Source organism: Heteronotia binoei, chromosome 7, assembly GCF_032191835.1.
Source record: "Heteronotia binoei isolate CCM8104 ecotype False Entrance Well chromosome 7, APGP_CSIRO_Hbin_v1, whole genome shotgun sequence".
NCBI classification, from domain to species: domain Eukaryota; kingdom Metazoa; phylum Chordata; class Lepidosauria; order Squamata; family Gekkonidae; genus Heteronotia; species Heteronotia binoei.
In genome coordinates this window covers 106,123,849-106,268,027 of record NC_083229.1, presented here as the reverse complement: position 1 = coordinate 106,268,027, position 144,179 = coordinate 106,123,849, and positions in this window count along the sequence as shown.

Below are 144,179 nucleotides of genomic sequence, written 5' to 3'. Positions count from 1 at the left end.
GCTTTTATCAGAGTTGGCATTTATGGAAAAATTGGCACAAAGTTGGACCTCCTGGACATCACACAGCATGTTCCCAGTATCAATGACATCAAATTGTGTGATACAATATTTATACAAACCAGGGGTTTTTTTGTAGCAGGAACTCATTAAGCCACACCCCCTGATGTAGCCAATCCTCCAAGAGCTTACGGAGAAATTATTACAGAGTCTACTGTAAGCTCCAAGAGGATTGGCTACAACAGGGGTCTGTGACCTGATATGCAAAGGAGTTCCTGCTACAAAAAAAGCCCTGATTACAAACACATATCCTGCATAGCAGGCACTGAATGTTCATTGGAATGAAGTTCATGATGAATTCAGATGATGTTACCAGAGATGTCTCATGCAGTGTATTGAACCCTGCAACAACCATCATTTTTAATTTCCTTTCCAGTGAGGATAGCCTGGATAGCCTGTGTTTTTCCTTTCTTAGAGGCCCTTGAACCCCTATAGATATGATGCTAGGAGGGGCCTCTATGAAAGTGGTCAGATGGGCAAGTTGCCATAGCAGTATCTTGGGTTTAAATAAACCACTTGAGTTTGGGGTGGTTTCTGTCCATCAGACAGCACCCCCTAAGTCAGCCTCAGTGCCACGGGCCTGTGGTCATGGGTCAGCCATTCACATTGCTAACACACCGCAACCAGTGTCCATGCTCAAACAAAATGTTGCATTATTGGGGGTGAGGAGTTGTGTGAGATTGGGGGGGGGGGTTGTCTGTGTGTAAGAAAAAGTTTGCCCTCCAGTACTTGTGAAAGAGAGCTGTCACTATCCAGTAGAGATTGTAAGTTGTTGATGATGCGTTGAATGGTTTTGAGTTGAGAGTTGTGCGTGACCGCTAGTGGTGTTCTATTATTGTCTTTTTAAGGAAGTGGTTCCTTTGCTTGCTCTTGTGCCTTCAGCTATTCTTTGCCTTGGAGAAAGCGTGGAATTTTTCCACCCATAGGAAACAATGGATGACTGGGATCACATGTTCAAAGGCCCATAGAATTGGACCTCTTGTTCTAATCTACTTGACACGTGGTGGTTATTTAATGGATAGGTACCAGCAGCTTCTTTGCAGTTTGGGTACCAGGCTCTCCATCCCTCTGGAAAGATTCTCCATAGGGAATAATGGAGCTAATTATTGGAATCAGACCCTCTCCTCCTAATATTTGGAGCCTGAATAACTGGAAATATCGATATTTTGTGGCTTCCTGATATCCAGATTCCCTCAATACCATTTTCAAGGTGCGCATTCCTAGTTGGATAGGATATATTTGCATTCAGTTGCATATTATTAGATCAACTATTCAGACACATGCAAACAAATTTGCAAACGACTAAGACTTTGTAGAATATTTGTGTTGTTGTCACTTTAAATCATTATAGGTCTTTCCTTTGGAATCTCAAATAAAGAAGGCTCCCTGAGACAGTGAATCATAGCAGTCTGTCCCTGAAAGGGGCGCCAGCCCTCCAGAAGGGTCAACTATACTACAAAGGGAACCACAGTGTGGATAGGCCAGAAAAAACCTTACATGAACACTGTGACTGATTTCCCACTAAACTTACGCCACTTTCACTCTCGTCTTCTCGGTGGGGCTGCGTCTGGATTTCGCACAAACTACCCCAGACCAACGAGTTGCTCCGCCTCCCTTCAAGTTCTCTCCACAGCAGGCAAGATCCTCTGAAAACTGGTTTCTGTCTGCCATGGAGGGAACTTGAAAAAGGGTGGGGCAACTCACTGGCTTGGGGCAGCTTGTGCGAAATCCAGCAGCAGCCCTGCAGGGAAAAGGAGCAATAAGACCAAAACAAGGTGAGTGGGAAATTGGTCCCAGTGTAACAATGTATTTATGTGTTTCATACTCCAACTTGCTCAGTAAAGTTTTAAGAACATAAGAGAAGCCATGTTGGATCAGGCCAATGGCCCATCCAAAAATTTATATATATATATACACACACACACACATACACACATATATACACACTGTGGCTAATAGCCACTGATGGACCTCTGCTCCATATTTTTATCTAACCCCCTCTTAAAGCTGGCTCTTACTTTGCACTTGGCCACATTGAACCTCATCTGCCACGTTGACGCCCACTCACCCAGCCTCAATAGATCCCTTTATAATCAATTGAATACACATATAGTACTACGATGTTTTCTACTCATTCAAAGTCCATATAATAAATTCAAATCCAAGAGTCTTTGTAAATATCTCATGATGAGAAGAACCTCTTGACTACTTCAGTTTCAGATGGCTTGTTCCGCAATTGGAATTATTCTTTGAGCACTGGTTCCAGTGAAAATGTATGATTTTTCTTCAACAGTGAAAAAGACAACAACAGAAACAGGCAAGTAAACCTAGGATGCATGTAGTTGCTTCAGCTTTCATCTACAAATCCAGACAGCCTTTGTTGCTGCACTTGCAATCTTCCAGTGGCTTGGATACACTTGGAACTGTATATCTACAAAGACTCTTTGACTTGAATTTATTATATGAAATTTGGATGGTTGTAGAAAACATTGTAGTACCATATGCGTATTCACTAATCATAAAACTTTAATGAGCAAGGTGGAGAATAAAACACATCCATACATAGTTACACAGTAGAACAAAGCTGGAGTTCAGTAGCACCTTTAAGACCAACACAGTTTTATTCAGAATGTAAGCTTCCATGTGCATGCACACTTCATCAGACAAAAACTTGATGCACAAAAAAGATCACATTCTGAATAAAACGTTGTTGGTCTTAAGGGTGCTACTGAACTCCAGCTTTGTTCTGTCGTTACACAGTGTTTGCATAAGGTCTATTCTAACCCCCCCCCCATGAGGCCTGGAGATCTCCTGGAATTATAACTGATTGCCAGTTGACAGAGATCAATTCCGCTGAAGAAAATGACTGCTTTGGTGGGCAGACTGTTGAACTCCTTCTCTTTCCCAAACCCCAAGCTTCACCCCCAAAGTTCGAGAAATTTCTCAATCCAGAGTTGTCCAACTTTGCAGCCCCTGTCCACTGCTCCCACCTGCTTCCTCTACTGAGCCCTCTAGCTGTATCTATTAGGGAGTCTTCTATTGTCTTCTGCTGCTGCTGTGAACATCCTCGGCCATCTCAAAATGACTGCCTGTGTTAACTAACTAACACAGTGGCACCTGTTAAGGCCAAGTCCAAAAGGAATAGCATGATGGAGTAGCGTGATGGAAGGAATGTTGGCTTTAGTTTTGTCAAGACTCAGCTCAGCTGTAAAGCTCACTGGCTGGCATTGACCCACCCACTGCCTCTGCTCCTGGACTACTTTGCAGGGTTGTAAGAGTAGACTAAGTACAAGCTCCACGGTGCAGAGTGGTAAACTGCAGTACTGCAGTCCAAGCTCTGCTCATGACCTGAGTTTGATCCCGGTGGAAGCTAGGTTCAATTAAGAACATAAGAGAAGCCATGTTGGATCAGGCTAATGGCCCATCCAGTCCAACCCTCTGTATCACACAGTGGCCAAAAAATTTATTTATATATATACACGCTGTGGCTAATAGCCACTGATGGACCTCTGCTCAATATTTTTATCTAACCCCCTCTTGAAGCTGGCTCTGCTTGTAGCTGCCACCACCTCCTGTGGCAGTGAATTCCACATGTTAATCACCATTTGGGTGAAGAAGTACCTTCTTTTATCCGTTCTAGCCCTAATGCTCAGTGATTTCATTGAATGCCCATGAGTTCTTGTATTGTGAGAAAGGGAGAAAAGTACTTCTTTCTCTACCTTCTCCATCCCATGCATAATCTTGTAAACCTCTATCATGTCACCCCACAGTCGACGTTTCTCCAAGCTAAAGAGCCCCAAGCGTTTTAACCTTTCTTCATAGGAAAAGTGTTCCAACCCTTCAATCATTCTAGTCGCCCTTTTCTGGTCTTTTTCCAATGCTATAATATCCTTTTGATGAGGTGACCAGAATTGCACACAGTATTCCAAATGAGACCGCACCATCGATTTATACAGGGGCATTATGATACCGGCTGATGTTTTCAATTCCCCTCCTAATAATTCCCAGCATGGCGTTGGCCTTTTTTATTGCAATCGCACACTGTCTTGACATTTTCAGTGAGTTATCTACCACGACCCCAAGATCTCTCTCTTGATCAGTCTCTGCCAGTTCACACCCCATCAACTTGTATTTGTAGCTGGGATTCTTGGCCCCAATGTGCATTACTTTGCATTTGGCCACATTGAACCTCATCTGCCACGTTGATGCCCACTCACCCAGCCTCAACAGATCCCTTTGGAGTGCCTCACAATCCTCTCTGGTTCTTACCACCCTGAACAATTTAGTGTCATCTGCAAACTTGGCCACTTCACTGCCTACTCTCAACTCCAAATCATTTATGAACAAGTTAAAGATCATGGGACCCAGTACTGAGCCCTGCGGCACTCCATTGCTTACCATCCTCCACTGCGAAGACTGCCCATTTATACTCACTCTCTGCTTCCTATTAATTAGCCAGTTTTTGATCCACAAGAGGTCTATCAGTTGTAGGACCTCCTCTCTTGTCACCTCAATTTGACTCTGGTCTTTCAACACAGAACCACTTCCAATATAAGTGGTTCTGGAGCAGGCAAACACTTCTCATCTTCCACAGTGAAGACGGAGGCAGAATATGCATTCAGCTTCTCAGCCATTTCCCTATCCTCCTTCAGTAATCCTTTCACCCCTTGGTCATCCAAGGGTCTCACTGCCTCCCTGGCTGGTTTCCCGCTCCTAATATATTTGAAGACATTTTTATTGTTGGTCAGAGACCATCTGCTCCATAGCACTGTCATTGAGAGCATCTAGAAACGCAATCTTTTTCTCTCGACCAGAACACATATTGACCCAATCAATCTGCGGGTAGTTAAAATCACCTATGACGACAGTTTTTACATCTAGCCACCATCTTTAAGCCTTCCATCATATTATAGTCGTCCTCTCAAGCTGGCTCAAGGTTGACTCAGCCTTCCATCCTTCTGAGGTCGATAAAATGGGTACCCAGCTTGCTGGGGGGAAAGTGTTGATGTCTGGGGAAGGCAATGGCAACCACCTCGTAAAAAAGTCTGCTGTGAAAATGTTGTGATGCGACCTCACCCCAGAGTTGGAAATGACTGCTGCTTGCACAGGGGCTACCTTTACCTTTTTAAAAGTAAAATGGGGCAAGCCAAAATATGCTGCTCTGAGCTCCTTACAGAATGTGTATGTTCTGAGACCTATGTAGGATTACAGCTATGTAGGATTATATGGGCTGGAGAAAGATCTGATATGAGTCAGAATGAATATCATGCTATGTTGAATACTAAGGTGATGATAGGCCCAAGAGATATGGTTACCAACAGAAGTTGGAGGGGGTTGAGACAGGGGAAATGGCACAGCATCACTTCCAGTAAATACTTGGATGTGACATCACAGCTTTGGTGTGACAGTTAGGAGAAAAGTTCAAGTTTGCCTGAATCCTAGAGGATCACACTGACATCATGCCAGAGACATGAGATCACATCCAGTTATTTGTTGGAAGTGACACTGCATCATTGACATAAACCTCACTTTTTAAAACATTTTCCCCCACTGGTGGGCTAGAGAGGGAGGCCAGGAGATCTCTCTACCAAGAAGGGAGGGAGGGAAGAAAGCACTTAATTGTCAAAGCAGAAAAAGACCTCCAGGAGGCCGTAACTCTTGCTAACACATTCTTTGACGTGTGTTACATGGAGCCAAGTTGCAACTTTAATTGAGTTATGGTTCTTTGCCAGGTTATAAATATGGTCTACCTAGAGCTATAATTTGCTTTCCTCCATACTTTTTCAGAGAATGTCAGTCCTAGTAAAATATTTGGTAATCTTGGACAATGCACCTATGTCTGCAGCACTTGTCTGTTCTAAGTCCATGTCCATAAAGTTTGAACCCTGACCTGCTTGGTTTGTGGAAGCTCTGTTCCAAAGGAAGGAGAGCTACAAACACAGTGATTCCCTAGAAAGACTCCAACATTGCTGATGTTTTATATGTGCTGTAATCCTGTATATCGGGGTGGCCAACGGTAGCTTTCCAGATGTTTTTTGCCTACAACTCCCATCAGCCCCAGCCAGCATGGCCAATGGCTGGGGCTGATGGGAGCTGTAGGCAAAAAACATCTGGAGAGCTACCGTTGGCCACCCCTGCTGTATCTGTGCCTTAATGAATAGATGTGTCAGGCTCTCCTAGTGGGTCTGGGGTTGCAGCAACCTTCAGCTCCAGGTTGGGAAACACCTGGAGATTTTGAGGATAGACCCTGAGGAAGGTGGGCTTTGTGAGGGGAGGGGCTTCAGTATAATGCCATAGAGTCCTCCTTCCAAAGCAGCCATTTTCTCCAGGTGAACGGATTAATGTTGCCTGGTGATCAGTTGTAATTCTCCAGCCACCATCTGAAGGTTGGTAACCTTTATTTTGGGGGCAGGCCCATAGTGAATGAAGGGAATCTGGGCCAATGGCTTCTCTGGCTGGGCCATCCCTTTTCCTGACACCCTCCTTTCCTGAGACTTCAAGAGGCTGCTCTGCTGGCCTGATCAGGCCACAGGAGTCCCAAGCCACTGCCAGTCTCCTCCTCCTGGGGGCAGCCTTCTGCCTGAACCTGGCCTCCTCTCTAAGGCCTGTGTTGGGCCTGTTGGGCTTTGAAGTGCATTTCCAGAGGTGGTCTCACCCTTGTTTCTTTCCCTGCAGCCTCCAACTGGGTTGCCCATCTCACCTGAGTGGAGCTGCCCACCACTGGAGTGAGTCCCCACCACCCATCCTGCAAGTCCCTATGAGTATAGGGTGGGATTGCCACCCCTAGGCAAGATGGATGTCTCTGGCCCTTTTCAGGCATTATGATCACATGTACTGGCAACCTGCAAGCCACATGTCTTGAAAGCATGCACGACTCACGATCCTCCCGATACGCATGGCTGACATCTGAAAGAGCAACATGCAGATCTGTACAACCTCTGTAGAAATGACATCCTGATTTTTCAACATTCTAGTACAAATATACTGAAGCTTTAAAAACAGCATGTTTTGCTTTTCAGGCATGGCGACCGCTTGTATCAGGAAGGTCTATACATGGTTGTCAGCCTCTTCATACATGGGAATTGTCACATCTGAAAAGGGCTATTTTCTGGTACATTTAGTTGGAATGTCTTATTTGTAGGACATTGACTTTTTTTTTCTTTTTGGAGATAATATGAGATTTTAAAAAGCCCTTAATATTTTGGATTAAAAACTACACTAAAACATATACCTTTCTGGTACTTTATTTTAATGGTAAAGGAAAAAGATGGGGAAAGATACCCATCAGCTCAGGTAGTAATTGATAGGAGGGCTTACATTCAGAAACTATCCACCCATATGAATAGACTAGAGAACAGGGATTCTGTTCCCCATGTCTCTGAATAATTCATGGGCATGCTCCAGTCATTGCAACTATTCCATTTTCTGTTTTCTGTTCTCCTTCCTCTCTCTCTGCTCTTATTTACTCTGCCTGATTCATGTTGTCTGGGCCTGTCTGAACCATACTCGCCCCGAATGCTGAACAGAGAATACTAATATGGTTGGGAAATGTTCCTTGTATGAATGCAGCCCTGGCACTTTTCATATTTTATTGATCTGAAATGTATGTGTGCACATGCATTCGAGATGTATTCATTTTTTCCATTTTACTGCAAGCATTATTCATGCACGTAATACTCTTGCACACACACACACACACTATTACATGCAACCTTAAAGTTTCTACACATTCTTTAGGTTTCACATGATAAGATGCACTGTCATCCATAACTCCAAGAATTTGCACTGTACAAAATTTCGTAAGGGAGTTAGCAGAATGACCACTGCCTTACTGAATGCCTTTAGGGCAGGCACATATTCAGATGGAACTAGGTGGCAGCAGTTCTATAATAGCAAGATAGCAAGTTGACAAAGGGAAAAGAGTAGATGGTGAGTTCTGTGAACCCTAGTCTCTTTGGTTAACATTTGAGCTTTCAGTTTGAGTGTGATCTTGGCTCTTGCATAAAATTGAAGTTTTAGCAGACAAAAAAGTGCTCTCTGCAGCCGAACGTATTCATAGATACAAGCCAGTGACTAGACTAGAATGTAGTGTGTTGTGATTAACATAGGTCTTCCAGCTGCTGTTATCTACCATGCATAGCTTCCCACCACTACCTGGCATAATCAACTTAAATTGCCTAAATGCTTTTTGTGTAGATTAGGTTATGATAATGGTTATATTCGAAATGTGCACTGAGCTCCTGAGAGGTATGTGCACATGCATATGTCAGTGAGGATCTGAAAACTTACAGTTCTTTGTGCCCACATATGCCTCTTTTCCTCCCTTCTATGTGAATTTTAATCAATTTGCAACAATTTTGTGGATCCAGAGGATTTTCAATACACAAACTGAACATCTCTTCACAGTATCAAGACAGTTTAGCCATTACAAGGCCCGGCTGTCCATTAATGTTTGTAAATTCATCTGTATCAAGCAGACACCTTTGAAATCTGATTAATTTAGAAGGAGAGTACTGAATGGGAAAAAGGATTGCATGAATGAGCCAGAAAACAAAATGTTGACACATACAGCAAACTGAAAGGGGATAATGTGAACAGACTTTAATGTTGGTCATGCGCCGTATCAAATCACAGCAAATCACATTTCTCCTTTCATGTATATTAGATATTATTGTAGGGGAAATCATATGAGATGCTGGAAGATCTATGAATGGGTTGTCAACACATTTTTATTGCTATTTGGCAGCTGCAGGCGCTTGGGGGGCTTGGCAGAGGGGTAGAATTTGACCCATATTCAATGTACCAAATGTCTTTTCTGTTCTTGCCAAGGAACTTTGGATGTCAGAGAAGTTAACTTTTTTTCCCATGGAAGAAAAATAAATGGAAATGTTTTTATCCTTTTATTTATCAAGGGTATTCATATGCTGGCCCATAGCTCAGCTATAGGATGGTCCAAAGTGCATAACAGTTTCTGAGCTTTCTGAAAATCCATATTATTTAGGAGCCTTCCAGGTAGGGAAGAAAAAAACAGCTTCTTGTAAAATGGAAGCAGACTTTCTAGCCCCTTAATTTACTGGACACTTTATATATTATATTGTAGCTTGTTCAGTCAAATAATCCAGATGGCATTATGTTAATAATAATAGTAATAATATTTAATTTAATTTGAGGAAAGAGATGTAAGGCAAACTGCTTGACTGACCGATAGAATGTTGGTCTCTGTATTACGGACCATTCAGGAAGCTGCTACACCTACAAAAGCAGAAAGCATGATAGCAGAAGACTGCAGCAATATTCAGGATGTAAAAAACAAAAAGAAAGGGCCATTGGGGTGGTGCAATTGTATACGTCTGACAGAAAACATACCAGGGAAAATTCAACACTCCATTACTACATTTGGCTTAGTTCAGTTACACCAGTCCAACTATGAATAACTTTTATCAGCTTCATTCCAAGAATTCAGCTGCATGCCTGCTCCACCCTTCCAACCTTAAAGAGCCAGCTTGGTGTAGTGGTTAAGTGTGCGGATTCTTATCTGGGAGAACCAGGTTTGATTCCCCATTCCTCCACTTGCACCTGCTGGAATGGCCTTGGGTTAGCCATAGCTCTGGCAGAGGTTGTCCTTGAAAGGAAAGCTGCTGTGAGAGCAGCTGCTGTGAGAGCCCTCTCCAGCCCCACCCACCTCACACGGTGTCTGTTGTGGGGGAGGAAGGTAAAGGAGATTGTGAGCCGCTCTGGGACTCTGAGTGGAGGGCAGAATATAAATCCAATGTCATCGTCTTCTTCCTTCCCCTTCCCCATCTATTTTCCTTCCTTCCTTCCTTCCTTCCTTCCTTCCTTCCTTTTTTCCTTCCTTCCTTCCTTCCTTCCTTCCTTCCTTCCTTCCTTCCTTCCTTCCTTCCTTCCTTCCTTCCTTCCTTCCTTCCTCCCTCCCTCCCTCCCATTTTGTGGCTCTCAAACATCTGACGTGGTTCCTTATGCCCAGTATACAGGCATATACATGCATTCACCAACACCCCCCCCCCAAGAGATTTACCTTCATATGACCTGAAGGAGAGGTATTAAAAATGGATTGTGCTTTTTTATGAGCTCATGCTAAGAAAAGTTTTGAAAGGTATCTGCATAATCTCCCTCCCCAAGGTGACATGGTGACAAAACTGACACAGATTTACTTGGAAGAGATCACAAAATAGATAACATCTCTGGTAAACAGGAACCATTGGAGAGAAGGAGTACTATTATCTGTACACTGTTGCAGCATGAATTTCCGAGTGCAGTAGTTAAGTGCCAACAGTTGGAAGTAACTAAAACACACAGACACAATCATCAAGCATTAGGGGAATGGATGAAAACAAGGAGAGAGCCAAGACTTGCTTGGAGTTTTGAAGACCAACGCACAGAGTCAGTAAGTCTAGACTCCAGATGTGAATGTACAGCCACAGAGAGCACAAGACCATAAATATATCAGCCAGATGTCACAAGGCTCAAGCTACAAATCTTTGTGAGTGGTGACAAAACTTGGCTTTAGCTGTGTGTAATATTCCAGCTCCTCCTAACATTACTGGTCACTTGGTTGGCAGCAGCAAATTTGACAGCCAGAATGCAGAGAAAGGCAGCTCAGAACTGGCCATCCAGCTTGTTGTTGGGTGGGAGACTGTCTGGTTGCTAGAAAGAAGAAATAGTTACTCCAAAAGAAAAATAACTCTGAGAAGCTCAAAGGGGATTGGAAGGGAAAGTGGGAAAACTCTTGTGTTTTTTTTTTTGTTTTGTTTTGTTTTAAAACAAGCAATGTATTTGAAGAATGTAAGGTCTGCAACTACTGCAGCATTTATACATGAACTAGGAGTAAGGCCCATTGTGAAGAAAAATGCAATGGGCTCTAGAAGGAGGCTCCGGGAGAGTGCCTGCCACCCTTGCTGTCTTCCTACCCACCCAAGTGAAGGCACTGATACCCCCACACACACCTCAAGGGGAGCTAATCTCTGCCATCTGGAGAGCAGTTGTAAATCTGAGTGATCTCCAGTGCCTCCCCAAAAGGAAGTGGCATTGTTCCTGTCTGAGGTCCTATCCCTTCTCAAACCCCACCCTCTCCAGGCCCCACCACTAACTTGAAGTTGGCAACCCTATATCCTTTCCTTTATCTGACCCTCTGACTTCAGTTTTCCATTGCCTTCTCCCTCCCTGCAGCTTCTACATAGGAAAATGACAGTCTTTCTTGACAGTGGGGGGTGGGGAAGAGTAAAACAGTTTGCATCATTCTCCTCTCCCTACATGTGATCTGAACAACAACCCTGCGAGGCAGGTTAGGCTGGAAGTCTATACCTGGTCCAAAATCACCCAGTCAGCTTCCACAGCAAGAACCTGGGTCTGGCAGATCCCACTCTGAAGCCCTGACTCATATGTCCTCCTCAGATTCCACCACAGAATCTCCAGGAATTTCCTACCAACTTGGAAAGGTACCACTAAAGGCCTCTGGATGAGTGCCCCCCAACCCTGCTGTCTTCCCACCAACCCAAGTGAAGGCATTCACTCCCCCACCCCACCTCAAGGGGAGCTGATCTCTGCCATCTATCTAGAGAGCAGTTGTAATTCTGAGTGATCTCCAGCCCTCAACTGGAGATTGGCAACAGTGGTTCCCCAGGAGGTAAGGCTGTTTCCTCAGAGGCCTGTAGTGATCCCTTAGGAATTTCGCACCAACCTGGAAAGGTACCACTGAAGGCCTCTGGGCAAGTGCTCCCCAGCAGCCTGGCTGTCTTCCCACCCAAGTGAAGGCTGTCACTCCCCCCCCCCACCTCAAGGGGAGGCGATCACTGCCATGTAGAATTTCTTGACCTGGAGTTGGCAAGCCCACAGACTCTAAGGAAAATGACAGTCTTTCTTCACAATGTGTGTGGTCATGGGGGGGGGGGCAAAGCAGCTGACATCATTCTCCACATTTCTCTCCGCCCTTCAATCTGGACAACCCTGTGTAGGCTTCTCTATCTCCTTCTCAGGCAACCATCTTGGAGCAAGGCTGAGGAGAGGAGGGAGTGAAAGACAGTAAAGGTGGGACAGCCATGCCCTCTGAGGCAGTGCTAGGCTCCCTGGTTATTGTAGTGGCCTTCTGAGGCTGTGTGTGCTGGGAGGCTGTCTGTGTGGGCTGTGGATAAAGCCTTTTGTGATGCTGCAGGAGCTCTGCAGCCCTTTTTAAAGCCAGTTGACAGAGAAGAGCTAAGAGATGGGGCTATCTCTGAGGTAAGACTGCTTCTGGCAGCTTGTTCTACATTTCTGTGCCTGAGTAGGCAGGGCAGGGAAGTCAGCCAATGGGATGCCGGAGACACTGACATGTGATGGGCCAATCGTTTGTTCTCAAAATATTAGCGAATGGCCATCCTCAGTTTGGCCACAGCAATAAGAGAATTATTACTATAGATTACTGTTTAATATTCTACAGCTTGCAAGATAACATTGTTGAAAACAGTGTAAAAGATAAGCAACAAAATAACTTGCTTGACATACCTGTAGCCCCCCTTCCAACCTTAATGACATTTCAGCACTTCATTTCACTTCCCTCCACTTCGAAGAGAGAGGAAACAAAATGGAGTACTGAAATGGCTGCCAGCCATTTAAACCTAACAGGTGAGTTGTGAGTTCGTGCCACTCAACTGTTAGATTTAAATGGCTCAAACATCCAAATCAAACAAATTGGGCCAAGTTTATGCAAAATTTTGGCTCATGAACCAGTTCATGCTCACCCCTAATCTTCAAGCCACCAAGACAGGCTCTGCCCAGTACAATAAATTATCACATTTCAAAGGCTTTAAAAATTCTGAACTTCGCTATTATTCATTCAAACTGAAGTTTAGTTTTTATGCCAACCTTTTGAATAATACACAACATTACACTGTCCTGAAGTTAGTAGACATTTCTCCAAGCATTGTCTTGAGGGGCTTTTAGACAAACCCATCCATGTTGAACTGGCAGCTTGGAATTCATCCCAACATCTCTCCAGGCTAGAGATGCCACCGGCCATTTTACTAAATGTCAGTGCCCATTGCTATTATCGCTTGAAAAGCCACTGTAGAATCATTTAGCTGCATCAACCTTCTTGCTTTACAAGCCTACAGAATACCACTTATGAAAGACCTATTATGTATTTCTTTCTTAAGGAATGTAAGGTGCTTTTATTAAATAGCAATCAATCAGCATTTATTTCCCTGAATACTTTGATAAATGTTGTGTATAATCACAGGATACTGGTCATGACCATTATCACATTAGAGGGGGGAAAAGGAAGTTAGCTGGGGTTAACATGTGTATCTTGTTTTAATATATTTATTTTATTGGATTTATATCCTGCCCTCCCCATAATGGGCTCAGGGAGGCTAACAAGTGATAAAACACAACACAGAATATAAAATAAACAATCAAGAAATTACTGTATCATAAAATAACAATTAAAAGTACAGATTTTTACATACATATATGTATCCAAACAAGAACTGAAGCCACTCATAACTTTATGACAGCAACATGCTGCTGCCCTTCACAGTGTTAATCTGAATGAAAGAGAAGAAAGCTTTGGATTTATATCCTGCCCTTCACTCGGACTCTCAGAGCAGTTTACAATCTCCTTTCCCTTCCCATCCCCATAGCAAATATCCTGTGAGGTAGGTGGGGCTGAGAGAGATCTGAGAGAACTGCTCTTGAGAGAACAGATCTCAGAGAACTGTGATTAACCCAATGTCACCCAGCAGGCTACATGTAGAGGAGTGGGGAATCAAGCCCAGTTCTCCAGATTAGAGTCCACTGCTCATAACCACCACACCAAACTGGGTCTTGGAGGACAACTAGTATGAACCACAAAAATGTGCAGAGTTCAGAAATGAAACATGTTTCCAGGCTAGGCTTGCCTTTTATCTGGGGAAGGAGTGACTGCTGGAGTCACTAGTGATGTCACTTCTGGTTATGTGTTTGGTAATGATGTCACTATGCTGTAGGATGCTGTTCTTGAAAGTCTTCACTCCCCAAAGTACCCCAGTAGTTGTCAACCAACACTGACAATAATTCACTGAATTAGTATGATAACACAAAATGTTCATGAAGGAGAGACGGTGGCTCAGTGGTAGAGCATCTGCTTGGTAAGCAGAAGGTCCCAGGTTCAGTCTCCGGCATCTCCAACTAAAAAGGGCCCAGGCAAATAGGCGTGAAAAACCTCAGCTTGAGACCCTGGAGAGCCACTGCCAGTCTGAGTAGACAATACTGACTTTGATGGACCAAAGAGGGTCTGATTCAGTATAAGGCAGCTTCATATGTTCATATGTTCATTCCATCTGTTGAGGGAAAAGGTTACCAGGATGAAGGAGGTAGGAGAATAGAGAAGGGACTGATGAAAAACTTTGGTAAAGAAAAACAAGTGAAAGGAAGTCAAAGCAATTTCACATATTGATCCTTACTAACTAGCCACCTCTTTGGTCCAGGACTTCCAGTTTATAGCAGTTGAAGAAGGAAATGGACAAACTAATGGAGAACACAGTTTTCTGTGTTTGTTGCTGCCCTTTCTTTCGGAATGGTTTGTTTCCATGGAATTAATTTTAGTTATACAGTTGTTGCTCAGAATTGATTTGTTGAGTCTGTGTGGTATCCAGTGATAGGTGACAAGCAATGTCACTCTGTTGATATTTCTACTCTGTATTGTAAAGAAAGGAAGACCAGTCACCACATTCTTGCTTATCCCAGAGTTTAGTGGCCCGGATCAAATGGTGTTGGAGTTCAAACCCATCCCAATGCTAACAAATGAACGTTGGCTAAAATACTATGCATGATGGTCAATTTAATGATACAATTTACTATTAATTTTCTGCTTTCCCAGCCATTACAGTTGTGGTGAACACAAGCTTTAAAGCCTGTAGATATTTTAAAGCAGAAGTCTCCAACCCCTGAGCCGTGGACTGGTACCGGTCCGTGGCCTATTAGCAACCGGGCCGTGAGTTGTATAATTATTTCATTATATATTACAATGTAATAATAATAATAAGAAGAAGACATTGGATTTATATCTTGTCCTCCAAATTTCAGAGTCTCTTTTACCTTCCTCTCGCACAACAGACACCCTGTGAGATGGATAGGGCTGAGAGAGCTCTCCTCAGAAGCTGCCCTTTCAAGGACAACTATGCGAGAGCTATGGCTGACCCAAAACCATTCCAGCAGCTGCAAGTGGAGGAGTGGGGAATCAAACCTGGTTCTCCTAGATAAGAATCTGCATGCTTAACCACTACACCAAACTAATAGAAAGTGCACAATTGTATCATTCTGAAACCATCGCCCACACCGCCCACCCCCTGGTCCATGAAAAGATTGTTTTCCACAAAACCAGTCCCTGGTGCCAAAAAGGTTGAGGACCACTGTTTTAAAGTTTGAGGGATGTTGCTATAAGTTAGGGAGTGTGTGATGTACAGTTTTTCTCGCTGTTCTTGATTAAATTTCTTACCACATCTTTCTATTTATGACTACTTCTCTGAATGCTTGATTTAAGCATTCCTTCCATTTTTATTATGGTGTGGATTAGTGAATTGCATGCGTCAAGACCACAGCAGGATTTATTTTTAGACAGCTGCCTTTTTTGTCATTTATGAGCAGCACATCAAAGACAAAGGGCTTACAACCTAAATACAGAGCAGACAAAGTATGAAAACAATAACAAATTAAACAATGCCCATTTGATAAAAGCAGCAACAGTGAAATAATAAAAAACAATCAGAACAAAAAATGACAGCAACCAATACAGGACAAAATAGACAAGCTAGCAGAAAATAAAACTATAAAATCAGTAAGCACATCAGCAAAAATATGAACATTCAGGCCTCAGATTAAGTGGGAACTCACAGAAGCGCAGCTCCTAAACCTTTCGAGAGTTCCACCTCCTCCTTCTGAGAGTTCCACCTCCTTGTCCATTGAATAGTAGGTGCAGCTGCATAACAATCCCTGGATGAGTTCCACCACCTATTTTTCTACAAAATGACCCCTGTGAACATTAGTAGAAAAATATATTCTTAAAATAGCTAAAACAACAAAAGGTCAAGAGATTAAACTGGGGAACATCCTCCAAAACAAAATATTGTCAGTTTCTGAAAGTCTAAAAGTGAAGCACAAGAAGAAACTTTCCAACCCTAATTTATCATCATCATCAATTGGAGAGAAACCAAGATGAAGCTAATATCTATGCCATGACAAGGCAAGATAACACCAGATTCAATACTGTAGAACACACAACAAGAACAAGTGCAATATAAAACTATGCCAAAAGAGTAAATTGTCCCAGATGACTCACAGAGAAAGCCTAGTGGTACACTGCAAAGGGAAGGCAAAATGCCAAGAAAGATACAAGATCAGAGTGTCATGCACTCTGTGTACCAAACCTTCAGCATCTACACACCACATCAAAGGTTGCACTGAGCCTGAAAAATACCATATGGATTCCCCTACCCATCCGCAGGAAATGTCACTGGTAATCAGGAGGTTCCAAACATGCCTCAAAAATAGCATTACCCACTCACAATTATTTTTCTGAACTTCCTACAAGGGCATCCCAAAGGACGAATGTGCAATCGCTTAGGAGTTGTTCAGTAATACAGTTAATCAGACCTGAATCCAACCAATAATGTTCTGACTGGATTTGCTCTCATCTGGAAAAGTTGGTCGCTGCATTGCGCTTTGGAGGCAAGAGCATGTCCTTCACTGATAACACTGTTGATGAATCATGTACTAAAGAAAATGGGTAATCTACCCTGTGCAATCTGATGCAACACCATTTCCAATGTAATAGCACTTAATGGACTTCTAGGACAGTTGGGTTTTTTTTATCTGAACAATTGATATTTGTGGGATTGGGCTTCACTCAGCAGTTTTTGAGAAAACCAACTCCTTCCATAAGAATTGCTTCTTTCCCAATTACCTGAGCCAAACCTTGTGTTTCACCCACCTGGTTCCTGACTAAACACTGTAATCATTTTCTCTGGCTAGGTCCCAGACCAGGTATTATATGGAATATACACGTAGCTGTTCCTTTATATATATTTTTTCAAATGAAAGCAGCCTTAGGAGCAGAAGAGCAACAGGAACGGTATTTAAACTTTTACCCTCCAGCTTCTTCTCTGCTCAACATACCGCAAAACTGCTGTTCAGTAAATGTGAGGAGGCAGAAAAAGATGTGCTGGAGCTCATTAGCACAACTCATTTGCATAATTCATTTGCATATGCCACACGCACCTGACATCACTGGAAGGTTTACTAGTGAAGTGAAGTGAAACAAGGGCTGCCACCTTTTGGGAGAACTGGCACACCTAGAACAATTTCCCACTAGCCTTATGCCGCTCTCATGCTCCTTTTCTCTGCAGGGCTTCCGTTGAATTTCACACTATCTGCCCCGGGGCTGCAACTTGCTCTGCCTCTTTTGCACAGCAAACAAGATCCTGTAAAAACCACTTTCTGTTTGCTGCACGAGAAAGGCAAAGCTAGTTGCAGCCCCAGGGCAGGTAGTGTGAAATCTGATGGAAGCCCCATGGAGACGAGGAGCATGAGAGCGGCATAAGGCTAGTGGGAAATTGGTCCTAGTGTTAATGTTCCAGATGTTTAAACAGACCCTTCTTCCAGTTCTTCTTAAATCTGCGGCTGCTTCCTCCTGCTTTTCATGTTTTTAAAGAAGTCTGAAGACTATTAATACCTATCAAGATTAAGGGTTGGAGGTGAATGGGACAGCATGGCTCCCCCCACCGTTATGAAGGCAGCAAGCAGAAGTTTTCTCTGAGGGTTGCCAGTCTCCAGGTAGGCAACAATACCCAATTAGAGAGGTCACACAGGAAACCAACAGCATAAACTCCAAGGTTACTGTGACCAAAATCACTAAAATACATAAATATTTATTACAATAAGGACAGGCAAACCATAAAAATCTTATTCACGCAAAAAATACTCAGTCCAATCCTTCTGAATACAGTTCACAGTACCCCTGTAGAATTCACAGTATTCCTGAAGATATTGATACATCCCATACATGTGGTAATGTTCCATCTCCATAAATCCCATGAAAAATATAATGTGTGCAACAGGACAGCCAGTATTTCAATTCCTGTTTCAATAATGCTTTTCCTCAGGCACAGGATTTTATTATTATTTTAATATTATTTCCATAACATCCTTAAAGATACAAACTCAATACATAAGCTTATGTTGGACAATGTGTCTCTTCCTACATGCTTCTCACAGGCAAAATGCTCAGTCCAAGCCTGTGCCGTATGTGTCCACGGTCTTGCCCACCTCATGGGCCATGCTGTTGCATGTCCAAAATATACTTGAGCTTCTTCATTTGTAGTTTCTTGTTATTGCAGTGTAGACATTCCAATTTCAAGAGCAAATAAAGTGAATCCAATTTAATTTGGGAGAATACATCTCACTTTGAGGAAGAAACAGCATTTCCCCCCTTCCTTTCAGGTGCCTTGAAAAATAGCTCTTCATTTGTCTCTAAAAACAAAACAATATCCAAATATGCAGATGCCAAAGCAGCTTGTGGCTGATAGGAACATATATAGGAACATATGAAGCTGCCTTATAATGAATCAGACGCTTGGTCCATCAGTATTGTCTACTCAGACTGTCAGCGGCTCTCCAGAGTCTCAAGCTGAAGTTTTTCACACCTACTTGCCTGGACTCTTTTTAGTTGCTGGGGATTGAACCTGGGACCTTCTGCTTACCAAGCAGATGCTCTACTACTGAACCACCATCTCTCCCATCTGATGTCCAACATTGCCTTCCTCCTTGCAAACTAGCAATGAAAGCATCACCAGAGTTGTCTCCTCTCTTGTCAGATCGAAGACTTCTCCAACCAGAACTGAAATGTAGTCAGTATGCAAGCAGCCCACACAAAAGCAGCAGTACCCCAAGTGCAGCCTGAAGAGGCCTGTCATTCCCTGGGCAGTCCATTCTGTCAGACACTGAGTGATGGTGGAGTCTTCCCGAGTTTGTTTATTTATACCCTGCCTTTCTCCCCAGTGGGTCCTGTATCAGTGTGGAACTTAGTTTGGAAAGTAGACAAGTGTAATAATTCACAGGGACATACAGGAAGATAGAGTGTGAGGGAAAAGCTACAGGAAGCCATGCAGCTGACGAGCAGAAAGAAAGACTTTGAGAGTTCAGGAGGTATATAACTCCTGACTGACTCTCAGTTAACCACTACCCCACTTGAAATGAGACCCCAATAACATTCTCTCCTCTTCTCATATTATCCTCACAATAACAGCCCTGTGAGGTAGGTTAGGCTGAGAGTGCTTCCATAGCAGAGAGTAGATTTGAACCTAGATCTTCCAGATCTTAGTCCTGGACCCTCACCACTGCACTTCACCTGGACCCTCACCACTACCTCCTCAGCCTGACCTCGGCTCAAAATGCTGGAACATCAGCTGCCATATTGTCCAGCCTGAAAGACAATTACGATTCTCTTCCCAAGTGATACACTGCATCCCAACCTGCAGAAGTTAGGCATTTACCTTACTTTCCGTTAGGCATCAGATCAATACAGTTCTCTTTTCTCTGGTTTTTAAGCAACGGGCTTTTTTGTAGTTGTTTTATGACCTGCTGTTAGCCTAGGGACCGTTTTATTAATATGGTTTTTGCCTGCTCTGTTTGGTTTGAGTTTTTTAAGCCTTGGCTCTACTTTTAAAATTGGCTTGGCTTGTTCTTATTGGCATGATTCCATTTATCTATAGATACTAATAGCTATGCTTGGCCCCCATCTGCAGATACCTAAATCTACAGATCAGGGCTAGACTGATGCTAAACAAATTATCTGCAAACTTCACCCCCCAAACACACGCACACGTTTACAGAATCTGAAAAAGTTAAAAAAAAAAAAAAAAAACACTGTGGGTGGGTTTTGAAATGTCTCCAAATAAAAAAGGCATGGTCTGCAAAACAACACACTTGCCTCAGGATGCTGTGGAGGTCAGGAGCCAGTGTTGTCAGAGGCTTGCTGGGTATAGCATGGGGTGGGGGAGAAGGCTCTTGACCTCTGCTGCCAGCATCTGTGGGGGATGACAGGAAGTCTCACTGGCCCCATGGTGGAGGTTGGGAGCTGCAGCAGCCACAGCGGGGAAGGGGAAAAGGATTGGAGACTGGGAGCCCTGCGGTCTCAGCCTCTGAAACCAGGGTTGGGGGGCGGGGGGAAGCTTTGGAGGTCAGGAGAGGAGGGAGCTCAGCAGGGGTTATACCATAGAGTTCATCCTCCAGAACAACCATTTTCTCCAGGGAAACTGATCTCTGTCATTTGGAGAGCTGTAGTAATTCTTGGAGATCTCCAGGCCCCACCTGGAGGCTGGTAACCCACTGCTGGGTCTTGCCAATGGCAGGACTCCCATCACAGTGGGAGGCCTGACAAGGCTACTTGTTTTGTTGTGTAGTTTCGCTGACTAGTTTTACTGAATGGTTTTTTATTGTCTTGATGGATTTTTGATTAATTGTTTCGGTTGTGAGCCGCCTCAAGCAGGTCCTGAGAGGTGGCATACACATTTCCTAGATAACTGAACAGAGGCCAGCTGGGCTGCCGCTGCTTCCTAGCAACCTCTATAAAATGAAGGAGGAAGAGGATGTTGGTGGGCTGGTCAAAACATCTTCTGCTTCAGACTGCATTGTCTGAACCCACTTTATTCTCCGTTTCCTTGTCCTGCTTTGCCCCAATGCCTGGGTAGTCTGTTTGCTCTTCTCTTTCCTCCTTTTTCTCGTCTGCTTTTCCTGTTCAAAGATCTTGGTTTGTCTCAATCCTTCCTCCTCCAAAATTTAGCCAAACAAGACATTTCAAATGCAGGAACCCTTGTTTTATCTAATCCTCAAAGTGTGAACTACATTTTGACTGTGGATTGTGTTAATATAAGGCATAGTTTTCACTGCTGTAAGAAGGCACAAGCAGTTGGGTACGCTTTAGTGTGGTGATTTTATTTTTTTTACCTAAAGGTACAAGCAATATCATTTTTACTCCACAGTGGCCTGCGTTTATTAAAAGTTTGAGATGGCCTGCCAAAATATTTACTTCAAATTCAAGTTAGAGTATGATAGGAAGCGTAGGAGTGGGAGGGGAGGGCAGCCTAAACAGAGTTGAAGTTGATAGTATCGCCAGACACAACCAGCGAGAGCTTTTTAAATCTATATATTTGAGGCACAGAATTCTGAAGCTGACTCTCCTCAGGAGAAGGAACGTATATGCATCTCATTTCTGTACTCCCCAGAGATAAAATCTACAGAAAATCCATCACTGGAAGAAAAAAGATTGCATTTATTATTCTGATATATTCTGTGTGTGTGTGTGTGTGTGTGTGTGTGTGTGTATCTATCTCCATCCTTGTTGTTAGGGGAGTCATGGACTCTTCTAAGGAAGAAAGGAGACTATGCCAGTTCTTTCACTGTTGCCTTGCAAACCCAATTAGGGATAGCCTACCTTTATACCAGAGACACCCCCCCCCAGCTTATTGTCTCGGTTTTCAATGATTGCTGCTTGGTGACTTCAACTCCAGCATATATATGAGAGACTCCCAGTGAATAGGAAGTTTAGAAGCAGGGGAGAAATCTGGCATTATATTTTGAAACCAAGTGCTAACATTACAGCACGGATTTCAAATATGCAGTTCTTTCCTTTGCCATAAACACGCCTGAGAATAAACTTAGGTTCACTTGCAAATTGAGGATCTTTGGCAATGTCAGCATTGCAGAAATTTGTATAAGCACTTTATTATGCTCACATTAGAAGATATTGGATTTATATCCCGCCCTATACTCTGAAAGAGCCCCGTGGCACAGCGTGGTAAAGCTGCAGTACTGCAGTCCTAAGCTCTGTTAACGACCTGAGTTCAATCCCTGCGGAAGTTGGGTTCAGGTAGCCAGCTCGAGGTTGACTCAGCCTTTCATCCTTCCAAGGTCGGTAAAATGAGTACCCAGCTTGCTGGGGGGAGGAAGTGTAGATGACTGGGGAAGGCAATGGCAAACCACCCTGTAAAAAGTTTGCCGTGAAAACGTTGTGAAAGTAATGTCACCCCAGAGTTGGAAACAACTGGTGCTTGCACAGGGGACTACCTTTGCCTTTTAAAAAAAAACTATACTCTGAATCGCAGAGTCTCAGAGCAGTCACAATCTCTTTTTATCTCCCCTCGCCCCCCACAACAGACACCCTGTGAGGGCTGAGAGAGGTAGGGCTGAGAGAGCTCTTACAGCAGCTGCCCTCCTACAAGAGCTATGGCTGACCCAAGGCCATTCCAGCAGCTGCAAGTGGAGGAGTGCGGAATCAAACCCAGTTCTTCCAGATAAGGATCTGTGCACTTAACCACTACACCAAACTGGGGAATAATGTTTGAGGAGAAATTGTGGTTGGGTGGTGGCTGCTACCAATGACTTGGAACATAACCCAAAGAAGTCTAACTATTCAAGGACTAAGAGTTTCGGTAATTTTGATCTTCATTCCTTGGAGGCATTAGATGTTTTAATCCATGCTAGTCTTTGCTTATCCACATAATTGACCTGTACTAGAATGGAATCAGTACTCCAATTATCAATTATCCACATAATTGACCTGTACTAGAATGGAATTAGAGAGCTGAAGGTTCCCTAAATTAAGCACAATGTGTGGTGTCCTTCCTGTCTACATTATAGCCAGTCTTCCCCCGTCACCCCCAACACACATATTTGCGTTTGCTTGTTGACTCTCAGAGAGTGGAGTCCCTGCTCATTAGTTCTGTTTGTTAGTTAGGACTTTCATTTGTGGATGGTATTGGGGTAAGCTGTGCCTGTAATTGTTCTGTCGCAAACAAATCTGATAGGTGGGCCTTGTTAGACTGGTGCTCAATACATTCCTTCTGGCTGTATTTGGAAATATTATTCCAACTGGAAATGTCAAGTCATCCTGTCTCTTAACTGTTTATTTGAACTGTGAACCACTTGACAGTTGAAATAGCAAGCTGTGAAGGTCTTGGGATAACAATGCGACTGTGTATATCAAAGTGTTTCAAAGGATTTACTGTCCATTACTGAAAAGCGTTTGTGGATAGGTTCAAATATTTCACTTATCAGGTGATTATTAGCTATAAAGAGGTCACTGGTAATCTCCCATAATTCAGAGCAATTCTGGAGCTCTGGAGTGAAACAGGCCTCAGGGCTTGATGGATCATCTAGACTGGAAGCTTTCAAAGAAATAAAAAAAAATCCCCCACTGTTTTGATTGTTCCCCCATAAGGCTGATGTTCCAGGGTGTTTTCGTTTACAAGAAATAAGACCTTTGGTCCTGGCCAGATAAAGAAAACAAATAAGATTTACAAAGAAGACAGTGTAAGAAATAATATGAGCACTAGCCAAGACAGCGAGGATTTATTTTGTGAAAAATTAGTGTTCTGTCCTGGCTCTACAGCCAGAAAGAGAAGTCTACAAAAATGGAACTAACCCTGGTCTGTAAGCATTGTTAAGAACTGATATAAACTTTTTTTCTGTAAATAAGCCGCCCTGAGCCTGCTTATGCAGGGAGGGCGGGATATAAATAAAAAGTATTATTATTATAAATATTATCTTTTAATAAAATGTTACTGTGGACTTTGAAAGAATTCAGCCATCATTAGAAAATTTGTAACAGAGGCCCACACAGAGTCTATAATAAATCTAACAAAAGCCACACATTTCTTGACTACTTAAATTTCGTCGTCAGGTATTTACAGTGCAATTCTAAACAAAACTTTAAACCTTTTAAATCCCATTGACTTAAAATGAAATTAGAAATTAAAAGATGTTTGCTCCTTGAGCTATGGAAAACCTAGGCAGTATAATAAAAAGTAGAGACATCACCCTGCCAGCAAAAGTCTGTATAGTCAAGGTATGGTATTCCCAGTAGTAATGTATGGCTGTGAGAGTTGGACCATAAGGAAGGCCAAGCGCAGAAGAATAAATGCTTTTGAGCTGTGGTGCTGGAGAAGACTCTTGAGAGTCCCTTGGACTGCAAGAAGATCAAATCAGTCAGTCCTAAGGGAAATCAACCCTGACTGTTCCCTGGAAGATCAGATGCTGAAGCTGAAGCTCAAATACTTTGGCCACCAAATGAGAAGGGAGCGCTCACTGGAGAAGCCTCTGATGCTGGGAAAGACAGAAGGCAAAAGAAGGGGACGGCAAAAGCTGCGATGGCTGGACAACATCACTGATAAAACCAACATGAATTCGAGCAGACTTCAGAGTGTGGTGGAAGACAGGAGGGTCTGGCATGAAAAACCACTTTCCTAGACTGCCCTAAAACTTGGATTAATTGTGCAATACTAAAAATGCTTTCCTGGGAGTAAGTCCTACTGACTAGACTAGAGTAGGATTCTGAGTAGACCAGTTTAGGATTCCTCTTGAAATGAGCCTTTTTGCAGGCCCCAGTCCTCAACAGAAAGCACTGATGGTTGTGGGTCTTCTTAACTCTCTGATCCTGGGAACCCATTAGGTGTCCCTAGGCAATTGCCTGTGCTTGTAATGGGGAGGGCAGTGGTGACTTTCTTGTGATGAAGGGGAGACAGTTAATTCACCTAACCCAAAATCCTTGGGCTAGCCTGCCTTAGAAGATTTATTCCTAGAGCAGTAAGACCTGCATGGAACCACACTGGGCAGGAAGCTGGAGGGGGAGGGGGGAGGGGACATAATGGCACCCTCCTGCATCTTCCTGAATGGAGCTCCACTGACAGGTGAGGGAGAAATGTCAATTTGGTTTCCTTTCTCCATTGCAGCCTATCAAGGAAGGAGGTGCACCCTTGGAGGTTTTTAAACAGAGGCCAGATGGCCATCTGACAGCAATGAGGATCCTGTGAATTTAGGGGGAGGTGTTTGTGACTTTCCTACATTGTGCAGCGGGTTGAACTAGATGACCCTGGATGTACCTTCCAACTCTATGATTCTGTGATCCCATCCTGTGTGGTTGTTACTCCACATGGGTGCAGCTACTTTTCCTGGGGTCAGGCCCATGGCTATGGGGTTGTATTTGGGTGTGCTCTTCACCCATTGTGCCATGTCTGCTCTGGTAGGAGGCTGAGGGGGGGAAAAATCCCTTTTGTAGGTAAAAGCTGTTTTCATATCCAGCTGTCCACTTCCAGCTGGATGCGTGAACTGTCCATTTCATTGTCTCTGGCCAGGGAGGTCAGTATTTCTAAAGTGTTGTTGTGAGGCTGGAGAGAAACTGACTTGATTTACACCCTTCTGTCTGTCCTATGCTAAAAGAGGACAACTTTAAAAAAAAAAATATGGTGACAGTTTTGAACAATCCAAACCTCAAAGCAGCAGCAGTAGCAGCAGAAGACTGCAGATTTACACCCCACCCTTCTCTCTGAATCAGAGACTCAGAGTGGCTTACAATCTCCTATATCTTCTCCCTCCACAACAGACACCCTATGAGGTGGGTGGGGCTGAGAGGGCTCTCGCAGCAGCTGCCCTTTCAAGGACAACCTCTGCCAGAGCTATGGCTGACCCAAGGCAATTCCAGCAGGTGCAAGTGGAGGAGTGGGGAATCAAACCTGGTTCTCCCAGATAAGAGTCCGCACACTTAACCACTACACATTTCTCCACAAGTAAAGTTAATATGAAGTTTCCTGTAAATGTTTGTTTAAGAGCCCTGACCTGGAATGGCTGCTCAGTCAGAGAGAGAGAGTAGCTTCTCCATTCCTTTGTGCAGCCTGATCCTCTTAGCAGGTTTCCTCAGATGTAAGCTCCACCATGCTAAACTGCTCCCTGCCTGCCCCCTCAAGAAAAAATCCTGGCTACAACCCTGCCTGGGTTCAGAAATGGCTGCTGAAGAAGAGGGAAGCGATGAGAAGATCAGAGTTCAGTGTGCAAATCTCTGAAAGTGCTTGCATTGAATCCAACCCCAGAAGCTTCTTGCAAATGTCTCGCTACAGCATGATGCGTCTTGAAGTCAGCATGGATTCACTGAGAGCCTCTGCAGCTGCAGCAGGAGGAGGCTTCTGTTCAACATATTTCATGATGAATATAAGTATAGGAATGACCAACAGGCTTGAAAAAAGCAGCTGATTCAATCTTCTCTTCCAGGAATCTTTCCAGCACTGGCAGACCTTACTGTGACATAGAATGTTCAGCAGCATATACACCCCTTTTACTTCAGAGCAGATACAGCTATGTCGCCTTAAAATCAATAAATGAACATGGCAAAACATAGCTGCAAAGACAGCTATAGATTTAAAAAAAACCTCTTAGGTTTTACACAAAAATATGGCATTTATAATATATGTTGCCAGTTATCTCTATATCCAATTTACAGATGAATGTTAGGACAGCTACTTTCTGTAGTTGGAATTCCACTATTTTAAATAAAGATTCCATAAAGTACATTTCCTGTTATCAATTCTGCATTGAACATCTTTCCTTTCTACTGAACTTCCTATTGTCATCTGTTCAGGGAAAATAGTGTTTCCTTCACTAAAAAGGCATTTTGATTCCTCTTCCTATCGGAATTTCTGTTTGCTCTTCGACTGCATTTTCATTCCATGAATTCCTTCCGATGCTGCAGTTTCTTCACTGACTATGAAGTCTGAGTACAAGTTGTGTTTTTTATCAGTTCTTTAAATGAAGACAACAGCTCCTATCACAAAGTAAAAACAAAACGTTGATGTTTTCTGGTGCTCCAAGAACACTTTCAGAATGGGATGAATCCACATTTGAAAAGGAAATTGTGCACACGTACAAGCATGCATCCCCCCCACCCCCACATTTATTTACATTATGTATGGATTTGGTTTAAAAAGCAGTGTATGGACTTTTAATTAAAGAGATGTGATTATACACTAGTTAATTATTGTTCACAGGCATTAATTATTGTTCATAGGCCATATTGTTCAATGGATTAAGAATTCTTGTACTTTTCCCACCATCCTGATATTTAAGCCACACGTGTAACCCATGAGCTTATTATTATTGGATTACTTTTATTTGTTTGTTTATTTGTTTGTTTGTTTGAATTTTTATTCCACCCTTCCCACAAGCAGGCTCAGGGCAGATTAAACCTCTTGAGTTAATGTGCATAGTAGTGGGTCTGGCCTTCTCATATGAAACTGCCTTATACTGAATCAGACCCTTGGTCCATCAAAGACAATACTTTGTCTTCTCAGACTTCTCTACAGGTATTTGCTAATTGGATTCTCGGGCTGCCTGGTACCTTACCTCTTTCAAGGCCAGGATGGAACAGGACAATTGGCTTCCCATGATAATGCATGTTTAGTGATGGAAGGAGTAAGATTAGGAGAGATGATGCAGTCTCCCAGAGGTTTCTCCTGGGGATGCATTGGGATTGGATGTCAATCATCACCTGATTTAAGGGGGGGGGGGTGTCAAAAAACGATATTTATGATAAAGCTCAAGTTTCTGGAAGCTAGCTGAGATCTTATAGGCCTGGGACTATGCTTTACAATTGCTTAATACACTACACTGACCAGAGGCCTTTATTTTGGATTTACAATTTGTGCCGCCTAACAAAGCTATGAGAGTGTTAGGTAATAACATTTTTATTGTTTTATGTACTGCATGATTTAAGAGAATATTTGTTGGCTATATTCTTTCTTTTGTTAACGTTTGAAATAAACTTTATGAATATTTTTTAATAAGATCAGTCTCGTTATTTGTGTGCACGTGACCTGGGAACCCACAGGGTCACTTGTTGACTCCTTGACAACATCCCATATGCTCATCCTTCAAAAGAGCCCTAGCTGCCAACAACAGGGCTTTTTTTTTTTTTAAGCAGGAATGCACAGGAACGCAGTTTCAGTTGGCTTGGCATCAGAGGTGTGGCCTAACATGCAAATGAGTTCCTGCTGGGCATTCTCCTACCAAAAAAGCCCTGGTATATTCCCATGTCGAATGACAGGGAGGGGGACCTATGCCTGCATCTGCTAAGCATCCTAAGAACATACTCTGTAGCCTCTCCTATCAACATAAATGGGGCAAAGAAGATGAGATATGGCAGGTGTTGTTTGGAGTGCTGGTTAATTGTCCAGGTACAGAGAAGAAGGAAATAGCAACACAGCTGAGAAGGATGGTAATTTTGACTGACAGGGCTAAATAGGGTTTATCAAGCACAGACTGCCCTCCTACTTGGACTTGTCCTTCTGTACAAGATATTAGTCCCTCATGAAGCAAAGGGAAGGCAGCATAACACTCTGTGCCTATAACCAGAAGGAAGGCACCAACCGCTTCACTTCCTGCATTATTTGCTCAGGTGCAGCTTGTTGACATCCACATGAACTGATTCACAGGGACTTGTCTCAACTGGCGGGTACTCGGTGCCACCAACCAAATAACGCTGACACTGAAGACATGGGTTTCCTTCCAGGAATAGGCTGTTCAATAAATATATCTTTGTAACTGTGACTTATTGTAAATCACTGGGTGATTTGCCTCGAAGGATAAACACATTTTAAATCAAGCGGCGAAGCCCACAGTATGTAAAGTTCATCTTCATTTAAGTTTTCACCACAGTGAACAAACCCCTCATGGTCTTCAACCTTTAGCTACTTTAGCCTCTGCCAGTTTGCCCATTAGAATTGCTCTTAATTACATGCCTGGCTGCACGCTTAACTCTCATGAGGAACAGTAAACCTTAAAGCTTCCCTGTCCACAAAGAACCCAAGCAAAAACACAGCCCATTTTCAAAAGGCTCAGTCAAGCTCATCTACAGGATTATTTGCTCATAATTTTTAACAAGATCATCCTGGATGTGCTGGAATTAGTGGTGGATGTAGACCATGGAGGCCTGGGTTCAAATCATGACATTGTCAGATTGGCCTTGGAGCTCTCACCTTCACAAACTGTGGGCGTCAATGTACAAGGTTTTTGCTCCAGCTTGGCTTCTTAACTGCATTGCTTTCCCCCTCCCTTACAGACAGAATCATTTGTCAGTCATGGCTGCTCTCCATTTTCTTTCTTTGAGTTTTCCCTGTGGTTCCCCCCTCCCCACCCCCCAGATTTTGTCTTGAGAGAAACTCAGGGGTAGAAGGCTCTCCTAGGTTTGTTGGAATGATAAATGAAATATCAAGCAGTGTGTATAATGGGAAGAGCTATACAAGTTATCAAGAACATGCATACTTTGCAGAAATGTTTATCCCAAGTGTTTTGTGCTTAATACAGTAGAATATATATCACATCCCATCATCAGACCCTGCATATGTATTGCAAAGGCTTCACCACATCAAATCTGTGCTTGGTTTCTGCTTAATGCTATCTGTGCATAGCAGGCCCATAGCTATGGTGGGGGGGGAGCCGCTACACCCAAACCCCCCTTCCACCTGTACGGCCCCTCCCTTCCCTGCTGCTCTCCCCACCACAGCTCTCCCCACCCTCGCTGCCACACACTAGCTGCTGCTGCTCTCCCTGCGCTCTTGCTTCCCCCTTTCTTGCAGCCCCCGCTCTCACCACCCCGTTTTCGCCTCCGCTGCTCTCGCCACCCCCGTTTTTGCCACCCCCCACTTTCCCAGCCCCGTTTTCAACTCTCCACTCTCCCCGCTGCTCTCACTGCCTGTTTTTGCCTCCCCCACTCTCCCCACTGCTGTCATAGCCTGTTTTCTCCGTCCCCACTCTCCCCGCTGCTCTCACAGCCTATTTTCGCTTCCCCCCACTCCCCCACTGCTCTCGCCACCCCATTTTTGCCTCCCTAGCTCTCCCCGCTGTTCTTGCCACCCTGTTTTTGCCTCCCCCACTCTCTCCACCACTCTCATTGCCCCATTTTCACCTCCCCCACTCTCCCTGCTGCCCTTGCTGATCCGTTTTCGCCACCCTCACTTTCCCCACTGTTGTCACCGCCCTTGATTCTGCCACTACTCTACTTTTTAAAATTTATTTTTAAGTGTGTGATGTCATTTTGGGCCCCAGAGCCCCTGCACCTAAAATGTTATTCCATGCCCCTCCCCACACCTAAACTTTTCTGGCTACAGGCCTGGTGCATAGGGTTGCTAACCCCTTGCTGGAGGCAGGGAATCCTCAGCCTCCAGGCCCCACTCTTCACTACCAATCAGCTGGCCTGTGGTGGGGGAGTTACCAGGAGCTAGGGTTGCCAAGTCCAATTCAAGAAATATCTGGGGACTTTGGGGTGGAGCCAGGAGACATCAGGGTGGAGCCAGGAACAAGGGTGTGACAAGCATAATTGAACTCCAAGGGAGTTCTGGCCATCACATTTAAAGGGACCGCACACCTTTTTAAATGTCTTCCTTCCATAGGAAATAATGAAGGATAGGGGCATCTTCTTTGGGGGCTCATAGAATTGGACCCCATGGTCCAATCGTTTTGAAACTTGGGGGATGCTTTGGGGAGAGTCACTACATACTATACTGAAAATTTGGTGCCTCTACCTCAAAAATAAGCTCCCCCAGAGCCCCTGAAACCTCCAGATCAATTCCCCATTATGCCCTAAGAGAATCAATCTCCACATAGAGAATAATGAAGTGCTCAGCAGACTCCCCCCCCCATTTCTGGTGACTCTGAAGGGGGATTGGCCTCTCTACTCACAAGTTGCTGCCAGCTTCTTCAAAGTAACACAGACACACCATCCCAAGAGGAAGCCTTTCAATCAGCGACTGAAGCCTCCGGAGGTAGAAACGCACAGGGTCCTCTGGGGGCAGAGCTCCCCCCCCCGCCGGCCAGACTCCCCGAGGAGACGCCACCTGGCAGCCAGAGAGGACGCAAGGACTATGAGTCCCAGCATGCACCTCGCAAAGGGAGGCCGGACTGGAGCGAATAGCAGGCTGGCGGTGGGCAGGTCTTTGTGACCCAGAGGAAGGGAGGAGCCTGAAGCCTGTGAAGGAGGCAGGCAGGGAAAGAGACACGGCGCCGTTCCCCCCCCCTTTGGATTTTTGGAAAGCGGAAGAGGAAGCTGCTAATTCGGGGGTCCCCCGGCAGGGCGGGGGGGTTGGGAAGCCTACCAGGAGCAGGAGTGAGGCCTGGGCTACCTCACCAGCAATGTGACAACATCACCTCTGGTGTGTACTAGAAGTGACATCATCACATTAGTGACACTCTGCAATTTGGGCAAAACCTCTATGGTATAAGCCATTTTTACAATAGAGTTTTTGCACAAATATGAATATCACTGGGATGTCCCAATGTGATGATGTCACTTCCAGCACACACTGGAAATGCTGTTGCCCCAATGTTGTGGCAGCCTGGCAATCTTCTCTCAGCAAAGGACCAAGATTCATATGAACTGGCTCTGCTTTGCTCTCTACACATCTTTTATTTTGTCGGTCCTGGAGCTGCTGGGCCAGCTCATGCAAGGCCATAACCTAAAAACCAAGACAAGGGTGAACAACTGCAAACAACTTCTGTCCATTCATGTCTCTCACATCTCTCTCCATTCTTCCCATGATCCTCTGCTTCATCTACTACTACTCTTTTTTCCTGATGGCACCTGCATCTTTCTTGCCTTTTATCTCTCCAGCTCCCTTCTCTTCTTAACTGCCACTGAAGTACTAAATTCTCCTAGGGAGCTCCATGCATCAACACTAGGCCTGGCTCTGTAACATTAAACCATAATCAGATAGCTTAAAATGGACATGATGAAGAATGCACAACCAGAGCACATCTGTATGTTTCTAAGGTCCAACCACCAGGTGGGATCTGAGGGTCTTCCTGAATTACAGTTCCATCCAGACAACAGAGATCAGTTCCCCTTGAAACAAAATAAAAGGGTTGCTTGGGAGGATGGCGTTCATGGCATTGAACTCCACTGAGTCCCACCCCTTTCCAAAGCCCACCTCCCCAGGTTCCACCCCCAAATCTCCTTAGGAATTTCCTAAGCCAGAGATGGCAATCCTGATGTTTGCATAGTTCACACAGACATCTCAAGTTCGTGGAAAGAGGCTTCTTACAATGGGTGGATGATTTAATCATCACCGGCACCACACCACTCTTACAGGAAGAAATTGTACCACGCAAAGCATCCCTTTTTTTCCTGGAGCTGCATCCATGTAACTGCATTTTTGAATCATACCTGAAAGCAGATTTAGGTCAGGAAATAATTCCACTGTCAGTAAATTTGTTTGTAGTTCCTATGATTGTTTTGAGATATCTCATTATATTCTTTTAGGGAGCTGTATCCTTTTAACAGCAACTGCCTTATGCCAATTAAAGCATCATCTCTATGCCTGGAGAAGAATTTTTAAAAATCAGCCTTGCAGGTCTCTCTCTCTCTCTCCACTGGTTGATGCTTGGCTCCAGATAATCTAGCAAAAATCTAATAGATATTATCAGGCAAATTTCTCTGTATGTGTGCTGTGGGGAGGAACCGTGGCTCAGCGGCAGAGTCACTAGTTGGCATTCAGAAGGTCCCACATTCAGTCCCCAGCATCTCCGTATAAAGATCAAGCAGTGGGTGATGAGAAAGATCTCCAACAGAGACACTGGAGAGCTGCTCCAAGTCTTAATAGACAATACTTTGATGGGTCCAGGGCTTTTTTGGTAGAAAAAGCTCAGCCGGAACTTATTTGCATATTAGGCCACATACGTTAGTATCACCATTGTTCCACACAGGGCTTTTCTGTAGAAAAAGCCCATCAGAAACTCATTTATATACTAGGCCACAGCCTTTGACACAAAGCCAGCCAGAACTGCATTCCTGTGCGTTTCTGTTTTTTTTAAAAAACAAAACAAAACAAAAAGTCCTGTTTCAGAGAGTTAGGGTGAAATGAATATATCTTGTGTTTGTATTTTATTCGGGTTCTTTTTTCTCCCAGAAAGTTCCCCACCTTTTAAGACTTTTCATACTACTGAAACACTTAAGATAACATTAGGAGCCAGTCCAGCTTTCCCTCCCAGTCAGAAGGTGGTGGTGGCGAAAATGTTAGAAACCCTGCATCTGAGCCCTTCAAGAGCTTTATGATTTGTTAGGTTTCGTAGTTCAGAGGATTAAAAAGACAGGAATATTAGCAGGCAAAAAAAAAAGAGAGGGAGAAAAGTCAATGTATTCACTGAAGCAAATCTAATGGGCTGCTGGTCCAGAGGAGAGAAAAAAGGTCCCACCTACCACCTGAGTGAATCTTATTTATAATTCCTGATTCACTATTTTAAAAAAAATAAATTCCCAGACATCTTTCTCTCTCTCTCTTTTTCTTTTGCTATGCTAGTCACATTCTCTAAATCCTTTATCAACGGCTGTTCTGCATATGAATGGGCTGTAATTGAACTGTCACATTCATGAAGGTCAGTAACCTTTCATTAGGAAGAATGTGTCTCTCTTGATAAATTGGAAAGTCCCTGGGGATTTGAAAGTAGATTTTTTTTTATTCTTTTTTAAAAATCACTCTTTCAAATATACCTTTAAAATCTAATACGGATCTTTCTTTCTTTCTGTTCTTTTCATAGCATTCTGGCAAACTCTCATCCTTTGTCTTTTTCATAGGCAGCTTTGTTCAGAATATTCGATCACGTGCTTCAGCATGACCGGCTTAAGAGCAAAAAAGGAAAAAAGTATAACTCCTGGGCTTTCAATGCATTCTCCCTCTTTCTCTCTCTCTCTCTCTTCCCTGTGTATATAAGCAAAACTTGAAATTATAGCCAATAGATTGGAGGGAGAGGTCTTCTTTAGCAGCCTTTATTAAAATGACCAATAATCAGGGCTTTTTTGTAGCAGGAACTCCTTTGCATATTAGGCCACACATTCCTGATGTAGCCAATTCTCCAAAAGCTTACAGGGCTCTAAGTACAGGGCCTACTGTAAGCTCCATGAGGATTGGCTACATGAGAAGCATGTGGCCTAATATGCAAAGAATTCCTGCTACAAAAAAAGCCCTGCCAATCATTAATGGAGTAACAAGACTTACCTGTGTGCTTTGCCATTGAGGCGATTCAAGAAGGAATGTCAAGTCTGGCAAAAGTTACAAGTTACTCAGACTCTGTCATTCTTCTGTATATTACCAATCAACAAGTGATGGTTCCCAAAGAGAAGAGATACCATATATCAGCAACTTCTTTGCATATTAGGCCACACACCTCTGATGTAGCCAATCCTCCAAGAGCTTACAGGACTCTAAGTACAGGGCCTACTTTAAGCTCAAGGAAGATTGGCTATATGAGGGGATATGTGGCCTAATATGCAAAGGAGTTCCTGCTACAAAAAAAAGTCCTGAACAAAACCATTATTCTCAATTACCAGAGGATTCAGAAGGCTTTCCTCCAAGGAAAATCACCATTTGTTAACCCAGATTAGAACATCCTGAGCATTTTTCATAGTAAAGCTCCCTCCTCTTCTTCACTTTCCTCTGCGGCCACATCACCCTATATACCTGCCTAATCCTTTAATTGGCTGCAGATGCTACCTTCTTTCTCCTATGGCTATTAGCAATACCTAGGCTATGGGGAAAAGAGCTGGTCATGGGGTAAGCCGAAGGGAATAACCCATCCTCTTCCCCACTGGACACATTGAAAGAGGAGTTTCTTGAGAGAACTGTTCTTGAAAAAACAGCTCTGGGAGAACTATGACTGACACAAGGTCACCCAGCAGCTGCATGTGGAGGAGTGGGGGATCAAACCCAGTTCTCCTAGATTAGAGTCTGTGCACTTAACCACTGCACCAAACTGGCCACCACTGAATAAGCCCTTTTAAACAGGACACATAGTAAAATTGCGAGGGGGGGGGGATCTAGTTGACATATTTGAGTTGAGACTTACTAGTTCATATCTCGGTGTACCTTTAGTGATTGCTCACAAACCCAAATACTCATGTGATTAGTTCTGGCCTTTCAATCTCTTCCCAAATACATCCTGCTGACTGCTCAGGTATGAAAAAAACAGACTATTGGAATCTAGCCATTGTCAGTTAGTTAAATGATGCCTCTGACTGCACAGGAACAAAAATAAGATGTATTGCAAGAGATTCTATGTTCTGCACCAGTTGGTCAGCTTAATGATCATAAGAACATAAGAGAAGACATGTTGGATCAGGCCAATGGCCCATTCAATCCAACACACTGTGTCACATAGTGGCCAAAAACCCCCAGGTGCCATCAGGAGGTCCATCAATGAGGCCAGGGCACCAGAAGCCCTCACCCTGTTGCCCCTGCCAAGCACCAAGAATACAGAACATCACTTGCCCAAAACGTGATCCCAGGGGATATTGCCTTTTCTCCAGTAAATGAACTGGGCAAAAGCAGCAGCAGGCTGCCACAATCAAGCTGCTACTCCTCCAACAGAACACAGATTGGATTCTGCTAGTCAGTACTGAGATCTCATTAGGAGTCCAGAATAAACAATCAAGGGAGTCTGAACAAGCTGTGTTCCCTTGATGAGCATGTTCACCTCTAAAACACACTGATACTCAGGAATTCATTTGCATGTTAGGCCACACCCCCTGGTGCCAAGCCAGCTGGAACTGCATTCCTGCTCAAAAAAAGCCCTCCTGATACTAAGAACATAAGAGAAGCCATGTTGGATCAGGCCAACGGCCCATCAAGTCCAACACTCTGTGTCACACAGTGGCAAAAATTTTTATATACACACATACACTGTGGCTAATAGCCACTGATGGACCTGTGCTCCATATATTTATCTAAACCCTTCTTGAAGGTGGCTATACTTGTGGCCGCCACCACCTCCTGTGGCAGTGAATTCCACATGTTAATCACCCTTTGGGTGAAGAAGTACTTCCTTTTATCCGTTTTAACCTGTCTGCTCAGCAATTTCATTGAATGCCCACGAGTTCTTGTATTGTGAGAAAGGGAGAAAAGTACTTCTTTCTCTACTTTCTCCATCCCATGCATTATCTTGTAAACCTCTATCATGTCACCCCGCAGTCGAAGTTTCTCCAAGCTAAAGAGTCCCAAGCGTTTCAACCTTTCTTCATAGGGAAAGTGCTCCAGCCCTTTAATCATTCTAGTTGCCCTTCTCTGGACTTTCTCCAATGCTACAATATCCTTTTTGTGGTGCGGCGACCAGAACTGCACACAGTACTCCAAATGAGACCGCACCATCGATTTATACAGGGGCATTATGATACTGGCTGATTTGTTTTCAATTCCCTTCCTAATAATTCCCAGCATGGCGTTGGCCTTTTTTATTGCAAACGCACACTGTCTTGACATTTTCAGTGAGTTATCTACCACGACCCCAAGATCTCTCTCTTGGTCAGTCTCTGCCAGTTCACACCCCATCAACTTGTATTTGTAGCTGGGATTCTTGGCCCCAATGTGCATTACTTTGCACTTGGCCACATTGAACTGCATCTGCCACGTTGACGCCCACTCACCCAGCCTCAACAGATCCCTTTGGAGTTCCTCACAATCCTCTCTGGTTCTCACCACCCTGAACAATTTAGTGTCATCCGCAAACTTGGCCACTTCACTGCTCACTCCCAACTCTAAATCATTTATGAACAAGTTAAAGAGCATGGGACCCAGTACCGAGGCCTGCGGCACCCCACTGCTTACCGTCCTCCACTACGAAGACTGCCCATTTATACTCACTCTCTGCTTCCTATTACTCAGCCAGTTTTTGATCCACAAGAGGACCTGTCCTTTTACTCCATGACTCTCAAGCTTTCTAAGGAGCCTTTGATGAGGAACTTTATCAAAAGCTTTCTGGAAGTCAAGGTAAACAACATCTATTGGGTCTCCTTTGTCCACATGTTTGTTCACCCCCTCAAAGAAATGTAACAGGTTAGTGAGGCAAGATCTTCCCTTGCAGAACCCATGCTGAGTCTTCCTCAATAACCCGTGTTCATCAATGTGCCTACTCATTCTGTCCTTGATAATGGTTTCTACCAACTTTCCCGGTATTGAAGTCAGACTGACAGGCCTGTAATTTCCCGGGTCTCTTCTGGAACCTTTTTTAAAGATGGGGGTGACATTTGCTACCTTCCAGTCCTCAGGAACGGAGGCAGATTTCAATGAAAGATTACAGATTTTTGTTAGAAGATTTACAAGTTCAACTTTGAGTTTTTTCAGAACTCTCGGATGTATGCCATCCGGACCCGGTGACTTATTAGTTTTTAATTTGTCTATCAGTTGTAGGACCTCCTCTTTTGTCACCTCAATCTGACTCAGGTCTTTCAATACCCCTTCCAAAATTAGTGGTTCTGGGGCGGGCAAAAAGTTCTCATCTTCCACAGTGAAGACGGAGGCAAAAAATTCATTTAGCTTTTCAGCCATTTCCCTATCCTCCTTCAGTAATCCTTTTACCCCATGGTCATCCAAGGGCCCCACTGCCTCCCTGGCTGGTTTCCTACTTCTAATATATTTGAAGAAAGTTTTATTGTTGGTCTTTATGTTTTTTGCAATATGCTGCTCATAGTCCCTTTTTGCCTGCCTGATCACAGTCTTGCATTTGATTTGCAACAGCCTGTGTTCCCTTTTACTAATCTCACTTGGACTGGTTTTCCATCGCTTAAAGGAGTCCTTCTTACCTTTTACAGCTTCCATTACTTTGTTTGTTAACCACGCAGGCCTTTTCTTATGCCTGTTTGTGCCTTTCCTAACTTGTGGTATGTATTTTATCTGAGCTTCTAGGATTATAGTTTTAAATAGCATCCAAGCTTCCCCAAGGGTTTTGACCGTATGTACCTTTCCTTTCAGTTTCCTCCTCACATGCCTCCTCATCTCAGTGTATTTACCCCTTTTAAAGTTAAACGTGGTTGTGGCGTAAAACTATGGTTTAATAAAACAATGGTTAGTCTGATTAGATGAATGTGAGCCATGGCACTTAGTGGGGTTAGTTAGAGATGTCAAATCAGCATTTGAAAGTATTTGAAGGTGTCTTATTAACTATATAATTAGACTTAAGCAAGGGGTTTTTTTTGTAGAAATAGTTCAGTAGGAACTCATTTGCATATTAGGCCACACCCCTGATGCTAAGACAACCGGAACTGGGTTCCTGTGCATTTCTGCTCAAAAAAAGCCCTGGGCTTAACAATAGGCATATTACTTGTACTGCCATTAAATACTTGACCTTACCCACTTTTTTTTTTTTGCTGTTGGTAGCGGGGCCAGCCCTGTCAAGCAGGCACAGATTGGTGAATTTCTGAAAGGAAACTGGAAACCAAGTGTAGTCCAGAATTTCCATCTCTATTCTTACTCTGACATGCTACAACCAACCTGGCCCAAACCTTGTCTGTGACTGATGATAGCCAAATGTGGTCACTGGAACCTCCTCCCAAGAAACTACATGTTCAGAGTCCCCCCTCCCCATCTTTGAGCTACAGTGCAGCAGAAAAATGAACCAGCTCTATGCCCATGGTCTTAACTATAGTTTTGCATGATGTCATATGAATGGACATTCTGGCTTAAGAAGATATTGGATTTATATCCCGCCCTCCACTCCGAAGAGTCTCAGAGCGGCTCACAATCTCCTTTACCTTCCTCCCCCACAACAGACACCCTGTGAGGTGGGTGGGGCTGGAGAGGGCTCTCACAGCAGCTGCCCTTTCAAGGACAATCTCTGCCAGAGCTATGGTTGACCCAAGGCCATTCCAGCAGCTGCAAGTGGAGGAGTGGGGAATCAAACCTGGTTCTCCCAGATAAGAGTCCGCACACTTAACCACTACACCAAACTGGCTCTCCCTCTGCTTAAGCTACCATGTTACAGTAGGCTTCCAGACAGTGTCTGCAGGGGAGGTAGGACAAAGAGCAAAGATGATACAACCAGGAGAGAATCAAACAGTGAATTGCTGAGGTGCTACAGACAGGGCAAACTAGATGATTGCCTAGGGCACCGGCCTTCTGGGGGTGCTGAACTGGATGCCCCCATGTGACTCGGTGACATTATCAATGCGGGGGGGAGGGGCACTAAAATTTAGCCTTGCCTATGGTGCCAGACAATCCTCTCATTGGTCCACATCATTTTTGCGCTCTCGTGGAATATGACTGTGGACTGTGGAATATGATTTGTGGATGGGAGGCTATTCAAATCCACAAATTGTTAAAGCCTACAATGTGATTTTTCCAGATGTCTCCAAATAATCCAGTGTCACCCAATTCTTTCTGGACCATGATCTATCTATCTATCTATCTATCTATCTATCTATCTATCTATCTATCTATCTATCTATCTATCTATCCATCTAGTCTGTCTTTTCTGTTTTTATTTTCATTTTAAATCCATAACAATTTTCAGTGCATTATATCAGTGACACATATAATATCAAACAGTACTTATACCCTGAACCCAACCCACTCCTTCAATTGAAGAAATAATCAACCTTCCCCTAAGTAAACATTCCTAGGATCAAGAAACCTTATATCTATTATCAGAAACTATAGTGCATATATTAAGTACTAACAAAGCTTAAAAACATATATCCTACTTCGAATTCAAGTTATTATCACCAAATACGTCAAGTGATGCTGGTACACCATGACAGAGGGCTCAATATTCTTCATTGTAAAGCAACCTAACCAGATTAATGTGGTCAACTAGTAGACAGGTAATCTTCTCTCAATTACAGTATGTTTAAAAATATATCAGATTGTGGTAATATTTATTCTTAGGCAGAATATCAATGTATATTAAAGTAGGTTACATTTGGAAACCACAATTCTACTAAGGCCTCCTGCGACTTGTAGGAAAGCTTATTAATTTTCCCAAAAATGAAGTAATCCCAGAGTCTAGTTCTCTTACAATAATCCAAAAGAATTTACTTACTAGTTCAAGGAGAAGTTCTTGCACTTATGCAGGACAGTGATATTGCCCTACTCATTGAGTCTTTTGTCCAGTTACTGCTAAGTCTCCTGAAGGTCCATCACATGAATCAAAACCTGGAAATCAGAATCTAGGTTTGGTTGGTTGTTTTTTAGTTCATCAATAGCCTCATTTAGAAGGGGGATGTTTTGATAGCAGGGATTTTTTTTAAAAAATGAGGATTTTTAAATGAGTGATATGAAAACTGAGGTGGTACAGTTACATGTGAAGACTGTACCACTTCAGGGACTGAACTGTTGAATACCCTCTCATGCTTGCTACAGAAACCCATTAAACAGTACTGAGGCAAACTCAGATCTGGCTACGCAAGGACTGGGCACATGTTTTAGTATCCAAGGTACCAGGGAACACATCTAGAACTGGGGACTCCAGAAAATCCAGTGTTACTTGCATTCAGGATCCTCATTCTAAGATTCAGTTGTCACCCACAGTCAGAAGTCCAAATAATGCCTACCTCATTCTTCTTGAGGTCAAAGTTTCCAAAAAGTAAAAGTTTTTAAAAAATGGTTAAAGAACATCTTTCAAAGTGTGTTAAGCATTTTCCAGGCAGACAGAGAACAAACCCACTTTTACCACTTCAGGCCTTTACAAAAGAAGCCCATCCATTAACATGGGAAACTGCTTGTTTGCATTTCTTAACAGCTGACATTTGTACCTTTCCAAGGAAAGTGAAGGGCATCTCATTGCTTCCTTGTTTCAAGCGGTGTCGAAATAATGGGGATGATAGGGAATTGGAGCTAATTCCTTTGTCTCCTATTCAGCAGATAATGGTGGTATGTGTGGGATGTTAAAGGCCAGGCAGAGGAGGTGACCTGGAGATGACTCCATTCTTCTGAGGTTTATCAAAGGCTCCTGTCAGTCAAAGGCATGCTGGGAGACTGGGGACTGGCCATCTGGTCCAAAGTTAATCAAAGAGGAAAAAAGCAAAGTATGGAAGTGGGGGAAAAAAAAAACAAATCTCCCTGTCAGTTTTGTGCAGGGTGGTATGAGGGGGAAGAGACAGAACCACCCAGAAGCCAAGTCCTGTACCCTGGCAGATCCAGCACATGGCCATGGTGATAGTGGGATCACTGGCAGCATGGAAGGTTTTATTTAATGTGGAGCAAGCGGTGAGATGATTGTGTGTTAGTTTTCAGAAGCAGTGCTGAAGGTCACTCATGCTGTTCGCTATTCAGAGAAGCAAGAAAACCATTTTCGTCACTCGGAAGAAGAGGAGCAATAGCTGGTTCACAATGGGGAGCCAATTTAAATTCGAACAGGGGTCCTGTTTTGAAGCTAGAAGTCTTTTCATCATCGCCATGTTTATTACAAGCATTAACAAATTTTGACAAGAAATACCATCACTAACCTACCGCCATCTCCCAATAAAGCGCACACATTCCTTCTAGATCCAAATATAAAATGTTTCATTTCCAGAAAGATTTCTTGTGCACCGTCACCAGTCCATACATTATTACTCATCCATTGGTGATTTGGTCTAATTGACAGTTCAGGTATAAGCACTGTGTGGTTCAATGAATAGACTGGAGGAGCCTAAAACTATAGCATTGTTGTGGATCTGATCAGTAACTGGATGGAGAACTACTGGCAGCCCTATATGAGACATTCTGGATTTTTTGAGGGGAAAAAAGAGTTCACAGTAAATTAGAGACAATTTGCATAGAAAATATCTTGATCTTAAGTCCACTGCAGCTATGCTATATATTGAGGAGATACAGGGGTCTCTTGACATATGCCATTTATGGGGAAGTTAGAAAAAAGGTTACTGGGTTTCTGGAAAACAGAATGAAATACCTTTAACTATGCGTTTGCTGTTTGGACACTTATCTGAATGGCATGTACAAGCAGGGCAGCCCCTAGACTGTCTAGCACCTTAGGCAAGGCTAACTTCTGGCACACACACCTGCACTGATAATGTCACCAAGTCGCTTGAGGGGCACCTGATTTTGTGCCCCCCAAAGGCCAGCACCCTAGGCAATTGCCTAGTTTGCCTAGTGGCAGGACCAGCCCTGTGTATAAGTACAAATATGTAGCTGCCCGTATGGAATATGATAACTAGGTTGCAACCTGCAGATGCACTTGAAATAACTTGTAATGAACTTGGTTTGTCTCAGTGCCAGCTTTTCCCATGGTCTGTTTCTCTTTCCTCCATTTCTCAGATATTCCCAAACATCTCAATGTCAAAAAGGGGAAGGAGAGAGACCCAGCTTCAGAAAAGACTGGCAAAAGCCAAGTTGTCTATGATCCCATGGTTCCTGCCCACATTGGGCATACTTAGCCTCCACTGCTGATGGGAGCTTCAGGGTTGGATCCAGATTAAATCTTCTGCTCATGCAAGGAAGTCCCATCAGTGCCTCCCCTTCCACCTCTGGGATGGGGACCTTCGGGAACAGCATGAGAGGCAAACTGGGGATCTGCTGCAGGAAGGAGTTAATGGAAATTATCCCACCCCTTCCACTATGATGTGAGATGGGAAAATTTCACCCCATCACTAATGGAGAATTTCACCCCATCACTAATGGGAAAATTTCACCCCATCACTAATGGAGAATCTATTAGCAAATGTGCTCAACAGTCAAACATACTGTGTTAAGCTGTGACAATCAGGCTTCAACCAATCATGGGGTCTTCTGCACACACAGCTTATTCCTGCTTCTCTTAGCAGTCGGTCCTCTGACACTCATGGCTGGTGCGTGGGAGTAAGCCAAGTAGGCAGCTGTCTAGGGAGCCACCTGGCCTAGGGGCACTGCCAGGCACCCCCTCTCCCCATGTGCAGTGTGTGTGCTCCTTGGAGTCTGCCTTTCCCAATGGAAAGCAGGCTCCATGGAGTGCAGACGCTGCCCGGCCAGTTTCATGTTTCACTGTAACAGACCCAGGAAACCTGAAAGCAGACAGCACTTGCACAATGTGCTCCTCGGAGCCCAGCAGGGATAAACTAACCAACTGCAAAAGGTGAAGAAGAGCCAATTGCAGTTTCTAAAAATTGGCTCCTGTTGAAGTTGTCTGCTGCCACTCATCCTTCCTACTCTACTTTAACAGAGCCACGTGGTGGGAGCCATAGCTCAGTGGTAGAGCATCTTTCCCTCATGCACAAGGTCTTGTCGCTGGCACCTCCAACTAAAAGGATCAAGTAGAAATGGTCGTGTGAAGGTCTTGTCCCTGGGACCTCCAGCTAAAAGGATCACGTAGTATTCTCAACCTTTTTATTGCTTAATCTCACAATGTTTTTGTTTTTTAAAAATTAAATTTAAAATAAAAAGCTGTAAATTAAAAATATTAATGGTTTCAAGTGTCTTCATTTTTCCTACAATTCTCTGGGGTTTTTAAAAAAAAAATTGGGAGGGGTGTGTGTGCTAGTGAGCAGCTAACCTAGGGCACCAAAAACCCTAGCACCAGCCCTGCTGACACTGGAATTGCATCAAGCATGGAGGGGATGGCGTTGTGCATGTCTCCCTTGGTTTACATATTTCCAGTTACTACATCCATTAATTTCCTTACAGATATGCCTTAAAAATTGAGCACGGGTGCCATTATCATCGGTGGTGTCGTGGAACCAAACCTCCCCTCCCCTTTCTTTTGTTTTTATGGTGTGCATGTGCAACATTAATATACCACTAGAAGAAGATCTAGGCATGTGGATGCATAAGAACAGTCATATTGTCCCTTGGGGAGGGGGAAATCCTCTCAAAGGTTTACCTTTGAAGTAAATGATTGAGGTAGCTGAGGTAAATGTCCAAAAGGTATTTGGATATTTAAAGCTGCAAGCTAGTTTTACAAAGTTTTCCTATTGACAAACAGCAGGCAAATGGAAAAGAGCTAATTGCTCCCTCATCTAATCAATTGCTTTCAAGCCCCTGGTATTTTATGTTTACTCACATAAACGTCTCTGGCAGGCTGAGAACAAGAAGCAGGCCGGTAGGGCTGCTCCGCAACAGTCCCCACCAGCACGGAAAGCGATAACAAATACCACCAAGCCCATACCAAAAAAGCCAATGGCTCAGGAAAAATAAACACAATAAAAGCGGGGCACTTGAAATCAAGGCACAGACATGTATTATAGCAAAGTATCCCTATCATGGAACATTTATGAAAATAATAAAAGACTTGCTTACAGATTTGCCTTTGTGAGAGAAAAGAACTTCTTTTCATGGGTGGCAAGGGGGCATTGGGGCATATCAAGAGAGCCAAGCACAAAGGCAAATAGTGCCAGCTGAATGAACACAAAGAGCAATGAGTGCTCCTGAGCCTTCTGAAAGTGCAAGGAAGCAAAAGGAGTATCCTTTTTTTTCATCCAGGACAGAGAGAAAAAGGCAAAGCAAAAGAGAGAAAGGAAGAGGCCGAGAAAGCCATTGCTTTCTAGAGGCAGAGAAAGAAAGAGGGGAGCCATTGTTGTAAGCGTGTGAGAAGAGTAACGATCGCTTCAGTGCCTTCTCATAGCAATATAGTGCTATATTTCTATCAGGAATAAGAGCCCCGTGGCACAGAGTGTTAAAGCTACACTACTGCAGTCCTAAACTCTGCTCACGACCTGAGTTCAATCTCTGGCGGAAGCTGGGTTTTCAGGTAGCCGGCTCGGGGTTGACTCAGCCTTCCATCCTTCCGAGGTTGATAAAATGAGTACCCAGTTTGCTGGGGGGGAAGTGTAGATGACTGGGGAAGGCAATACAAACCACCCTGTAAAAAGTCTGCCATGAAAATGTGAAAGCAACGTCACCCAACTGGTGCTTGCACAGGGGATCTTTCCTTTTACTTTTATCAGGCAGGTGTATAAAAAAATACTTGGAAATTTGCTGGCATGAGGTATGAAAGTTCCTTCTCACCAGGGTGGGGGGAAAGAGTTCAGAGTGGGGTTGCTCCACTATCATGGTCCAGTCACAGAAAGTGGGTGAGAAGTAGGATGAACGAACCCAAGTGCAGAAAACACGATGCAAATTCGAATGCTAATAACAGATTGGGGTAAAAGTGTTCCCCAAAGAACCAGAAAACAAACAGGGAAAATGTGAAGTGAAAACTAATGACCCCAGAGAAGGTACAGAAGACAGGAGAGAAGCCAAAGTACTGTGGGGCAAAAACCAATGCAACAATGGCAGAGGGAAATCCCCAGGTCTCTTGCGCTCAGCACCAAATGACTAAACACATCTGCATCTGGTTTCTTCAAGACTGTGCCTGGCAGAAAATGCTGCCAATCCAAACAGACCAGTAGCCGTTAACATAGCTACAGATTACTTAAATGTTTTTTTTTTTAAACCCACAGAATTTATTTATGACCGATTTATGTGATTTGTGGCTGATTTAACTATCTATTTAAACAACTGCCTGTTGAGCAGATCAGTAACAACAGAAGGATAGAGGAAGCAGAACTCAATTAGACTGCGTGAGAGCGCATATTTGTGAAAAGCTGCTTGCACTGTACCATACCATTGAAAAGGAATACACTGAAGCAATCTATTGAACAGCTGCGAATGGGCCAACAAACAGTCTGTCAAAAATCAGCTCTCTGTTTGTGACTGCAAACAGGATGTGAGGATAGAAGCCGGACTGGTGGATGTTCAAGCATCTCCGTCTCGCCTAGAAATGTGCACACACAAAAATTCCGTATTTTTCTGATTCAGATTTTGAATAGGGCAAAATTATTAGTATTCTGCATTATTCAGGTCTCCAGTACTAGTTCCCTCCCCTTTTTTGGGGGGGGGGGGAATTCTCCTATAGAGAATCTATCTGGGGAGCTGGAGCAGCTGGCACCAAAATTGCAGGGGAGTTATTGCTGCCTGTCCACTCACCCCCCCACCCCCAGTTTCAAATGGATTAGAACAAAGGGTCCAATTCTAAAGGATCCAGACCAAGGTACCCTTCCAGCCAACCTACATAGTTTTCTATTGGAGGGGGGGGGATTCCATGCTTTCTCCAGGGCAAAGAATAGACAAACGCTCAAGAGCACGGGATCACTGGCCAAAGGTCTCCCAATTCAAATGGAACCAATGAGCCCAACAAAACCAAAACCAAACCAGAGGATCCAAGAACTACTGTCCACATCCAAAGTCAAATCAGAGAATCCAAGCCAAACCAACTGAAGCAAGGGAAGGATACTTTTTTCAGCCCAAGAAAAACAATGTCAAGCCACAGAAGCCCAGCAAAATGCAGGGCCAATGTGGCAGCACAAGCCCAGTAGCACCAATATTGAACCAGAGAATCCCAGTAGAACCAACCTGGTAAACTCCCCCTACTTGGGATCCCATTCGCCAGTGAGAACTACTTCCCTCCCTCCTCCCTCTTGTCACCCAGGAAACCTGTAAAAGCCCCGCCCACCATTTGGAGCTTTAAAATATTTTGGATCAGGGTACTCCTATTGCTAAGATTACAAATATAAATCCAGATCCCAAATATATTTGAAAAATAAAAATAAGGTATTTTTTCAGGTATATATCTGAAGTAGATACATGCAAGCACACATCCCAACTGACAGAAACACAACCCATGAGCATCCCAATCTCAAATCATGTTGCAAAAACACTACTCATGATCCATTTCAAGCCATTTCTTATGTAAGTTTTGCTGTCATTAAGAGTATTCTATTTTACATTGTTGTTTTTAATGTTTTGTTCTTCCTTTGTGAGCTGCCTGAAGTGGGTACCTGGAGGGATGGCATTTATATTTTCTGAATAAATAAATAAGAAAATGATCTAATATTTAGGCAGCTCAGATTTGCTGAAATAAATTGCAAGCTGAAGCAAATGGGGATTGAAGTGGATTCAGGAAATATTACCCTGAACAAAATAAACTGTGTAATCAGGCATAAATCACCTTTAATAATAAGAATGAAGATATAGATGTTTTTTCACAATGGCACTGATCTTTTTTTAAAGCAGCAGTAACACATGGAACTTCTCACGAGGGATCAAAGCTACTTTCAATCAGAAAAGACTCTGCACTTGGCATATTTTTGCATTTCTTCAGCTTATATGCAGTCTCATTTGCTTTTAGGTCAAGGTTCATCTAAGTCTCATAAGACCACGCATATGCGGAAAAGGTCGGTAGCGCAGCCTATTTCACCTTCAGCTTTGCTGCATTGCATTTCCTCGGAGGCTCTGTACTCAGGCACTATTTTGCATGGCTGAGTAACACCACAGCAGAAATGACACACATTAAAAGGCTCTAATTCCTATAAAATGTCTTTATTGAACTCTCATTTAGTGTTTTATCAATTGTGGCAGAATGGACCTGCTATGGCTTTCAGGCCCTGTTCAACCCTGCCTTCCATGGTTTTTCTCAACACCTGTAGAGACTTTTCTTTCTCTCTCTGCTAACCCACCACCACCACCTGACCTTTGTAGGAATTGCCCTCTGGGAGGGTCAGGATTCCCAGCTTCCAAGTTCTGAGGCCTTGCATCTGTGTCTCCTGCTGCCCAGTGCCTGGTCATCATGGGGACAGTTTACTACCTTGTGCACCCCTGAAGGAATAGCCACTTGACAACTACCTGCCATACCCCTATGCTTCTTTTAAATTAGCGTGTCCAAGACAGTGGAGGTCTTACGTGGTACGCAGAGCCACTACCAGCATCAAAATAGCATGTCCTGCTGGGGGGGAAGTGTAGATGACTGGGGAAGGCAATGGCAAACCACCCCGTAAAAAGTCTACTGTGAAAGCAACGTCACCCCAGAGTCGAAAACGATTGATGCTTGCACAGGGGATTACTTTTTTTTTTTTTTACTGAAAGGCAAGAAAGAGGGACAGCAGGCCACAATATGCAAGCCATCTGACAAAGTGAGTTTTGATTCATGAAAGGTTATAGGCTAGAAAATGTGGGACTTTCAGGTTCTAACAGGCTTGAATTTTGTTCTACTGCTACAGACCAGCGTGGCTACCTGCCTCCAATGATACAAACAAGTATATTCAGGAAATTGGCTTTTTTTTTTAACTCTGAAGCTGTGCAGCTTCCCTTGTGTGGAACAAGTAGCAGTGATACCAATTCTTGACAAGTCAATGTGGTATGAATTGGTGTAACTCTGAAAAAAATGGATGACAGTCCACCTCAAATCATCATCTGGAACCACCTCATAGAAAATAACTATTGGGATGTCTAAGATAATATGAATTTATGAAATGCCACAGAGAAAATCAAATCAAATGGAAAAAAGGGATAAACACTGGGCTGATAGAGAAAAGTCTACTGTGAAATGACTGTGTGTTATCTGAGGCATGAATTGAAGCTTGTATCAGACTGTGTTGTGTACATTCAGCAAGAGCTAAAGAGTGACTGCAGTGTGCCTCATATATTTATAGTTTGCTGTCTGTAGTTTCTATTGGACTTGAGAGAAGGAACAAAAATTGGGCTTCTTTGAAAAGGGGTCACCGCACATTCTGAACTTCATGTAGTTGTCTGCTAGGCCAGTGCGAATTTTCTACTACAAACAACATATTTTGGTTCTCCCATTTCTCCCAGAGCATCATTTACCTTTGAAATATCTGGACACACTGAGTCTGAGATGGTATATTTATAGGTCATGGCTGAAGTTTTCAAGACCAGGTTCCCTCCTATTCCACACTACATACTGAAATAAATGTGTCAAACAAATGGCTTAATGGGCAACCGAGGGCCAATTCAGACAGATATTATATACTGCAGATATGAAAATTGAGTCCTTGCTTGCATCCATAACTTCAAAAAGCTGGAGTAAATTAAAATGTATCACACAAAATACAAATTCCTAAATCTGATGCCACCAGAATAAGAAAATCTAAATCTCTAAGGAAATATGATTACAGGGAGAGGCCTTCCTGACTGTCCCATCAATCAAAGAAACTCATCTGATGGGTACACAAAAGAGGGCCTTCTCAGTGGCAGCCCCACTATTACAGAACAGCCTCCCAGGGAGGTGTGCCTGGCCCCCTCACTTCCAATCTTTAGGAGGAAGATGGGACAGTTTTATTTAGGACCGCATTCAATTAAGTTACTAACAGTCATAAATTGTGGTTTTAAATGTTGGGGTTTATGTATTCTATTGTATGTATTTTATCTATATTGCAATCCATCCTGAGCTCTATCAGGAAGTAAAGTGGCTAATAGAGGTTATAAATAAATGTATTTTAACACTTGTTGGATTCAGTAGGGCATATATACTGTTGCAACTAACATTTGGTAGATGTTGTCCAATTTTTGTGTGAGATTTAGCAAGTCATAAATGTGTGCGATTTCCACACTTTGCCACAATGAATCAAATTTCAGCTTGGGTTCCAAACATACATGTTTTTAAACATACATGTTGGCTTTTAAATGGCCTGGGACTGACATGTCTATGGGACTGCCTCTTCCCATATGTGCCCCAGAGATCACTACGATCCAGCACACAACGTCTGCTGATCATCCCTGGACTGAAGGACGTCTGCCTTGCCTCAACCAGGGCCTTTTCAGCCTTGGCCCCAGCCTGGTGGAATCAGCTCCCTCTAGAGGTCTGGGCCCTCACTGAATTGCTACCTTTCCGTAGGGCCTGCAAAACGGAGCTATTCCACTGGGCCTTTGGTTGAAGCAGCAGGCATAGGGTTGCCAATCCCCAGGTGGGGGCAGGGGATCCCCCGGTTTGGAGACCCTCCCCCTGCTTCAGGGTCATCAGAAAGTGGGGGGAGGGGAGGGAAATGTCTGCTGGGAACTCTATTATTCCCTATGGAGATTTATTCCCATAGAAAACAATGGAGAATTGATCCATGGGTATCTGGGGCTCTGGGGGGGGCTGTTTTTTGAGGTAGAGGCACCAAATTTTCAGTACAGCATCTAGTGTCTCTCCCTAAAATATCCCTCAAGTTTCAAAATGATTGGACCAGGGGGTCCAATTCTATGAGCCCCAAAAGAAGGTGCCCCTATCCTTCATTATTTCCTATGGAAGGAAGGCATTGAAAAGGTGTGCTGTCCCTTTAATTGTGATGGCCAGAATTCCCTTTGGAATTCAATTATGCTTGTCACAGCCTTGATTTGGCTCCACCCCTAATGTCTCCTGGCTCCACCCCCAAAGTCTCCTGGCCCCACCCCCTAAGTCCCCAGATATTTCTTAAATTGGACTTGGCAACCCTAAGCAGCCATCCTATTCCATTAGTCAGCCCTATGCTGCGTAGCATAAATTTTACGCTGTGTAGTGTAAATTACGCTGTAGCATAATTTTTTCCTTTATTCACTGTTCTAGGTCTTTAGTATAATATGTGCCCAACTGAGCTGCCATTTTAACTTATCTAAACTTATTATGATCTGCCAAATTGTGTTGTTCATATTGATTTGGTTTTAACTATTGTTTTATTGCTCTCCAGCTTCCTTAGGTCTTTATGCTTTTTGTGGCAAAATGCCCAATTATCTATCAGACCTAACCACTCCAAGTCATCGCAGGGCATTTATGTTGGCTAGACTAAACGCGTTTCCCTCCAAAGTTTTACAAGGGAGATATCAGCGAGTCCCTTTAGCCGACAGACTTTGCTCCTGTGGAGCAAATACCCCTGACTCAATCCAGCATATATTGCTTGATTGTTCTTTATACCATAACCTCCGTAAAGATTTATTTGGCAAGCTTTCTTTTTCTCCAGATTTGTCTATTCTGCCACCCTGTTATTATTTATTGAGTGATACTGAGGGGGTGGTTAGTGAGGCTGTGGCAAAATTTCTGGCTGACATCCTTAAATTTAATTCCGACCATATTTGAATGCATCTGTAAGCTCGGTTTTATTTTGATTTTATCTCCAATGTTTAAATTTTTATATTCTGTGTATTTTTATCTGAATCTTTTATGCCATTAAAGGTTTGGTATGGTAACTATTGTTTTATACTGTTTTTAGAATGTTGTTATCCACCCTGAGCCTGTTTTGGGGAAAGGGTAGAACATAAATTGCCTAAATAAATAAATAAATACAAAGCTCTGTGCAAGCACATGCTTTTCCCATGTAACTTCACTGTCAGGAGAAATGCTGCAGAGCACACTAGCTGCAGACTTTCCCCAACACTGAAGTGAATGGCTATCCTTTGCTCAAAGTGAAGTTTTGTGTGGACTTTGTGGATAAACATTGATACTGTTTTCCATCATAATCCATGATATGCTTTTGGTGTTCATTACAACACAACACACACTCTCTCTCTCTCTCTTTCTCAAGATTCTTTTGTCTCAAATGTCAAGAGGGGGATCATGGAGATAGATGATAAGACTGCAGTCCCAAGGACCCTTTCTTGGGTGAAAGCATCATGGGACACAGAGATCCAAGTCCAGTAGCTCCTTAGAGACCAATAAGATTTTCAGGGTAGAAACTCCCAAAAGTCAAAGACCCCTTTTTCAGATGCTGATCTAGTTAGATACACCGTCTAGCTGTTCTACTGCAGACCAACATGGCTGACTTCTTGAAACTATCCCAAAATAAAATAATGGCGTTTAACTGATTGATTTTGTGGTCTTTACCTACATTCGTTTTATCCCATAGCAGTTGCTTGCTGGCTTAGAGCTGTTCTCCACACTGACTACAAAAACTCTGCTTGCTAGCCAGTTTGGTGTAGTGGTTAAGTGCATGGACTCTTATCTGGAAGAACCGTGTCTGATTCCCCACTCCTCCACCTGCAGTGGCTGGAATGACCTTGGGTCAGTCATAGCTCTCTCAAGAGTTGTCCTTGAAAGGGCAGCTTCTGTCAGAGCTCTCTCAGCCCCACCCACCTTACAGAGCATCTGTTGTGGGGGAGGAAGGTAAAGGAGATTGTAAGCCACTCTGAGACTCTGATTCAGAGAGATGGGTGGAGTATAAATCTGTGGACTTCTTCAAATTATCTCTACCTACCTTTTAACACAATTGTTATTGTTTGCTGGAGCAATCAAAGACTAACGCCCAACACACACACACACACAAGTCCAAAGACCCACTTCCTACTTTTTACATTCTAATGTAGAACAGACCCTTTGAAAGGAGGCAGCAATTCAGTATACATATTTTTTTAGTTCTTATTTCTTACGTATCTCGTAACTGAAATCTTCAACTAAATGTATTTTCTCTTCATAAGCAGAAAGCAGGGATATAAGATGGTGTGGCAAAACACTAATACAATGTATTAGACAAAGCCTAGGAGGATGCAATAACAGGTCTGCTATCAAAGGGGGTGAAAACCTTCAGGCATTTTACATCCCTTAATCCCAGCGACAGCCTGTTTTTGCAGATACCCTGCAGTTCATGAATCACTGGCTATAGCATGCAAAATCCCTATTTAGGTAATTACAATACAATACCCAAATCTGCACATTGGCTAATGTCACAGAAAATATTCCAAGCCGTCTTCTCATTGAAAGCCTCACAGTTTAGTGCATTCTTCTCTGTTCCACAGTGATAATGGGATGGGAAGGTGGGCAAACATCACTTTGAGCAGGTATGGCCTTCTAGGCATTCAGTGGGCTTTGTGTACAAATTAAATGTACTCCATGTCAGAGCCAGTGCTGATAACAACAGTTTCAGAAAGGAATCCATGCACAAGTTCTGCTCAGCCACTGAGTCCAGTGATGAATGGGGGGGGGGGGGGGCACTACTTCTGAAGTCTCTGTGTTTACCTAAAAATTGATTATGTGTAAGTGAGATTTTCTGAAAAGTATTCTGCATATTCAAGTACAATGTTGTTGTTATTCGTCATTGGCTTGTTCCAATTACACACACGCAAAATATTCTATTTTGTTTCAATCTCACCAATATGGTACCACGTGCAGCTTTTAGAAGCACTGATTTTTTTTAAAAAAATATTCCTTAAAACAGGTATAAACAACACAACTCATAATGTATTAAGCAAAAGTCAGTAAAAGCTGCAGCAAAATAACAAAAATATCATTCCAAAATCTATGCAAATAGCTCACCGTGTAAAGACTTTTGCGTAGATCAATGTATTACAGCTTGTCAGCATTTTATTCTCATATTCTTACAAAGAGAAGGAGGAAAGTAAATGTCGTTACATAGTAAACCCTCGGTCTGGGGTGAGCAATTTTTTTTAAGACTTAGCAGTAATGGCAATCATATTAGAAATTCAGTTGAACAGCCATCAGTTTCAATTGGGTACACATTACATATACACACAACTAATTGGGATGAAATTCTCAGGGACTGCTCCTCTATTTTGTGGGATCTTTCATCTCAGTTTTCTGGCAGATAGGAGAAAACAGCTCTGTTCTATAGACAACTTAAAATTCTCAGTTTTCCCTTCTTTCACAAAATAGTAAAGGAGTAGGTAGTGATCTGTTCCTCCTTCCCATGGATTGCACAGTGGAGGATGGTTCAACCAAGACTCCCTTCATTTTACAAAACTATACTCCATTTCTTCCAGAATTTTCTCCCAGGCTACTTACTGTAGGGGTGGCCATGAACCAAACCATGAAGCAAAACTCATGATAAATGTTGCCCTGTTCATGATGGTTCTATCTCTGCATTCCTACCTCAGATTAAGAACTAAGTTGCTCTTTATTTGATCCCAAATGTCAACTCAAGACCCTAATACAGGAGTGGCCAAACTGCGGCTCGGGAGCCACATGTGGCTCTCAAAGCCTCCACCACCCTGTTGGCCAGCTTGGAGATGTCATTTCTCTTTTTAAATCTCTTCTCCAAGCCAAGCCAGCTGGTGCCTTGGAGAATGTATTTAAAGTTAAAGTTGCTTTCTTTCCACCTCTTCCCCATCTATTTGGCTTCCTTCCTCCCTCCCTCCAACATCAGACATTCATATCTTGCAGCTCTCAAACATATGACATTTATTCTGTGAGGCTTTTATGTTAAGCAAGTTTGGCCACCCCTGCCCTAATATAAGGCAGTCTTTGAGGCTTAGCCCTGACCTGGATAGTCCAGGCTAACTCAATCAGATCTAGAAAGCTAAGCAGGGTTGACCCTGGCTAGTATTTGGATAGGAGACCTCTAAGGAATACCAGGGGCATGATGTGAAGGCAGGCAATGGCAAACCACCTCTGAATGTCTCTTGCCTTGAAAATAGGACTGCCAAGGGAGGGGTTCTCCCACCCTGGAGGTTCCCAACCTGCCAGCCCACATTGGGCTGGTGGGGGAAACATCCCCTGACATCGTGAGCATGGTGACCTCACCTGGAAGTGACGTCATCATGCTGGCAACACCACACACTGGCCGCTCTAAGCATTTACGGGAAAACTCTATGGTTTTCCCAGAAGGTCTACCAATTTGGGAGGGAAAACTCTATGGTACAATGGTATGGTTTTCCCAGAAATGCGTAGAGCAGCTGGTGCACGACGTTGTCGGCACAATGATGTCATTTCCGTGCAAAAAAGTCCCCCGGACACCATGGGGGACTTGGCAACCCTACTTGAAAACCCCACAGGGTTGCCATAAGTTGGTTGTGACTTGGTGGCACACTCCACTACCACATGAGGCTCAAGAATAGTTGGGTCAGAAATTCTGTTTTACAACTTACACTTAATTCTTTAGAACAAAGTTTGAGTCCAGTGGCACCTTTAAGACCAACAAAATTTTATTCAAGGTATAAGCTTTCGTATAAGCTTTCCTTCCATAAGGTCTCCACTCTGCTGGGCCTCTCTAGTCCTGCTGACATTGCTTTAGCAACATTCCTTTACTATGCTTCTAGGAGGAGATGTTCCTTTTGTCCATACTGTCCTATTGCAATTCATTTGATTTGTGCTGTTATGCCAATAAAGGTTGTGATGATGACGATGATGATATAGCTACAGCCCAGGGCAATATCATTACCAGCCCTTCTCCAACAACGAATACTGCTGAGAAGGAATTGTTCCTCAATCTTTTAATGCAATTGAACAAGTTCTGCAATTTTTAGCCAGGTTATCGGCTTTAATCATCAGTTTTGTTAACTCAGCCTTTTTGGTTGCCTTAGCGAACTCTCTATTGCTTTCACATAATACAAATTAAATTAGCAATGGCCTTACTTGGCTGTCCCTGTGGAATGAACTGTCCTTCCCTGAAGAAGAAGAAAAATCAAATCACCATGAGCAATACTTGTTAACTTTTATCAACATACTTCACTGACATTTATACTATAGCAACTAAATCACTACCATCCCCATTCCAGCCTCAGACTCCTTCACATTCTGTTGCTGCACACAAACCCATATCAGAGACGTAAAGCTCCAGATCTTAAGGTATCATTTCCATTGGATCAGGAGCAGCCATGCCAACAGAACACCTTTCCCACATACGGGGGAGGGGAGGAAGATTTTTGCCAATTTCCACTTCTGCTACAGGCTCCCAGTTTGTTCCTGCAGTTCCACTGACCTGCAGGAGAATCACTTCTAGAGTGACAGAAGGCTGTAGTGACAGAGGGAGGGTGGTGAAATTGTCTTTTATGAAAGATATTTTCATGTACGCTTCATTGTTCCCCTTTCCAAAATATATATGAATCCAATCTCGCACTTCATCCTTCAGGTGAGTTAGAAAGGAAAAGCCACGATTCCCTCACATGCGACAGAAGCAACAGCAATTATGTTTTGTATTCAGAAATCTGCTTTCAATTACAAATTGTCTGAGGAAAGACTTTGTGCAAATTGTCATATCGTGCATATCTCCCCATATGAGCTCTCACATTTCTTAAGATCTTCACGGTAGGCTTTGAATCAGAATCTTCTCCATAGAATAGTTCAAAAAAGAGCAAGGCCTTTCCGATGGTGGCCCCCAACATATGGAATATGCTGTTGACCAAAGTCAGCTTCCAATAATGGCTTTGTATTTAATTTTTTTTTTCAATTTTAGCATATTTTTCTTCAGCACTTTAGCAATTGTATCATATTATTATGCAAGAGCTAGTGATAGTCATAAAGCATCTCCGTGAAACTTGGACATTAGTTAAATACCTTTGACTGCCACTTGATGATTGCAAAATATTTTACAATTTTAAAAAATACATGACTTTTAAGTGGCATAAATGTAAACTATGTGCTGACTAAGGAAGGATGTTGTCTTTATGTGCTGATCCCTGCAAACAATTTTGTATGAATTACAATACCACAAAACAACTCTGTCCCTAAACAGGAAAGTATCACCTCATCATGAATGTTGAATGCACATCTCTATAAGAAACCCCAAAATACCATCATGAGAGGCAGGGGAAAGATGTTAATAACAGGCTTTAAAAAACAATGGGTTTAGAAGGCTGTAATGCTGCTTAGGATTGCACAATGAGGTACTAATGCATTTTCAGCTACAAATTTTCCCAAAGCTTTTTCTGCACAGGATTAAAAATGCATGTTTAAAACAGTACTTTGAACCTCATGTGGGGGGGTGGGGGAGCTGTGAGACAGTTAAGGGAGGGGTTCATTTGAAATCAAGAAATGGTATACTGGGAAAATAAGAAGCACATTTCCTTCTAATTCTTTGCTCATATGACACACAAACATCAGCTGATTTAAGAACATAAGAACATAAGAGAAGCCATGTTGGATCAGGCCAACGGCCCATCAAGTCCAACACTCTGTGTCACACAGTGGCAAAAAATTTTATATACACACATACACTGTGGCTAATAGCCACTGATGGACCTGTGCTCCATATTTTTATCTAAACCCTTCTTGAAGGTAGCTATACCTGTGGCCGCAACCACCTCCTGTGGCAGTGAATTCCACATGTTAATCACCCTTTGGGTGAAGAAGTACTTCCTTTTATCCGTTTTAACCTGTCTGCTCAGCAATTTCATCGAACGCCCACGAGTTCTTGTATTGTGAGAAAAGGAGAAAAGTACTTCTTTCTCTACTTTCTCCATCCCATGCATTATCTTGTAAACCTCTATCATGTCACCCCGCAGTCGACGTTTCTCCAAGCTAAAGAGTCCCAAGCGTTTCAACCTTTCTTCATAGGGAAAGTGCTCCAGCCCTTTAATCATTCTAGTTGCCCTTCTCTGGATTTTCTCCAATGCTATAATATCCTTTTTGTGGTGCGGCGACCAGAACTGCGCACAGTACTCCAAATGAGACCGCACCATCGATTTATACAGGGGCATTATGATACTGGCTGATTTGTTTTCAATTCCCTTCCTAATATTTCCCAGCATGGTGTTGGCCTTTTTTATTGCAAACGCACACTGTCTTGACATTTTCAGTGAGTTATCTACCACGACCCCAAGATCTCTCTCCTGGTCAGTCTCTGCCAGTTCACAACCCATCAACTTGTATTTGTAGCTGGGATTCTTGGCCCCAATGTGCATTACTTTGCACTTGTATACATTGAACCGCATCTGCCACGTTGACGCCCACTCACCCAGCCTCAACAGATCCCTTTGGAGTTCCTCACAATCCTCTCTGGTTCTCACCACCCTGAACAATTTAGTGTCATCCGCAAACTTGGCCACTTCACTGCTCACTCCCAACTCTAAATCATTTATGAACAAGTTAAAGAGCATGGGACCCAGTACCGAGCCCTGCGGCACCCCACTGCTTACCGTCCTCCACTGCGAAGACTGCCCATTTATACTCACTCTCTGCTTCCTATTACTCAGCCAGTTTTTGATCCACAAGAGGACCTGTCCTTTTACTCCATGACTCTCAAGCTTTCTAAGGAGCCTTTGATGAGGAACTTTATCAAAAGCTTTCTGGAAGTCAAGGTAAACAACATCTATTGGGTCTCCTTTGTCCACATGTTTGTTCACCCCCTCAAAGAAATGTAACAGGTTAGTGAGGCAAGATCTTCCCTTGCAGAACCCATGCTAAGTCTTCCTCAATAACCCGTGTTCATCAATGTGCCTACTCATTCTGTCCTTGATAATGGTTTCTACCAACTTTCCCGGTATTGAAGTCAGACTGACTGGCCTGTAATTTCCCGGGTCTCCTCTGGAACCTTTTTTAAAGATGGGGGTGACATTTGCTACCTTCCAGTCCTCAGGAATGGAGGCAGATTTCAATGAAAGATTACAGATTTTTGTTAGAAGATCCACAAGTTCAACTTTGAGTTCTTTCAGAACTCTCGGATGTATGCCATCCGGACCCGGTGACTTATTATTTCATTCATTCATTTATTTTTTAAAAATGTGTAAGGTTTCTATTTTTCCAGATCTATGAAGATGGTTTTAACTTTGCCATAAGAACACTATTGAAGTATCATAAAGCTGATTCTTATAGTGTGCATGACAGGCCTACACTAGTTGGGTACAGTCAATTCTAACTCAAGGACAATCTTGATATAACTTGCACTGAGGCCAGTGAATATTGTTAGCGTGAATGAACTGGTGACCAGATCAGTCATATCTTTTCTGAAGTGTAAGAGGAACACTATTTTATTCATTGTTACATTTTTATCCCATTCTTCCTCTTGTCAAAAGTGAAGGATGATGCAACATCTCTTGAAGCAAGCACACCTGAATTGTGGGGGACAGGCAGTAGAAACAGCAAGGTGAACTGGTCAAATCCTTCTGTTTGCTTTCAGTGCTTTCCTCTTCATTGTCTAGATCATTAATCTCAGAGACTTCCTTCTGGTCCCCTCCCTCTCTTTTTCTCTTTCCTCCAAGAAGATAACATGACAGCACATTAGAATATCTATGAGTGCAGTCACACATGCTATATAATACAGTTTCAATCCACTTCAGATACAGTTTGAAAGTGGATATTGCCATTTCACACAGAAAAATCACACAGTGGAAAGTGCACTGAATGTAGACTGAAAGGGCATTATTTAGCGTGTGTGACTGCACCCCATATTAGCTTTCCTGTTATAGTAGAATATCCTTTCCTAAAGAAGCAAAACTCTTGTGAACTCCATCTTAAGGCAGTCTCCCCTCTGCTTGCCTGCAGCCTCCTCAAGCTAACAACTCTGAAGAGCTCAGGACATTGTGCCTTGTTCTCTCCTTCTCCATTTATTTTCACAAAAACCCTGTGAAGTCAGCTAGGCTGACAGAAAATGACAGGGCCAAGCTCACTCAGTGAGGCTTTGAACCTGGGTCTTCCCCATCTCAGCCTGGCGCCTTGAACCACTACACTACTCTGTCTCTCACTCCTTGGCTGTGATCAGACAGGCAGTTTGGGCCAAGATAGCTGCCTTACCTGAATGGATTCAACCAGCTGCTTCACAAAGCCACATCTGCCAGCTGTTCCCCAGTCATCAGCACCCCACTGGAAGATGCGTTGGAGATGAGGTAAATAGATACTAGGTGAAATCTGGCATTAATGGCTCCCTGTGCATTCCTCCTGCATTTCTGGATGTCTGAATGTGGGGGAGCACAAACAAAACAGATTAGGGATGTGGGGGAGCACAAACAAAACAGATTAGCAGTGTGAACCCACTAATCCATTCCAGGTGGGTTTTTTATCCTTCCACAGTCCACTGTGTGCTTATGCACATGTGCCAGGGCTATTTTTTTTTTAAAAAAATGTGCTAAGTAGATGGTGTGCAGCAACAGTGTGACTGATCCACCACTACCTCCACACAATACAACAGTGCATGGGGGAGGGGGGAGTGTCTGATCTCAATTCTCTGTTCCTCATTGGAAGGGAGATCTTTACAGTGCCTGCTAAGCCAGTCTGATCACAGCCCTGATCGCGGCCCTGATCGCAGCCCAGATATGCTACTCGAGTCCAATACTTTCCTTTGGTAATCTTCATTCACATGATATCATACCTGGAATCTGAAACTGCAAACAGTCAATGTTTTAAGCTCCTTGTCCCCCAACCACAGTCCTAATTTCCTCAACAGGCTACCCTAACTGCACAGTGTAACGATAGGAGCTTTGCCTATTGTGATATGTTAAGTGATTTCACAACATGAGACTGGGAGGTAAATCAAGGAAGGATTTAGCTAGACTGTGAAGGAGAGGGACAAAAAAAAAGTAGAAGAAACCTTCACACAGTTGTCAGGAGAAAAGGAGGGTGACATTCTTGCAGAGCTGGAGGAGGTCAATAAATCACCTCCCTTATCTTGCAAACAGAGCCTGTGACTTCAAAAATTAGCTCATTTATTCTACACAATTAAATTTATTGAAGTGTGACAGAAAAAGTTTAGCAGGCACTGAAGCAGAAAGCCAGCAACAACGGAGGCAAGCATCTGACTGAAAGGCACAATTAGTTGATTTTCATTTTATTTATCAATATAATTATTGAATTGTATTTATCCTATTTCACAGATTTTTACTTTCATTGCTGGCTGGGCATCAGGGAAAAGAATTAGCTGATTTTTCCCCCAGCTTACTTTAATGTGATTATAAGACAGCTAATACGAGACAGGGGTAGGCTTCTCTAAAATACTCTGCCATCCTGCATTCCACATCACCACCCACCTCACTCTGAAATGAGTCGTCTTCTTTTCAAAAACACTAAACTGAATCTGAATTGTAAACAAGAAGACTCAGCTTGTGCCAGGTAAATGTCACCTTTTAAAAATATCTTTAAAGTTAGGGAAATATTTTCCCTGACTGGGATAGCCCAGGCTAGCGTGATCTCATCCAATCTCAGAAGATAAACAGGCTCAGCTCTGGCAAGTTTTTGGATGGAAGACCACCAGGGCTTTTTTTGTAGCAAGAACTCCTTTCCATATTAGGCCACACACCCCCAATGTAGCCAATCCTCCAAAAGCTTACAAGGCTCTTAGTACAGGGCCTAGATCGCAAAGCATGGAGGCACACCATCCACCAGGCTGTCTCTTCCTTTGAGAGCGCACGCATAGCTGGTCTTGAGGACAAAAGGAGATTGAGGAAGAATCGCACTGCTACAGCACCAACCCTAGGTCAGACTTTTCCCTGCAGCCGCTGTGGCCGGACCTGCCTGTCCCGCATTGGTCTTGTCAGCCACCAGCGAGCCTGCAGCAAACGTGGACTATTGCACCCTTCTTAAATCTTCGTTCGCGAAGCCAAGCCAAGAGAGAAGAGAGAGAGAGAGAGTGCAAGCTCCAGGAATATTGGCTACATCGGGGGGGGGGGCTAATATGCAAAAGAGTTCCTGCTACAAGAAAAGCCCTGGAGACTGCCAAGGAATACTGAAGGCGTGACCAGGAGGCAGGCAATGGCAAACCATCACTGAAATCTCTTGCCTTGAAATCCCTGCAGGGTTGCCATAAACCAGCTGTGACTTGATGACAAAGAAAGAGAGAGAGATTTTAGAGAGTAGATTATACCTTCAGAAAGGGTTGCATTAGTCTCCCTAGAAGGCCATTTCTTCCATTAAGCCACCAAGTTCAACCACTTTCAGGACTATTAAATAAGCTATTAAATACAGATGAGATAGGTGGGGGGCAGGGGTGGAATTCTAGCAGGAGCTCCTTTGCATATTAGGCCACACACCCCTGATGTAGCCAATACTCCAAGAGCTTACAAGGCTCTTTTTTGTAAGCTCTAGGAGGATTGGCTACATCAGGGATATGTGACCTAATATGCAAAGGCGCTCCTGCTAGAATTCCATCCCCTGGCTGGGAGAAACACAGTTATCTTCAGTTGTTCCTCACATTTTATATGTGGTGTTGTCCTGTGGTATGAAAGTTCAGAACAAGATGGAGTTTGAGTAGGGGTCCCAAATCCCCCGGTAGGCCTGGAGACTCCCGATTTGGAGCCTCCTCCCCCCGCTGGCCATAAAAGGGAAAGCGGGGGGGGGGAGGGGAGGAGGAGAACGGCAGCCCTTCGCACCCAGCCCCGATCGCAGCAGCCAGAGCTCTTCCGTTTTCTCAGGCTGCTTCCCGCCCCCAGTCAGCTGGCCGGTGAAGGGAGGGGAGCCCAGCCACGCCCCCAAAGGACCATGTGCCTTTGCACCTCCGGAGGTGAGTGAGTTCTGTCTCCTGCATCAGATTTCCCAGAAAGGGGGGGGCGGGGGGGAGGGGGGTGGAGAGGGAAACGTCTTCTCATAGGGTATAATGGGGAATTGATCTGGAGGTTTCGGGGGCTCTGGGGGAGCTGTTTTTTGAGGTAGAGGCACCAAATTTTCAATATAGTATCTAGTGCCTCTCCCCAAAGTATCCCCCAAATTTCAAAACGATTGGACCAGGGGGTCCAATTCTATGAGCCCCAAAAGAAGGTGCCCTTATCCTTCATTATTTCCTATGGAAGGAAGACATTTAAAAAGGTGTGCTGTCCCTTTAAATGTGATGGCCAGAACTCTCTTGGAGTTCAATTATGCTTGTCACACTCTTGTTCCTGGCTCCGCCCCAAAGTCTCCTGGCTCCACCCCCAAAGTCTCCTGGCTCCACCCCCAAAGTCCCCAGATATTTCTTGAATTGGACTTGGCAACCCTAAGTTTGAGCCAAGAGCTGCGTAAAGCAAAAGGAAAGGCAGGGTAAAAAGATTTTGATAAATTAATAATAACGAACAAAAAGAAAAAAAGTTCTGAAGGTGATGCTTTTTCTCCACATAGGAATTGCCTTCCAACTAAGCAGCATTCAGTCTGGACATTGGGGTATTCTGAACTATGACATACCCCAGTGACCCTAAAATTATAAATGATTATAAATTTGCCCCTAAGCACGTACAAGTTCTGCAAAGCATTTCAAGACTGACAACTCAGCCTTTATAAGACTGCATGTAAGTGGGCAGATACAGCTATTTCTGACATCACATGATTTTCTAAATTGTTATTTATTTTATTTACATTACTTATCAATATCATCTGTCTTTTTCACTGAGATGCAAGGCAAATGACATCACGTAAATCAATGCAAACAACATGATGGGACATCCCATAAGCACTGCAATAGTATCAGGTCTGCATAAATCTGAAAAACCAAGTGAGCTGAAGGTGAAACTGTAAAATGGGGATAGACACCAATAAAATATCTTTTTGCTGAAAGAGACTAGCATTTTTCTTGTTTCATCAACCTCCGCTTCTTAACTTGGTATAAATGGGTTAATGGTAATATTGCCAGCAAAAGTCAGCAGGGTATAAGGCCATGCAGTCCACCCTCCAAAGCAGCCATTTTCTCCAGGGGATCTGATCCCTGTCAACTGGAGATGAGTTGTAATCCCAAGAGATCTCCAGGCCCCACCTGAAGGTTAGCAATCCTATTGGTTGGCTAACTTAGAAGTGACCATTGGTACTTTCTAGGAAGCACTGGAAACTCTATGGTTAATTCCTAGAGCTACCCTTTGTTACTTCTGGTAAATACACAAGGCTGCATTAAAAAGAAATTTCTCTCCATGCTGCTCCAAATGGTGGTAAGCAACAGGAGATCTAGTGAGGATTTTCCCCCATTTCCAGTACAGAAATTCATCCCTGTACCTACTATTAAACCTAGGATAAAAGGGGGAAACAAACACACATATACATGTAGAATATGAGTTCCTGCTCCCCCCCCCCATCTGGGGGGGGATTTTGTGCTTAAATTACATTCTCAGTGATCTGATCATGAATTCTCAGTGGAATTTTGTGACTTGTTTTAGTACATTTCTGTATGAAGACGGCAGTGATATTTTCTGTAGTTCCCAAACTTCATGGCAAGTGTGTTAGCAGAGCTCCTACAGCTTTGAAAAAAGCTTTTGCTTCTCTGATGATTAAACTGTCTCTTGGTAAGGATTCAAAACCATATTAAGCTAGGATAGGAGAGATAGCAACAGAAAGAACACCCACTAACAACATACATGATGGCATCGCAGGATGGGTTCCTTGTCACTGACTCACTGTAACCTTTTTTTAAAAATGACCACTGTTATTAGGGCCTTGTACTCCTAATTATTCAACCTATATATGCTACCCTGTGTAACACAGAGCATAGGGATTAAGGAACATGGTACATAAATGCACAGATGTGCTACATAGCACCTTAAATGCCCAATGGTTTGTGCCATTTGTACAGATCCAGAAAATTAGGCCAACCCTGTTAGAAGTGTCTGACTTCTTTAAAGACTGTGTCTTTGATTGCAACTAGGTCACTTTGTCCTGCTCTCCATTCCTATTTCGCAAAATTTAATTTCTCTATCACAAGGGAAGTGTGCCATTTTTTTAACCTTTGGGTGAAGTGCCTTGAAGAATGGCGATATATCTCTGGAGCATTATAAAACGGAGGAACTTTCACCAGCTATTATAGGCTTACAAAAAAATAGCACTCAAATGATGAACTTGAACAAAGTAGGGAGAAGTGATTCATAGGTTTTAACAGGACTGTGAATATTTTCAGTTCTAGAAATGTCAGAATTAAGACATTTAAGGTGGGCGGAGGACCAGCTTATACACTGCAGAGATTTGTGAGGGGCAAACAAAAACACTTTGCACACCTAAGAGTACATAAGAACATAAGAGAAGCCATGTTGGATCAGGCCAGTGGCCCATCCAGTCCAAAACTCTGTCACACAGTGGCCAACAAAAAACAAGTGCCATCAAGAGGTCCGTCAGTGGGATGAGGACACTAGAAATCCTCCCACTGTGTCCCCCCAAGCACCAAGAATACAGAGCATCACTGCCCCAGACAGAGAGTTCCAACCGTATGCTGTGGCTAATAGCCACTGATGGACCTCTGCTCCGTGTGCTTATCCAATCCCCTCTTGCCCAAGTCAGTTGAGTCTGGGCTAGATAATACCAGGGGCAGGCTTAGGTTCCTCTGGTTTGTTTTCCTCAAGTAAAGCACTTTCCACTCCTTAGAAGTGAATGGCACTCAATTCAGCCTCCCCACGCGGCGTTTCCTCCTCCCTCCTTCACCCCGCGCAGCCTCACCACCTACTCCTCCTCCTGTTTTTCTCCCTGTTTCCTCCTCCCTCCTTCACCCCCCAATACCCAATATCTTCTTCTTCTTCCAGGGGAACTGTTTTCTGTAATATGGAGATCACTTGTAATCCCAGGAGATCTCCAGTTCTCAGGTCTCATCATGCCGCTTGCCATCCACCCCACTGGGAGCCCTGTCCCTCCAATCAGCAGACCAATGAGAGGACTTAACAGAAAGAGACCTGTGACAGCATCTCACTGTCATCACCACAAGGGCAGTGATGACACTTCCATTATGCACCAGAAGTGATGTCATCATGTTGCTAGCGATGTGGGGATGCTCTAGTCAAAAACTCTATGGTAAGAATGGCTTCTACCATAGAATTTTTGTCTAATACCAGAACATCTTTATGTAGCTGGCCATATGATCACATTGATTCCAGCAGCCTCAGAGCATGGCATGCCCAGTGTAGGTCTGTATGCCCATCCATCCACCCGTCCCCCCATCCTTGCGCTTGAACTGTGAAAGTTATCTTTCTAATTCCTTCACTGTGATATCAATGCAAACTTTCTATTGACACTAGGCTACAATTTGCCATCCACAAGTGCAAGTCATATTACTTGACAGCTTATCAACCATAATTTTTTGTGCTTTTTTGAGTAGGGTCAGACGACATTTCCAGTGAAAACGGGGATAAAAGCCCCCCCCCCCCTTAAAGTAACATGAATGCTATGTCAGGGTTTTGTTTTAACTGGCATTTGCAGAGTACAAAATAATTGTCATCCTTAAGATGAAATATACCTTCTTGCTTTCTGCTTGAACATGCACTATAGTGAATGCAGACATTTGTTGTGTTGACTAGGAAAAGAAAAAGAATTGAGCTCATAGGGTGTGTGTGTGTGCCCACAAAAATGTTCCCCCTCCCATTGGTGCTATTTAACGAACCAGCAATGGTTGTTTCCTTTCAGCTAGACGCTCACTCTCATTTTGTCTGTGTAATGAGAACTTGAAGCAAACCTCATTATCAAGATAAATCTTTGCAACTGCATTACCAAGAGAATTTTGAGACTGCTGTAAAGATTGTAACTTTTCACAAATAGTGGGAGGAAGGGTGGACAGAAGGAAAGGAATGCTTTGGACAAAAGTGGGTGGAATGCAGTGACATGTCAACAGAAGTTGCTTGTTGCCATCACTCTTTCCCACCCAAGAAGATAAGAAGATATTGGATTTATATCCTGCCCTTCACACTAAATCTCAGAGTCTCAGAGATTTTCACAATCTTCTTTACCTTCTTCCTCCACAACAGTTACTCTGTGAGGTAGGTGGGGCTGAGAGAGCTCTCACAGAAGCTGTCCTTGAAAGGGCAACTCTGCAAGAACTATGGCTGACCCAAGGCCATTCCAGCAGCTGCAAGTGGAGGAGTGGGGAATCAAACCCAGTTCTCCCAGATAAGAGTCTGCACACTTAAACACTACTCCAAACTGGCTCTGGCTCTTCTTGAATCTACACCATTCCTTCTCCACATGCAGACAACACCTAACCTCAAAAAAAAAAAAAAGATACTGGAGGTCCTGGTGCCTACATGGACAAAAAGCAACACAGCTGGGAGGTGCAGTAAGAATGGAAAGCCAGGTACAGTTGATTCCATCTCACTCTTATGGAAGTGGCACCTCTTGAAATTGATGGAAGCTCTGCTAGCAGAAGAGGAAGATGGGTGCGATTCCATCAGGTTCCCACTCCTCACAGAAATCTCCTGAGATATTTATTTTGGCCTTCAGCATCAGCTTTTGGAGTTCCCAAGGAACTGCTGGACAAAGTGGGAAGGCAGGAATGTATGTCCAAGTGCTTGTATTTCAACCTACTGTTTGCAAACAGTCTCCAAATTTTGTATTCAATTACCTGAAATATCATTTTCCTAAGCAATTTCTATTTTTTTCTTTCTCTATTATACTGTCTCCCTTCATGGAGTTGCTGCTCATGGCATGATTAGAGTACAATAAAGAGCTGTTTCTCATACGGAGGAATACTGCATTTTAAAAATAATGTTGCAAGTCTGTCCTATGGGCTTGGCTTACTGTCTCATGACACTAATGAACCAAACCCTACTCCAAAGGAATTTTTTTCTTAAGGATTGTAGATGTGTCCTCAATGGGCTTTAAATGTTAGGAAATGGCTCTGTTCAAGCTCCTATCAGGGCTTGGAGGGGGTAACTCCCTATCCAGCCAAAAGGAGAGGCAGATGCATGCCTGAAGTGCACTGTAGTGTAAATTCAAGAAGAGATGGAGAAATAAACAGACAGACTCTGCTTGGAGCTGCCTGGGACATGGAGTCTCTGTCTCTGGGAATTGGATGTAAGGTAGTGCACCTTCTGCCTTGTAGGAGAGTCTGATTGCCTCTATCTGTGATGTATCGGTATATCTGGGCAGGGTTTTTTTGTAGCAGGAACTCCTTTGCATATTAGGCCACACCTCCTGATGTAGCCAATCCTTCAAGAGCTTACGAAAAAGAGCCTTGTAAGCTCTTGGAGGATTGGCTGCATCAGGGGTGTGTGGCCTAATATGCAAAGGAGTTCCTGCTACAAAAAAAAAAAGATCTGTACCTGTAAATACAGTAAATGGGAAATGGCATGAGACTTGGATACTCCTTCATCCAAAGAGAACTAACAGCACAATCATAAGCAGAAATACAGCCGTTTAAACTTGTTTACTTCAGTGGACTTTGAAGGTTGTCCTTTTGCTTAGGATGGCACCGTAAGCCAGTAAAGCGATATCTTTTGAATGTTTCACCACATATCATTATCACTGAGATTATTCATATGGAATTTTCGGAAGAGTTCTGCTTAACTTTGCATCTTTTGACGATGCTTGTGGTATCTGGACACATAGGCTTATTGTGATTCCAGAGACTGTTCTGTGTTTGTCACAATCTGGACTTCTCTGTGGCAATTTAGTACAGACAAGTGTATGCTAGCCAGATTTCTCAATGACAATGCATTCAAAGTAATCCCACAACCATGTCTGTTTCATAACACCCATGCAGGAACTGTTTTCTGGAGGCATACAAGATATAGAAGTAAAACTGATGAAGTTCTATGCAGTTTATGATATGTCAGTCTGACAGCATTCCAACTGCACTATTTATTATATCTATGTGCATTATCAACAGTAATCTATTTCAGGCAGATTAAGGCTTTTATGGATGCTAGGGCTTTTGAATTCATCAGGATTAAACAAAAGAAACTTTGAAACAAATTTGAAAATATGGGGTATTGGGGAGAAAAGACCTTCAAACATAAAAAAATAAAGAAAACATAAGATACCAGTGTATTGTCTGAGCATAAACAGTAAATGCTAGAGGACATAAATCCTATAGTAAAATAAATATCATCCTAACATTTCCACAGTCTGTCAGGACTCAGTACAGCTAGAACTGAAACTTTCACATCTCTGTTTGCCACACTTTATAGTAGTGGTCTTCTACATATAGGTCAGGAGTCATGAAGGCTCTCTAGGTCAGGAATGGCCAAACTCAGGTGGCCGCAGCTTGAGAGCCACATGTGGCTCTTTCACACTGCTCGACTGGCCGGCTTAGAGAAGGCTGTCTCTTTAAATCATTTCGCCAAATTTAAAATTATGCATTTAAAATTAAAATGCTTTCTTTCTGCCTCTCCTTCCTTCCTTCCTTCCTTCCTTCCTTCCTTCCTTCCTGCCTGCCTGCCTGCTCTGAAATATCTGACATTTATTCTACATTAAGCAAGTTTGGCCACCCCTGCTCTAGCCCCTGCTCAGCCACCCTTTTTATTGCTTTTGGAAGACCCTTCAGCTCATGTACATATGCTGAGGTCAAGAAGAAGAAAATGGATTTATACCCCGCTCTTCACTACCCAAAGGAGTCTCAGAGTGGCTTACAATCTCCTTTCCCTCCCCCTCCCCACAACAGACACCCTGTGAGGCAGGTGGAGCTGAGAGAGCTCTGACAGAAGCTGCTCTTGAGAGGCACAGCTCTGAGAGAACTGTGACTGACTCAAGGTCACATCAGCAGGTTCATTTGAAGAAGTGGGGAATCAAACTCGGTTCAGCCACATAACAGCCCGCATGCTTAACCACTACACCAAACTGGCTCTACGCTACACCAAACAGGGAGCCTTGCCCCCTGTTTCTCCTTGTACACATGTAGAGAGGAACCCCAGGAGTCACTCAACAGTGGAGAGGATTCCTTTTTACTACAGGAAGAATTCCCCTCTCCCTACAAGTTCTCCTTTGCCTTCTTTCTTCTTCCTCTTCAACCAAACTTAGCCACCTCCACCTCAACCAATCAGTCCTCCAAATCCCAACACATGTTTGTTGCCACAGTCCCCATCTCAACAAAAGCTCTTCATTGCCTTCTCACTGTTTCTATGGCACAGCCACTGTCCACCCTCACCAGGAAAACCTTCAGTGCCCCTTGCAGCTACTTATTACACATATTTCCCTCTTGCTGAGAAAGCTTTTCTTTTGCAGCTTCAGGGCACTGGAATTCTATGACACGAGTGCCAGCAAGAAGGATTCGTCAGCTAGCAACAGTGTAGGGAAACTTGGCCAGGCTATGCCAGATGAAGGTGGGGAGAAAAGGAAAGAGAAAGTTTTTGTAGCAAGAGGGGAAGCCTATTGAGTCCTGGTGCCTGCAGCTGCAATCCTGTAGTGCAGGGGTCCCCAACCCCCGGTCTGTGGCCTGTTAGCAACCGGACCATGAGTTGTATAATTATTTAATTATATATTACAATGTAGTAATAATAAGAAGACATTGGATTTATATCCTGCCCTCCACTCAAAGCAGCTCACAATCTCCTTTGGCTTTCTCCCCTACAACAGACACCCCGTGAGGTAGGTGGGGCTGAGAGAACTCTCACAGAAGCTGCCCTTTCAAGGAAACTCTGTGAGAGCTATGACTGTGAGAGCTAGGGCTGACCCAAGGCCATTCCAGCAGCTACAAGTTCTCTCAGATAAGAGTCTGCACACTTAACCACCACACCAAATTAACAGAAATTAAGTGCACAATTGTATCATCCTGAAACCATCGCCCTCCCGTCCATAGAAAAATTATCTTCCACAAAACCGGTCGCTGGTGCCAAAAAAGTTGGGGACTGCTGCTGTAGTGTATTGGGAGCTTCAAACGAAGACCCATTGTTTGAGAGACTCCTTCCAGCTACACTCGAGAGTGCAGTTAGGTAATATTCATTTGAATGAAGCCCATGCAAATGAGGGTTCCGAGCGCCTGTTTTTCTGTTAGGTTGTTTATGGCTGGAGGTGTGTTTTGGGTGGAGTTTCTGTGTATATGGTTGCGGCTAGCCACATGTGTTTTCAGTTGGGTTTTCGCTAATAAAAGAGCTAGCTGTGCTGGAATCACTATAGTGTTGGACCCAAATCCTGTGCATACTTTCTGAGGAGTTACCTCCATTAAGCTCCTTGGAGTACCTTGCCCTTGGAGCACGCTGTTTCTTAAGCTTTAACTGCCTTTGCTCAGATTTCTTCCTTGCTCTCTTGTCCCTCTTCATCAGGCCCTTCCTCTGTTCTTTCCTGCAAAGAGGCAAATTGCTCCTTGGGGAAGTGATGTTCATTTTTGGCTTATGCTGATCTATAAACATGACTGGCGATGATGTTATAAATGAGTGTATTGATAATAATTAGTATTGGTCCTGGAGCAGTATCCAGAAGAAGCAGTGCCTGCAGGGATTTGTTATTTCCAAACTTTGGCAACGTCGCTAGACTCCACCCCTCTAGGCAAGCCATTGCTCTCATCAGACCTGGTGGACTTATAAAAGCTTCTGGGCCAGGGCTGGGTTTGCCTGAGTAACAGCCAGCTAAGCTTTATCTCTTTGGCTACCACTCCCTTCTCTTTCCACCTTGCCTGTTGCATTCCCATCCTCTGGATCCCTCTCAGACCTTAATCCCAGGAGTTCATTTATTCTCCTCTCCATGCAGGGCCAGCTCTTACACTAGGCAAACTAGGCGATTGCCTAGGGTGCCAGCCTTCTGGGGGCACCAACTCAGGCTCCCCCTATGTGACTTGGTGACATTAGCAGTGCAAGGGGGGGGGGAGGTGTATGTGCCAGAAGTTAGTCTTGCCAGACAGTCAAGGGCTGTCCCTATCCCTATGCTGCCAGATCTCTATAGGCTGCCTACAGCTCAGCATCATGGCATCTGAACACTCTCTATGCCTGCTTGGAGTTATCAGTGCAAGAAGCCCTTGCAGCTGCAGAAACTCTAGATCGCAAAGAATATATCACAAAGGACCAAATAGCTCAAAGATCCAATCTTGGTAAATATATAAAGCCCTTGCAGTGAAAAGTTTGAGTTCTCATCAATTTCCTAAGCTACAAGTAAACACTGCTGATCTCAACACCAATCTAAAAAGGCATGAAGTTATTTAAGTCCATTTACAATCCCGAGAACTCATAATAAAACTAGGTCTTCAACCTGTCAGTACTGCCCTAATGCATCTTGCTCATCACAGGGCAAAAGTGGCTATCACTAGGGATGGTGGGTAATTATGTTTTGTGGGCAAGGACATTGGAAATTCTTGGGTAGACCTGGGTTCCTTTTGCAAGCAGCTAAAGGAGCCCCAGAGGAGCCCCAGAAAGAAGCAAAGGGCAAGTGTGCTGCTCAGTGAAGCACTATTAATATAATTTATCATGTGGCTCTCCAGGATGCAGGTCACTACATGTGCTGTGTTCTTAGCATGAACTTGGGACAGAAGCATCGCTTGCCAGTTATGACAGTACTAAAAGTCATAGCTGGCATGAAAGCACATCATTTGGAGCACACTAATAAAACAAATTAATAAAGTGCATTTCTTCTGGGCCAGGAAACTAGTAGGATTAAATGATGATAGGATACATATGCAGGTTTAAGAGAGCTCTGTCCTGAAAGTTTCTGAGATCCCAATGCGCAGGGGCAAGTGGAGAACTGCCTCACACCTTCAAAGCTGCACTGGATAACCATTATTTCAAGAAGGAGGAGGAGAAGGAGAAGGAGGAGGAGGAAAAGAAGAAGAAGAAACATTACTAATACTAGCATGCTGGTTAAATTTGTAGTTTTCCTTATTCATCCTTAATAGAAACCTTTCTGCAGCACACTGATTAACACCTTTTTTCTTATTGCTTCCTATATTCCACACCACCAATGACTACTGTGTCGGATATATTACCTCCACCTCTTGGTTTCTCCTCAACACAGGGTTACTGGGTCCCTCCTGGCAACCTACAGAGGATGGAGGGTGGCCTTACTGAGAGCAGCAGAGAGGCCCATCCAGCATACAGCGATATGTCTACATCCCTGACCATGTGACTCAGAAGTGACTCAGAGAATCACTTCCAGGATGTTGGGTTGATGTAATGGTATTGGGGGGGGGACTCTATGGTAAATTTGCCTTCTACCATAGATCTCCTTCTTCTTCAGGTTAAGTTCCTCCCTGCCAACCTGCTGAACAGAGGCACGGTGGTGGAGCCTGGTAACAGGGGACCCCCAACTCCACTAGGGGGCCTGGCAGCCCTACCTCAGCATCTGGTAGGGGGAAGAATCCTGCCTCTGAACAAGAAGGTCCCATTTAGCCACTGTGGTTAATAGCCACTGATAGTGCCCTCTTCTGTGAATTTGCCCAATATTTTAAAGCCTTCTACTTCAATTACTATTGTTCCATCCTGAGGTAGCAAAATCCATAAACTATATATGTATTATCAAAGATTTCAGGTTTTCACGGCTGGTAACATCATTAGGGTTTGTAGAATCTTTCGGGCTCAAGTGCCGTGTTCCAGTATATATGTATTGTGTGAAAGCTTTGGCTTAGGGTTGCCAAGTCCAATTCAAGAAACATCTGGGGACTTTGGGGTGGAGCCAGGAGAAACTGGGGGTGGAGCCAGGAGCGAGGTTGTGACAAGCATCACTGAACTCCAAAGGGAGTTCTGGCCATCACATTTAAATGACCATGCACCTTTTAAATGCCTTCCCTCCACTGGAAATAATGAAGCATAGGAGCATCTTCTTTTGGGGCTCATAGAATTGGACCCCCTAGTCCAATCCTTTTGAAACATGGAAGGCATTTTGGGGAGAGGCACTGGATGCAATGCTGAAAATTTGGTGCCTCTACCTCAAAATACAGCCTCCCCAGATTCCCTGATACCTTCAGATCAATTCTCCATTATACTCTATTGGAATCAATCTTCATAAGGAATAATGGAGTGCTCAGCAGACATTTCCCTTCCTTCCCCCACACTTTCTTATATCCCTGAAGCTTGGAGGAGGGCCTCCAAACCGGGGGATCCCCTGCCCCCACCTGGGGATTGGCAACCCTACTTTGGCTGGATCCAAAAGAAATAGATTAATTCCATTGATTCCCCCTTCCCACTGCAGGCCTCCCTAATGGTCAATCCCTTACAATCCAAGAGCAGCATTTTGTTTAACTCAGCCCACCGCAGTGGGAGAGGAGGATCAGAGAAGTTCCATTTCACTGACAGAAAATTTAGTCTGAATCCAACCTTCAGTCTGGACTGAGGTCACCGCCACACCCTCTTAGAAGGGATGCTTACCCCCTTAATCTTGAATGGAGGCAGCTGGCAGTGAACACTTAGTGTAAGGGAAAGATTTGGAAGCAGAAATCTGAATCACAAGCACCTTAAAAATACCCTTTGCTTATCATCTACAGAGCACCTGTTGTTTACATTCACAAACAGGAAATCTCTGTATTTCTCACTGTGTGCTTCAAGTGTCCCTCTTGAACCTTTTAATGTTTAAAGTTCCCACACTCAGCCAGTGCCATCCTAGCATCCAAACTAGGTTCCCCTAAATTTAATTGGACTTACTCCCAAGTAAGTGTAGATAGGCTTGCATCTATAATATCTTTAGTAACTCAATTAGTGGCTGGATCCTGTACTGAAGGGAGTGCCCATAAGACTAAAATGACCTAAGTTTTTTAAAAAGCCTCTATTAGCCTCTCCTCTCTTTTAGCCAAGACTGCCGTTTCCCAGGGATTATGGCTGATTTCCACCATTTTTGCAAGGTCTGTTTGTATTGCTAGGAACCTTGATCAAGAAATACCATAGCACATCATTCTTGCATGTGGGAATCCTGCCTTGCTTTCCAAACAAATGTCTGTGTTTGGGGTGGGTTCCATGTTTTTAGCTAATCCATCATTGTTTTGTCCTAGCCATACCTGATGAAACTCATTCTTTGTTTCCTTAGTAAAGAAAAGTTCTGTGACCAAATTTCTTTGTAAAGAAAAGTTTCTGTGACCAAATTTTGACAACCCCACTAGTTTTATGAGACGGGTTAAGGGTAATTTTGGGGGTTTATATGCACTTTAGAGCCCTGTGGCATAGAGTGATAAAGCTACAGTAATGCAGTCCTAAGCTCTGCTCACGACCTGCGTTTGATCCCGGCGGAAGCTGGGTTCAGGTAGCCGGCTCAAGGTTGACTCAGCCTTCCATCCTTCCAAGGTCGGTAAAATGAGTACCCAGCTTGCTGGGGGGAAAGTGTAGATGACTGGGGAAGGCAATGGCAAACCACCCCGTAAAAAGTCTGCCATGAAAACGTTGTGAAAGCAACGTCACCCCAGAGTTGGAAACCTTTTTATATGCACTTAAAACTACCTTTTTATATGCACTTTGCAGCTCACCTCTATGCTAAATTATTTCATTTCCCCATCCTCTTATAAACTTCCTTGTCTGGGGAACAAGCAGTTGCGAAATAAAATAAAGCACAATAATTTAAAATAAATATTATTTTTCAGTGGAATGCTCCCCTCCTCTTAAACTTATTTTTAGAACAATTGCAAAACATTAAGAAGCCTGGAGGTTTTATGTATGTCTCCATTGCTCTGGTGACTTAATTTATTTCTTTAATTTGTTTTATAACATTACAAAAAATGTTATTCTTTTGAGACTCCCTTCTAGCCTTGGTTTTGCATATATTATTTGCTGTAAAAGATTAATGAGGTAGGGGAAGCAATTTTCCCTTGATTTTTTTCCTTCTTTTTTTTTCTTCTTTTAAATATACACAGCCATGAATCTGCTGCATGTTTTTGGCATGTAGGATGGAAGGGAAGAAAGTAATGAAACATAATTTCTTTCCCTCCTGCGTTGTCAATCAGATATAATGTGCAAACCAGTTCACTGTACTAACCACCCATCAGACAAGAGAATTTGCCAAAGTTTTGTTGAAGTTTTGTCATTTTCAGCATTTATCCAGAGGCCTATACAAATTTCCGAGGTAAGGCTTGCCAATAAAGGCAGTTTATTTAGGCCTTCTCTTTACAGTTTGTGATGAAATCCTTCTGACACCACTGTGGAAACTAGTGAAGTCTGAGAAATTAGCCATGCTAAGTTTACCACAGAAATGCCTAATTTTGGTACCTGAGAGATACATAGCCAACCCGCTACTTGTTGACAAAGGCTAAGTAAGCAAATCGTCTCTCAAGGTTTAAAAGAAATGAGACTAATGGCTAAGCAGAGCCCCAGTTTAACCAAGGGAAATTAATCCTTTCCACTCTCCAAGCCAATTGACACTCATTACAGTAGCCATGGGAACATAGAGGGAAAATGTTAGTCTAGTAGACACGAAGTAAGAGACAAGAACAAATATTGGGGAGGGGGGGGGAATAGCATGATGAGGGAAATGGTAAGACATGATAAGAAACAATGCCCTGCAAATACTCCAAAATTCTCTTATTTGACAGTTTTTGAAGTGTTGACTACAATAAAACCAAGAGGGCTTTCTGCAGGATTTACCAACATCATGGCTTTTTTTGTAGCAGGAACTTCTTTGCATATTAGGCCATATCCCCATGATGTAGCCAATCATCCAGGAGCTTACAGGGCTCTTGGGGGATTGGCTATATCAGGGGTGTGTGGCCTAATATGCAAAGGAGTTCCTGATACAAAAAAAAACCCTGACCAACATTGGTTCAAGGACTACTTTGAGTTGGCAATACAGAATCGTTTCCAACCATCATCAAACTGCTGTGGAATCATTCATTTGACCAGAACTCTGAGGGCACTGACACTGTCAAATCCTTCCTACCACGAAGTGAGGTGAGAACTTGTAGTTCATAGAATGTCAGACTTCCTCTAGGAAAAGCAGGGATCACACCCTCACAAAAGCAGCCACCAAAGCAGGCCACAAAAGTAGGAGTATATATTTCAAAAAGTTTCATATTAATTTGCGACTGGCATTTTTAAAGAGCATGATTTTTTGTAGGGATTATTATTTTTATAAATTCTTTTCTGGTACATTTTTCAGTTCAAGAATTAAAGCCTTGCTTCTTCCCAGTTCCAGCCTCTTACACACAAGGCATTCTGGCCAGGAACATCGTCCACACTAATTAGCATTGCCAATCCCCAGGTGGAGGCAGGGCAACCCTTGGTTTGGAGGCGCCCCCTTCAGGGTTATCAGAAATCAGGGAGGGAAGGCAATGTCTGCTGAGCACTCCATTATACTCTATGGAGAACAGTCCTCATAGGGCATAATGGTGAATTGATTTGAGGGTATCTGGGGCTCGGGGGGGGGCTTTTTGAAGTAGAGGCACCAGATTTTCTGCATAATATCTGGTTTTTCTCCTCAGAAACCCCCCCCCCCCAAAGTTTCAAACAGATTAGACCAGGGGGTCCAATTCTGGGATCCCCAAAAGAAAGTGCCCCATCCTCCATTATTTCCAAAGAAGGGAAGACATTTAAAAGGAATGCTGTCCCTTTAAATGTGATGGCCAGAACTCCCTTCAGAGTTCAATCATGCTTGCCACAACCTTGCTCCTACCACAGAAGAAGGAGTTTCAGTGTAAGGCAAAACTGATAGAATACCACTGAAAAACAAAGAGTATATGATTTATCCTATATGCAACTTTAAACCAGTGTATACAAATATCAACATCAATTTCCAAATTCTTACCTCCAGAAAATTTACAAATTAACAACAAACAAAATTAGTTCCAATACTTTCCAATAGAGGGATTTTGCTCCTGACTCCACCCCCAAAGTCCCCAGATACTTCCTGAGTCAGTCATGGCAACCCTACTTTAATATATCTAAAAGTGCTTAGAGTGGAAACAGACAAATACGGGGAGGAAGAAGCTCTTGGTTATGATGGCCCTGAATCAAGGAATACTTTAGAAGATTGCAGATTTATACCCCCCTTCTCTCTGAATCAGAGACTCAGAGCAGCTTACAGTCTCCTATATCTTCTCCCCCCCCCCCACAACAGACACCCTGTGAGGTGGGTGGGGCTGAGAGGGCTCTCCCAGAAGCTGCCCATTCAAGGACAACTGCTGCCAGAGCTATGGCTGACCCAAGGCCATTCCAGCAGCTGTAAGAGGAGGAGTGGGGAATCAAACCCAGTTCTCCAGATAAGAGTCCACACACTTAACCACTACACCAAACTGGCTCTAAAGATCTTGAATTGGGAAGTCAGAAGCTACCAATCAGGTAGGCTTCCCAACCCTCCCGCCCTGGCAGGAGACACCCGGATTTGCAGGCTCTTCCCCCGCCCGCCGAAAAAACAGAAGCGGGGGGAGGGGAGGGGGGAACGGCACCAAGGAGCCCGTCTCAGAGGAGCAGCAGCTGAAGGCGAGAAGAGGCGGCAGCAGCGCAAGGACCCGGACTCGCGGCAGCTAATATTGGATTTGCCAAACAACCCTACTGCAGGACTGTTACTTCAGAAACCAAAAGCTGGCAAGACTAGCAAGTATGTCCTGTGGCCTGAACGGTGGCTGGAGGACCATTTCCAAATCAAAGCCCGAGAGTCGCGATGTGAAAGGAGGGGGGAACCAAAGAGCCCAGAACCTTCGTGCTGGCGGAGGGGGGACGGTGTTGAAAGTGGGACCACAGCTTGCCCTTGTGCTCCAGCAGCGGCGTTGTGCAACGCCGTATCTTTTCCGGGCGGGCGCCGCTCTGCAGGCCTCCGACTCCGGGCACCATCAGCTACCAGCTGCATTTGGCGCTGCCGGACGAAGCCCGCTCGCTGCCGCCCCCGCTGCTCCTCAACTTCGGCTCCCTCTGGATGGGCTTCATTGGCTGGGCGTCCACCTTGACCCACAACGGCATGCTGCTCAGGCCCATCCTGGCCACGGGTGGGTGGGTGCCCGCAGGACTCCCAGGCTGCGGAGGGGGTCCAGTGTTCCCTCTAAGCTGTAGAGTCCTGTGAACAAACATTCTACGTTGGCATTCAAGTTGGGAGCTCCTGCATCAATGAGTGTGCTCTGGGGTCGTCCTCCCTGAGCTAAGGCAAAAAGGTGTGAGCTGGAGGCTCAGCTTAGAGGGAACACTGGTGGAGAGGGCGCGGGGCTTGCGGCATTCGCTGCCTGGAGGTGGAGGAAGCCTCCGCCCCGGACTGGGAGGGAGGGGGGGAAGGCTGGTTTCCAAGCGGCTTGTTGTTGTCTTATGGGACTCACTGCCACAAGGACTAGGAACCATTAACCCCCAGAATTGGGAAAGGCTGATCTTAAGGGGCTTGTTGTCTTATGGGACTCACTGCTACAAGGACTGGGAACCATTAACCCCCAGATTTGGGGCGGGGGGAAGGCTGAGCTTAAGGGGCTTGTTGTCTTATGGGACTCACTGCTACAAGTAGTGGGAACCATTAACCCCCAGATTTGGGGCGGGGGGAAGGCTGAGCCTAAGAGGCTTGTTGCTTTATGGGACTCACTACCACAAGGAGTGGGAATCATTAACCCCCAAATTTGGGGTTGCCAGTCCCCAGTTGGGAATGAGCAGGCCTTGAATTCAGCAGGAGCTCACACGAGCACAGCTCTTGAACCTGACAGCTCCCCTCCTCCCCACCTGCTTTGTCCATTGCATAGTAAGTGCAGCTGCATAACAATCCCTGGATTAGGAGAGCGGGCACCCAGCCAGCCAAATTGAATGTGATGACCAGAACTCCCTTTGGAGTTCAATTACGCTTGCCACAGCCTTGATCTTGGCTCCACCCCCATGTCTCCTGGCTCCACCCCCAAAGTCTCCTGGCTCCACCCCCAAAGTCCCCAGATATTTCTTGAATTGGACTTGGCAACCCTACAATCAGGATAGCTGCCATGGTACTTATTGGACATGCTCCCACCTCCCATCCGACTTGCAGATGGTGGTATTCTGCATCAGCTGCAACTTCCAAACCATTTTGAAAGCCACATGTCACAGTTCACCAATAATTTCCTCATTCAAAGCTGTCCAATGAGATCCATAACCTTTCTTGAGTTGCCAAAAGCCTATGCTCAGCTCTGCTTCCCATTGCTTTGGACCATACCGGAGAGATCAGCTACAGAGAGATTTTTAGATTTATCTTCTCAAAGTTGCTCTCCCACTCCCTTTTCTTCCCTATGAAGAAAAAGAGGAGGAGGAAGAGACTGGATTTATACCCCACCCTTCACTCAGAGTCTCAGAACAGCTTACAATCTCCTTTCCCTTCCTCTCCCCACAACAGGCACCAAATGAGGTACGTGGGGCTGAGAGAGCTCTGACAGAAACTGCTCTTGAGAGAACAGCTCTGCAAGAACTGTGACTGACCCAAGGTCACTCAGCAGCTGCATGTAGAGGAGAGGAATAGGGAATCAAACCTGGTTCTCCTAGATTAGAGTCCGTGCTCCTAACCACTACATCAAACTGGCTCTTCAAGTAACATTGCTGACCAGTTAACTTGAAGTCCGAAACTCTGGGGCTGTTTCTGACCTTCTTCTCAGATGCTAGTTAAGGTATCAGCACTGGATTTGGCAGCATGAGGTATGGGGTAAAATTGGGCCTGGCCATTAAGAAACAGGATCAACCCTAAGAACAACATGAGCCTGGACCAGAGTCAGAAAATCATGGAAAACCAGGCAGAAGGAAAAAGTAAAGATATAAGCCTAGGAAGGGATTCAGGGAAACAGCAAGAGGCCACTCTTGATTTTATACGGTTGCATTTAAATTTTTACCAGCATCTGGCCTCAGTGGTCACAAAATTGGCCCAACTAGTGCACCAGTATAGTCAACTTAATGAAAGGAGTAACAGGGGGTGAAGACAAAGGGGAAAGCAAAAGCTAGAAACATACATTCAGAGAGACAATTTGCTATAAGGTGCAGCCAAGGAGGTAAGCCTATAAACAATTTGGTCATCTGCCAGTATGCTCTTCCTTTTGAAAGGACATTAAGAAAGTGTGAAGAAGAGATACCTGGTGCCTTCTGTTCATCTTAAAAACTCTAATGATTCTAAAGTTGTAAAGATGTCAGGTCCTCTACAGAGAATCACCAAGATGATTAACAAGATTGGTCCAGCTGATCTCAGTTCCCATGGTGATATGGGCTGAGGGAGATGCAGTCTCTAAGGTAACTGGGTCCCAAGCCATTCAAGGTTCTGTAGATAGTATTACACATACATTACACAAGGCTCTGTAGAATTTTCTGTCTAAAGCAGGACCAAAGCAAACACATCAATGTGGCTCTCATTGAGAACCAGTTAACTATCAGCATTGGCCTAGAGACCACTTGAGTTGTCATCTCTTAGGTCAGCAAATTGAGCACTAGTTGGAAGTAGTGGCATGGGAAAGGAAAGGTCCCCTGTGCAAGCACCAGTCGTTTCCGACTCTGGGGTGACATTGACCATTTTCGCACACAGCTTACCTCGCAGTCACAATCCTGTTCCCTCCGCAGTGTCTGGTCGGATTTCCCACCATCTGCGCCATAGTTACAGGAAGTGCCACAGCTTTTGCGTAGCAAACGTAAACCACTAAAACCCAGTTCACGTTTTCTATGCAAAAGCTGCGGCACTTCCTGTAACTCCGGCGCAGATGGTGGGAAATCTGACAGACGCTGTGGAGGGAACAGGATTGTGACTGCAAGGTAAGCTGTGTGTGAAAACGGTAATAGTTTTCACAACATTTTCATGGCAGACTTTTTACGGGGTGGTTTGCCATTGCCTTCCCCAGTCATCTACACTTTCCCCCCAGCAAGCTGGGTACTCATTTTACCAACCTCGGAAGGATGGAAGGCTGAGTCAACCTTGAGCCGCCTACCTGAAAACCTAGCTATCGCCAGTGATCGGACTCAGGTCATGAGCAGGGCGCTCAGACTGCAATACAGGGCTCTTAGTGGCATGGTGGTGATCCTAATAAAGATGGTGCCATGAGACATATGCCGATGAGGTCTGAACTGGTAGTAACAGATGAGGGAAAAGACCTAGATGTTGTGCTAGGTAGCTTGCTGAAAATGTTGGCTCAGTAGTGATAAGAAAGACAACTTCCATTTTAAGGGTCATCAGTTTTATTATCAGTGGGTTGGAAAGATCACTGCTACAAACTATGGTGAATGTCACTGGCTTACTTTTTACCTCTCCTACTTCCTTTCAGGAGTTTTATCATCTCTCTTTTTCCCACCCACTGACCAGGTAGGCTTGCCAATCCCCAGGTCTGGGTGGAAGATCCCCTGGTTTTGCAGGTTCCTCCACACCTCCAGCCAGTTGGATAGTGGGGAGAAGGCCATCCCAAACCACAATGTGCCTTTAGATCTCCGGCAGGTTTAGAAGCTTGCAAACTATTCATATTTTGGAAGGGGTGTGTGTGCATGCCTTTAAATCTCAGTGAGACTGAAGCTCGTGGAGGTGGGACAAGCAAACAGAGCCACGTGTGTGAGAGAGGGAGAGCACAGTCTCTCTGTTTGTTTTGTATTCCTTTCAGAAGGTGTTTGTATAGTAAAAGGGATAGTAAACTAGAACCTGATTATGGATAGAAGAAAACTCCACCCCTAGATCTCTCTCTCCTTAAGTTAGTTGAAATACAGCAGATTGTTAAATTCAGCAGCTCCAGTAAGTAAAGCTAGCTTTACTACTGCCACAGGGAAATCACAAAAATGTGGGCATGCAAACTGTTTATTTTGACTGCTTTGTGTTTCTGTGTGTGTGTTCACTTTCATTTGGGAAAGTGAACAGCTGCTTGGGAACAAAAAAGGCAAAAAAGAGGATGAGGAAATGAAGACTGTATTGAGGGGAACTCCACTGCTGTATATGTATTTATTTATTTGGAATGGGAAAGTCTCCCAGTTCCACCATCAGTCCCCAGATATTTCCTGAGTTGGACATGGCAACCCTATGACCAGGTCAGACTGGGCCACAGACATTTTTCCTGAAGTCTCCAGAAACTCCTTCCTGGAGTCCTCCAAGTTTTCCTGGAGTCCTTCTAGAATACCTCCAAATCTCTGTTCCCTGACTGAAAGGTCGGAGGAGAGACTGGTCCATTCTATTGTCTCCAACTGGACCTATTAGCATTTCTTAAGAGGTAGCTGAAGTGAGACTGGGAAGCCATAAAATCAATTTTCCTCTCCCTTGCCTGTTCTCTGCCCAAAGAAAAAAACTTTTAAAATCTCCTGGTAAAAGTTTTACTCAGATCAGACCTCTACCAATAAATAAATATTCACACCATGCATAAATAACATGTATAGTCCACAATAAACCTGGGGCACTGATCACATATTCTTAAAAATATGCATGTTGCTGTATTCACACAAAAATGGCAGCTGTGCATATGATGAGAATCACATGTTAATGCACTTACCTGGCATATGAAATAGAAGCACCAAAAATGTAATGACTCAAAAGGGCTGCACCTAGCTACGTAAGTACAAAGGAGATAGTAGATGATTTATTAGGTTACATTATTTATAGTCTGCCTTTCTCACTGGGACTCAAGGAGGATTACAGAGAGTGAGACATAGAATTATAGGCTGGGTACAGAGGGGCAGCTTTGGGTGCACTGGAGGGCTGATAACAGATGGGCATTTGGGGGCAGTTGGGAGGTGTCCCCAGTCAGGACGGCTCAAAAAGAGCTATCCTGAAGCCTCCACATGCTCCCCCACAAGCCGTCCCCATCCCATCCAGGGGGCAACATGGGCATGTTTGGACGACCGTTGCACACCATTCCAGTCCCCATACATTTTCAGTAGTCACATGCATGCATGCACTAAGGCACCTCGCTTGCGCCCTTCCACTTCCAGATGCCAAGGCAGCAACTGGCGTGTGGCTCAAAAATTCGCTACCACTTCAGAAGTGGTAGCTTTTTCAGTCGCACTGCGGAGGCTGGAGGACAGGATGAGGACGAGACGAGGATGGGCGGCAGATGTTTCCGTGTGGAGGGATTTTTGGGGTTGATTTCAGAGGCATCTCTGAGTCAACCCGAAGTGCCGATCTGCTAGCAGCCGAGGTGTCCCAAATTGTGCCACCCCAAACTAGAACAGCCAAATCCCAATCAGATGTCCCCACATGATGTGTCCATATATTGTCCAGGGGGTGCTTTGATGCATTCACATGGTTGTTGTGTGCCACCCCCTAAGTGCAGTTTTGGGTTTCTTTTTTAACCCTTACATTTTAGTGGCCATGTGCTCATGCACTCATGCATAGTTTTTTAAAAAAAAATACCAGTGAGCACCCAGAATGGATTGGTGGGTTCACACCTCCAATTCAACTCAATTGCATGCTGCTGTGTTCAGACACCAGGAAAAGCAGGAGGAGTGCGGCAAAAGAATTTGCTACCACTTCCCAAGGGGCAGCCATTTGATGCATCTCGGATACATCAGAGGACGCAGGATGAGTAAGGGAGCAAGACAGGCAGCAGCTGTGCCTGTCTGACCTTGCTTTCTCAATCCACCTGGGGGCCCTTCCTATGTCAGCTCAAATTGGCCGTTTGAATTCAGCCATAGAGTTGGAAGGGGTGTCCAGTATCATCTAATCCAACCCCCTACACAATGCAGGAAATGCACATATACCTCCTCCCACACCCTTTGTGAACCCTGCTCCACACCCAGAAGAACCTTCAGGATCCATGGACAAAGAACCTTCAGGATCGATGGTAAAAGAATCTTCAGGTTCCTTGGCCAAAGTGGCCTAGAGAAAACTGCTTGCTTCCTAACCCTAAAGTGGCAGCTCTCATTTCCCTGGGTGTGTAAGAAAAGGCCATGAGAACTAAGCACTGGTTCAACCCTCCCTCTCGTGATCTGCCTCACCTCACAGAATCAGCATGGCTGTCAGATGGCCATCTAGCCTCTGCTTAAACACAATACAATAAACAGGATGGGACATTCAATAAACAATGAAATAGACTTTAGGTTGTAGAACCAACCAAAAGTCTAAAAAATGGAACCAAGCCAAAGCAAATGTAAGAGTTAACACGATACATTAAATGATGCAAAAATGCACAATGGGATCCAACCCACAGCAAACTATACACAATCGTCTCCACAGTCTCCAATAATTTTTCCAGGTCACTTTGTGAAGCCTTTTGTACAATGCTACCCTATTGCCTGTGTAGAAACGCCCTGGCTTTAAGGGGCATTAGACAAATCCATGAAGATCGAGACCAGGGGCCGATCCTATTATATGTAGGTTTCAATGTGCCTGCCTATTAGAATGAAATTCTTTATGCCCTGTTTACTAACATCATTACTATCTGTGAGCTCTCATGAGTCCCTGTGGAGAGGAGAACAAGTGCAAGTAGCAAAACAAAACAAAACTTTCTTTAAAAAAAGAAAGAAAGAAAGTCAGTGCTTTCCCATCCCATTCCAGCCTCCCTCCTCTGATCAAAGAAAGAAATAGCAAGCCATTTCACAAAGCCCCCTGTTCCCTTCAGGTGAAGGCGCTGAGCCAGAAGCTTGGTGCTTTTGTTTCCGTTGCTTGCATTCCTTTTTTTTAATTATTTCTCTTCTGTTGTTGACGTTGTTGTTCCTGTTGTAAAACTCAAGTGTTGCTCAAGACAGAGAGCTTGGCAGCCTTCCCACAATTCTCAGCATGTGGGAATAGCGAGTAACAAAGTGTTAACACCTGCCAACTGGTGGTTAGGTGTAAATGTCTCTGTTAACAGCAAACACTGCTGCTGGCAGCCATCGGAGCAAAGCAGCAAATCTGTTCCCTTCTCCGATGTGGGAAACACAATGATGACAACAACAAACAACAAAACTCTACCTAATTGCTTGATTAAGATGTATCAGTCCTGCTAACTGCTGATCTAGAATGCTGAATCGCTGACATTTCCTTCACTCCTGATTAAGGAATCATTTTAGGGCCAAGCATTCTGAAAACATCTCCAAATACCACATGCACCATTGTGGGAGTTGCGGCCCTAAAAGTTTTTACAATGACTGAATGGAACAGCATTGACTCTGGTGTAGAAACAAAGCATTTTGATATCAGCATTGTGAAAACAAGACAAGCAAAAAACAAAGCCTAAAATGGCAGCATGGAATTATCAGTAGTCTCACTAGTTGATTTATAACTATTCAAGAAGATTAGGAAATTATGCATTTCCATTTAGTGTAGTTAGATGAAGATGGGTAGCCACAGGGCTTTTTTGTAGCAGGAACTCATTTGCATATTAGGCCATACACCCCTGATGTAGCCAATCATCCAGGAGCTTACAGGAGGCCCTGTAATAAGAGCCCTGTAAGCTCTTGGAGGATTGGCTACATCAGGGGTGTGTGGACTAATATGCAAAAGAGTTCCTGCTACAAAAAAAGTCCTGGGTAGCCATGTTAGTTTGTTTGTAGCATTAGAAAAGAGAGTCCAATAGTGCCTTAAAGACTAACAAAATTTGTGGCAGGAGATGAGCTTCCATGAGTCACTGCTCACTTCTTCATATACAGCTAGAATGTGAGTCCATCTGTTTTTATAACTGGACAGTAGAGTGATTTCAGATGCTGAATGACAATAGCAGGTGTGATTGGATTAGGTGAGATATGCAGAGGGGTACTAGGCCTGGACAAATCAGCATTAGTGTAGTGTAAGGGCCAGTGAGCAGTAGTGTTGGACTTGGATCTGCCATGGAAGCTTGCTGAGTGACCTTGGGCCAGTCACATACTGTCATTCATGTCTACCTCACAGGATTGTTGTTAAGATAAAATGAGCTGTTGTCCCCAGTTCAGGTCCCCATTGGGGAGAAAGGTGGGGTAGAAATAAATATCAGGCCTCTGAGCAACTGGCTGTCATCTGCTTCCTTCTCCCTCTCTCTTGCTGCCTTCTGCATCACAGCTTGCTTTGCTATGCTTGCTCAACCACACAGGAGCTACAGAGCAAAGCCTCTATTTTCACCACTGGCTGAGGCTCCTCTCTTGGGGAGGAAGGGGGGAGGGATAGCTTGCTTTGCCAGGCTCTCTCAATTGCACAGCACAGCTACTGAGCCAAGCCTCTCTCCTGGTGCCCTGGGGAATGAAAGAAAGAGCCAGAGCTTCCTTTGCCCAGTTCCCTGGATCGCATGGGAGAGATACAAAGAATGCAACATTAAGACCAACAAGTGCTAATATATTATTCATGTTCTATTTTAAGTTTTTTTAAAATCTTTAATTGTGTTTGTCTGTGTCCTTTATAACGTTTATATCTCTGCTACCTGGCATTACATTTTATGACACACAAGGCAGGCCTGACAAGGTCTCATTTATGTCAGCTCCAGTCCTCATAATGAACGAGTTCGACAGCCCTGGGTTAGAGTGTTGGACATTCAAACACCAACTCTGCCATGGTAGCTTTCTGGGTGTTCTTGGGTCTGTCACACACTCAGTTTAACATACCTCACAGGATTGTTGTGAGGACAAAACAGCGGAGAAAAGGATGATGTGAGCCAGTTTCAGCCCCCACGGGAGAGGAAGGCAGAGTATAAACAAAGCAAGTAAGTAAATAACTAAACAAAATGTGTCTTGAGAAGGATGTCATTATATAGAAGCTGACACAAGGGATGATTACAGACCAGCACTTTGGGCCAACTCAGAGACACCTCAGAAACGGACCAAAAAAATCCTTACAAACACTAACATTTGCCGCCCATCCCTATCCCCTACAAAACCCAGTCCTGCAGCATCCTCAGAGCGGCTCAAAAAGCCACCACTCTCAAAGTGGTAGAAATTTTTGAGCCGGACACCAGTTGCCTCCTCGGCATCTGGACAGGGCAGTGCGCAAGCCACCCCAAGCCACTGTGGCAGTGTGAAACCGCCAAGCCACCCCAAGCCACTTCTGGGGATTTAAAAAAAAAAATTAGCCAGAGTGCTTGACCCATTGGGGAGAAAAAGAGCAGTCCAACTTCTGAGGCACCCCCCCACCCCCATCTGATTGGGTCAAGTCACCTGGCAGACAGGATGGGGCTGCCTGGCCAGGGAGCATGTGGAGGCTTTGGGACCGCTCTTTTTGGACCAGCCCAATTTGGGATACCTACAATCTGCCCTTAAATGCCTTTCTGTTATCACCAAAGAGATTATTTTTCTACCTAGGCTGAAGGATTTTCACAAATTTCAATTATTATTAAGAAAAGAAATTGGAGTCCACTCTTTGACTGGCTGGCAGGATCACTTAGAATTAAACATTTCATTCAGCATTTTTCTATGGTAGGGATAAGAGATTTCTTGGGCAACATTAGAATCATTATTATAGCCTGCCCACAGTTAGTTTGAGTCACTGTGGAACTCCAAACACTAATCCAAGTGCTCAGTTAACTAACTATTATCCTGTTCCCCCAACTGATGCAATATCACCAATATCTTGCTTATATCCATCACACCAATGACTTAATTTGGAGGGTCTTTCTGTCTTTTCAAAATATCTTAGGTCTCAATGCCTTCTTAATACTTTAAAATATGGCTGCTTGGCAAGTACATAGTTTACTGGGTGGATTAATCCCAAATGAGAAATCAGATGGAATTATTGAGTTTAAATGTCAGGTAATGAAGACTAGATTTCATGCTACATTATTATGCTTATTTTAAAGTTCTTTCTTACTCCATTGTTTCCAGAAACTACGAGAAAGAAAAATAACAACGAAGCAAAGCCAATCAAAACTGGCATTGCTTAGTTACACAACTGCATTTCTAAAGGCTTGTACTAATTTTTAAAATTGTTTGTGCATTTACTTCATTTACAGTCCTTTCTCTTTGAGTCTCATAGCAGATTACATAATTAAAAGCCATGCAATAGGGACAATATACAACACAGAGACAACACAATAACAACTGGAGTACGAAATGAGAAAATGCACTGGGAACTCATACAGTAAACTGAGATCAAAAAACCAAACAGCAATGCAGCAAAAAAACCCAGCATATTCTATACAATGAGTGCTATAATGAAAATGGCCTAAAATTTCACAGACATTGTTCGGATCATCTGTCAATTCAATTGTGTTTAATATAGTACAATTTATTCATTTCATCACAAGGACATCAGTCCAGCAATACATGAATGCAGTGGTGCGCATCTCATGCTTCCTGCATGCACCTTGCCACCAGACAGATGGTCCAGGCTGTTAGTTTTAGCCTTTGACAGATTTCATTCCCTTTATGTACCTCAGATGATATGCATTTTTTGCATTAATTTTTATACCACTCCTCCCCCCACAATTCCTGGAGGGAGAAGTGTGGATATTGACAATAAATTTTCACTTAGGGCCATAAAAACTTGTGAGGCAAAATCCTCTGTCTTTTAGAATTCACACCAGAGGTATGATTATGAATTCTATAACTTGTGGGGGGGAGGGGCGTACCGTAAGGCAGAAATGACCATGTTTAGCTTGATCTATAAAGTCCTCAACAGCTTGGACCCAGCGTCCTTAAGAGGCAGCCTCCTTCGCAATATCCCATTACAGTTGCGAAGATCAGCTGAGAATGCCTTCTTGATGATACCATCTGTGCACCAAATTTGTATACAAGAACGCATAAAGAGGCTTTCTCAGATCCTGCCCCACAACACTAAGATTTCCTTTCCTTTGAGACCCATAAAGACCTGAATGCAGGCAATATATCCCAAGCACTGTATCCCACCCCACCCACCGCCCTTTTTAAACACCTTGGCTGGCTTTTGCTTGTTACAGGTGAACTGAAAGGGCAACAAAGTTAGAACCAGGCTGAAGTTTAATATAACAATTGGCCTGCTGCTCATGAACAACCAGGTTTACACTTGGCATTAACGAAGGGTTTATCCTGGCATACATGCCTGGTTTCATTTGCAGTGCAATCCAATGTGGAGTTACGCCAGTGTAATGGGCTTAGACTAGAGTAGTTTGGCACAGGATTGCACTTTTCATCCAGCATTAGGTTTCCAACAGGGACCAGTCAAGACTTAACAGTCCTACCGTGCCTCAGAAAATTGCTTCAACACTGCTTTTTGCTTCTGTGGCCTTTCAATTAGGACATGCAGGTGTTTGCTCCCAGCATTTGTTATTCAGTGGCATTTGCGGAACTGACATAGTTGTCTTATATTTTATTTTAAAGTATCTACTATTCACAAGTTTTAAGTTTTAAAGTCTATATTTAACACAAGAGGTACAGAAAGGTCAGGCTGGAAATACGCATTGGTGAACGAAAAGGCAATCCAGTATTCAAAAGAACAAAGAAAATCTGCCTTGGAATAGTGATTTTGGATCTTCTTAGATGACCGTATAAAGCTGTTTTATACCAGTGGTCCATTTTGCTCAATGCTCAGCTCTCTCACTGGCATGGCTCTTCACAGTCTCAGGGTGCGACCACACAAGTACTTTGGCCTGACATAGCCACCCCTCCCCTCTGGATTAAATAGGCATGGTCATACATGCACATCTGGCTCCCACGCCCCACTCATCCTTATCTCATGCTAAAACGACTCCCACGTGGACTAAATAGTCACCGGCAAATTCCAGTGACTTTCCTAGCAAAGTGCTTCCATTGTGGATTTTCTGCTGTCTGGTTGCCCCAGTGTGCCATGGAAACACATGAGTAGTGTGATAGTTCCACTCTGTTTCTGGCATATCCTTTTCTCCCCAACCCCATGCCAACATGCATCCCAATAGAACTGGCCAGGAGCGTGTGTGTGTTCGTCTGCTTCTGCACATGCACAGTGGCAATTTGGGAAAAAAACTCAACCCAGCTGTGGGTTGGTGTGCATTAGTTATGTGGATGATCAACCAAGTGCCCACTGCACTATGATGCCAGTTTAGGAGGCACTGTCTGATCAAGATAAGCCACCCCAAACTCACATGGCTTATTTAAAGCCATGACACTGCCATGGCAACCTGCTCGTCTGACCACACTATCAGACAGAGCAAGGTCTTTCCCAAAAGCTGCTTCCCAAGATCTGAAGATGCCAGTGATGGAACCTGGTATTATTTATATGGAAAACACGTGGGAAAGGCTTGTGGCTCAGCGGTCAGTCACATACTTTGAGAAGGGGTCATAGTTTAGTGGTACAGAGCTTGCCGACACCTTTACTGATGTCCTCCAAGTGTTTTTAGGAAGTGGATAGGGCTAGGAGGGACTTTTGCCCAGCAAGGGTTCTGATTGGCCATTGGAAATTTGATTGGCCATGCAGATTTGTTAAAAGTTACTTTAATAGAAACTGCCAGCATGAATCTTCACTGTTTGAAGATAAGCTGCAGCATCCATTTTGTGGCTGGCTCCACCTCCTGTAACAGCCATTTTGTGGCTGCACCCACCACATTATGTCAGCATTCCAAAGGTGACCCTGGATTAAAAAAGGTTGGGGACCCCTTCTTTACATGCAGAAAATCACAGGTTCAATCTCTGGCATCTTGTATTAAAGGATCTCAGGCTGCAACTGTTTCGCTGCCTTTCTGACTCTGTATGGCTCAAACTTGTTCATGTAAACACAAAAAATAATGAGCTAGATGGCCAAACCTGCTTAAGGTAAGAGCCACATAGAATAAACATCAGATGTCTGAGAGCCGCAAGACATGAACATCAGATGTTTGAAAGCCAAGGAAGGAAGGCATATAGATGTGAAGGAAGGAGGAGGTAGAGGTGGAAAGAAAGCAACTTTAAAAACATTCTCCAAGCTGCCAACTGGCTTGTCTTGGGGAAGTGATTTAAAAAGAGAAATGCCTTCTCCAAAATGGCCGATGGGGCTGTGGGGGCTTCAAGAGCCACGTAATATGTGTAAAACAACCATATGTGGCTCCAGAGCCACAATTAGGCCACCCATGAGCTAGATAGATGAACCAATAGCTTCCTTGTTCATGTTAGACTAGAAATTACTAAAAGTCCTAGCCATTGGCTGAGAACTGCTGTACTAAAGAACATTCTAATAAGGAAAGGTATCAGCAATACAAAGCTTACAAGCCACGTTATCGTAGTTTTGGAAGCAGAAGTTCAGTTTCTCTGGGAAGGAAATCGCACAGACCACTGGCGAAGGCAGACTGGATGTTTTGGAATACTGAAGGAGGCAAATAATAATGAAAAGATCATGTTCAGGAAGAGACATGAGGGAAGGCGAGCAGGCAAAAGGGAAGCAGAGATGGAGAAAAGGAGGGACATGAAATGGGAGAAGATCAATGATGAGATTAACCCTGCAGTCCTAAAGAGAGTCACAGCCCCCCAAAACCCATTGACTTCAGTGGTGTTAGATGGGTTTAACTCTGCTTAGATAGTTGAAATGGATGCCTTCTCCCTTCAGAGGAAAACTCCTCACTTAGCAGAAAGGAACTATCCTATCCAACTCATGCACATCTGAACCATCAACTGAGTCTCTTGTGGCAGGTACCTAGTTAAAAATGCTCTGCCCTAAATAACTCAGGTTAGCCTCATCCTGTCAGATCTCAGAAGCTAAGCAGGGTTGATCCTGGTCAATATTGGGATGGGGGACCATCAAAGGATACCAGCAGGCCTCAAACTCAGTGGGAACTCACAGGAGCACAGTTCCTGAACCTTTCTGAGAGTTTCACCTCCTTGTCCATTGAATAGTATGTGCAGCTGTATAACAATCCCTGGATGAGCTCCACCACCTATTTTTCTATAAAATGACCCCTGGATACCAGGGATGTTACTCAGAGGAAGGCAAATTATAAAGTCTCCTGCCTTGAAAACCCTATGCAGTCACAAAAAAGTCAGCGGTGCTGTGTTGGCAAAACAAAATGCCAAATCTAGTTAGAAATAGCATCTCAAAATACAACACATCTATCTTTTAAATTATCTTTTAAATTCCATTTTTGTGCAAACGATCACTGGTTCTGATCCGCAAACAGCAAAGCAGACCCAACCTGCTGTAATGGTTGCCTTGGCTATCATTTCCGTACCCGTGTGTACACATACTAATGCTGTACTTGGATTGTCTGGAGTCTCAAGTCAGCTGTTTGTATCATTTTACAAAGACCCTGGAAAGCCTGCTCTCCAGCAGAAAGCATCCCTCTGTAATTTGGAATCGTATTCAATGCCCCCCACAGGAGTGCAGCTGCTGACAACAGTACCGCTGTGCAAAGTTAACATCAGCTGAGTTCTAGTGAAGTCCATCTCTCTGTGACATGCCATCCTACCCTCATAGAGTGTCCTGAAATGAATCACTGGTATCCGTAGGTTCTGTCTGGATCCCATACTGTCTCTCGCAGGTAGTCCCTAACTGGGCATGCCTTGAAGACTTTTATGGGAGCTTATTAAGGAAGTCATTTTTCTTGTAAAAGCCTCCCTGGTGAGTATCTTAACATAAGTAATTTCATTATAATTTTTGGCCAGTGCCTTTTCAGAAATGCTGGCAGGCTGTTGTCACATAGCTATTATGGAGAAACCATACTGTGAAGTAAAAAGCTTTCCCACCCCCTGGGAGAGGAAACATGGAGTCTGCCATGGTTTCTTCACTGTGGGAGTTTTGGCAAAAGGGGGAGGGAGGAAAACCCTCACATGCGTGCGTGCGTGCGCACACACACACACACACTCCTCCTGGTATCAACAGTTTTGAAAGCATTAAGAAAAGGTGTCTCTGCACGAAACTCAGTTTGCAAACAATGAACATCTTCTGTGTTCAGAGTTGGCAAGGCAATCGATTCTAGTTAGAGATTGGACCTGTGCCACTGCCAAAGCCGTTTGTCTTCTCTGTTCTGAAAAGTAGAGTAATGAAGAGCTTCCAATGGGGCTTTTTTGTTATTATACAAAGGCTATGATTTCATTCAGCCTATCTCTGCCTCTCATTGAATGTGATAAAATATAACATGAAAGCCATCATTTCAGCTGTATCAGGGAATAAAATAACTCGCCAGAGGACATTGCAACAGATGTAACAAGCTTTGTTTGTCTGCTTTACCATTGTTCTCTTGTTTCCTTTTGTCTCTCGCAGGACTGAGCGGGGTTTCTTCTCCCACCTCATATACAAGGTAGGATCGGGGCAAGCATGCAATTTCGTTGTGCACATAATTAATGTATCCATCATGTACTTAAGTACATTCATGCATTCATTCACTTCTTGAAGGTTGTTGCTCTGTCCAGCTAACATTCCAGGTATACTTGTGAACCCAAATTGGATGATGGTCTCAGAAGTGCACATTTCTTCTCACGGTTTCAAAGATCAAGATCACGTTTCCAGCTAGTTTCAACCTACTCCCCTTTGCATATTAAACCACACACCCTTGATGCAGCCAATCCTCCAAGAGCTTACAGTAGGCCCTGAACTAAGAGCCTTGTAAGCTCCGGGAGGATTGGCTACATCGGGGTGTGTGGCCTAATATGCAAAGGAATTCCTGCTACAAAAAAAGCCCTTGTTATTCCTATTTTATGTAGTGGTTTAGTGTGTGGACGCTTCTGGAAGAACCAGATTTGATTCCCCATTCTTCCACATACAGCTGTGGGAGTGACCTTGGGCCAGTCAAAACTCTGTCAGAGCTCTCTCAAGAGCAGTTCTTGGAGAGCTCTCTCAGCCCCACCTACCTCACAAGGTGTCTGTTGTGGGGAAGGGAAAGGAGAGTGTAAGCCACTCTGTGATTCTGAGTGAAGGGCAGAATATAAATTCAATCTCCTCCTCCACTACTACTACTACTACTTCATTACACTGCTAAATTGAGATAGTTTATCTTAGTGATATTCTCAGTGGCTCAGGAGTTACATGTAGCTCTTTGACCTGCCCATTGTGGCTCTTCTGAGCACTATCCCCCATGTGGCAATGGCTCCATGTCTCAGGAAAGGGAGTGAGGCTATTGCTGGAGAGGCTTTCAGCTAACAGGTGGTTCTCTCCTGAAACAAGCTGCCTCCAGAGGAACTGGCAAGCTGCGAACCTCCTTTAGGTGCAGGTCCAAGGATGGAAGAAATGTGGCTCTTTTGGGGTGTTTTCCCACAGAGCTTACCTCAGAGCGACGTCCCTCTTCACCGCGCAGCGTCTGCGCGGATTTCCCACCAACTGCTCCGCATAACCAGGAAGAGCCGCGGCTTTTGCGTCGCTAAGGTAAACTAGTTTTTAGTGGTTTACATCGGCAACGCAAAAGGTCCGGCACTTCCTGGTTATGTGGAGCAGTTGGTGGGAAATCCGCGCAGATGCTGCGCGGTGAAGAGGGACGTCGCTCTGAGGTAAGCTCTGTGGGAAAACGCCCTTGGTTAATGGTAAACACAGATGTGGCCCTCTGGGAACTGCGGAGTGCGTGCCATTGTTTAGCCCTATGAAAGTCAATAGGAACAATCCAGCTGAGGCCTAAATACGACATCTCAACTGAACTTCAGATGGAATACAGGAGACAAAGTGCTGCTGAGGACGTGCAATTCATATCCAATGCAAACCATACAGCAGCAGGTCAAATGCACTTTTTACAAAGCATCAAATATGGAAATGCCAAAGCATTTGCAAGTAGAGCAAGGTTTGCAACCTGAGTAAGCTTCATTGCTCAAATAAAGTGATGTATCTACATTGTTCGCCGCAATGAGAAGGACACCTCAAATAAAATCTATTAAACTCCCCTGCTTAATAGGGAATTTCATCAGTCAACCATGCTGATTAGTCTATTTGTGCTGTCAGCCTTACTTATGCCCTGAAAGGATAGCCATTTACCACATGTAAACAGTATAAAGAAGGGCACATTTGAGACTTGTGCGGATAAAAAATCTGTGTATCCAGGTGCAGAGCTTATAATTGTACAAAATGGTGGATAAATAGAGACTGCCTCATTGTGTGATACCTTATTCTCCTAAATTGTGAAATATTTATTTTTAATCACATGACCTGAAAACAGACAATTTCTCTCTTTTTTTGCCAGCATTTCTTTTTTGCTTGTGCAAAGTAAGCATTGCAGTTAGTAAACCAACATTGCAGCATAGCAGTACATAGAAAGAGTTACAAAGATAATCACTCTCCCAGCGATGAAAAATGCCTGTTAGTAGTGCTGTATCAATCGCTTCCCTGGTTTAGAAATTTGCTCACATTCTTATTGTGGTTCCAGCCAGTATCATTATAACAAGCCTATGTTATGTGATAAGAGGCTTTGTTCTAATTGGCATTTGAAGCATCAGGGAGCCTGCATGTTTTTTCACAGGTTAGGCAGAGGTCTCCAGAGAGAGGCTTTCTGCCTCACAAAAGAGGCTATTGCATAGCCGTTGCAAGGTGCAAATCAAATTCTCGGGGATTGTGGTTTTCATTAGTTACCTGTGACCTGGAACTAAATCTCTGCCATATTGTACTACAGATTGGGGTCACCCCTGGGACCCCAAATAGCTTACAACGATAAATCTAATATTTATACACACACACACACACACACACACGAGGTGCCTATACTCTGCATGGGTGACATATATGACAATTTGTTTATTTTACTCTCCGTTGCCTTTTATGGGGAAACACACAATCCAGAAGAACTGATCCTTCGGAACAATAGGGGAAAAAAACCTATTAATACAATTTGCTGTTGTGTGTTAATATATTATCGTTACTGTCATTACCACTAGAGACTGGTAACCAAATAATTTGCTGGTAATGTGTGACGTTTGTTTATTTAAAACATTTGTATCCCTCCCTATGTCCTCGGACTTAAGGAGATTAACAGAGAAACACCAGGCTACAAAGACAAAAAAAACAAAGCAGCCCGATTTATCAAGATTTTGAAAGTACAGATTTAAAAGACACAAACATTTAAAGTACAGACAACAAATGTTAAAGCCCACAGAATTTGGTCCATAGCCTCTTCCTGCTTCTTGCCTCCTTCCTTACAACAGTACACATCCTGCCCTGGACTTACGTATGCTGTACTTTGGTGTAGCAGTTATATGGTGCAGTTGTGTAGTGGTTAAGTGTGCAGACTCTTATCTAGGAGAACCAGGTTTGATTCCCCACTCCTCCACTTGCAGCTGCTGGAATGGCCTTGGGTCACTAATAGCTCTTGTAGGAGTTGTCCTTGAAAATACAGCTGCTATAAGAGCTCTCTCAGTCCCACCTAACTCACAGGGTGTTTGCTGTGGGGGAAGAAAGTAAAGGAGATTGTGACTGCTCTGAGACTATGAAATTCAGAGTATAGGGTGGGATGTAAATCAAATATCATCATCATAATTTTCTTCTTCTATTTTTATTTCTGTAATTAATTGCCAGTCTTCATGCTCTGAGTGGGTCATGCATCTTGTGCACAGGTTCATCCTGGCCTGCTTTGCATCCAACATCTCTTTCTCAGCATGCTACACTGCAGGAACCAGTAACAATGTCATGGTCACCTGGTCTCTATTTCAGAAAGAGAGATTTTGAGCACTGACCTCCAGTGTACATCAACATCTGGACCATTTCCCAGAGGAGCTATGGACATTTGGTAGTGATTGATTAATCAGAGAGTTTTGGGCTGTATTGTCCCCTCTACTGGCTGGTCCTATTTGTGTGCCACCTATGAGATCTTATCCTTCTCAGGTTCCACTGACTACAGGGGATCTTGACTTGCATCAGAAGCCAAGGTAGCATCAAGTCAGTATGAACTGTGGGACACAGCATTGTCTATGTATGCCCCATCGCCTGGATGAAGGGGGGGGGGACTCCTTGGGATCTGGAAAGCACCTGCAAATCACCTGGGTGGGACACTAAGGGATGCACTGGTCCTCTCTCTTGTTCACCATCTCATGTCATGTTGTCTGCTTTAAGTCTCCGGATACCTTAGTCATCCAACTTGGCCCAAAAAGGGGTTGTGCTCGCTTGGTTCATATTAGTGGACCTAGAAACCCTCTATGCCAGGCTTCCCAACACTTCTTTGATTCAATGAAATTGCTGAGCAGTCGGGTTAGAATGGCTAAAAGGAGGTACTTCTTCACCCAAAGGGTGATTAACATGTGGAATTCACTGCCACAGGAGGTGGTAGCAGCTACAAGCATAGCCAGCTTCAAGAGGGGGTTAGAGGGAGCAGAGGTCCATCAGTGGCTATTAGCCCCAGTGTGTGTGTGTGTGTATAATTTTTTGGCCACTGTGTGATACAGAGTGTTGGACTGGATGGACCACTGGCCTGATCCAACATGGCTTCTCTTATGTTCTTAGTTTGGCCTTCTTTAGTGGTGCAAGTGGTGTGGGGCTACATCATCTGACAAGGTGGACTTGGCCAGGAGAAAAACTTGCAAAGTGGTTTCTCAGTTAGTAGAATCTTTGGGCAGTCTTGTTATTGGTCACCTGGACATTCATTTCAGGCAACCAACCCTGTATAGGGTAGATGGTGTAAATCTATCCAAGTGGGGTATGGGTATTTGGCTACACAGGATATGCTATGGGTTTCTTTATTGGTTGCAGATTTAAGAGTATTGGCAGGAGCAGGGGATAGTCACCCCCCTGCTTTGTGGCAGTTGTGCCAGATCATTTTGGGGGGAGACCATGCCTACATGCCGGCTTCCCCCAGTTTCAGAACTGCCTTAAAGGTCTTGGGGTGGAGCCAATTCAGCAGCATGCCCAGCTCAGGGGCTGTAGGTGGGGGTTTCACCAGCAGGTGACAAAGGAACCACAGGGGGTTGCCACTCCATGGTTTCACCCCCAGCAGGTGAGCTGGGAGGAGGGGTTAATCAGATGGCAGGTGGGTTGCTCATTTCTGAATCAGCCCCCACGTTGGGCCAATGCTCCTGTGATGCAGTCAATAAAAAGCTGTGGCCTTTCATTTATCCCAAACAGGTTATCTTGTGTTTCATTCCTCACCTGCACTCCTATGCAGCCAGGACCACAAAGTATGTAATAGGCAATTCCATGCAAAGCCTTTTAATTTTTGCCTCCCTTATTTACATAATCCAGAGGGGAGGGGTAGCTGGACACTGTGGGCTGTTGAGAGACACCTGTGTCACTCCAACACACATAAAGCATGTTGCTGCCTGGTAACATCTAAACTGGATTAGAGATCCTGCTTGGGAGAGGACCTCTCCCCTTTTGAGGTCTCTTCATGTGGATCACATATTACATGTGTAGATCACACATGTAATATGGATAGTTGCATGGATGATACATGGAGCAAACTAACCCTGGTGAAATGTCAGTAGTCACATTGCTGTTCTTCAGGTGTCTGATGACTACATGCTATTCTGCAATTAAAAAGCTACAGATTTTGAAATGGCCGATTGTTTTTCTTTCTTGGATTTCCAGTCTCAGCAGGGGTGGGGTGGGGCTGGAATTGTGTGCTACCTGTTCTCTGAGCTCCCAAAGCTCTATGTTGAACCCCATAATTCTTCTCCCCCCCCCTGCACTTTGCTAATGGTTGCATACCTTTGATAAAACCCTGTGTGGTGCATTAAAGACTAAAACAGATGATAAATGTCACACAGTACTTTACATTAGATCAAGTTGATTAGAATTTCTGATGATCCAGCAACTAGAGGAGGAAACTGCATGAGCAGCAAGTGAAAACATTCAGCTGTTACCTTTGTGCGAGGAAATAGCTTTTGTGCAATCAGACAGTCTACAGAGGAACCAATTGGGCTATATTTCCTCTTGGGCAGCTAGCAGTTTTCAATGGCAGATAGATTTCAGATATTTATATCTACACTCTTAAATCACAACAGTGGCATCACTTGGTCTTTTCTGAGCTAATAAGCAGGCAACACCGGCACAAATGGTACGCCATGTATGTATGCACACATAAAAACTTACATTCTGAATGAAACTTTGTCTTAAAGATGCACTTGACTCCTACTTTGTCTATTGCTTCAGACCAACACAGGTGCCCACTTAAAAATTATTGAGGAAGACTCAGCATGGGTTCTGTAAGGGAAAATCTTGTCTCACAAAACCTGTTAAGAGTTCTTTAAGGGGGTGAACAAATGTGGACAAAGGAGACCCAATAGATGTTGTTTACCTTGACTTCCAGAAAGCTTTTAATAAAGTTCCTCATTAAAGACTCCTAAGTAAAAGGACAAGTCCTCTTGTGGGTCAAAAACTGGTTAATTAATAGGAAACAGAGTGAGTATAAATTGACAATTTTCTCAGTGGAAGGTGGTAAGCAGTGGGGTGCCACAGGGTTCAGTACTGGGTCCAATGCTTTTTAACTTGTTCATTAATGATTTCGAAGTAAGCAGTGAAGTGGCTAAATTTGCAGATGACACAAAATTGTTCAGAATGGTGAGAACCGGAGAGGATTGTGAGGCACTCCAAAGGGATCTGTTGAGACTGGGCGAATGAGGTTCAGCGTGGCCAAGTGCAAGGTAATGCACATTGGGGCTAAAAATCCTAACTATAAATACAGGTTGATGCAGTGTGAACTGGAGGAGACTAACCAAGAGAGACATCTTGGGGTTGTGGTAGATCACTCACTGAAAATGTCGAGAGTGTGGAATTGCAGTAAAAAAGGCCAACGCTTTGCTGGGAATTATTAGGAAAGGAATTGAAAACAAATCAGCCAGTATCATAATGCCCCTGTATAAATCAATGGTGCGGCCTCATTCGGAGTGCTGTGTACAATTCTGGTCACCGCACCTCAAAAAAGATATTATAGCATTGGAAAAAGTCTAGAAAAGGGCAACTAGAATGATTAAAGGATTGGGGCACTTTCCCTTTGAAGAAAGGTTAAAACGCTTGGGGCTCTTTAGCTGGGAGAAACATCAAATGAGGGGTGACATGACAGAAGTTTACAAGATTATGCATGGGACAGAGAAGGTAGAGAAAGAAGTACTTTTCTCCTTTTTTCACAATACAAGAATTTGAGTACACTCAATGAAATTGCTGAGCAGTCGGGTTAGAATGGATAAAAGGAAGTACTTCACCCAAAGGGTGATTAACATATGGAATTCACTGCCACAGGAGGTGGTGGCAGCTACAAGCATAGCCAGCTTCAAGAGGGGATTGGATAAACATATGGAGCAGAGGTCCATCAGTGACTATTAGCCATAGCGTATTGTTGGAACTCTCTGTCAGGGGCAAGTGATGCTCTGTATTCTTGGTGCTTGGGAGGGGCAACAGTGACAGGGCTTCTAGTGGCCTGGACTCACTGATGGACCTTCTGATGGCACTTGGGTTTCTTTTGGCCACTGTGTGACACAGAGTGTTGGACTGGATGGGCCATTGGCCTGATCCAACATGGCTTCTCTTATGTATGTTCTGTGCTGAAGCCTTCCATCATTATTCAGCCCAGATCAAGACCTCAGGATCCAACCACTGCAGATGAAACTGTGTACTTACATTATAAATTGTTACCTGTTTTTAAATTATTAGGAGCCCCATAGTGCAGAGAGGTAAGTCCAAGTACTGCAGTCCAAGCCGTCTGCTCATGACCTGAGTTCGATCCTGGTGGAAGCTGGATTCAAGTAGCTGGTTCAAGGTTGACTCAGCCTTCCATCCTTCTGAGGTCGGTAAAATGAGTACCCAGCTTGCGGGGGTAAAGCGTCGATGACTGGGGAAGGCAATGGCAAACCAACCTGTAAAAAGACTGCTGCTAAATTCCAAATGAACATTGGTTTTTGAATTTTTATCAGTTTATGTAGTGATTGTCTCTGTGTGTAATCCTTATACCTAAAGGTGGGCCTTCCATTAGACTATTAAGTCCCTAGTCTAAAATTATCTAACTATACCACTCGGGTCCAAGAGAAACAAGGTGATGAGAGGTTTCTGCAGTTGTTAATCAAACATCTCCAGACTGAGTCAAAAGCTGCCAAGATATTCAGGAAATTACTGTTTGGCTCTGCCTGTGATCTCAACACCTGGTAGAAGAGTTTCGTTTCTCCACTGGTGGGCTGGTCTTGAGTCAGAATCAAGATAATAATGTCATCCACTCCATAATTAAAATATTAGTTTTATCTCCCATATCTTATTTAATGTATCCTTTCTCAATTTGCTTGATTCTCTCCCAAGTCACTGTTTATCCCAGGTTAATGACTCTCTTTTCTTTTCTTTTTTGGCAGGGGTGTCCCATGTATTGCAGAGACCTTAAAATATCCATTACATAATTACACACAGCATTTTTAAGCAAAACAGAAGTAAAGAAAGAACAATTAACATTTTAAAATCCTTTGGCTATCTAGCACACTAGACTTGGAATCTCAAGTAAACATTTTTTGGAAACAGGTTGTTGAACTTCCAACAAAATGTGTTAAGGATTGATGTTTACAATGAAGTTTAACCAACTGAAAGTCTATTCCATCCGCATATCTAATCTTTCCTCTGTCATCATTCAGGCTGGTTTCAATAGGACTCTGCGTAGAGTATGACGGACTTCCTTTGCCAACTGCCTTAGCATATTAACAAACTCCCCATCTCTGATCTTTCATAATCACCCATATTAACAATGGGGTCTTTAGTAAAGTTGGCTGTGAGAAACTATCATGACCTTTTTGACCCTGCACAAATTCATAAAGAATCTTCCTGGTTTTTGTTGCTTTTCTTAACATAGAATTCTAGTATATTTCTACCATTGTTTCTTCAAATACTGCACACAAAAAAGCAGTTCTTAATAATACAGAATCCTTCAATGCTCCACTGGAATGGGGGGAGAAATCATTATCAAGGTCTATACTATCTTGCTACATTGCACACAACCCCCACCCACCCCAAATATTCATCATCACTTGGTTCTAGTCTCACAATCACTAATGAGAATTTGATTCCTCATCCCTTCCTGAGGTCAAAATGCCATTGACAGAGTGATTAAATCCACTCTTTCACTGCTCTTTAATCGTTGTATGGCTAGGTTTCTGAAGTTTATTAAGGAGTAACTAAGTATGCTAAGCGAATATGTATTTAAATGTTTCATGTAGGTTTCTACATTTCATAACATGTGAAGTATAACTAATCCAGTAAAATGTCCAAGTTTTGGCATGCAGCTCTGTTCTGGAACATAGTTGCATCTTGACTATCAAGAGCAATTCTCGAAAGAGCTCTCTCAGCCTCACCTACCTCACAGGGTGCCTGTTGTGGGGAGAGGAAGCGAAAGAAGATTGTAAACTGCTCGGAGACTCTGAGTGAAGGGCGGGGTATAAATCCAATCCCCTCCTCCTTTTCTTCTTTGAGCTAAAACTATAATCAAGCAGGCATTATGTGATATCTTCCTTCAACTGGACAGAGTTAAAGCACATCTTGTCCTAGCAGTAGCCAATTGCAATAAAACTTCGCTCCACCCTCCTATCTATCTATCTACCTATCAGAACATAAGAGAAGCCATGTTGGATCAGGCCAATGGCCCATCCAGTCCAACACTCTGTGTCACACAGTGGCTAAAAAAGAAAGGAGGTTCACAAGTGGTGCTAGAAGCCCTTCCACTTTGCCCCCCCCCCACCCCCCCAAAGCACCAAGAATACAAAGCATCACTGCCCCAGACAGTTCCAATAATATCCTGTGGCTAATAGCCACTGATGGACCTCTGCTCCATATTTTTATCCAAACCCCTCTTGAAGCTGTCTATGTTTGTAGCCACCGCCACCTCCTGTGGCAGTGAATTCCACATGTTACTCACCCTTTGGGTGAAGAAGTACTTCCTTTTATCTGTTTTAACCTGACTGCTCAGCAATTTCATCGAATGCCCACGTGTTCTTGTATTGTGAGAAAGGGAGAAAAGTACTTCTTTCTCTATTTTCTCCATCCCATGCATTATCTTGTAAACCTCTATCATGTCACCCCGCAGTCAACGTTTCTCCAAGCTAAAGAGCCCCAAGCATTTTAACCTTTCTTCATAGGGAAAGTGTTCCAACCCTTTAATCATTCTAGTTGCCCTTTTCTGGACTTTTTCCAATGCTATAATATCCTTTTTGAGGTGCGACGACCAGAATTGCACACAGTATACCAAATGAGACCGCACCATCGATTTATATAGGGGCATTATGATACTGGCTGATTTGTTTTCAATTCCCTTCCTAATAATAGGCTTCTCAAGAGGCTTCCTGTCCGTACTCCTTGTTGGATGACAGTCCAGGGTATAAACAAACTGCTTAGTTTCTACAATGCTGCTGATTATATGACCACCATCTCATATCTTTGTACTTGTTTTTTTTTTAATTAAAAAGACCAATGGCTAATGCAAGATCTGAAAGTTCACCCATGCTGTGGTTAAAAGTGTGAACCAGCCCTGAATCTTCTGCCTTGCCCCATGCATCCATTTAGGCCCAGACTTGTTTTGTCCTGTGTAAATATCACACTGCACACTGAAAATTTAATTATCCGGTAGATATTCCTGAAGCCATTCAATAATGTTATTGAACTGTAAATGTTTTCTTTTTCTAGGACTCCATGGGTCTATTCACACATGTGGTTTACAAATCGATTACAAGCGAAAAGTTGATGGGAATTGCTTAAGGAACACGTAAATCAGTCATTAATCAACAGCTGACTCATCTGTATGTCCATCTGTAGTTATCTTGCAGCGCCTTCTCGAGTAGAGTTCCAGCCTTCTACGTCCATTGAAGTCTGCGAGGTTAGAACAGTATAATTCTGCTCATGGTAGCGCTGTTTCACAACAAAGGAAAAATCTTTCTCTCTCCATTGCTGATACATGAGACTCATTTGTGCAGCTAGTGGCATTTCCAGAGCCAATCAAAAACCATGGCTTAGATCTCAAATTGCCAGGAATACTTAGGGATGACTTGTAAATCGAATGAAAATCACCAGTTGCTTAGGAAAGGCTGATTTACACTCATCAGAAAATGTCCATCTAGCAGCTGATTGAATGGAGCTATTGACTAGAACAACAGCAGCCAAGTCGGAAAGACTGAAAGATTAACCTTTAACTAGAGAATGCCACATAACTCAACAAATGGCTGTACTTTGACCAAGAGAAATAAAGGCATCAACGTCCAAAACTATATTGTTTCTCTACCTCATCAAGGGAGAGTTAAGTGGCACCACTGCGCAACCTGCATCCCCTCGCAAAATAATTGCCTGACATAAAGAGACCGTCATCTGTACAAACGGGACCATTGTGGTGGCTGGATATGTTTGGGTTACCAAAGAAGCAACTGCAGTTATGACACAGAAAACAACAAGTGAACATCCTAAGTCAACTGGTTCAAAAGGAGCCCTTGACCTAAACTGAGGCATGGTTTTTCTCAACACGGACAGGACACAGGACAAAGATCTAAATTTCAGACTCCCAGCAATTGTGAAAGTGATGTCTTTGCGCCATTTGCTTCACAGGCCTGGCAATTATTTAAACACTATGCTCCAAGATGCCTGACATATATTGCTTAGTGGTATGCTCTCCTGCCTTTTAGGATAAAGGCTTCTATCAGCACCCTGCTGTCATTTCAAACTTGCGGTAGTCTAGAAGGAGCACCACTACATTCCAATATAATTACCTTTCAGAGCTACCTCTTTAAAATCCTGAAAATGAGCATCTTTTTTGCGATAGGGCTGTCATAAAAACTGAGAAGATTAGTTACTTAATGCTATTACATTCTGTACAAAGTGCTACATGTCACCTTTGTTGCTTTAGCAACTCATCTGTTTCTCTTTTTTCCCCCTTTTGCCATTTCTTATAAATCCCTAGCTTGCTGGTGAAGCTTGTAAAATTTTTAATGTGTTGAGTTCTCACTTCCTTATGCTACAGTTCTTCCTGACTGTTTTTAACTCCTATACATGCATACAGTGTAGTCAGGGCACTTTTTTTTTGGTAGAAAAAGCCCAGCAGGAACGCATTTGCATATTAGGCCACACCCCCTGACATCACCACTGTTTCACACAGGCTTTTTTGTAGAAAAAGCCCAGCAGGAACTCATTTGCATATTAGATCACACCCCCTGACATCACCATTGTTTCACACAGGCTTTTTTGTAGAAAAAGCCCAGCAAGGAACTCATTTGCATATTAGGCCACACCCCAGCACAAAACCAGCTGGAACTGCATTCCTGCTTTAAAAAGAAAAAAAAAGCCCTGAGTGTAGTTAACATATACCGGCATCATAATGGCTTGGTATTGTACAGGTAGCATTCAATTACTTTTTAAACAACTTTTTACAACATGCTCTAGTGACAGTAACTTTTTAAAATTTGTTTTTCCTGCTACAGAATGGGTCACAGCCATGATACAGTCAGTGAAGGAGTGTGCTGAAATACTTGGAAAATACAGAAGCTGTTCTACCCGCCTCACAGAGACCTTGTGAACCCTTAGCTATGGTACCATTTTTTACATACAGCACCACGCTCATCACTAGTGTCTGACGTATTTGTATCTGAATTCATGTGCTGTGTCTGTTATATCCAGTGTCAATCAGCTAGCTACCTAAAATCTGCTGGTTTTGTATGAATGTACAAGTTGGGAATCCCTGTAATGCAGCTTAAATGTGATGGGAAGCCACCTTTCTTACACATCTATCCCATTCCTCCATGAAAACATGGCTAATTTTTACAGCAAGGAAGGGTGATAAGATGAGAAGAGCTGGACTTTGCCTTCCAACCTATTGCTATAGACTATTTCCCCCGTCCAGTTGGCTTACTTCTGAAACTGGAGTCCGGTACCTGAAATGACTGTGTGGAGAGGGAGGCAGGTTTCAGCTCTTCTCATCCCATCACCCTTCCTTGCTGTAAAAATTAACCTCTTCCACACAGAGAGAGTTTTAAAGATAAAAGGAGCAGACACGTAGGCAACAGAGTTATCCCTGCCAGATTTGGTCCCTGACCTCACTCACCTCTTAAACAACACCATAATGGAAATATATAAGGTAATCAAGAGGGACGTGTGAACTATAAACCTAGAAAGAAAGAAGAAGAAGATATTGGATTTATATCCTGCCCTATACTCTGAAGCACAGAGCAGTCACAATTTCCTTTACCTCCCCACCACCACCACCACAGACACCCTGTGAGGTAGGTGGGGCTAAGAGAGCTCTTACAGCAGCTGCCCTTTCGAGGACAACTCCTACAAAAGTTATGGCTGACCCAAGGCCATTCCAGCAGCTGCAAGCGGAAGAGTGGGGAATCAAACCCAGTTCTCCCAGATAAGAATCCACACACTTAACCACTATACCAACCTGGCTCTCAGTTCAGAAGAACGTCGATTATGTAAACCAAGCAAACCAGAAATTCCCAAGGAAGTAAACCAAGTAATCCTGTAAATTACAGAGATTATTATTTTTGATCCCCCAAACTGCATCAAATTCCAAATATATGTCTGCTGTATAGCAGCTTTTAAAAAGCCAGTTTGGTGTAGTGGTTAAGTGCGCGGACTCTTATCTGGGAGAACCAGGTTTGATTCCCCACCCCTCCACTTGCACCTGCTAGAATGGCCTTGGGTCAGCCATAGCTCTGGCAGAGGTTGTCCTTGAAAGGGCAGCTGCTGTGAGAGCCCTCTCCAGCCCCACCCACCTCACAGGGTGTCTGTTGTGGGGGAGGAAGGTAAAGGAGATTGTGAGTCGCTCTGAGACTCTTCGGAGTGGAGGGCGGGATATAAATCCAATATCCTCCTCCTCCTCTTCTTCTTCTTCTTCTTCTTCTTCTTCTTCTTCTTCTTCTTCTTCTTCTTCTTCTTCTTCTTCTTCTTCTTCTTCTTCTTCTTCTTTTTTCCCCATAGTAGTTTAAGGGAATCAATTTAAAGGAATGATATCAAGATTACTCGGCTATATTTTTTATTTTATGATCTTGGGAACATCCTACTTTGATCTCACAAGAAGATGATTGTTACAGAGAGGCCCTGCAGACCAGATGAGGCAGCAAAGGATAGTCTTTTAATTGATGCATACCGAAGGAGGCGAAAGTATATTTCTCTAAAATTGCTTTGAGTTGGGTTTTTATCCCCTCAAGTGTTTCATTTTCAACTATAAATAGAAAAAGAAATCACATGACAAGCTGTAGTTGACATAGTGTGCAATTTATCATCTTTGAGCACATTTTAGAGTTCTCCTCTCAAAGCTGCCATATAGTGTGTGGGCTACGGTGATCTTAATGCATTTTCTAACAAATGCAACTTTAAAAAGTAGATAATATGCAAATAGTCTGGAAAGAGTCCTCCAAGTTTCTCTTTCCCAATCTAAAGTTCCTTGTGATAAGTATATCTGTTTGGGCCACATAAAAAGGTTATTTGTGACAAACAGACCAGAGGAGTTCCTTTTCTGGTTCTCTGCCTTATAATGAATCAACTTATGAAATGAATTGCTAAACATATTTGAAATCTCCTGTGTGCAACCTACTACATGGTGAAGTGGGCATAAAGCATAAGGAGAGACAGGGAGTCATTTCTGATTGGCATTTCTATGAAGATTTGATTCTGGCACATACAGTACCTTAAGACAGGCCCGGCACATGGAGTTCTGCCACCTAAGGTAGAACCCCAACGTGCACTCCCTCTCCAAGTTGAAACTTTCAAGCGTGCTTTGTGCGCGTGTGCCATGATGTCATCACTGTGATGTCATCATGCTGGGCACTCAGTGCCACTCTCTCGGCTCTGAGGGATCAGGGGGAAATCCTCTGATCCCTCAAAGCCGAAGGAACACGCCACCTTTCCCTTCTCCTCTGCCCACAGAGGACATGAAGGGAGGGAAACGCAGCTCTTTCGGCTCTAAGGGATCAGGGGGAAATCCTCTGAACCCTCAAAGCTGAAGGAACACGCTGCCTTTCCCTTCCCCTGCACCCTCAGAGGATGTGAGGGAGGGGAAACGTGGTTCTTTCGGCTTTGAGGGAATGGAGGAAAATCCATTGCTTTCAGTTCTGGGCACTCTCCGAGTTCGCCCAGGACTGAAAGTGCCGTTGTTTCTCAGCGTTGAGGGGCTGGAAGCGTTCCTCTGACCGCTCAGCACCCAGAAACAATGTGCACCTCAAGAGCCGGCACTCGAGGCAATTGCCAAATATTGCCTAATGGATGCGCCAGCTCTGCCTTAAGATGGCACAAGGATGTAAACACTGTTCTTCTGCAGTACATAGAAGTGTCTACTCTCACACTCTGTGTATCTAATAGCGCAATCCAAAATAGAATTACTCTGTGCCACATAGTTCTCCAACCGCCTTAGACCATGCTACTTTAAGTCCTGGAAAGGGGGAAGGCAAGCAGCCAAGGCAACTGTTGCCAGTTCTCCAGGGGCCTCCCAAAGGGTAGCAGAAAATCTTGAGGCCAGGCCTCAGAACTGAAAAGGGGGATTGAGAGTCCTGTTCCTCTCAGTCAGAGCAGGTGGTGGCAGCACACCCTAGTGAGAGGAAGTGGGATAGCACTCTCCAATAAGTGGTACAAGCCCAGAGGGGGTTAACAGAACAGGATCTGTAAATTGGGCCTGTTCCATCACAGATGGCAATATAAATGTAGCCCACTAGGTGTGCCTTGCAAAACTGGTTCCAGCTCTAGGAATATTTTTGACCCCAAAGGCATGGTGGTATTGAGAGCCTTCTTCAGCAAACTGCTTTCTGGTATTGCATTGGTTGGCCTGTCACTGGAGGGGACCATCTTTTCCATTGTCGAGGGGCAGAGCCCCTAGACTAGTCAGCTGCTACCCAGGGTAAAGTAGGGATGGTAATATTGTTCTTCCTGTTCTGACACAGGCATTTGAAGCTGACCATACCTTCTGAAGAAGAGCCCCATGGCGCAGAGTCGTAGAGCTGCAGTACTGCAGTCCAAGCTCTTCTCATGACCTGAGTTCAATCCCAGCGGGGTTTTCAGGTAGCCGGCTCAAGGTTGACTCAGCCTTCCATCCATATGAGGTCAGTAAAATGAGTACCCGGCTTGCTGAGGAGGAAGTGTAGATGACTGGGGAAGGCAATGACAAACCACCTCGTAAAAAGTCTACCGTGAAAGCTTCATGATGCGATGTCACCCCAGAGTTAGAAATGACTGGTTCTTGCACAGGGGACGATCTTTACCTTTTTTATAGCTTCTGAAGGAGCAAGGAGAGCATTACAGCTGGAGATTGGGTCTGGTCTTCTAAAGGGTATTGAGAGGACTTCTTTAGAATAACGAAGTCATGGCTGCAGTTAGGCAGCTGAGTCCAGACAGAAACAGGCAGTATGAACACATGCTAGCCATGAGAACTATTTGAACCAGCAACACTTTCTACTTAGCTCAGGACACAAGTATCCTGTGGAAGAAGAAGCTCCAGCTGTCCCTGGGCTTCATGAAGCCAGGGCTTGATTGAGACCTGACCTTGTGAAACATCATGTGTGCTCAGACAGGGATCCAGGTTCAGGAGGCAAATGCCAGGCTGGCATTTTGTTGTTGCTGAGCTTCTTCAGAAGACTTTTTTTTTTAAAAGAAAGAATTTGCTGGGCATTGGGCATAATCGATTCAGGGTGCTGTAGGTCAAAGCCTTAACACAATGCACACTTCTACATTTAACAGGAATAGATACAGAGATACCAACAAATAACATTTATAGTAATCAGGGTCATTTAGTAGAAAAAGAGGTGCCAAGCCTCATTAAGGTAAAGATAGTCCCCTGTGCAAGTACCAGTCATTTCCGACCCTGGGGTGACGTTGGTTTCATAACGTTTTCACGGCAGACTTTTTACGGGGTGGTTTGCCATTGCCTTCCTTAGTCATCTACACTTTCCCCACAGCAAGCTGGGTACTCATTTTACCGACCTCGGAAGGATGGAAGGCCAAGTCAACCTCGAGCCAGCTACCTGAACCCAGCTTCTGCCAGGATCGAACTCAGGTTGTGAGCAGGGCTTAGGACTGAAGTACTGCAGCATTACCACTTTGTGCCATGGAGACTCATTAGCACAACTTATTTGCACAACTCATTTGCATATGCCACACACCCCTGACATCACCAGAATGGGTATTAAATTATACCAGCTCGGCATCTACCTTAAAATGCTTCTTGAATTATAATTGTCATAATAAAACTTTATTCCCATCATACTTTTTAAATTACTTTCTCCTATGTGGCTGCAGTGGCATGGTGAAAACTTCCATCTGTCTGCTTTATATGTTTTGGTTATTTCCCCCCCCCCCCTTTTTTTGTGAGGAAAAATATTAGAAAGTTTGTCAAATCTTAAGAGTTCAGCAAGATGCTCACAGGGAGTTTGAACAATGAAGCCCAGAAGGGGGCTTAAGAAAGAAAGAGTACAATAAAATGTAGAGGTTCCAGAGCTCCATTCCTGTGAGTTGCTGCCCAAAATGAGGCCTGCTGGTAATATAGGCCTCTAAACTGCTAGGACTTGGAGACAAGGACTTTGAGAAGACAACAGGAAGATCTGAGAATGGGCTGAGCAGCAGACATTGGTCTGGGAGTGGGATTTGGAACAAGTTACCCCTAAATACTATTTTAAATATTAGTTTGTGAGTAAATAAACTTATTGGATCCTAGTGGGATATCTGCATGAATGGCAAAAAAGCTCAAGTCAGATCAGCCCTCTGCAGGCATGGGTTACCAAAGCAGCCTCCTTGGAAATGTTTCTAAGACTTTTGACAAATGAATGCCACGCAGGTTGTATCATGGAACAGAGAACGCCTATTGTTTCCATCTGTCTTTGGCTTTCACCACTCCTTGGAGGCTTAACACTGAGACAGTCATTTAGTGGGAAAGAAAGCTTTATTAGCAGGAAATACATAAAGGAAAAACAAGAAAGCAAAACAAAACAAAAACCCCGAATCCTCAGGAAGTGGAAATGTTTTAAAAGAAAATAGGCATGCATTTTTTATAATGTGGGCCCTGAGCACTTATTTATATTTCATCTCAATATGACACAGTTTCGTTCATCTAATTCCATTTAGAAACATTTCCATTTGGGTTGCAAATGTCTAGGTACCATTCAGTATTCTCCGAAGTGCCCCAAGCTGCTGCAATTCTGCATTTCAGCTAAATGAGTTATTCCTTTCTTTAAGGACAACTCGGGGGGGGGGGGATGTTGCTGAAAGACTTTTCCACCTAGTTTTATTAAAGTTTCCAGTTGGGGTCCATTTAAAGTACTATTGAATGGTAACATCAAGCTCAAGTTTCTAGTCCTTAATAATTCTTCACTCTTCTGCTCCTGAGCAGAATAAGGCCTGTTCACACAAACGCCTGAATGGTTGCTGCCTTCATTAGGCTCTCACACAATTCAGAATACTGTTTATAATTCTGTCAACACGGTAATGCTGTACCTACATTGTTTTGGAAAAGTTGCATGGGTTATATGCAATGTTGGGGCTGCTCTTATCTTTCATGTGCACCTTCTATTAGAATAAGCACCACCTTGTTGTATATATTACATGCAGTCTTCCCAAACAATGTAGGCACAACATTACTCAGAGAGCATTTATTTACGTTTTTATCTTGCTATCCTTCCTCCTTCCTGCATGGAAGGAGAAGAGGTCATGGACAACAGAAGGAGGGACTATCCACATGTTACATATGAGAATGTAGTTACATTTAACCATGTAATTCAGACAGGGTTGCCAATCCCCAGGTAGCGGCAGGGGATCCCCCAGTTTGGAGACCCCCCCCCCCACTTCAGGGTCAACAGAAAATGGGGAGGGGGAGGGAAATATCTGCTGATTTCTGCTGATAACTCAATTATTCTGCTGATAACTCAATTATTCCCTGTGGAGACCGATTCCCACAGAGTATAATGGTGACTTTATCTGCGGGAATCTGGGGCTCTGTGGGAGCTGTTTTTTTAGGTAGAGGCAGCATAGCATTCGGTGCCTCTTCTCAAAACACCCTCCAAGTTTCAAAAAGATTGGACCAGGGGGTCCAATTCTAAGAGCCCCAATAGAAGGTGCCCCTATCCAATGGAGAGAAGGCATTTAAAAGGTGTGCGGTCCCTTTAAATGTGATGGCCAGAACTCCTTTTGGAGTTCAATTATGCTTCTCATACCCTTGCTCCTGGCTTCACCCCCAAAGTCTCCTGGCTCCATCCCCAAAGTCCCCAGATATTTCTTGAATTGGACTTGGCAACCCTAAATTCAGACCTCAATCAGGCAGATACAATTATTGGACAGTGAAAAGAAATACAGCGATGCTAAAGCTCAGGTGTACCTTATGGTTTGGACAACATTTGTCTTGTCCTAAGATTTCAGGCTTAGCCTGTATAGAGAGAAAGGCACTGCATTTGCAATGCTCAGAAGCAGTGTTTCCACAATGCCCATTTTGCCGAACAAGACAGGCATGGCATCCATTCTGGTTGAAACCTTCATAGGTGTACCATGGTTTAGTGTGTATTTGAGCTGAAATATGGCCCCTTTCCAAGCTGAGATGCGGCTTTGACCTAAATAATGCAGCCAAAGAGGTCCATCTCGAGACACTGGAATTTCTGGGGAGCCTGAGTGCATGCAAGAGAGAAATTTACTTAGGGAATGGCATCTGAGTTGCTGACTGATGTGGAAAATCTTTTGAAGAAGCTACTCATTAGAATTATTGGCAGCCTGTCACCAAGCATTGTACATCCTTTCCGAGAATAAGACAGGGATTTATCAAGCCATACATCATTCAAAGATTACTGTAACTCTTCCAAAAGTCACATCCTATTGTCACAAACATGTAATGACACAAAACTACTTTTCCTCCCTTACAAACAGAGCATCTGGCTTGGGGGAGAGGGTTAGGTTTTTCCTAATGAATGTTTATTACCTCAAGCAGCAGTCATCTACACTTTTAATTGAGAGGCTTTCTCATTGAACTCATTGGGACTTAGTTCCACATAAACAATGCCAGGCTGCAACCAAGCAAAAACTAATAAATAGGTAAAAAGCACAAGAGAGCCATTGTGGTGTAGTAGTTAGACTGTTGGACAAGGATCTTCTTGGAGACCTGGGTTCAGATCTCCACTCAGCCCTGGAAGCTTGCTAGGTCACCTTGGGCCAGTCACGCTCTCTCAGAGTACCACCTGACGTAACAAGATTGTTGTTGTGGGTCCCCTTTTGGGGAAAAAGGTAATGGTAGTCCCCTGTGCAAGCACAAGTCATTTCTGACTCTGGGGTGATGTCACATCATGACATTTTCATGGCAGACTTTTTAACGGGGTGGTTTGTCATTGCCTTCATTGCATTTGCCCAGTCTTCTACACTTCCCCCCCCCCCCCCAGCAAGTTGGGTACTCATTTTACTGACCTCGGAAGGATGAGATTTGACCCTCCAGTCCCCACCCCCCAAAGAGAAAGGTGTAAATATTGAAATAAATAAAACTGTCCAGAGTCCACAGAGATGAGATGGGATATAAATATTTTAAACAGACAGACTGACAGATAAATAGATAAAAGAAACAAAAATGTAAACCCTTAACAATCATATCTGAAGGCTTGATAAAACAATATAGACAAATTTAAGCAAAACCTTTCACTTGATTACATTCCAACAAAAAAGTGCATACAATTGGAAAGACTATTTTCCCCCAGTTTGTTCCTATCTTTACTTTCTTTCTCTCTTATGCCTTGCCACAAATTTTAGATTGTTGGCTGTTTTAGGCAGAGGCCTGTCTTCTTGTGCTTAGTAAAGTGCCATGCACATTAAAGACCCTAAAATAGTTATTATAGATGATGATACAAAATTAAACAAAATGTTTAAGAACAAGTAGAGTGAAAAATATCGATCTCAAATATGACAAGGAAAAATTCAGAGTAAGGTTACTCATTATGCAATCTGGGGTGGGGAGCAATTCACACAGGGAGCCAACTGACCCAAATGCCAGCAATAAGTCCAGTTTACGCTGGCATAAGGGCCCTAGCAGTGCTGTGCCCCTCAGAACAGCTAGCACAGTTATTCTGCTGCATGCCCTGGCAGAGCTCTGGTGGAAACCCCTGCACCAGCAGCAAATCGGGTGTGCTGGGGGCATGGCAGCAGCTAGGTAGCTACCTGAACAGGCACAAAGTTTCACCAGCCAAAAATGCCAGCATAGCCCATTGGTTCCCATTCTGAGACAAAAATGGTCCTCACCGCTGCTGTGGCTTTGCCCATGGGATGCCAAGCAGCTCAGGAAGTGAGCTAAGGGTGACCCAATCAACACCTGCCTCAGGATGGGCATGCCTTCTCTCTAGCATCCAATCATGGCCCTCCTGCCCTCCAAATATTTCCCACAGGTTTCCCCACAACTCACAAGGTAAGGTGTGCAGCATAACATGCTGTCTGATAAATCCCTGCCATGTGGACTTACAGCAAGCACATTGATTGTTCTTGTAGCAGTTTTAAAAAAAGACAAAAGAGGTAAAAACACGTATTTTTCTCACCCCAAGGTGTGCAGAATCAGCACACAGACCAAATTCAAATGTGCACTACACCCATTGTGTTTTGTTCACAGGAATCACTGCACTATTAATTGCCATTGTGTTCAAATATTTCTGATTCATATACTTGTTACCTCATATAACTGAGGAAACACAGAAACCCTGTACCGTCAGGATTTTCATTCATTTATTAAAACAGTCACCTTTTCCTTTCATTCATAGAGGCTGAACATAGTTTACAATATACTGGCACCTAGGGAAAAAGTAAAAAATAAAAAGTACAAGCCCTGCCCATCTCAGCTCAGTCAGAACAACCACCACAGAAAAATATCAACCTCTGTCGAAGGTCCTCTGAAACAAATCTGCTTTACAGTGCATCTGAAAACAAACAGGGATGGGTGTACTCCTAAGGAGAGACCATGCCATATGTAAGAATATGATCTTTACTGTACAATCACAAAAAAATTACTTTGTAAAACTCCTAACTACTCATATTCCCCCAAAATTTTCCATACTTGTTTTTTTCCCCATTTTGCTTGTTGTCGTGGAAATGCCCCTTAATTTGACAAAAGCCTTATCCCAACACCCTATAATTACAAAAGAACAGGATTGTTCCAGGTTATTCTTCTTTGGGGTAGTACAAGGCTTTTTTTTTTAGCAGGAACACATAGAAATGCAGTTCCAGCTGGCTTGGTTCCAGGGGTGTGGCCTAATATGCAAATGAGTTCCTGGTGGACTTTTTCTACAAAAAAGCCCTGTGTGAAACAATTGTGATGTCAGGGGTGTGGCCTAATATGCAAATGAGTACCAATCAACACTGATCAACAATAATAATACATTCATTGTTATTCATGACCCAACACCAAACTGGAGATCAGTTGCCATGTTAACATGAAGTTCAGTGTCCTATAGAACTCTTGAGGACTATTTCATAGAATCATAGAATTGGAAGGGACCTCCAGGGTCATCTAGTCCAACCCCCTGCACAATGCAGGAAACTCCCAAATACCTCCCCCTAAATTCAAAGGAACTTCATTGCTGTCAGATGGCCATCTAGCCTCTGTTTAAAAGGAAGGAGAGCCCACCACCTCCCGAGGAAACCTGTTCCACTGAGGAACCGCTCTAACAATCAGGAAGTTCTTCCTAATGTTGAGCCGAAACTCTTTTGATTTAATTTCAACCCATTTGTTCTGGTCCTACCTTCTGGGGCCAAAGAAAACAATTCCACACCATCCTCTATATGACAGCCCTTCAAGTACTCAAAGATGGTGATCATATCACCTCTCAGCCACCTTCTCTCCAGGCTAAACATGCCCAGCTCCTTCAACCTTTCTTCATAGGACTTGGTCACCAGACCTCTCACCATCTTTGTCGCCCTCCTCTGGACCTGTTCCAGCTTGTCTATATCCTTCTTAAAATGTGGTGCCCAAAACTGAACACAATACTCCAGAGCAGAGTAAAGTGATACCATCACTTCATGTGATCTGGACACTATACTTCTGTTGATACAGCCCCAAATTGCATTTGTCTTTTTAGCAACCACATTACACGACTCATAGTAATTCCACCTGCTAAGAGTACAGGATCTCAGAGAGACACAGAGGCAGCAATCACACATACTAAACAATGCAGTTTCAATCCACTTCCAATGCACTTTCAAACTGGATTTTGCCAATTCAGACAGTAAAATTCAGCTGGAAAGTGCATTGAAACTGCATTGTTTAGCATGTGTGATCACAGCCTCTGTGTGTCGATCCTTATGATCCCCCACCCCCCTCAAGTTGCCAAGCCAATTTACTGCAGGTATATTTTCTAGATAGAAAAATGCAGCACAAGTGCCAATAGCTAAGGACAACAAGAGTCCCTGAAGTACATCGGCTGCTTCATCTTCCCCAAACCACAAGTGGGGAACTTTACAACGCTAATTACAGTGTGCTGTTTACAGAGGAGAATTGAGAGTGAAAGCACAGTAGGCGAAAGCAGATTTCACACCAGGGAGTGCATGTTCTTTTCTATAAACAAGGAAGAACCATAATGCTAAAGATTCTGTTGTTGGCCAACAAGGTGTGTATGTGTTTTTGCCTAGGGACTTGAGCAGACCACATCTGAGCACACAGAAAGCCTGCTGATTTTGATGCTGCTTTGCTGTGCTTCCCTTATGGCTGACCACAGTGTCTTCTGATGCAATAGCATTTGTTGTTGTTTTTTAAGTGAACAAGGCAAAAACATAGCAAACAGTGTGTGTGTGTGTGTGTGCGCGCGCACTTGTGTAAAGGGCTGTCAAGTTGCAGCTGACTTATGGTGACCCCAGAAAGGGGCTTTCAAGGCAAGTGAGAAGCAGAGGTGGTTTGCCATTGCCTTCCTTTGCAGAGTCTTCCTTGGACATCTCCCTTTCACATGCCAACCCAGTTTAGCTTTTGACATCTGACAAAACCAGGCTATATCATGCCACCTCCCCTCCAACAAACAATATACATTACAAAAAATTCAAAGATGGCTGGGTATATGTGAACCGGAACCCTTCAGAACAAAATTCCAAGCAGTTATTGTCACATGCACCCCAATTCCTTGAGTGGTGAAAAGTCTTAAGCCTATCCACAATCATTAGGACATTCCAAATCATTAAAATACCCATCTTTATCTACCTTAGAGTATGGACAGTTTTACTGGAAGGGCAATTTAAAGCAACACAACTCAAACAAGACTGCATGCCGCATGGTTCTCCTTCATCACCATGCGTTTACATCTCCTTTTTATTCAGGACTAAGGAGGTGCATGGCTGCAAATATATCCCCTTCAGACACCAATAACACCTCCTGCTGAGGTTAGTCTTCAAATGCCCATGGTATTTGAAGCAAGCCTTCAATAAGTCCAGTGAATTCAAAATTAATTGGACAAAATTAATTGAACTATATAGGAAAAAGTTCAGTATATATCTTCTATTCCTCCCCCCACCCCCACCCACCCCAGTTCTGTGCATCCAGTAAGCACAACCAATATTACAAGCATACTCTGTTATTTTGTTGTTATTGTTGGAGGGGGGGAATGGCTTTCTCCTCCGAAGAGCTTGGAGAAGCCCAACATGAAACACAGAGCTCAGTTTAATTGTTTAAAACTTAGGTTTATTTTCTTTGATTCTTCTTCAGTCTTCACCTGTCTTTGATTTTGTTTTTAAAAGCAATGGCCACAAATTTCTGCTGGATTGAATTTCACAATGAGATCAGAATTTCTACCCTGTCCCAGACTGCTCATCAGATTAAATCCTGATCCTTGTGAGTTCCAATGGTTCACATTTTTTTTTCTTAAATTCCATTAGCATACACTTCCACTAACTTGTGATATAAAGATCATAGGGAAAGACCTATGGTTTTGCTGGGAATTGTAGAATGGTGTGCTGTTTTCAATTAAAAGGTGCTCAAAGTGAACACTTTTGTGATTAAGGAATGTCTGGATTAAAAATACCAAAGGAATTGATAGGTTCTCTTAAGTGAACTGGATGATTCTCTAATACATTACAGTTTTACTGTCACAATAACATGATTTTCTATTGGGAGATTAAAACAATTAACAATGTATAACTGGGGACCCAGGGGGGTGAGGGTGGCATTGCTGGATTCTTCATTTCACAGATAACTTCAATAAAGCCATGGGGTATAATTCCCATGTTTTCTAAGTTATACGGTTGTTGAAGTACATGCCCATGCCACTTTTTAAAAATATCCTAGTGTCCATGATCCACCATTGGAACAAATATCCAGAATTCTAAATGGAGTTGAACTAGGAAAATCGGATCATTCCGAAGATAAAAAATTGTAAAGGAAAAAAAGTCATGGTGCAATTAGATTGTTAAAGACCTTTTAAATGGAATTTGAGGAATCTGGATGTTTTAGTAAGCATCTTCTACAATGACCTGCTCTAAAAATGGCCAGCTGAATGCAGCCCATCTGAGGCTCGTAATTTTACTGTTTTGCCCAGAATGCAAGAACAGAAAGGAAGTTGTCAAGTACACAGCAAGTCAGAATTTGATCACGGACAGCATGCTGGGTCACCTGTTTACAAGTCTGTTTAACAGGCACCTCTAGCAGAGCTCCCTGTGTCCCAATACAGCCACAATTAGCATATTTGGCTCTTGTTTCACTATGTAGACAGACGACATCTTTGGGAAAGGATAAACACTGTCTAAGGTATAGGTGGATCCTCCCTTCGTGGCTTTTGCCTTCATGTCAAATTTCCAAATCGAGGGCTCTTTGATGAATGGCAGTGCAATATGTCTAGTACAAAAACTTAGAGCTGCGTTTCTCCCTTTTGCAGTCTGTCACTTGCCCCCGTGCCTGTTCATTTTATCCACGTTACAGCTGTAACTAAATAAATGACAGCCAGCAGCCTATCGCCAACTGACAGATCGCCCTGCATCGGCTCTGCAAAAAACGGGGAGAACTTGTCATGTCTGGTTCTCCTCACAGCTCCTCTGTCAGCTTCGCTGCATTTGGGTTGCATGTCACAGTCATCTGAGCAAGCTGAATGGAGCAGTGTAAACATCAGCTCAGGAGCCAAATCAATCAAACATGCCACGGAAAACGCAGGAGGGCTTGTGCTGAGGAAAAAAACAGACACAGAAAGGGGGCTTCCTGCGCCCTTCCTTGTCCTGTGACTGACAGCTAAGACTGAACATCTTTTCCTTTGCATTCAGCCCCCCCCCCACCCCATTTTGTTGGGCTTTACTTATTGGTGCCTAAATTCGAAAGGGGGGGACATTAAACAGTTGCTGGATTCTAGAATGCCAGATGCAGTGACTAAGCTCACCATGGGCCAAGCTCTGCAACTCTTACATGAAGCTTCTGCATGCCAGCACAGAAGCAATACATGGAAATTGTGACAAATAAGGAGACTGTTAGCAATCCCAGACTGATGGGGAACATTTCGCAGGGAATGCAAAGTGCTGTTAGGGCCATTCATATACACCTGGAGTGTCCTGATTGGCTTACCATTTTGCTTAGCCCTGATGACAGCTCCCATCACCCCGAGCTCTCTTGCTGCCAGTTTTCTGTGTCTATCTGGATAGACAGAGAGATATAGAGATATACACCCCGCTAGCTCAAGCTCACACCCAGAAAGCCTGGGAATCCAATCTGTACGTCTGGGCAAAATGCCTCTTCATTCACACACCTGAAGCACAACAGAAAGAAATACCTTGTTCCGTTTACAAAGGAACAATGACATGAAAAACTGGTTGCCGTACAAGGGCACCCCCCGCCAAACTGCCAAACAGCGACTGATAACATCTGTTGAAGAGGAAGAATTATAATGGCATATTGACAATAGGCTCGCAAATAGGAAGTCAGGTGCAGGAGAACAAAGCCAGGTAAAACAACACAGTCAAATGAGGAAAAGGAACAGCTTCTCAAAAGATCACAAAAAGCAATTCAACCCTCTGAAGTTACCCGTGTACCGTGCTCCTCAATCAGTAGTATTAGGGCACAACGGATGAGCCCAAATCAACCCTCCATCCTACCATTAAGTTCCCTGCATGTTCTTGAAGCAGTAACAATGTAAACCCAAGCTGTGAAGATATATGTAAGCAGGGCTTTTTTTTTTTAGCAGGACCGCACAGGAATGCAGTTCCAGCTGGCTTGGTATCAGGGGGTGTGGCCTAATATGCAAATGAGTTCCTGCTGGGCCTTTTCTATAAAAGCCCTGTGTGAAACAATGGTGACATTGGGGTGTGTGGCCTAATATGCAAATAAGTCCCTGCAGGGTTTTTTCTACAAAAAAAGCCCTATATGTAAGAGTGTTTACTTTATATATATATATTTATTTTTATGGCATTATGGAAAAGAAAGGAAAGATCCCCTGTGCAAGCACTAGTCGTTTTCGACTCTGGGGTGACGCTGTTTCACAACGTTTTCACGGCAGACATTTTTACGGGGTGGTTTGCCATTGCCTTCCCCAGTCATCGAGCTGGGTCCTCATTTTACCAACCTCGGAAGGATGGAAGGCTGAGTCAACCTTGAGCTGGCTACCTGAACCAGCTTCCGCTGGAAGTGAATTCAGGTCGTGAACAGAGGACTCCTACTACAGTACTGCAGCTTTACCACTCTGCGCCACGGGGCTCTTTTTATGGTGTGATGCCTCCACAAATACTTTTCTGCAGGTGGAGTGGTGGGAATTTCCCTGCTATATTCTCCAAAAAGTGTTTTTTAGAAAAGTGTTGAGATTTAAGATTATAGTCATAGAGCTGCAGAACCTTGGGAAGAGGGTTTTTTTAAAAAATAAATAAATAAATCCAAGAATAATCTTTAACCTCTTATTATTAGTAGGTGGATTTGTTCAGAGGTCTGAGGAAATTAATAGCAATGCAAATGACAGAGTGTCACTTTCACTGGGCCAGAGGGGCATTCAGGGGAATATTTTTTCAGCCCAGTTCCAAAAGAATAATGCTTGGTGTGCTAAACAAATAATGTCAGGGGGAAATGTCAGGAATCATGCCAAAACAATAATGACTTTGTAGCAGTTATAGAAAGCTCTTTGAAGGATAACAAAAACTTTAGGCCAAACAAAAGCAGGCTGTTTGGTTTGCTCCGCATGGGTATGTTTGAGCACTGGGCTGTTTGAACAGCCTGTGGGAACTTAAGCTGCTTCTCTGGGACTGCCACAAGAAAAACAACTGACTGAGTTACATGCACAGCCATTGTGCCTGCATTTGCATTACCTCGCTTCCCAAAATCTGCTCACAGGTTCCTCCGGCATGGCCAAACTAGGTGAAGAAGAAGAAGTTTCAGCACCAACTGGTGGCAAATTCCTTATCCTGAATAGCAGCCACCAGTACAGAAGACAATATATATACTAGAAGAAGAAGAAGACATTGGATTTATATCCTGCCCTCCACTCTGAAGAGTCTCAGAGCGGCTCACAATCTCCTTTACCTTCCTCCCCCACAACAGACACCCTGTGAGGTGGGTGGGGCTGAGAGGGCTCTCGCAGCAGCTGCCCTTTCAAAGACAACTCCTGTGATAGCTGTGTCTAACCCAAGGCCATTCCAGCAGGTGCAAGTGGAGGAGTGGGGAATCAAACCCGGTTCTCCCAAATAAGAGTCCGCACACTTAACCACTACACCATACTGGCTCTCCATTACACATACTCCATTAACCACTACACATACTACATGCTTAATCCTCAAAAGCTAAAAATCTTAGCATCCTAGCATTCCCCAAGACAGTGGTTTTCAAACTGTGTGGTACCTTGGGGCCCCCTGAAAGTCTATCAGGTTTCCTCAATTTGTCAAGTGCTAATGCTAGCCCATTCCTTTAATAATTGTCAATTTCTACTCATCTTCGTCTACAAATGTGCAGATAGAGCGGGAACGTCAGCTGAATTCCAGACTGCTGCAGCACAATTTACATCAAGTGGTCAGAAAGTACAACAGATCCAGTGGCCACCCTTCCTGAGAGGATGCTTATGCCTTAGAACCCACCGCAGACTTTGCCACAGCATAGACCACAATTGGTTCATAAGACTTTGGGATTCATTGGTAGAAGACAAAATGTGCCTGAGGTAATATACTGACTTCTGAGCCATGTAGCCCAGTTTTCCATGGATTGTCTCACGCTTGATTGTTCATGGAAAGCTAATGCACAACAAAGGGCCTCAGCCTAGCCTTTCTTGTGACATGAACATTTTCAAATACAAAGAACTTTCAGTGCACAGCAGCATTCAAATTTAAAATCCCTATGTATAATACTGAATTGGCATCATTTTAGAACTCCACTGTGACCTTTAAAAGGATCTTAACGTTTGGTCCTAAGCGTAAATACTTTAAAATATTCCAATGAGTTCAATAAGTATATTGTAGTAACAGATAGGGTGAAGCATGGTAAAAGGGTGATTCTCTTACTGAATTGTTTTCTGCTTATGCAGTACCATTTGCTGCAATGTTTAACATACCATGTCTAATACTCCTTGCTTCTTTCAGATTTCTGTAATTCTAGTGTGGCAATCTTCCTGCCCAGTCTCACATAGCCACTTCTGCCACCTTGCTGTCAGCTGCATAGCCTCCCTGGCAGGGCTGGATTAACAATTAGGCCAAGTAAGCACTGGCCTATGGGCCCCCACATCTTTAGGGGCCCCAGTCTGGCTCCCCCCTCCCCATTTTCCCGGTTTGCATCCCTCCCAGCCTGCATGTGCAGCCAGCAACTGAGTCGGTCGATACCCAACTTGCCTGGTGCAGCTGCTGCTGACGTTGTCATCTAGTTTGCCTCTCTCTGCCTCTCCCCCACAGATTTGTCAAAGGGGCTTTTGAGAAGGTGCCTTCAGGCTGCAGTGGGGGCCACTGGCTGTGGGGCAGGCATGCCAACTCTGAGATAATTTGCTAGGGGGCCCCCAAAATTCTGACTGCCTAGGGGCCTCCACAGGGTTTAATCCGGCACTGCTCCCTGGCCTCAGAACTGGAAGCTTCACCTTGTTCCTCTCTTCCACAGGCAGCAGCTCCTGTAGCCCAGCCATCATCAGGAGCCTTTCTTGTCTCTCCACTGACATCAAATCCAAGGTCAGGTTCTACCCCCTCCCGGAGCCTGGGCAAATTCCTGGCCCAGGAGACCACAGGCCTTCCTTATTTCTTCCCCTTGCTCATACCTGGCCCTTTCCCCACCTTTATCTGACTCCTCCTCACAGCCAGGCAGGACAGCCAATGTGGAGGACAACTGGATCGTTGGGCTCTCCCTAACTTGCAATGAGTCTAGCCTCCCATTGCCTCTAGGCTCCAGGATGGGCTTTCCAATGCTGAAACCTGTCCCTGGGGCATCATCCTCACCCCTGCAAAACCAGGTGTCATGTCTCAGGGCGCAGGCAGGAGGGAGTCTAAAGCCGGTCCGAAGTCAAAGTTCAAGGAGTCAGTCAGTAGCCAAGTCACCACAGCAAAATCGCAAACCAGGAGAGGTCAGTGTCCAAAGCCAAAGGGTCAGGGTGCCAAGGAATTCAAACTGGTCAGGAAATGGAATCAGGAAGGAGCATGGATGCAAGCCAGGGAATTGACTTGTTGCTTCCACAAGGTTGCCAAGTCCCGGGTGTGAGTTATATGGGAGTCTCAATCAGCTGGCTTCTTGGGTGGCCGTAGTTCTCCTAGTATTCAGCGCTCATAGATTGGAAGCTTGGCACACTGCATGTCTGTGTTCTGCCAGTGTCCATTGAAGACGGGTGTGCATTCTTGAGATGGGAGGGGGAGAGCTTGAAGGAGACTGATTGTCAACAGGCGGCAATGAGGAGGGTGTGATTGATGGGCCAGCTGCCGGCTCTTCCTGGTCTGTTAACCCTTCCAGCTCCCCTTCCTCAAGGCTCATGACACCAGGCTGTGGCAAACAGTCATGGGCTCACTGCTGGCCTCATTGGGGGAGGCCGCTGTCAGCTCCAAGGGCACTGGGACAGAAGCGCCCAGGTAAGGTCTCGACAGAGTGGCTACCCGACTCACCTGACAGCTGGCTGAGTTGGCGCCAATCTCCCCAGCATGGGAGACAGCGTCCTCATTCCTGGCTGCGGTGATGACTGCTGCCAGCTGGTTGCTTCCACTGGAACCCAGGTTGGCTGCTCCTGATGTGGCTGCAGCTCTGGGTAGAAGATGAAGAAGATATTGGATTTATATCTCTCCCTCCACTCTGAATCTCAGAGCAGCTCACAATTTCCTTTACCTTCCTCCCACACAACAGACACCCTGTTAGGTGGGTGGGGCCGAGAGGACTCTCACAGCAGTTGCCCTTTCAAGGACAACCTCTGCCAATGACCCAAGGCCATTCCAGCAGGTGCAAGTGGAGGAGTGGGGAATCAAACCCAGTTCTCCCAGATAGGAGTTCGCACACTTAACCACTACACCAAACTGGCTTCTACACCACTACATCAAACTAGTAGGCCGAGGCGACCAGCTCCTGCTTTTCCAGGACAACATGGTTAGTGTGATTGACAGTGGGGGGCAGTGGTTCTGGTAGAGCAAGCAGTGGGAGTAACCCCCCAGTCTTGAGTTATCTCCAGACACCTGGGCAGATTACATTGCCTATTAGATATCTCTCTCAGTGAGAAAGATGGACAAGAAATAAAGTAAATTAATACATTACTGTTTCTATTTGACTAAATGCTACCAGATCCAGAATCATGGGCCTGAACCCAGGGCAATAAAAAGAGAGAATGGATGTGATACCTCACACCTATCAGCAAATAAAAAGTCAATAGTCATTGCCTCAGGAGAACCTCTTCTACCAATGATGACAGCATCTCAAGACATATTGTCTTTTTCTCATCATTACTCATAATATTACTCAAAATGGCTCCCATAATGAGGCCCATGGCAGTCTTCTGCCAAATGCCACTTTGCCATCTCTGGTTCCTCACATAATTGAGCATTCGTCAGTTGAATACCCTTTCTTCCGCATGCGTTCACATGTGACTTCATCCACCCTTCCCTTCATCTGACCTATTGACTACATTCCATCCTCCTGCTTCCGCCCCATATCCTCAGTATATCCTCCTTGTTAATTTTCCACTGCCAGATGAATGCCTGGTTTTCTTCTAAGCCAAGACAGTAGATCACCTGTCCAATGTCGAACTTCCCCTCAGGTATGTTTGTTCACCTGGTTAATCCTTTCAGGCAAGGCCATCAGTTAAACTTGGAGCTAAGTGTAAACATGCCCACTTGACACACAGCCATACATTCCGTTCAGAGAGATCACAAACACTTATTAACAAAGTTTAACAGAAATAACAGCAACAATTATATTAATATGTTTCTCAGCAGTATGTGTTAGATTGTGCAGAGTTCAGGTCTACTTTGCTCATAAAAAGTGAACTGAAAATGAGTGTGGCTTCCTTGCAATTAACTGCATTTAGGTGCAGAATTTTTCACATAAGGAAGCTGAATCAGAAATAAGAAATGCTAGGTCTTTATTGTACAGTGAGGCATGGACAAACCTAAAGATTCACTGCATGGATAGAGAAACAAATTTTTGCTATTAAATGGCTTAGGGTGTTTTCGCACTCACGTTTTACTGGCGCCACGACCCTCCTGACGCCGGCGAATCTGCATGGATTTCGCAACAGAAGCGCCGGCGCTCCCAGAAGCGCCGGCGCTTTCCGTCGCTAAGCCAGCGCAAACGTTTTCCTGCATCTTTGCGATTTCTGTTTGCGCTGGCTTAGCGACGGAAGTAGCCGGCGCTTCTGGGAGCGCCGGAGCTTCTGGTGCGAAAGCCATGCAGATTCGCCGGCGTCAGGATGGTTGTGGCGCCAGTAAAACGTGAGTGCGAAAACGGCCTATAGTTATCTTTAGAAATGAAGGTAAAGGTAATCCCCTATGCAAACACCTGTAGTTTCAACTCTGGGGTGATGTCACATCACAATGTTTTCATGGCAGACATTTTATGGGGTGGTTTGCCATTGTCTTCCCCAGTCATCTACACTTTCCCCACGGTAAGCTGGGTACTCATTTTACGGACCTTGGAAGGATGGAAGGCTGAGTCAACCATGAGGTGATTACCTGAACCCAGCTTCCACCAGGATCAAACTCAGGTTGTGAGCAGAGCTTGGAGTGCAGTACTGCAGCTTACCACTCTGTGCTGGGGGCTCTTCTATCACTAGAAATAGAGCTTTGTAAATAAACAAAAACAAAAACACAGGTGGATCTTTAGGGGAGGGGACGGTGGCTCAGTGGTAGAGCATCTGCTTGGGAAGCATCTGCAGGTTCAGTCCCCGGCATCTCCAAAAAGGGGTCCAGGCAAAATGGTGTGAAAAACCTCAGCTTGAGACCCTGGAGAGCCGCTGCCAGTCTGTGAAGACAATACTGACTTTGATGGACCAAGGGTCTGATTCAGTATAAGGCAGCTTCATATGTTCATGTTCATCTCATTGTTTGATCCCATTGAGCAGATGGTGACTGAAAATTTTCCATCCCTGTCCTCCCACAGTAGCCCCCTGTACATCCTGAAGAACTTTCCAAGTAGGGATGCCAGCCTCCAGGTGGGACCTGAGGATCCCCTGGAATTACAGCTCATCTCCAAACTATAGAGATCAGTTTCCCTGGTGAAAATGGCTGCTTGGCGGGTTGACTCTCTTTGAGGCATTGTACCCCACTAAGGTCCCTGTACTCCACAGGCTCCATACCCAAATCTCCAGGAGTTTTCTGACATAGTCCTGACAACAATATTCCCTAGGTTTCAGATGACCTCCCTACGCTAGGCACAATGTGAAAGTTTGCAATATTGGGGAGAACCAGCAGCAATAATACCACCACTTCTCTGGCAGAAATGCTCTTGTACTGGTGGTAATAGACAACAGCACTTAACCCATATAAAGCAAAAAATATAGTACTATGGGAAAGCCCAGAGCACTTTTGGGAACACCAAAAAGGCACAGAATTTAATCAATATCTTTCTTACGTAGTATCCCTTCACATTTGGGGGGGGGGGAGGGAGTACCATTTTCTACACATTCTTTTACAAAAGCTCACACTTTTGGGGTGTTAAATATTAAACACATTCTGTGAGAAGAGATGATGTCCTTAGGTTCACATGAAATTAATTTGTTTTCTGATAACAGCATCAGCATTTCCCAGACTTTCACTGAAAGGCCCCTTTGACCATGCAGTCAACATCTGATGCTGGCTTTGGTGTTTAATACATTTCTACAATTTCCAAACACTTTTGCCCTGCTTCAGCTAGAGACAATACGTGGAAGGAAGTAACTTCCATAGGTCATGGATGAAACAATCCGTGTGCAAACAGCAGCTGAATATACGGTTTCTCTCTCCTGTCTTATTACATTGGCTCTGCCCTTTTTTAAAAAAACGAGTAATCTCACTTGCTTACTGTTTAAGAGATGGTAAAGGGATGGTGTAAAGGGATTTCCCCCCCACATACACTTTGCTTTCTCCCATTTGTGGAATAGTAATGTATACTGTATTTATTTGGTGCTATCTAATGCTCTTTAAGAGAGCCCCATGGTGCAGAGTGGTAAAGCTGCAGTACTGCAGTCAAACTCTCTGCTCATGACCTGAGTTCAATCTTGGCAGAAGCTGGGTTCAGGTAGCCAGCTTAAGGCTGACTCAGCCATCCATCCTTCCAACGTTGGTAAAATGAGTACCTAGCTTGCTTGGGAGAAAGTGTAGATGACTGGGGAAGGCAATGGCAAACCACCCTGTAAAAAGTCTGTTGTGAAAATGTTGTGATGCAACATCACCCCAGAGTTGGAAATGCTGGTGCTTGCACAAGGGACTACCTTTACCTTTTTAATGCTCTTTAATTTTAGTTTGATTGTTTTAAATATCGTTTTGCATTGTACTTTTTTCTGTTAACTGCATTGAGTCCTGTGAACTCTAGGAAGAAGAAGACAACTGCATATTTATACCCCACCCTTCTCTCTTGACTCAGAGCAGCTCACAATCTCCTATATCTTCTCCCCCCACAAAAAACACTCTGTGAGGTGGGTGGGGCTAAGAGGGCTCTCACAGCAGCTTCCCTTTCAATACACCAAACTGGAAGAACGGTATATAAATTGAAATTATAAATAAATAAATCTGATTTTAGTCATTGTGACTCCAATTTGCAGATTTAGGTATCTGCTTAACTGCTTGACTAATAAAATATAAGATGGTACAGAGCAAGACATATCAGATTGTAGCACTTGTCCAACTATTCTCCATGGCAGAGTTCATTGGATGTCTCCCTGTATAATTTTCACTGCCAATTTTTTTAAAAAAAAATGTTTGTAAGAGTGTTTACTGTATTTTCCATACATGGTTTTTAAGTAGCTACAGAAATGATAATGTTGTTGTATTGCCCTGTAAATCTTCATATTTCTAAGGATTTTCAATTATGGCAATAGACTTATGTCAATCATTACTTTAAAAATTTACAAATATGTATAAGTATACTTACTTATAAATGTTATAAATAAATAAAAGTTGTACTATGAGCAAGTAAACATGAATCTGACTGATTACTCAGGGGTAAATGCACAACACTATGACCAACCCCTTCATTAAAATGACCAGGGAAGAATCAGGGGTGTCAAACTCATTTCTTATGAGAGCCAGATCTGACATAAACAAGACCTTGTCAGGCCAGGCCATGTATGTCATAAACTGTAATGCCAGGTAATGGAGATATAAACTTTATAAAGTTCACAGAGACAATTAAAGATTTTTTTTTTAAAAAAAACTTAAAATAAAAATATGCTTAAAAGATTAGCACTCTTTCAATATTTTGTTTATTTAACAGTTTCTGATAACCGACACCTCACACTCTGAATCATTGCATCAAAATCTAGAGACAATGTCTGTGGAGTAGCAATCTTGAGTATGCTGTTCAGCTGTTTTTCAGGAGTGTGTTTGTAAGTTTTGATCTATTGACATCCATTACAGAAATCTCATGGTCAAAGCTTTGAGCCTAAGATCCAAAGGAAAACATGAAATGGCTGGGCACCGCAAGCTTTTATACATAAGCTAATTTATGTGCTGGTCAGCCAATGGAGTTCCAGTGTGATTGAGCAAGCCTGGCACAGCAAGCTGTGAGGCAGAAGAAAGCAGATAACAGTGAGTTGCTCGCAGGCCTGATAGGAGCCCTCCAGGGGCCTGATTTGGTCCTTAGGCCACATGTTTGACATCCCTGCTGTAGAAAGGAGAGACGAAATGCTCCATCTGCTGCTGTGCTTCCACAGCCAAAAGAAATCAGTGAGTTGAAGTGATAGTCTTTGTGGAAGCTTTCACAATTCTTGAGCTTTTAAATGGCACTCTACCCAGAAAATTATTTCCTACCTTCCCCTAAAACCCTTTTACCTGTAACATTAGACACTTCTATAGCAGGGAAATTTGCTTCATCGTTTTAATATACACCTTTCAGTAATGGATATAAAAGTGTCAGCTTTAGAGCCCATTGTCTGTTATTTGAAGAATCAGATAGGACGTTACAGAGTGGTCTGGGACACAGGGGATTATCACCTTGTACTAGCTCAGTGATCTATACTAAGCAGTACATTTCTCAGGCCCCCCAAAAAATCCCTCTCATTTTAAAGCAAAATAGAATAATTATTTTTAGCTGCACAACATAAACGTGACAGCTTAAAGCTGGCAACGATGATCCAAATGGAGTTTCACATCCATTATTTATACAGAACCTTCCAACAATAAAAACAAATACTAGAAACCGAACCAATAACATAAATTTCCTTGTAAAAGTGTCACAGCTGCATATGGTGAAGACCTCAAAATAGTATGAGAAAATTTTTTAAAAGCAAACACATTTTAAGGTTGGATTGGAAGCAGTGTGTGAGAAAGCATGTGGTGATGTGTTCCTAGTGTTTTTAATTCATTCTTTAGCTATAGGAAGTACCCCTTTTCTCTCTTGCCTTTCTTTCTTCCTTACAAAGCCACAGTCTCCCATACTGACATTCTTTTGTGGTAATGTGTGTAGGCTGGGATGTTGAAGACTTATGAATCTATTGTGAAGCTTGCTTTTGTCCATATTATCTCACCGCTTGCAGGCTTTAATCAAAGATTATTAGATATAGGGATTTGTGTCAAGCATCCCCAAGAAACGGTCTCCTGTTTTGAAACTGGAAAAAATGTCAAGACAATGGAAGTACTCTCAGTTCCCCCACCCCCAAATAAATGGGGTGGATTAAGGGGGGGACTGGGATACTAAAGGGAAAAGGGGGTAAACCCATGGAAGATTCAAAGTGCAGAAGTGGTTTTCAATGCTGGTTCAAGGAACTAACTCTGTTTCACTGCTTTGTTTCAGTGGTTTTCAAGCTGTGTTCCAAGAAACTCTGGACTTCCAGGGATCTTCACTGAGAAGATAATGAAAGATAGTTTCGGCCACTGCCAATGATTTCTTCCCTGCATTCACAACATCAAGCAGCATTAGGGACTTTCAAACACTCTAACTTGAGGGAAGTACATATGGCTTACTTAGTCACACTTCCACCAAATGCTTTACAAACTACAGAACAGAATAAAAACAAAAATTAAAATCAGAAGAATGATAAGCAGAAGAATGATAAGCAGAAGAGTTAAAAAAAAAAGGATGAAAAAGGCCATTATAAATAGTCCAGCCCAAGAAACCTTCGAACAAGCACATTTATTATTCACCACAAAGCAGTCAGTAAAACTATATAATGTGACTTGGTTTACCCATCGCAAGTATGCAGTGAAGATAGCTAACATCAGTGCATCTGCCACAGCTTATTTTTTTTATGGCAGAGGTAACCAATTTGTGCCAGCTGCCATAAAAATATTCAAAGCCAAAGTGATTTCACAACTTCTGTATGGCATCCCAATCTGGATTGGATCTTATGAATGTGCTATCGAACGTGTCCAATCTAAATTCTTGTGTAAAATTCTGGGCATGCCAAAATGTGTCCCATACGAAGTTATCTGCTTAGAAACTGGCATGTCTTTAATGGTTACTAGTGCATGGCTTATGACCTTCAAATTCTGGCTACGCTTGCACTACAACTCTGAACCTGGGAGCTATATCTCTCAAATGCTCTCTGAATTTAATCTGTCAAATTGGTCAGCACATATTGAGAGAAAAATCAAAGCAATGGGTTTATCCCTAGAACTATTGTCCATGCTGTCCTTCACTACCGCAGTCCAACAAATTAAAAACAGGTTGCTAGATATTGAGCGCCAAGACCTATACAGTCTGGCTAAGAAAACTTGTTCCCCACTGAGTTTTGAGATCTCTCTTAGTACTGGGAAAATGGCCTCATATCTATCCATCTTGCAGGTGCCACAGGAGCATAGAGCTTTTTCCCTTGCCAGATGCAACACCATGCCCTTTGCCATTCTTTATGGCAGATTTAACAAGACAGCCTACTCAGTCAGATACTGTCTCTGTAAGCAAAAAATGTGTGGAGTCAGTTATTCATATTCTTCTTTATTGTAATTTGTATACAGATCTTCATCACAAGTATTTACATCCTCTTTCAGTTAGCATGGTTGATTGTTCTTATGAACTTAAGGTCTATAGTCTTTTGAACGATACTTCATCTAGTGTCACTGAGAAAGTGGCTAAGTTTCTTTATTCTGTTTTAAAGGCACGTCAGAGGATCTCATAGATATGCTTTTCCTGATGTATATATATGCAATCATTCCATTTTATCTTTTTTTAACCAATTTGCTCATATATATATATATATATATATATATATATATATATATATATATATATATATATATATATATATATATATATATATATATATAATGCCAATAAAGGCTAACTTGACTTGAGTAAAACTCACTTAAATCATAGAATCATAGAGTTGGAAGGGGCTATACAGACCATGTAGTCCAACCACCTGCTCCATGAAGGATCAGCCTAAAACATCTCAGACAAATAATCATAGAGCCACATTTTGAAGACTGCCAATGAAGGGGAGGTCACCACCTTCCTTTCTAGGCAGTTGGTTCCACCTCTGAACTACTCTGATCATACAAATTATAATTCCTAATATCCAGCCAGTACTTTTCTGCTTGTAATTTGAGCCCATTGCTTCGGGTCCTATCCTCAGCTGCCAAATGGAACAGCTCCTTGCCCTCCTCTAAATGACAGCCATTCAAACATTTAAAGAGAGCAATCATGTCCCCTCTCAATTTCCTCTTCTTCAGATTGAACATTCCCAAGGCCCTCAGCCTTTCCTCATACGATTCTTCCTCCAGGCCCTTGATCATCCTCGTTGCTCTCTTCTGCACCCCCTCAATTTTGTCCACATCTTTTTTGAAGTGAGGCCTCCAGAACTGCACACAGTATTCCAAGGCAGTATACAGCGGAGCTATGACCTCCTGTGATTTTGATGCTATAGCCCTTTTGAGACAACCCAGGATTGAATTTACCTTTTTGTCATGGTGTCACACTGACTGCTCATATTTAGTTTACAGTCCACTAGTACCCCAAGATCTCTTTTGCACACACTACTTTCCAAATGTGCATCCCCCATCCAGTATTTGTGCTTCACATTTTTTTAACCCAGATGTAAGACTTTGCACTTATCTTTGTTGAACTTGAGTTGCATCCTGTTTGCAACCATCCACTTCTCCAGATTATTCTGATCTTGTTGAATTTTAACTCTGTCCTCCTGGGTGAAGACACATTATTGCAGAATACTTGAAGAGAATGTCTGGACAAATAAAAAAGATTCTCCTAAAACTTAACAGAGTAGATACTGGGCAAGCCACTCTCTGAAGAACATTTCGCTGTCCAAGTACCACTATGTAATATGTCTCTGGTTACTTCAGAAGGTGGAGTGCAAAAAGCAGGACATCTGATGCCAAACTTAACTGAAGAAGCAGTTCCACTTCTCATAGAAGATCCTTCAACTTCATGGTTCAAGACCACTCAGGACTTCAAAGCATCAGAACTTTGAGTTTTGCCTGGAAACCAACCAGCAACTTCAAGTTATTTAAGAACCAGCAGGATTATGATATCTATAACCTATGCCAGTCAGTTGTTGCTGTATTCTGCACCATTTGAAGTTTCTGAATCTTCCTCTAAAGTAATCCCATGTAGAGCACATTGCAATAATCTAACCTCTATGTGAAAGCAGCATGGATAATTGCTTCCAAGATCTCTGTTCCAAGGGAAAGCCATAGCTGACAATAGACCAATATCAGTTAGTTTAAAAGCTCTGTGTGCCATACTAGAAATGTTCCATTCGGGCTTCCATTTGCCAGCATGAATTTATGAATCTGTTCCTTTAGGGGCAGTGTGATCCCATCCACAACTGTCAGTGTCTTCAATTCTTAAACTAAATGACCAGCCAATAAACTGGTCTCTGTTTCCTGTTACTTTCTCCTTCCATTCTTGTAGTAAAAAAAAAATAGAATATCTGACTGGATTGAAAATAAACTAAAGGTCTCAGTCTTGCCTGGATTGCACTTCACTTTGTTGATTCTTGTGTGGTTGACTGCCAACTTCAGACAGTCATTCAGAACATCTGACTCACCTTACTGACGTAAGAAGAAATGGAAGTGGCTATGTTTAGCACAGAGATGGCATCACACTCAAAAACTTTGCATGACATCTGCCACAGTTTTCATGTTGAGGTTAAACAGCATGAGAGGATGAGCTGATGGAGGTAGTCTTGGGGATAATGTTGAAGATGTCTAGGCTGGTTGCCCTGAGGTTGTATTCATGCTGAGGCTGTCTTATCAGGAGTGCTTTGGGGTTTCATGGACTCCATTACAACCATGGGCCTGTCTCAGAGAATAATTGGATGTGACCTAAGGGTGGAGGGATTGATAGTGGTTCCACTGGTAGAACATATCACTCTGCTCAGGCTTAGACTTATAGGGAGATCAAGAGTCTGAAAGGATGGAGAATCTATTAAAATGACCTGCCTCTAGAACCAGATAGCTTCAAATGACTTTCTGATAGCTCTAAGGGATTTTCCTGTTGATAGAGCTGGCGTTCCTGTTGATGCCCTGGTTGACCTCTGGAACGGGGAAAAGATCCAGGTGGTTGACATGATTGATCCCAGGTGCCCTTTCTAAAGCAGTGGTCTGCAACCTTTTGGGCACCAGAGACCGGTTTTGTGGAAGGTAATTTTACCATGGACCGGGGGGAGGGCAATGGTTTTAGGATGATACAATTGTGTACCTTATTTTGGTGTGTTGGTTAAATGCATGGACTCTTATCTGGGAGAACTGGATTTGATTCCCCACTCCTCCACTTGCACCTGCTGGAATGGCCTTGGGTCAATCATAGCTCTCGCAGAGTTGTCCTTGAAAGGGCAACTTCTGGGAGAGCTCTCTCAGCCCCACCTACCTCACAGGGTGTCTGTTCTGGGGGAAGAAGATAAAGGAGATTGTGAGCTGCTCTGAGATTCGGAGTGGAGGGGAGGATATAAATCCAATGTCGTCTTCTTATTATTATTACTATATTGTAATATATTATGAAATAATTATACAACTCACAGCCTGGTTGCTAACAGGCCACAGACCGGTACTGGTCCATGGCCCAGGGGTTGGGGACCCCTGCTCTAAAGTGTCAAAGTCTAGGTAGGCCCTGGTTTACAGAGGGGCTAAGGATGCTGAAAAGATAAGAGAGCCAGCTAAGGTGACAGTGGAGAAAGACTGGAGACAAATCTGGTAAGACACAGACAAAAGCTCATTTTAAAGCGCACTTCCTGGCGGTGACATAAAGAAGCGACACTTTCCCACTACCATTTCATCTGCATGGTGTAGGCCAGTGGAGCTGTTCCCAGTGGCAGGAGGCTTGTTAGAATCTGGCCTGCAAGAGGAGGTGTAATATAAGTTTAATAAGTGTGAATGAGCAGCTGAAGTTCTTCATGGCATGAAGTGAAAGAAATCACCTGCTAATTGCTTGCAGATCAAACTGATAACAAGTTTAGTTCCCAACCTTCAGCTGTGGGGCAGGGGGGCTGGCAAGACTCTGGGCCATTGTGCTCAGCATTGTCTCTCTGCCAGGTGGCTCTCAGCAGCCCTTCCCCTTTGTCCAACTGCACAGCTGGGGGAGGGTGGGGTCGGAGGGCTGCAGGCTCCAATTCACTCTGCAGTCCATGTTTAAAAGGAAGGGGCTGCAGGAGTGCCGGGCATTTAAGGGCCAGCAAGATTAATCAGTTTAAAACCTTACATATAATATCAAAATAATTTTCAGAAAAATTGATTGTATAAATTGAGTGCATTAAGCGACGTACCTCAATTACCAGAGCAGAACCTAACTTTATTTAAAGAACCCAAACAACTACAAGAATGGAAGGAGAAAGTAACAGAAAACAGAGGCATGAGAAGGAAGAAAAGCCAAGCCAAACTTCTCCCAACTCCTGTATTCAGCCCCAAAATATCATATGAAAATACTGTATCTGTTATCAGTCGCATGAATACGTCCAGACTTACATTTCAAATTTAATGGCGGAACAAGAGGGCTCGGAAAGATCAGGAAGCTGGCATATTAAATGGATATTTATCAGTCAGGCATAAATGTACAACCTGTACATTACAAAATACAACCTGGAAGATGCCATTCATCTGGCTAAGAGACAAGAGATAAGAGGAATTATTTCTCAACCTAAAACATTGGACCACTAGAATTAGATAGCAAACTGTGGAGAGAATAAGAAAGGCTTCCCCAAGCCACTGAAACACTTGAATGATTGGCCGGAAAGTGAAATGTTGCACACAGAAACAGGAACTGAGCTGATCTTGTTCAGCAGGAACATCCACCAACTATTGTGGTTGGACAACATTCCTTTCAGGCATTTATCTCTTAAATCATTTTCTCCCTTTGCTGCAAAAGAAACTGTTAAAGGACACTAAGGTGTTTGGAAATTATTGTACTTGTATTATTATTTATATTGATTATAATGATGAATGGGTATTAACTGGAACTAAATTAGTCATAACTAGCACTGTGCTATACAACTTTAAGGCTGATGATGAAGAAACAGAAATTGTACAGGATCTATTCCTTCACCAACCAAAAGAGAGACAAGAGATCAGGAGGAGACTATGGCTGATTTCGCAATAGCCTTTGCTCCGGCTCCGGCGCTGTGTTTCCCCTGGGGCAGATGTTGGTTTCCACATATCTTCGCGTTTAAACAATTTATTGGTAGCATATGGTTACAAAACTTAACTATTTCTTAATTTTTTTTTTTACATTGACCCATATGACATTTCCATCCCCCCTCCCTCCAATGTTGACTTCCCCGAGGTTATAAGTTCAAACCAATACTAAAGGCACTTCTAACTGCTCAAAGTTCAATGTATATATTCTTACAACTAAAAAATTGTCCAATGTTTCTTTACTTTCCAAGTTTTCTCCATATATCCTTTAAATTTTCTCCACTCCCTTTTGAATATCTCTAAATCATAGTCTCTTAGTGTTCTGGTTAATTTGTCCATTTCACACCACGATAAAACTTTCATGGTCCATTCCCATTTCTCTGGTATTTTTTCTTGCTTCCAAAGCTGCGCGTATAAAGTCCTGGCAGCTGATAACAGGTACCAAATTAGAATCCTATCTTCTTTTGGAAATTTTTCTAATTGTAATCCAAGTAAAAACGTCTCTGCAATTTTCTTAAAATCATAGCCCAAAATTTTGGAGATTTCTTGTTGTATCATCTTCCAGAATTCTTTCGCTTTTTCACATGTCCACCACATATGGAAGAAAGAACCTTCATGTTTTTTACATTTCCAACATCTATCCGACATTTTCTTACTTATCTTAGCCAATTTTTTCGGAGTCATATACCACCTATACATCATCTTAAAACAGTTCTCTTTGATACTTTGACAAGTTAATATCTTCATTGAGTTCTTCCAAAGGTGCTCCCAAGCTTCCATTTGTATTTCTCTGTTCACATTGATTGCCCATTTGACCATTTGAGACTTTACTACTTCTTCTTCTGTAGACCATTTCAATAATAACTTATATACTTTTGATATCAATTTTTCATTGTCACCTAGCAGGACCCTTTCCAGTTCTGTTTGTTCTCGTCTAATTCCCTCTGATTTTATATCATTTTCCATCAAACTTTTAATTTGTTGCATTTGAAACCAATCATAATTGTTATTTAACTCTTCTGAGGTTTTTAATTCAATTTTGTCTCCTTGAATCTTAAGCAGTTGATTATATGACATTTCTCTTTTTTCTTCAGATTCAGCTGTTATTTTTATTACTTCTGCTGGCACTATCCATAGCGGTTTTCTCATATCTGAGGGTTTCCACATATCTTGACCCGGGGCATCAGTTGACCAGCCTCCAAATCTTTGCCCAGTTTCAAAGTTCTGTCCAAAGCGGTGTTGCCCCAAATTTAGGAGATCGGCAAAACGAAAGAAGTTCATTTTTGATGCGGTTTTGGGGCTCAAAATTTATGTGCGGAACTCACGCCAATGCGCTGTCAAACTTCTGGCATCAGTAGAACACACCCACATAACTCCATGCCCATGATTCTGCCGTTATTTAGTCATACTTCCTTAATTTTACTCCTTTTGAAAATTATCCAATATTTTCCTGAAACAGAGTAATTTTTTTAAACAAATCACGTTTCGTGTTACAACATGAAAAATATATAACGATGTAACGCAATTTTCTTTTACTGAATACATTCCTTGCTTCCACCCGCCCCCATTCTTTATGGTATTCCACGTGATTTTGATAATGTGTCATTGCATTGGGATTACTTTCTTCCCCCCTCCAATAAAAATCACTCCTGACTATTATAATTTTTTTTTCAAATAAGAACATTACTATGCAACTAAATAAATAGCAATGTTTCATGAACTACTTTAAAGATGCGCGATTGCCACCTTTATCAATCCCCCCCCCCCGTATGGCCTCAAACGGGAACGGGAATTTGATTATGTTTATAGGTTTATATTTTTGATAGGTTGGGGAAACTTTCTCCCTTAATCTCCCCCCCCCACACACACACACACCTTCATGCATCTGTTTGTAATTTGTTATAGCTTTTAATGGAAAACTGTGTGCTTAACATTCAGCGTGTGTGGATAAAAATGGTGGATCACCGACTCAGATTTCCCAGGGCTTAGGTAACCTGCCAATGGCAGGGCAAAAGGAAAACACGTGACTTTGCCAGTATTATGCCTCTGGCATTATATTGTAATGCAAAAAAAGACGATTGCGTTGTAACGCAAACACACATGCGTGTTAAAAAAAAAAAGGAGAAACGTATGAGGGAGGGGCAATTGCTATGATTGTGGGGGAAACTCCGGGAACACCAGTAATGCGGAATCAGAACACACGGAACAGATTGGAAATTGAATCTGGGAGAAATCCTCTAGTGCGGAATCAGGAAATCACACCCGCATGGAACAACCTCGGAGCGAAAGGAAGGCAAACGCCAAATGCGGAATCAGCCTGAGATTGCAAAGGGAACCCATGAAGAAGCTAGAAATGATATTAAAGTGTAAGGATGTGTCACTGGTGACCAAGATCAAGATAATTTATACTGTAGTATTCCCCTTTACTATGTATGGGTCTGAAAGCTGGATGATGAAGAAAGCTGACAGGAAGAAAGTCAATGCCTTTGAAATGTGGTGTTGGAGGAGAGTTTTACAGATACCATAGACCACAAAAAATACAAATAAATGAGTTCTAGAGCATATCAAGCCTGAACTCTCCCTAGAAGCTAAAATGACTAAACTGAGACTATCATACTTTGGTCACATTATGGTTACTGGAAAAGGCCATAATGCTATTTATTTATTTTTATTTATTTGATTTGATTTATATCCCGCCCTACCCCACCAAAGTGGGCTCAGGGCGGCTCACAGCATAAAAATTCTAACAATAAAATTCAGAATTAAAATACAATAGTAATTACATAGTTAAAACATTAATATCGATACATCAGTCCATATCAGTCCATAATGCTAGGAAAAGTTGAAAACAGCAGGAAAAGAAGAAGACCCAACATGAGATGAATTGACTCTATAAAGGAAACCACAACCCTCAGTTTGCAAGACCTGAGCAAGGCTGTTAAAAGTGGGACATTTTAGAGGAGATTAATTCATAGGGTCCCCATAAGTCGGAAGTAACTTGATAGTACTTAACAGTACTTGATATTACTGTGGTTTTTAAAAAATCTTTGCCCAGTTTCAAAGTTCTGTCACTTTATATCCTGGATACTAGACATTGCTCCTTAAATCTCCTGGAAGCAGGATTAAACATGGCCGCAGCTTCTTTAACCCAGGCCCCTACTACAGGGTTTTTTTTTCAGGACAGTCCCCCTCCCACCACCAATTTCTTGCATCTCTGAAGAGTTCCTCACTAGTTGGCAATAAGTTATATATAACAGGACCATGAGGGAACGGGCAGGAAGAGCCATGGGGACATCACACCTGCCTTTTCAACTTGGGACAGTAACATAGTAATTGCATATACAGTCTTTTTTAAAAAAATTCAGAGATGTGCATTGCTGTCAGATGGCCATCTAGCCTCTGTTTGAAAACCTCCATAAAAGGAGAGCCCACCACCTCCTGATAAGGCCTGTTCCACTGAGGAACTGCTCTGTCAGAAAGTTCTTCCTAATGTTTAGCCAAAAACACTTTTGATTTAATTTCAACTGATGGTTATGGTCTGACCTTCTGGGGCAACAGAAAACAATTTGCACCATCTTCTACGTGACAGTCTTTCAAGTACTTGAAGATAGTGATCATATCACCTCTCAGTCATCTCTCCAAGCTAAACATACCCAGCTCCTTCAACCGCTTCTCATAGGACTTGGTCTCCAGGCCCCTCACCAACTTTGTTGCCTTCTTCTGGATGCATTCCAGCTTGTCTATATCTTTCTTAAGTTGTGGTGCCCAAAACTGAACACAATACTCTAGGAGAGGTCTAGCCAAAACAGAGTAAAGTGATACCATCACTTCACATGATCTGGACGCAATGCTTCTGTTGATACAGCCCAAAATCACAGTTGCCTTTTTAGCTACCTCATCACACTGCTGATTCATGTTCAGTGTATGGTCTACTAAGATCCCCTAGGTCTTCTTCACACATACTACTGCCAAGACAAGTCTCCCTCATCCTATAATTATGCATTGTATTTTTCCTACCTAAATGCAAGACTTTACATTTATCCCTGTTAAAATTCATTTTGTTTTAGCCCAGTCTTCCACCTCAGCCTTAGTTGCTCATCCATAAAATGGGAATAATAGTGACAATTCATGGTGTTGCTAGGCTTCCCAACCCTCCCGCTCTGGCAGGGGACGCCAGGATTTCCACCCTCTTCCCCCGCTCCCCCCAAAAACAGAAGCGGGGGGAGGGGGAAACGGTGCCACGAACATGGCGAGCCACCCCATCCTGGAGCGGGCGACGCCGCCCCCTCCCCCCGCAGCTGCTTCTCCGTGGCACTGTTGGGCCAAAGGCTGCCGAGGGCGGGCAAGCCGGGCAAGGGGGCTCTGCTCTCAGCCAGCGGCCGTTTCCCAAAGGGGAAGCAACGGGGGCGGAGTGTTGAGGGGGGCTTGGTGCCCTCACCGGCCCAGCCCCCCTGCTAGCACGTGCAGCCGCCGCTCCCTCTGGCCGGGTTTGGGGGCTGGCTGGGCGGCTCGGGGCGGGCGCGGCGTTGCCAGTGGCTGAGAGAGGCACTGAGGGGCCGGCCGGCAAGCGTGGCGAGGCGAGGCGAGGCGGGGCGGCTGTAGCGGGCTGCAGGAAGGGAAGAGAAGGCCAGCGAGCAGCAGGTCGGGATGGCGGCGGCGGCGCTCGGGAGGGGCGGCTGGAGCTGCGTCGGGCGGGCGAGGCCGGTACTGGCGGCGGCACTGGCAGTGCCCTGAGCCAGCATGTCCCGCAAGAAGTCCCCGCGCGGCAAGGGCGCCTCCTCGCCCTCGTCCGCGCTGCCCGCCGCCCAGCAGCACCAGCAGCAGCGTGACGCCAAGGTGAGGGGCGCAGCCGGCGGGCGCGGAGGGGCAGAAGCCGGGGCGGCCAATGGGGTGGTGGCGCCGCTGCCCGGCTGGCCCTCCCTGAGCAGCAGCGGCGAGTTCTACGACGTCGCCTTCAAGGTGATGCTGGTTGGTGATTCGGGCGTCGGCTCTCAGCCAGCAGGGCGTAGCCGGAGGCCAGCACGTTCTTCTTGCCCTGCGCGCACATCCGCCCCACCACCCTCCCGACCACCTCGCGGGGGCTGGAAACCTGCAAGGGACGGAAGCGAGACACGTGCTCGGCGGCGGCGCGGGCAGCCCCACGAGGCACTGGGCCAGCAGGCCGCGGTAGGCCGGCGCGTCTCTCTCCTGCAGCAGCCCCCGATTCCAACCCAGAGGGGGAGCGGAGCGCGCTGCGCCGCTGCCCCCCCCCCCGCAGCTGCTCCTCCGAGAGCGGCTCAATGTGAGCCCATCTCAGAGGAGCAGCCACGCTCCCTGGCGCCGTTTCCCCCCCTCCCCCTAGCTCCACCCCAGTGTCTCCTGGCTCCACCCCCAAAGTCTCCTGGCTCCACCCCCAAAGTCCCCAGATATTTTTTAAATGGGACTTGGCAACCCTAGGTGTTGCTGGTACAAACTGTAAATTTAGCTGAGAATAAAAACTAAATAGATTTCAACAGGGCTTTTTTTGTAGAAAAAGGCTGCAGGAACTCATTTGTATATTAGACCACATCCTCTGATGCCAAACCAGCTAGAACTGTGTTCCTGTGTGTTCCTGCTAAAAAAAAAAAAGTCCTAGGTTTTGAATATTAAAACCTCTGTCCAGATAATTAATTAACCAACCTTAAAAAGGAAAATCAAGTGGGCAATGTTACCCATAGCTAACGGGGGCTCAAGATACGATTAAAATCATCTGAGGTCACTGAGTTAGAGAAACCTGAGGATGCTTCTAATAATCCCATTATTACAAAGTGATGTAATTCTAGTAGCACATATTAGAACAGTTGAATCACATCTAAAAAGCAGTTTAGACCTGAACTGAAGATTCCAAGGAATGACAAAGTTAACCACAGCTCTTGGTAATTCATTCTACTGGGTAATTACCTAAAACATTGAACATTTACACCTTATTTCCAATTTGAACTTTACTAAATTCCAGCCTTGGGGCTTTTGTGGATCATTACCAGAGATATTAAAACAGACATTTAGTAGGTACCAATTTCCCATGTGTTCAGTTCTGGATTTGTAATCAAATTATCTTGTAAACTATTTTAATAAACTTTTTTTTAAAAAAACCACACAAATGAACTTTCTTTTTTCTGTTATAAACTGCTCGGAGAGCTTCAACAATGGGCAGTATAGAAATAAATAAATAAATAATCTTTCATTGATATCTTCCAGCAACTGAATAATTTATTAGAAGGCATATTAGAAGCTATTTTTAATGTTAGAAAAAGGACATGATAACAGCTTGACTACATCTCTGTAAATGAAACAAGACTATACTTATTGAACCTTTCTCCAAAACTGAAGTGGCAATTTGATGCCAAAATAGTTTTAACAAATGAAGAATTCATTTATTTATTTACTTACATCATTTGTACTCAATCTTTCACATAGAGATTTAAGACTAAAACACTCCCACAGATTAAATGCTATGAGGAATGACTAATTCCAACAACTCCCTCTTACCTAAGATATCAGAGGGCCAAAGTAGAAGATACTATAACCCAGAGTCCACCACAAGGATATGGTATTGTCTCATTTGGTTCAGAGTTTCATCTCATCTGTTTGCATTGTCATCTGTCATATTATCTTTGAAAGACTAAAAAGCCTACCTCCATGAACACCATATATTTTATGTTTTATACCTCCTCACTGGAATTCAAGATAGGTGTTTGAGACAGGTGTTACTGAGCAAAGGAGGGGAGGAATTTATATACATGATTGGATAGTTTCCAGGTTGACCACATGGGAGGCAAAGACTGATGGTCATGTTTCTTTTTCAAACACAAAGAATCTACAGGAACCACACACCTCTAAACACAGCAGCATGCAGGAAATGGACCCATGATTCACGTTCTCTAGATGAACAAACAAATAACTCATAGGTTTTTAATGTTTGGGAGCTGAAAGACTAATAGAAGCAAATGTGTTCTGGGAAATATCTAAGATTTAAAGAAGCTTTCCAAACATCCGTTAAATATATCACCTTAGCAAACACAAAAGACAATGTTTTCTTGGTAAAATGTATCGAAACTTTAGCTCAGTATTACTCACCTCTCAATATGAAGATCTGTCGTGCAAATGCTTCCATCTTCACAGACTTTGACAAAATGTGTAGAGATGATGTGTCCATCTTTTACTGGTTCTGGTAAACTACAAATTATGGGAAATGTAACCATGCATGGACTCATGAAGACCTGCACCCAAACCCAGTGCTTTGCTTGAAGAAAGTGCTTTCAAGTGCGCAGCCTCATATACATTTCATAGGTTTCTTCCAGATATTTTATGATACCTTTCATGATCTGTCAAACCTATCCTGTCATTATAATCACAGGCCGTTTTCCCACTAGCGTTTGCTCCGGCGTAGCGCCCCATTTACCTCCGGATCTTCTCTTGGATTTCGCACATGTTGCTCCGGCGCTGCGCTTTGCTCCGGCGCTTCAGGGATTTTACGCCGGAGTATGTTTTTCAGCAAGTTGCCGGAGTTTCCGAAAACCTCCGGATCCACTCCGGATCCACTCAGCGGAGTTTCCTGTGCGAAATCCATCCACGCCGGATCGACTGCTTTGGGGGCGTCACCCTCTCCCTTTCCGTCCTCCCACCCCATCCACCCGCTTGGCCAATCATCAGCATTTCGCGGCGCTTCCCCAAAGTGCCGGCACGGCCATTTTTTTTTTTTAAACTTCACAGTTTTGCGTAATAGCGATATTTCGAAATTAACAAATAGAAAAAAAAAAACCCTCCTGGAATAGCCTCAATTGGCACTTCAATTGGTTTCGTTAGAATTTTTTTTTATTATTGACTTTAGTTGCGTTATTCCGCTGTTGCGTTATCTCGATAATGCGAAAACGACCATTGCTGGGGGGGGGGGGGAATGTAGTGCCGGTGCGGGCCACAGCGTCCATGTGTGTGTGTTTTAAGAAGGGAATGCCTCCCTCAGCTGTGCCACCAGGATTTCTGGACCTGCACAAAATCGCCATGTATAAAATGGGAAGTTGGAGTCCTGCATTCTTCTCCCTGGCTACATTCCGCTCGGTTAGAAAGTAGACGCGACCGAGCTCCTCACACGCGCCACAGAAGGGGAAGGAGAGAATGGAGCGGGGGGGGGAGCTCTGGCAGCAGGAATCAGTCAGGTCCCCGTTGCAAGCGCCAGCCGGGGAGGGGAAAGAGAGCGGAGGAAATTTGGGGGGGGGGGATCTAGTGCTTCAGAATTTGGGGGGGGGAATCTAGTGCTAGGATTCTCCACTGTGAATGCTTCCGTTAATACATAAAGGGCTGTGGAGGATTCTACAGCTGCAGCCAATCCATAAGCAGCAGCAGCACACGTGATGCGGTTTGTCCAAGAAATGAAGGGGAGGCAGCAGCTCGATGTTACGTTAGTACGTTAGTACGTCATTACGCGACCAGACTTGCGCTTAAAAAAAAAATGATTGACAGGGCATCGGACTCAAGCCGATGCCAGTGGGAAAACGATTTGAGCCGGGGCTTCAGGGAAGGCGACGCCGCAAAGAGTCACTAGTGGGAAAACAAGAAAAATGCTCTGGACATAATTGCGCCGCGGAAAAAGGGGAGCAAACGCTAAGTGCGAAAACGGCCACAGTTTGGGAAGATAATCTAGATGAAAGATCTTGCCCAGGGCAGGAGAAGCTACCTTGTTCTCACAAGGCTAAAAATTGGAAAAAACAACATGATCTTGGGAAACAGGGATCTTGCTTTACCTGTCCAGTGTCAAGCTATTATCTCTTCAGACCCAAAACAACTTGCCATACATACCCCTAAATACATGCAGTACAACCTCATGAACTGCAAAAGGAAAATTACAATTTTATTTCTGAAATCACCTTTGATAATGGACTCTGAACCCAGGCCAGGTGCCCCTATATCTTGATAGTATATTTGTAGTTCATAGGCTTGTACCCCATCTACGCACTCCACTTCCTTCCATGCAGAAGAGCAAACAGTAACAGGGGAATTCTTTACAAGCAATGGGAAAACAAGTACAAATCTGCTATTCCAGGTTTGTCTCTTTCAGAGTCTCTCCCCTCTATTTCACCAATAACTATTTAGAAACAGTTGCATAGAGGAGAGATGATGGAACTCAAAGCTAC